At 34.4% G+C, this 144179-nt stretch overlaps 10 protein-coding genes, 1 non-coding gene and 1 pseudogene across 17 annotated transcripts; 8 read left to right on the plus strand and 4 right to left on the minus strand.

The window, feature by feature from the left end:
• The first annotated feature begins 4304 nt into the window (after positions 1-4304).
• LOC115961541 lies at positions 4305-5321 on the plus strand. The gene has a single exon (XM_031080512.1). The coding sequence runs from the start codon at positions 4305-4307 to the stop codon at positions 5319-5321; it is 1017 nt and encodes a 338-aa protein (XP_030936372.1).
• Positions 5322-19614: 14293 nt separating this feature from the next.
• On the plus strand, positions 19615-24675 carry LOC115959378 (pentatricopeptide repeat-containing protein At3g29290-like). The gene is made up of 3 exons (XM_031077739.1): positions 19615-19703; positions 22217-23863; positions 24314-24675. The coding sequence occupies exons 2-3, from the start codon at positions 22226-22228 to the stop codon at positions 24539-24541; spliced, it is 1866 nt and encodes a 621-aa protein (XP_030933599.1). The 5' UTR covers positions 19615-19703; positions 22217-22225; the 3' UTR covers positions 24542-24675.
• Positions 24676-26262: 1587 nt separating this feature from the next.
• Positions 26263-27024, minus strand: LOC115959380 (annotated as a pseudogene).
• A 5410-nt stretch (positions 27025-32434) lies between these two features.
• On the plus strand, positions 32435-33720 carry LOC115959379. The gene has a single exon (XM_031077741.1). The coding sequence runs from the start codon at positions 32597-32599 to the stop codon at positions 33593-33595; it is 999 nt and encodes a 332-aa protein (XP_030933601.1). The 5' UTR covers positions 32435-32596; the 3' UTR covers positions 33596-33720.
• A 7349-nt stretch (positions 33721-41069) lies between these two features.
• On the plus strand, positions 41070-46944 carry LOC115959377 (pentatricopeptide repeat-containing protein At3g29290-like). 2 transcript variants are annotated; one of them, XM_031077737.1, is made up of 4 exons: positions 41070-41291; positions 42262-42351; positions 44416-46065; positions 46559-46944. In XM_031077737.1, exons 3-4 carry the CDS (start codon positions 44425-44427, stop codon positions 46784-46786), a joined length of 1869 nt encoding a protein of 622 aa, XP_030933597.1. In that variant the 5' UTR covers positions 41070-41291; positions 42262-42351; positions 44416-44424; the 3' UTR covers positions 46787-46944. The 2 variants fall into 2 exon arrangements, with proteins under 2 accessions (XP_030933597.1, XP_030933598.1); XM_031077738.1 differs by lacking the exons at positions 41070-41291; positions 42262-42351 and having other exon boundaries at positions 44829-44979; positions 45075-46065.
• A 437-nt stretch (positions 46945-47381) lies between these two features.
• LOC115960696 (biogenesis of lysosome-related organelles complex 1 subunit 2-like) lies at positions 47382-48149 on the minus strand. Its single transcript, XM_031079667.1, has 2 exons — positions 47870-48149; positions 47382-47780 (listed from the first exon to the last, which is right to left on the minus strand). The coding sequence occupies exons 1-2, from the start codon at positions 47963-47965 to the stop codon at positions 47505-47507; spliced, it is 372 nt and encodes a 123-aa protein (XP_030935527.1). The 5' UTR covers positions 47966-48149; the 3' UTR covers positions 47382-47504.
• Positions 48150-49889: 1740 nt separating this feature from the next.
• LOC115958865 (ras-related protein RABC1-like) lies at positions 49890-53676 on the plus strand. Its single transcript, XM_031077109.1, has 6 exons — positions 49890-50352; positions 50444-50512; positions 51577-51642; positions 51889-52010; positions 52269-52397; positions 53357-53676. Exons 1-6 carry the CDS (start codon positions 50202-50204, stop codon positions 53468-53470), a joined length of 651 nt encoding a protein of 216 aa, XP_030932969.1. The 5' UTR covers positions 49890-50201; the 3' UTR covers positions 53471-53676.
• A 1726-nt stretch (positions 53677-55402) lies between these two features.
• On the plus strand, positions 55403-64674 carry LOC115959885 (putative DEAD-box ATP-dependent RNA helicase 29). 2 transcript variants are annotated; one of them, XM_031078533.1, is made up of 11 exons: positions 55403-55871; positions 56508-57669; positions 57780-57837; positions 58896-59000; positions 59780-59822; positions 60688-60764; positions 60951-61003; positions 61911-61992; positions 62140-62196; positions 63276-63414; positions 64216-64674. In XM_031078533.1, exons 1-11 carry the CDS (start codon positions 55496-55498, stop codon positions 64446-64448), a joined length of 2385 nt encoding a protein of 794 aa, XP_030934393.1. In that variant the 5' UTR covers positions 55403-55495; the 3' UTR covers positions 64449-64674. The 2 variants fall into 2 exon arrangements, with proteins under 2 accessions (XP_030934393.1, XP_030934394.1); XM_031078534.1 differs by having other exon boundaries at positions 60691-60764.
• A 3124-nt stretch (positions 64675-67798) lies between these two features.
• On the plus strand, positions 67799-67870 carry TRNAQ-UUG. The gene has a single exon. It is a non-coding gene; the product is annotated as a tRNA-Gln (tRNA).
• A 2502-nt stretch (positions 67871-70372) lies between these two features.
• Positions 70373-75375, plus strand: LOC115962184 (chaperone protein dnaJ 10-like). The gene is made up of 10 exons (XM_031081075.1): positions 70373-70459; positions 70959-71018; positions 71140-71222; positions 71724-71877; positions 72374-72503; positions 73715-73873; positions 73986-74164; positions 74326-74406; positions 74812-74949; positions 75041-75375. The coding sequence occupies exons 1-10, from the start codon at positions 70373-70375 to the stop codon at positions 75119-75121; spliced, it is 1152 nt and encodes a 383-aa protein (XP_030936935.1). The 3' UTR covers positions 75122-75375.
• A 2020-nt stretch (positions 75376-77395) lies between these two features.
• LOC115960202 (F-box protein SKP2B) lies at positions 77396-82773 on the minus strand. Of its 2 annotated transcripts, none has more exons than XM_031078975.1 (5): positions 82596-82770; positions 81618-81950; positions 79190-79541; positions 78963-79104; positions 77396-78024 (listed from the first exon to the last, which is right to left on the minus strand). In XM_031078975.1, exons 2-5 carry the CDS (start codon positions 81875-81877, stop codon positions 77654-77656), a joined length of 1125 nt encoding a protein of 374 aa, XP_030934835.1. In that variant the 5' UTR covers positions 81878-81950; positions 82596-82770; the 3' UTR covers positions 77396-77653. The 2 variants fall into 2 exon arrangements, with proteins under 2 accessions (XP_030934835.1, XP_030934836.1); XM_031078976.1 differs by having other exon boundaries at positions 77879-78024; positions 78880-79104; positions 82596-82773.
• An 18259-nt stretch (positions 82774-101032) lies between these two features.
• Positions 101033-111763, minus strand: LOC115960667 (ACT domain-containing protein ACR3). Of its 4 annotated transcripts, XM_031079625.1 has the most exons (9): positions 111459-111763; positions 109536-109789; positions 109198-109374; positions 108925-108970; positions 108262-108376; positions 107863-107930; positions 106842-107459; positions 106062-106166; positions 101033-101518 (listed from the first exon to the last, which is right to left on the minus strand). In XM_031079625.1, exons 3-9 carry the CDS (start codon positions 109266-109268, stop codon positions 101198-101200), a joined length of 1344 nt encoding a protein of 447 aa, XP_030935485.1. In that variant the 5' UTR covers positions 109269-109374; positions 109536-109789; positions 111459-111763; the 3' UTR covers positions 101033-101197. The 4 variants fall into 4 exon arrangements, with proteins under 4 accessions (XP_030935485.1, XP_030935484.1, XP_030935486.1 ...); XM_031079624.1 differs by lacking the exon at positions 109536-109789 and having other exon boundaries at positions 111459-111762; XM_031079626.1 differs by lacking the exons at positions 109536-109789; positions 111459-111763 and having other exon boundaries at positions 108262-108368; positions 109198-109244.
• Positions 111764-144179: the final 32416 nt, after the last annotated feature.

Below are 144179 nucleotides of genomic sequence, written 5' to 3' on the forward strand. Positions count from 1 at the left end.
GATTCACACCCTAAATATTTTCCTTAAAAATATTAATAAATGTCAATTGAGTTACAAAGTTTTTGACATAGATGTTACAACCTGAAGAATAATTTTTTAGAAGAAAAAAAAATGTGTGAAGTGATCCGTCTTGGATATTTAATATCTTACATAAATATAATGGTAAATAATTTTATTCTTATTAAAGAAGTTTTTTTTTTTTTTTTTTTTTTTAGAGTTTCAATAATTCTATTTTTCTTTACTTCTTATTAAAGAAGTAATAGTAGGGTTTTCTTTTTTTCTTTTCATTTTTTGGTGGAGAAACAAGTAATATTAGTTGAAAGGTTTAAATGGAAGCCTGAGGGATTTAACTTTTATTTTTACAGGGTGATAGTTATTAGTTACCACTTACCACCCATTAGACAAAGTCTAAGGTGTAGACTGAGAAGGCGCGTATTGACTTGACAAGATTGGGCCAAAGGAAGATGACTCGTAATTACTTAGGAAAAAACGAAGCAGGAGAGGGACGTTCGATTGAACCAAAGACACCATTTAATTCATTTCTATTTCTCTTTGGAAACATTTGGCTGATAGGCGTGAAGAACACGACCCGTTGAATTAGTCTTTGCCGTCTTTCGAGAACTATAAAACCCCTCTAATTCCAAAACAGCCCTCACCTTGAGGGTCAATATCATCAAATTTTGGAAAATATATATAATTTAATATCTTGACCTTTTTTCTTTTTTTTTTTTTTTTGGGTAAAAAATATGGTAGCTATTTGTTAGTAATGGAGAGAAACTGTCCAAAATAAAAATAGCCTAGTTGAAGCCTTTTAAGGCTCACTCATGAGTCATGACTCATCTAATTTAAGGATTATTATTGTTCAATAATTCGATTTATAATTTTTTTATACAATATAGAAATTCTATTCTAAAGTCACATCAAGGGTGTGCGGTAGTAGTTTTATAATTATTAAATGCAAGTAATATAGACAAATGTTTATATTTTTTTCCCCGTAATTCATAGTACACCAAATGTTTATATGCAAGTAATCTTAATTGTTTTGTTTGCAACATTATTTTATTATTTTAAGAGTACTGTTAGTGAAATACTGACATAGTAAAATATAGATCCTTAAATTATAAAAGAGTGGTTAGAATTCAAAGAAATCTATTGGTAGAGTACCTTAGGAAATCTAGAGGATCTGAAGAATCCATATATATATATATATATATATATATTGGATATACATATTACATCAGTTAAAGCCAAGGTCAAAACTCAAGGTCTATAAGGAAAAGCTATTTAATGAAACGATCTCATTAGATAATTTTTTATCCATAAAGAATAGTTGCACCAGTCGCACCCAAAAAATCAACTACTAGTTATGTTTGAATTATAATCCCCCAAAATATTATACTTTGATTTTTATTTTATTTTTATCGATATCTTTTAACACTTAAACTATATAAAAAGAAAACAATAGCAAGAAAAGAAATAAATAAATAAACAATTTTAAATAAAGAGAAAAATACAAAAAAAAAATTTAATAATAGAAATTCAAATCTTTATGAATATCATTAATCATATCTTCAAAAGAATTACAACATGAGCAAAAATTTGGTAGTAATTATCTTTGTTTTCAATTAAACTCTAAAATTTCAAGTGCATTATATCAAAACTAGCATAGAACTCGTGCATATGCATGACATAATTAAAAAAAATTACAATCACACACATATATGGATTCAAATTATAACTGGTGCAAGAGTTACACATTTTTTAAGTCATAAACAAGTTTTAATCTCTCTCTCTCTCTCTCTCTTAATTTTTTATTTTAGTTTTTTTTATATACACACGAGTTTCTCCTTCTTCTTCTTTTTTTTTTTTCTTTTTTTTTTGTGTTTATTGGGTTTTGATGGTTTATTTATATTAGACCCTTTGTCCTTTACACAATATTAACTCACCTAGAACAATATATATTAAAAAAAAAAAAAAAAAGATAAGAAACATGGTGTAAAATTAGACAACAATTGGAATCCAATTGGATTTTCTTAACTCTCAAAAAAAAAGAAAAAAAAAAGGAATTTCTCTAACTTTGACTATATATATACATATATATATATATATTGTGGGGAGATTTTTCACCCGCCACACAAGCTGTTTGTCCGCTTTGGGGAGCCAAACCCGCACGGTTTTGTTCTCAAGGACGAGTATGGGAAGATTCTGAGTGCAGTCCCACATCGGCAAGGGAAGCACCCCACTCATGCCTTATAAGCGCTTGGCACAAGCATGAGTGGGGCGCTTCTCTTGCCGATGTGGGACTGCACCCAGAGTCTTCCCATACTCGTCCTTGAGAACAAAACCGTGCGGGTTTGGCTCCCCAAAGCGGACAAACAGCTTGTGTGGCGGGTGAAAAATCTCCTCACAATATATATAGCTATAGATGAGTTTTGCCCTCTCTCTCTCTCTTTCTCCCTCTCTCTCTTTAATTTTTAATTTTAGGTTTTTTGGATATACACATGAATTTACTTTTTTTATTGAGTTCTTTTTTTATGGTTTATTTATATTAGAATCTTCATCTTTTGTGCAACATTAATCACCTAGAACAAAAATTTTTAAATAACTTAGATAAGACATGTGGTGTAAAATTAGACAACAATTAAAATTCAATTTACAATTTTATTAGATTATCTCTCACCTTTGGCTTTGATTATATATATATATATATATAGACTTTAATTATATATATATAGTCATAGATGAGTTCTACTCTCTCTCTCTCATTTTAATTTAATTTTTTTGGATATACACATGAGTTTACTCCTTCTTTTTCTTTATTGGGTTTTTTTTATAGTTTATTTATATTAGACTCGTCATCTTTTGCAGAATATTAATTCACCTAGAACAAAAATTAAAAAAAAATTTAAAAAAAAAAAACCTTAGATAAGACACGTGGCATAAAATAGACAATCATTAGAATTCAATTTAGAATCTAATTCGATTTTCTCTTAACTTTGATTTTAATTATATACTAGTGTATAGCCTCATATATATGTACCGGTACAATTAGAAATAATCACAATTATACGATTCAAATTATACCCTTTTTTTTAGAAAATGTTCAAATTATACATAGTATTAACTTACACTTTTTATAAACAATACATTTCTCAAATTTGTAATGGTTTCTCATTATACATACATATATATACATGATTTGGAATTTAACTAGTTTTAGATTCTTCAGTTTTTGCACCAAATAATTCACTTGTCAAAAAAATTAAAAAACTAGATGGACATGTGGCGAAAAATTGGACTCAAATTGAAATTCAATTTAGAATCTAGCTAATTGGATTTGAACTCTTCGATATTTACACTCAATAATTCACTTAGTACAAAATTAAAATTTAAATAGGACACATGACTTAAAATTGAGAATCCAATTAAAAACTAATTAGATTTTATCTTAACTTTGGCTACTAATATATATAGAAAAGTTGTAATAATTTAAATATTTTATGAATTGTGTATCCATACATATGCACAAGATGCACCTATGTGAATTATTAGTGCATTGTATAAATTCTGTCCCTTCTAAAAATCAAATTTTAGCTTCATCACTAAATTGAAGCGTCACTGATATTGTTTTAATGGCTTGGCCAAATGATCACTCACCTATTACAAAAGCTCTTCTATATAACTGAAAAAACATAGATGTATTTGAGGTCATTTATGCAATAATTTTACCTTAATCGAAAGGACACTTACCTAAAGTAAAAAGCATATATACGTATACAACTATCATTATTTAAAAAATATATCACACATTGTAATGCGAATTTTAGAAGAGAAGATATTATCAACCTACTTAGCCTATATGTGAAATCCGTCTATAATGGATGGGTGGATGTTTTATCTTTTTTGTAACAAGTTACTGTTTTTAATTGGTCAAATGATGTGGTTAAAAGATAATTGTCACACACACATTGTCCTATATTTTTCATTGAATATACACGAAACATATTTATTTACTTGAGGGGCCACTCATTTAAGAATAATGGCTCCTCACCACATAATACAATTATATAATATATTTTTTTTTTTTTAATTTTCCCATGATTAATATAAAAAGAGGACCTTGGCTAGTTCATTTGGAAAGTAGGGGTTGTTTGGTATCACAATTCACGAAGTCAATTCCCTGCTCCAATGTTATATATACCATTCTCTTTTCTTCATAATTCATTTCCATCTCTTCTCCTAGTTTATTCATCCCCTCCAACAAGAAATCAAATAATCCATTGAAGAAGGCTCTAGCTAGCACCATGGATAGGGAACAAGAAGAGATGCAATTTCTCGGTCTCTTTGGTATCTACAAAGAAGCTTACAAGATCATGTACTCATGGAGGAGACTCTTAGGCCAAATCAGCTTGGTCTTAATCCTTCCTCTGTCCGTAATCTTCCTGGTTCATATGGAAGTATCTGAGGTTTTATCCTCACGGATCCACCACAACACAATTGTCTTGGAGGATACCCGAGCTGGGTCACCTACATACAACAAAGTCTCCGACGTTCTCTCTTCAGAATTGGCCACTTTATGGCTTTTCAGAGTTGCATACTTCATAATCTTCCTTATCCTTTCACTCCTCTCTACCTCAGCTGTGGTTTACACCATTGCATGTATTTACACAGGCCGTGAAGTCGATTTCAAAAAGGTTATGAGTGTTGTCCCCAAGGTTTGGAAGAGGCTTATGGCCACGTTTTTGTGTTCTAACCTATTCTTCTTCGTTTACAACTTTCTGGCTTTTTTTATCTTCGCTATTGTGATCATCTTCGTTATTTATATACTTGGATTTGGGTCAACCAAGGCTTTTATCGCCATATCAATTGTTTTTTGGATCTTGTACCTTGTGGGGTTTGTGTACATGAACATAGTTTGGCAATTGGCTAGCGTTGTGACCGTGTTAGAAGACACTTTTGGATTTGGGGCCATGAATAAGAGCAAGGCACTTATACGGGGAAAGATGGGTGTGGCTACTTTGGTATTTTTGAAGCTCATTATTTCACTCGCAACCATACAAGGTTTATTTTGGAAACTAGTTGTGCATGGTGTGTCATTGGGCATAGTGAGTAGGGTAGGCTACGGGGTTCTATGTTTGTTATTGCTTTTCATTTTGTTTCTTTTTGGGCTTGTGGTTCAAACAGTGCTCTATTTCGTTTGCAAGTCCTACCACCATGAAAATATAGACAAGTCAGCCCTCTCGGATCATCTTGAAGTTTATCTAGGGGAGTATGTTCCTTTGAAGGCCAAGGATGTTCAGCTTGAGCAATATCATGTTTGATTGGGTCTAAAATGTTTTTGTACTCTATTTTATGTAATAGCCTCGGGCATTATTATCATATTTGATATTAATACCGTGACAAACTGCATAACAGTCATATATATGTACTTTAATTTTCATTAATATTATAAATCAGTTTCAAATGTTGATGCTTTTTATTTTATTTCTTTTGTATATTATTAGGTTTCTTCTGTTTGCTATTTTAGCTTCTTCTTCTGTTTCTCAAAAAAAAAAGCTTCTTCTTCTTCTTCTTTTTTTCTTTTTTTTTTTTTTGGCTGAATTAGCTTCTTTTGAATTGACAGCATTTTTTAAAATTTATTTCCTGAATGAATTATTAGTTGTTTATTGGAATGGCCAATGACATATGATATGATAGTTGTGGGAACCAAGTATAAGACTCTGGGCCTTAAATCACTTGGACTCACAATTTATTTGTAGTGGGCTTGAGGATTTCCTACTATGGGTTGTTCTCGGCAGAGAGACTCAAAACAACACTCAGCTGATACTCTCTCCTTGACTGTTTTCTCTCAATTTTTCTGAACCCCTTCTTCTCCCAACTTTCTTCTATTTATAGCCAAGGTTAGTGGGGAGATTATGATTACAGTCACCATTAGTGCTATTGAAAGTCCAATATTATTTGGTTAAAGTGGATGTTTAGGTGAGAGGGCGGTGCAGCATTTATGGTCTTGGAACTTGGTTCCATCTTGACCGATTATGTTCGGCAACTCAGTTTCCCGTGCATATCACGATTTTCCCAAGCACGGCTCATATACTTGCCCGGGAACGTTTAACTGATCACCTCTTGGAATTCAATACCCAAAACTTGTTTGTACATTAAGGAAGTTTCAAGAAGGGCGCAGGGTAACTGGACCTTTCTGCCGGGCCTGTGCCCAAGGCCGGTATGGGCCTGGGCCCAGGGCCTGTATGGGCCTGGGATCTCGGTGCCGTACAATAGCCCCCCCTTGATTCATACTCAGTTGCCGAGAAGAATCAAGGAGCTGTCTGGGCCTTTTGACCTCGGGAATCTTATAGCCTGAGACTCATGACTGTGACTTCTCATTAATATTCATCTCAAAAGACGCGCCGTTTCACGGCGCCAGGCACAGTCGTCATTATTGTCTAACGGTTCGTGAGCCGAAACGGCGCACGAATCGGTTACGTTTGGCATTCGCTGGGCCGCTCGTAAATCGTGCCCATTTATTGCTTGATTAAGCGTTTCTTCTTCCTCCATTTCTTTTTAGCTCTATAAGTAGTCCCCCTCTGAACATCATTTCATTTTTCCTTCGCCTCTGATTTTTTGTGCTTACTCTCTACCGACCACATTTCTGTGCGCTTACTCGCTTGCCCAGTGTTCTTTTCCTCCTTAGAACCCAAAGTAAGTTTTTGTTCCCCTTCCTGTTCCTTCAGCGTTATTTCTTTAAGTTCCCTTTTGTAGTTTTAGGCGTTATAGATGGGTTACTCTTACCTTCTAGAATCATCGGCTGCTTTGGCCACCTTTAGGAGTAAATTTAATGTTCCCGATGACGTGGATGTGGCTTACTGCCATGAGAGTGATATTGAACTCCACCGAGGGCGGGGTACAGCCTTCTTTCCTTTGATGTCAATTTTAGAAGGTGGGGTCAGGTTCCCCGTGGATCCCCTCTTGATAAACACACTCACTTACTACGGGCTGTATCCTGACCAGCTTCCTCCCAACTTTTACCGGGTAGTTAGCTGTGTCAGTAAGCTGAACCACACATTTAACTTACAGTTAGACCACCATGACATTAACCAAATGTATAGCCTCTGTGGGAACAAAGCCACCAACTATTACCTAAAGACAAGAGATACTCGGGTACGGCTGATATCATGCCTACCTGATTCGAACAGGAACTCCGCCGGGGAGTTCGTTAGGGTGCGCGGCAACTGGTTTGTCGGGGACGTCCCTTGCCCCCTTTCACAGCGTGAAGTGGGTTCGTACCATCCCCTTGATATAATTGCTTTCCTCCACTTCTTCTTTTCTTCTTATTGAAGTAAATTTTTATTGTTAGAGACTAATGCGTCACTTGCTCTTTTGCAAACGGCAAAGTGTTTGTTCAGGACCTCAGAGCCGTCCACGCCAAGGATTTAAACTTCATCCTCCGTTCCGAGATATACGTGCATTGGGACGGACAACTCTGGGCCTCGCACTTGATCCTCGGAGTGGAGCCGGTTTATTCTACCTAGCAGCCCTTCAAGCAGGCACTATTAGTTGACAGCCCCCTGCTATCATATATAGACATTCGGTACGTAAACTTTTTGCCGCCGAAACTTACCACCAGAGAGGCAAGGGAATTTGGTCGGCGGTTCACTTGCTCGGACGAGCTAGCTCCTTTGCGAGACGAGTCCGCGGAACGGGTATCTCGGCGCCTCAGAGAGATAGCCCACGAAGCCCTACAGCAAGAAGACCAAGTCCAAGAGCAGCCCATTCCCGAGAATCCAGCCGCCGAGCCTCAACAACAAGTGATAGAAGCGGCTGCCTTGCTAGCTGAAGCTATCCAACCTATTGGAAGGATGGTATCAAAGAAGGTCATGACCATAGACCGGTTCGTGCCCGGTGCCCGGCAACCCAATCAGCCCCTACCTTCTCAGGGTCGGGGTCAAGTGCCTCAGCCTCCACCCTCTTCGCAGGCCGGACGGGCCCGTAAGAAACAGAAAGTTACCGACCAACCTTCCACAGGCCCGGGAGATGCCGCTGTCCAGACTCCTCCCCGACTAACAGGAGGAATCGTTATCCGTGAGCCGCCAACCGAAGCTGGCACGGGGGTTGCGTCCTCCTCTAAGGTGGCTCCAGCGTGGAAGCCAAAGTTCCTGTTGGACGGCAAGCCATTGCCCTCAACCGCCTGTGTTCGAATGTGGAAGAAGGGCGAGGGCGGCCGTATTGCCCAAACTTTGGCTGAAGGTCTTCTTCTTCCTGAGGACGTGTATGCATTTGAGGAGGGATCCGAGGAGTCTGTGGGGCGCCGGTTAGAGTGGCACGCCATTGCGGTAATTACTTAGTTTATTTGTTTTCTTTCCATACCTTCATTTCTGCTTCTTTATTAATTTTTGTGCTTGCTAGGCTGCCCAACTGGCTCATATAGTAGCCAGCCGGACATGGGATCTCGCCGAGGAGGTTGAGCGCGAAAAGGGAGCGCAGGAGTCGACAGCTAAAACGGCGATCTCGCCGAGGAGGTTGAGACGGAGGTCAAGTTAGCTGAAGCCATCAGCCTTAACACTGCCAACGCCGAGGAGATAGCCGACCTCAGGGCAGCCTTGGCGGCCGCGGAGCAAAAGTGGTACGATGTAGGTTTCGCTGATGCCGAAAATTCTGCAGAGCCGGTGGTGGCTCGGGCTCGGAATATGGGTTTTGAGGCCGGGTGGTTTGCCACTCTCCAAGCAATGGGAGCTCCCAAAGATTCGCATCTGAGAGACCCTGGCCAAATTCCATTTCCGAGCCCTGTACCTGCCGCCTAGGAAGCCCCGGTTGCTATTGACGAGGAGGAGATGGCCAGTATGAGGGAGCTGGTTGAACAAATTGACGCTCATGCCAAGCCCGAGGAAATGGAAGCCACCAGCATCCTGACTGTGCAGGAGCTTCTCGGTGAAGACCCGCCTTTCCCCCTAACCGTCCAGCAGGAAGTGACCCCGCCGACCCAACCTCCCAGCTGATTTTACTTTTATTTATTATCTTATTTCTAATTTGTTGGTTTTATTTGCCTACGTCATAAGGATGTGGTGATTGAACAATTGCCTTTATTTGTTTAATTGGTAGACCGTTTTCTTTTTCCGTTTCAATCTGTTGAATGAATTTATCTCTATTTGTATGTTCTGCTTGAATCATGCCAGCGCTCTGGCCGCTTAATGGAATGATACCCCCAAAACCTGTTGTGCGGTGCTTTGGGGAATTCGAGAGCGCTAATGGACTTAGCATTGGTAAAGGGATAGGTTTTCATCATGCTTGGTGATTTTAGATTAACCGAGAATCATGTTTTCGTCCTTAGAGCATTTAGTAATAAGGTTTAAACCTGTTTGGTGATTTTAGTTTAACCGAGAATCGGCTTTTCGTCCTTAGGGCATTTACTTGTAAGGTTTCCACCTGCTAGGCGATTTTGATCGAGCCGAGGGTCAGGTTTCTGTCCTTTGAGTTTTATTTGTAAGGTTTCTACCTGCTCGGCGATTTTGATCGAGCCGAGGGTCAGGTTTCCGTCCTTTGAGTTTTATTTGTAAGGTTTCTACCTGCTCGGCGATTTTGATCGAGCTGAGGTTCAGGTTTCTGTCCTTAGAGATTTATTTGTAAGGTTTCCACCTGCTCGGCGATTTTGATCGAGCCGAGGATCAGGTTTCTGTCTTTAGAGATTTATTTGTAAGGTTTCCACCTGCTCGGCGATTTTGATCGAGCCGAGGATCAGGTTTCTGTCCTTAGAGATTTATTTATAACGTTTCCGTCCTTAGAGATTTATTTGTAAGGTTTCCACCTGCTCGGCGATTTTGATCGAGCCGAGGGTCAGGTTTCTGTCCTTAGAGATTTATTTGTAAGGTTTCCACCTACTCGGCGATTTTGATCGAGCCGAGGGTCAGGTTTCTGTCCTTAGAGATTTATTTGTAAGGTTTCCACCTGCTCGGCGATTTTGATCGAGCCGAGGGTCAGGTTTCTGTCCTTAGAGATTTATTTGTAATTCTCTTGGTGTGCGGTCACGGAGCCGAAAACAGCATATACAAATAAGTTCATCATGCTCTTCATTTCAACGAAATACAAGTTCTGGCCTACACGGATGATCATGCATAGAATTTCTTCAAGTTGTTGGCGTTCCATGGTCGGGGAAGCGGCCTCTCGTCAAGGTCTTCCAAGTAGTAGGCCCCTGCATCCGCGATGGCTGTGACTCTGTATGACCCCTCCCAGGTTTAAGCAAGCTTCCCTGCAGCCATGTCTCGCATGTTCCCCACAACCTTCCTTAGCACTAGTTCCCCGGCACTGAATTCCCTCCCCTTTACATTTCGGTTGTATCTTTGGGCCAGTTTCTGCTGATACTCGGCGAGCTGTACGGTCGCGGCCTCCCTGCATTCTTCTAGCCGATCCAAATGCTCCATCATCAGGTCGGCGTTCTGGACGGGGTCAAACCCGGCGACCCGTGCACTGCATAAGCTCACCTCGGTTGGTATCACTGCCTCTGCTCTGTATGTCAGAAAAAACGGGGTTTCCCCCGTGGATCTCCTGGGGGTCGTGCGGTAAGCCCACAATACACTGGGTAGCTCTTCTGCCCATCTTCCTTTCGCCCCATCCAACCTTCTCTTGAGCCCGTTCAAAATAGTCTTGTTTACTGCTTCAGCTTGGCCGTTGCTTTGTGGGTATGCCGGGGTTGAATACTTGTTCCTGATGCCGAGCTCGCTGCAGAAGATCCGAAAAGCGTTGCTGTCGAACTGTAGCCCATTGTCTGTTACCTTGTAACTATGTTTTTCCATACAAACTTTTTCACGTCAGTATCCCGGATATTAGCCAAGGCTTCAGCTTCAGCCCACTTTGTGAAGTAATCCACAGCCACCAATACAAAACGGCGGTTCCCCGTTGCTCGGGGGAATGGCCCGAGGATGTCAAGCCCCCATTGTGCGAACGGCCATGGGCTGCTGACAGGATTTAGACGTCCTGCAGGCTGATGGATCACTGGGGCATGCTTTTGACACTGTTCGCAGCTCCGAACGTATTCAACGGCATCCTTCTGCATCTGTGGCCACCAAAACCCCTGGGTCATCGCTCTGTGTGCTAAAGACCGTCCCCCAGCATGTCCGCCACACACTCCCTCATGCAGCTCGGTCAGAAGCTCTTTGACTTTTTCGGGATGTATGCACAAGAGGTAAGGGCCTGCGAAAGACCTTCGGTACAATTTTCGGTCCGAAGACAGCCAGTACCGGGGAGCCATCCGACGAATCTTGTTGACCTCGGCCTCATCCTCTGGAACTTTATCTTCGGCAAAGAAGTCTATGATCGGGTTCATCCAACATGGACCAGCCACTGCTACCTGCGCAACCTCTACTCCGGCTTGGTCGGGAACACTCTTCACATAGATGCTTGGCTCCCTTATAAGTTCTATCGTGACAAGCCGCGGCGTGTCCTCGGTAGCCGATGAGGCTAACGTGGCAAGGGAGTCAGCGTGCTTGTTTTGTGACCGGGCTACCTGGGATATCTTTACCGTTCCAAACTGACCGATAATCTGCTTTGCCGTACTTAGATAAGCTTTCATTCGAGGGTCCCGAGCCTTGAAATCCCCAGTGATCTGATAAACAACCAGCCGAGAGTCCGAGTAAATCTCTACATCCTTTGCGCCCAGATGCAATACGACCCTCAACCCGGCCAGTAGGGCCTCATACTCGGCTTCATTGTTTGAGGCTTTGAACCCCAATCTGAAGGAGTGTTCTAGTCGTATACCCTCAAGGGTGATTATGACAATACCAGCCCCGGCCCCCATAGCATTTGATGCGTCGTCCACAAATACCCTCCACGGGCGAATTTCTGCACTACAGATTACCTTGCCTTCATTCTTGGGTGTGAATTCTGCGATGAAATCAGCGAGAACCTGTCCCTTCACCGAGCTTCTAAGTCGGTATCTTATGTCAAACGATCCCAACCGAGTCCCTCATTTGGCAATCCGACCTGTGAAGTCAGATCTCTTTAACAGTGACTGCAATGGATACTCGGTGAGGACGAACACCGTGTGTACCTGGAAGTAATGTGGCAACTTCCTCGTGGCGTGCACCAGGGCTAAAACTAACTTCTCAAGGGGCAAGTACCTTGTCTCGGCATCTACTAAGGTTTTGCTTACGTAATACACTGGCATTTGTACTCCCTGGTCTCTTAGCAACACAGCACTTACGGCATGTTCGGTGACTGCGAGGTACATAAACAGATCCTCCCCGGGCTCCGGGGCCGTCAACCTCGGCGCCTTTGCCAAGTATTCCTTTAGCTCTCGAAAAGCCTCATCACATCTCTCGTCCCATCGAAACCCCTTCCACTTTTTCAGAAGTTGATAAAACGGCCGGCAGCGATCGGCAAACTTGGAGATAAATCGGTTCAGGGCGGCTAACATTCCAGTGAGCACTTGCACCTCTTTAGGATTGCTTGGTGGTTTGAGGCGGTTCACGGCATCTATTTGGTCGGGGTTAGCTTCTATTCCCCGAGTAGAGATCAGATATCCCAGGAACTTACCAGCCCCCACTCCGAAAGTGCACTTCTCGGCATTCAGGCTCAATTTGTGCCGACGTAGTATCTTGAATACTCCCCGGAGGTCTTCGGTGTGCTGTTACTCAATTCTGCTTTTTACCACCATGTCGTCGATATAAACTTCAACCGTGCATCCAATTTTTTCTCGGAACATTCTCGTCATCATTCGCTGATACGTGGCTCCGGCGTTCTTCAATCCAAACGGCATGACCTCATAGTGATAGTTTGCATTCGGGGAAATAAATGCTGTCTTTTCTCGGTCCTCGGGCGCCAAGGCAATCTAGTGGTAGCCTTGGAAGGCATCTAGGAAACTCATCCTCGGGTGCCCATATGTTGCATCTACTAGCTAATCAATCTTGGGCATCGGGAATGGGTCCTTGGGACATGCCTTGTTCAAGTCTGTGAAGTCCACACAAACTCTCCATTTGCCGTTCTTCTTCTTCACCACGACAGTGTTTACCAACCATTTTGGGAAGAATATCTCCTTTATGACTCCGGCCTCCTTCAGCCGCTGGACCTCCAGGTTTACTGCATCAACGTGTTCTTTTGACGCTCTTCTCGGTTTCTGCTTCTTCGGGGGGAATAATGGATCCACGTTGAGTCTGTGGACAATGAACTCGGGATCTACGCCAGGCACTTCATACGGGTTCCATGCTAAAACACCTACGTTCTGCAACAGGAACAACAACATCTCTACCCTTTCCTGGTCATTCATGCTTGTACCTATCTGGAAATATATGTCGGTATCGGGAAGAATTCTTACCTTCAACACCTCCTCGGCAACGTCCGCCCCAGTTTCCCCCTGGGGTTTCTGTAATTGCTATGAAGTCTCTTTTTCGGCATGCTCGGCTTGACCGAGCTGTTCCTTTTCCCATCTGATCGCGGCGACAAGGCACTGCCTCGCCACTTGTTGGTTCCCCCTTACCTCGGCAACTCCATACTCAGTAGGAAATTTTACTTTCACGTGGAAGGTGGACGGAACAGCCTCCATGGCGTGAATCCATGGCCTCCCCAGGATTGCGGTGTACGGTGAGAATGATCGGACTATTATGAATGTAACTATAACTCCCTTGCCTTCCATGTCCACTGGGAGAGAGATTTACCCCTCGGGAATTACAACTCTCCCATCAAACGAGACCAACGGCGTGTCATACTTCGCCAAATCCTGGGTCCTTAACTCGAGCCCTTCAAAGAGGTCCGGGTACATGACGTCAGCCCCGCTCCCTTGATCAATCATCACCCTCTTCACCAGGAATCCGCCTATCCGGGCTGTCACCACCAAAGCATCGTCATGAGGTTGGACCGTTCCTTCCAAATCGTCTTCTCCGAACGAGATGGCTAGCCGTCCAACTTTCTTTTTCTTCTTGGATGATTCTTCCCCCGCGCAAGCCACTGTCAATACCCTTTTTGCCGCTGCTGTTCTTCTTGGTGCGGCATGGATGACTTCGATTACCCCCAGGGGTGGTGGAAGGGGGTTCCTTTTCTGTTGGGCGCCCTGCCCGGCTTCTCGGTCAATGGAATCTGCTACAAACTCTTTCAGGTACCTGCCTTCACTAGCTGTCCGAGATGATCTTTTAATACCCGACACTGCTCGGTGGTGTGTCCCTTGTCTCTGTGATAGGTGCAATATAGGTTTTCGTTCCTCCGAGATGGGTCACCCCCCATTTTGTTTGGCCACCTGAAGAATGGCTCGTTCTTGATCCGTTCCAAGATTTTGTGCACGGACTCTTTATACGCCACATTAACCCCTTCGATTTGCACCTCTGGTTCCTGCATTCTGAAGTCTCTTTTCGGTTTCATCGGCAAAATGCTTTGCCGAGATCTCCCCACTAAAGGAGCTTTCCCCCTGCTCTGCAGCTGGTCATCCTCCAGGCGTTTGTACTCCTCTATGCGTCTCATCAGCTTCTTCTTCTTCTGTTTTTTTCTTTTTTTTTTTGGCTGAATTAGCTTCTTTTGAATTGACAGCATTTTTTAAAATTTATTTCCTGAATGAATTATTAGTTGTTTATTGGAATGGCCAATGACATATGATATGATAGTTGTGGGAACCAAGTATAAGACTTCTGAGCCTTAAATCACTTGGGCTCACAATTTATTTGTAGTGGGCTTGAGGATTTCCTACTATGGGTTGTTCTCGGTAGAGAGACTCAAAGCAACACTCAGCTGATACTCTCTCCTTGACTGTTTTCTCTCAATTTTTCTGAACCCCTTCTTCTCCCAACTTTCTTCTATTTATAGCCAAGGTTAGTGGGGAGATTATGATTACAGTCACCGTTAGTGCTACTGAAGGTCCAATATTATTTGGTTAAAGTGGATGTTTAGGTGAGAGGGCGGTGCAGCATTTATGGTCTTGGAACTTGGTTCCATCTTGACCGATTATGTTCGGCAACTCAGTTTCCCGTGCATATCACGATTTTCCCGGGCACGGCTCATATACTTGCCCGGGAACGTTTGACCGATCACCTCTTGGAATTCAATACCCAAAACTTGTTTGTACATTAAGGAAGTTTCAAGAAGGGCGCAGGGTAACTGGACCTCTCTGCTGGGCCTGTGCCCAAGGCCGGTATGGGCCTGGGCCCAGGGTCTGTATGGGCCTGGGATCTCGGTGCCGTACAATAGTGTTTGTTGGCTTTGGACCTTGGATCTGCTGACCGAAAATAAGATAACTAGGAGCCATATGTGCATGTTGCTCCTTGTAATAACAATTATAAATAAATAAGAACTTCCGCCTTGTAACTAACTGATTAATCAGCTTTTTTATTACACAGAGAGAGACAGACAGAGTCAACTTAAAAAAAAAAAAAAAAATTATAAACCCAAGATGACCTTCGTGGTCATAGAAAAAATAAATGAAATTGAAATTCCAATCTGCCTTTTTTTCTAATTATAACGCAAGATCATGATGGTTGTTCTTTGTCATGATGATCATGATGGTTTAGGCGATTAGCCCAGGTGCTGCCGTGCTGGAGAAGAAAGCAATCATGGGAAGCATGTTCCTATCCAAAAAAAAAAAAAAAATCATGGGAAGCATGTAGACCGGTTTCTAGCCCATATTAGAGGGTTTAAAAGCCCAATATTGTTTTATAATGCATCACAATGACATAAGTAGAAATAGAAGGGGTTCACTTGATAAATTTTATTATATAGTAACTATATGATATATAGTATAATTTGGACATGACCTTACGTAATATGCAATTTTATTGTAAATTTTTTATAATAATAACTAAATGACTAAAACTAATTCTCATACAATGAAAAGAATCTTATAGTCTCACATTGAATGAGGGTTTTTTTTCCTATGATGAGATAGATTTTAGTTAGAATTTATATGAATTTTGTTACTTTTAGACTTTTGGTTAATAGAGACTCATTTAGGATGTAATTGAAATGATTTAAAGAGTTAATGATTTAATTAAAAAGTTAGGCTTTAATTTGAATAATCTCAAACAATAAAAGAATTGTGTAATTTACATTTGATAAAGGCTAGCCACTTGGTACAAAGAGGGTGTAGCCATATGTTGCATGCAAAAGATAGTGACTTGGTACAATTAAGACTTACGAGAGTCATCTTTTATTTAATTAAAAGTATTTAAAATACAATATATAAAAAAGAGCAGACTGTAATGTAATTAATTTTTTTAATTGAAAAACGTAATTTAATTAGAATTTTATGACTAAATTATAATTTTAAGCTTTAAACTTGGGGTTGTTTTTGTTTTAGTCCCTTAAGTTTGAGATTTTCCTTTTGGTCCATTGAGTTTGATTACATTTTCAAAATGATAATTCCTTTGATCTCTATGACTAATTTGGCTATTAAGAGAGAGAGAGAGAGAGAGAACAAAAAATTAGTTTTGTTGGCATTTAATGATTATATCACTCATGGAAATGGATGGAAGGGCAATTTTGAAAATTGAATCACACATGGTGAACTAAAATTTAAAATGAAAAATCTCAAATTTCAAGAACCAAAATAAAAACGGGCCAGGATTAAGTCCAGTGTCCAACAGTATTGAACTCGTTGAGATAATAATATGTGTCCTTTTTTAAACACGTGTCTTCATCTGAACGGGTTCAATGCAGTGGATGCACTGGACCTAAACTAAGTCCAATAAAAACAACTCAAACTTTAAGGGTCAAACATGTATTTTAGTCTATTTTTATGTAAGGTTTGTTTGTTTTTGCTTAAAATATTAGTTTATTTTTACCACTAATTAATACATAATCTTTTAAGATCTCACTTTTTCTAAGTTATACTTTTACATAACTTTTATATTAAATAAAATAAGACCCTTCAAACATACTCTTGCACTCTATTTGTTTAAGTGGGAAACTTTTTTTTTTTTTTTTTTCGTTTTGAAAATGACTTATTTTTAGAAAACTGACTTATTTTTTTAGCTTTTGGTTGTGACACGGACAATGTGCTGAAAATGTTTTTGACTATTTAATTCGCACATAAAATCATTAGTATTCCTTATAATTTATAATTAATTAATTATAAATAATTATAGGAAATAAATATTTCATTCATAACATTAATATAATGCAAGCCAACTAATCAATCATCCAAAAAACTTCAAAATTAGACAATCTACATAACCATATCTTTCTCCACCCACACACACACACACACAAATTACATAACCATCTAAAATAATTCAACAAGCCAAATTAGATAAAGCTAAGTTCAACAAATCAAACCATCTAGATAGTCAATATAGTTCAAACTTCAATGAAAGCTATCTTCAAAAGTAATACAATGTTTCCTTCATATCCTAATACAAAAGTAATACAATGTTTTCTTCATATCCTAATACAAATGAACCATTACTAACAAATTTCAACTTTTTTGGTTGAAGAAATACTCCAACTATCGTCTATAGGTTCTAGCAAATTTCAACATGAATGACTTAATTAGCTACTCATCCTAAATTACATAGTCAAATACATATGTAAGCATAGACTCATCAAGCCCTTGTATTTTAATGACTTTTTCGTAATGGCTACTCAAATTGCATTGATTCTTAGCAAATATTTCTTGTGCTATTGTAACTTTTCTAATTTGTCAAGAAAAATCCTTATAAGTAGCATTTTCTTTCCCACAAGCTCAACTCCTAATATTACTGTGAAAACTTGATTGAGTTGAGGTTGCACTTAACGAATCAAATTGTTTCCCTATAAATAGCTGCACTCTAATTTGTGACTTAAATTGATGAGTTATCTATCCACATTACAAAACAGAGTGATTCGATTGAGTATATTTTGTCATTTTTAGTAATTTACACTTCAAATAACAATTTTGATAAGTGTTGTGAAAAAGCATTTTTTGATAGTTTTTACCAAACGCTTTGCTTTTTAAAAAAATCAAATTTCTAACCGCACTTTTTAAAATCATCATTTTTTCAAAAAGCACAGTTTCAAAAAGTTAAACCAAACCTACTCTTATTCTTTAGATACCTCCAACTTTACAACTCCAAATCTTTTTTTTTTCTTTTTTTTTTAAAATTCTAACAAGTGATCACAAAATGCTATCATAGCTATAAAATTGGAACACACCTATCATTGCTGTTTGTCCAAACATCTTACCTTCCAAAAAATTATAAATGGAAACCATAAGTTGCCGTTTAATTTTCATTGTTTTTTATAATTCTTGATTATTATGTTAAGAGTCTAATAACTTAATTGATTTGCACATCCGAGTGTTTTTAAAACATATATCCTCTGTTCAAATCTCCTATTCATCCATTATCGAAATATATATATATATATATATAAATATTTTAAATCCTACTAAAAATAAGAGAGAAAAGACAAAGCTAAATCATGGAAACATGAACAAGAGCAAGATGTGTCAGTCACTTGAGCAACAAAGTTTTTTTTTTTTCCTTTTCTTTCGTGGATAAAAAAGGGGTCACCATGTGATTGTAATGGATAATTTCACATATATAATCGGGCCTTCACGGTTTTATTAGAGCTAGCTACGAGCCTATTGAGAGTCAAGGAGTTGTGAACTAAGCAATGAGCACCGAAGTTGGGCCCAAAAAATATCCTTACGACGAGGTTCATAAAAATCGTTGTTAGTTATTCGGTTTCTCTATCCTGTTTCCCTCTTTCAAACCACATCCTTTCCATCAACCTCAAGTCTTCACCTCGCCCAAAGCAAACCCCAAAACCATCGTTGCAAGCAACCCAACGTCAACTTCTTGCAGCAAGTAGCATTCTTTTTTCTCTCTCCTTTAGTTCTTGTCTGTTCCATTTGCTAGTCTTCTTCTATGCTAATGGGTGTGTCATGTGTGTTACTGCTTTCTTTGAACATAAAATGCAAGAATTTGTATGGGCTTGGCAGTAGGTGTCTGTTTTAAGTTAGTTTAAAAGTCCTTTTTTTTTTTTTTTTTTTTTTTTTTTTGCATGGAAGGTGTTTGTGAAATTGTCTCTTACAAGCTTTGAAACTAATTGGGTGTATTTATGAAGTTGGTCCAGATGGTTTCATTAATTTTAACTATCAGTTTGTGTGTATGTTAAAATTTTGAAAGCTATCTTGATATGCTTTCTAATGTAAATGAATGTTCATTGAGAATCAAACTGTACTGATTGTTTTGACTCATTTCCTCACAGGTTCCCTTTGAGGTAATAGAAAAAAGGACGTGTCATTTTTCTAGTTAAAAAAAATTTCCTTAATTGTTTGCTACATTCTAAGTTCATAATATATTCTTTTATCTTTAGGTTAAGATACAACCATTTGCAATATGCAAAATGGGGCGTAGAAATGCATTACCTGGAATCTTCCACTTCGAGGCCTAATTTTCTGGTCTTAATCATTAATAAGGAGAAGTTGAGCATATTTGACTAAACATAAATATAATACGATTTGAAAACACAATAAATCATTTGGTAATAGGTCATAGATCCTTGGTTAATTGTTATTGATCATATTTTCTTTTTCACAACATTTTCAAGTATGATGAATTTTAATCTATGTTTCTTTTTTATTTCTAATATATATATATATATATATATTTATATATGTATGTATGTACATAATTTTTTGTTTAACTTTCACTGTTTTTGTTACTTAGTAGAGGTTGGACCCTGTTGAAATGGAAAGTGCCCTACTACCCAACTGATGTAATGTGGGCTCAATCCAAAAACCAACCCTTCCAAAATTTGGGGTAAGTTTGTTTATCAATCGCCTCTCCCAAACCTTGCAAAAGGTTATGTTTGGTTTCTGCTCTTTGAAATATTTTAAAAACACTCTTTGTAACATTGGTTTCTATCTTGTCCAGATAACTTTTGGTCATGCCTCTATTTAATTTGTTCTAATGTTGTTTGTGTTTGGTACTTTGGTTTACTTAGTTTCCATGTGGTTTGAGAGTTATTGTAGTTTCCATAACCCAGCTGATAAACAGAATAAATATAGATACTTGGTCTTATAGGAAATTCCTAGAGGAACTCAATACTTGTGCAAATAATGGTTGTTTTCTCTTGCTTGAAGTTCCATTTTGGGTGAAGATTATAGACGAACTCATTTGTTAGCATTTTATTTAGCATAAAGAAACATATGATCATTTTATTCAAATCTCATAACACAAATATGCTTGTGATACTGGATTTGCCTTCTACATAATAGTTGCACAATTTGGTCTAAGATTTCTATTCAACATGAGAGACACCACAGTGAGGTCAAGTTGTAGCTTGCCACAGTAGGTTCTTTTAAAAGGAAAAACCTATTCAATGCTACTAAAGTAATGCAAATCACTTTTCTGAATAGTACTAAACTTTGGCTCAATCGTGTCATACAAGTGCTATAAGACATGCAATTCACACTTGAGTAGTTCACATTATATGTTGGACACAAAATGACCATATATTTAACATTTTGTGAGCCCAGTATTATTTTTTAATAAACATATAGATAAAGCCAGCCAATTGAATGAAGCTGTCTGAGTTTACCAAATGACCATGTTGCAATTGCACACCAATTAAGAGATGAAGGTCGACCTTTAAGAGATCGAGATTCTAGTCCTAGCATAGAAGCACAAAATCGAAAGAAACAACTTACTACTTGATGTCTTCATAGAATATCAATAAATAGTAAGTAATACTCAAGTTTCATAACATCATTTTATTACTTCAACATATGAATGGATATATCTGCTATGTTCCATTGCATTAAGAAAGTCCATATCTCCTACTAATAAGTTCATGCTTTGCAGCTTTTTTGTATCTAATGCAACTAAAAATATCTTCTTTTAATGGAATGTGTACTTTTCATATATGTGAACATAGTCAAATAATAGATACGGATGTTCGGGATTAATTGGGTCATGCCAGGTTCAATTGTGGACTTATTATTTAGTTGGTATCATTGGCATGGGAAGCATAGCTCTGATATTTGGGATTTGGTTCCAGGCTGTTTAATGTGGACTATTTGGACTGAATGGAATCAGCGATCTTTTGAGAATGAAGAGAAAACTGTAGTTCAGTTATTAGATTTTTGTCAACAGACCCTCTTTGATTGGTCTCGATGTTGGGGTTTCACGGATTGTTCTACCCTTTTGCATTTTCTTTCATCTATTAGAATAGTTTAGGGGTTACTTTTGTCTTTTTATTCTTTTTTCCTTTGTTCACTACCGTGAACTCTTTGTATTTCTCTTGTTTTTCTTTTATTAATAATATTCTCTTCTTACTTATCAAAAAAAAAAAAAAAAGATACGGATATTGGAAAAAAAAGGTTTGATAAGCTGATTTGCAAATTTTAATGCATATTTGGAGTTGTTCCTAATTTTGTTTAACCGCATGTCATTTTCTATTCATGTCTTCCATATTACAGCTATTGATTAACTATGGCTTCTTAGAATAGAAAAAGGGAATATCATGGGGTTCAAGTGATAGCTCAAAGGTAATGGAGAATATCATGGGGTTCTTTGTGTATCTCATGCTGGTGGTTCGAACTCCACCTCACCCCTCCCCCACTATCTACCAATCAATAAAAGAAAAAGAAAAAAAAGGAGAGTATGATGGTTTAAGCTTCATGAAACTTTTTAAATGGTTCTCTTGTACATATGCTATCCATGAGAGAGCTATTGTGACGAGGTAACTTTAAAATATTAATAGTAAATAGGTAATTTTTATATATGACATGAAAAAAAAATTACTATCAGAAAAACAGTTAATTGGCTTCTTTTTTTCTGGAGAAATGAAGCATGTTAGTTATGTTCTGTCAATCACATCCAATGGTAGAAATTCCTTTATAAATAAATTTATTAGCCTCTACATCCTCTAAAATCATTATTGTATATATTTTCATACAAATCCTCAATACAGTTTATTAGCTTACTATAAACACCCCCCCCCCCCCCCCAAAAAAAAAAAAAAAAGAGGAATTGGCCATAGATAAAATTGCAATAATATTCACAAGCATTGTCATGAGCCAGAGTGGGCTAGGCCTCTACCTCCCAAACTTTAACTACAACTTTATGAAATATTCTTCTAATTTATGTGTTGTGGATTGTGAGCCAGCAGCATTTAGAATATAGGAATTTATTGGGACAGGATAATATATTCTTCGTTTCTTGAGGACTTGAATTATCCTTAACTTATGCTTTAAAAGGTTAGCTGTTATCTCAAGTACCTTCTCTTGGTTAAAGAGTCTCCATTTAATATCCTTGTTTTCCTTTTTCAGGGCCCAGTTATGTGTGAAATGCTGAGGAATTTGAATTCTGCTATGGTTATATCAAATTGGTTTTCTTGCCGATATTACCCATATATTCCAACTAGCTACTTCTGTAAAATCCACAATCGGCATTTTCATTGTAGTGTATATGTTAATTCAGCTATAAATTCAAATAGTCGGTGTGCCATAATGCCTGGTCTGGGCATAATTTCCATGTGGCAACCAAAGATGCCAAATATCAGTTTGTTGAGGGTGGACAAATCACGCATTGTTGTGAACATGGTTGCAAGTGTTGATGTTGGTGTGGATTGTGAAAAGGAGGAAGAAAATAAACTGATTGAAGGAGATGAGGGATTTGGAGAATCTTTTGTTGAGCAGATTTGGCCTCCTTGGGGAAATGTCGCAAATCACAAGGCTTTGGATATTGAACCTAGTCCCACACCTGTTAGCCAGACTGAGTCAAAATTTTCAAACAGGATGACGATTGCGAATAAAAGTAGGGTACATTTTCTAGAGGAAACAAATGAAGAGTTGTTATCTGAGCGACTTTTGGTGCTTAGCAGAACCAATAAGGTTAGAAGTGCATTGGAATTATTTAGGTCCATGGAATTATCAGGTCTTTGTCCTAGTTTACATGCCTGTAACTCTCTTTTATCATGCCTTTTTAGGAATGGGCAGCCTGATGATGGGTTAAAAGTCTTTGAGTTTTTGAAGACAAAGAAGATAACTACAGGTCACACTCATAGCTTAGTACTTAAAGCAATTGCAAATTCTCAGGGTAGCGATACTGCCCTTGAAATATTTATGGAAACGCTAGGGGAATGTGAAGTGAAGAAGGATTTTGATGCAATTGCATATAACACTATGATAACAGTATGTGGTAAAGTTAACAATGGTGTTGAAACTGAGAGGATCTGGAGAAGTATGAAGGCAAATGGCTGCTGTCCAACACGAGTTACTTATTGCCTATTAATTAGCAATTTTGTTCATTGCAGTCAAAATGAGCTGGCTCTTGATGCTTACAGTGAGATGGTTCAGAACGGATTTGAACCAGGGAATGATACAAAGCAAGCTATAATTAGTGCGTGCACAAAGGAGGGAAAGTGGAATTTGGCACTTAGTGTCTTTCAAGATATGTTGAAGGGTGGCTTGAAGCCAAACCTAATTGCTTGTAATGCATTGATTAACTCTCTTGCGAAAGCTGGGGAGGTCAAACTAGCATTTGAGGTTTATGATATCACATCTTTGGGTCATTCACCAGATGCATACACATGGAATGCTATACTTGGTGCTCTATATAATGCAGATCGACAAAACGATGTTCTTCAGCTCTTTGACAGCATTAAGAGAGATATAGGCTCTCAATTGAATTTACATTTGTACAACACTGCTTTAATGTCTTGCTCGAAGCTTGGTTCATGGGATAGAACGCTGCAGCTTTTGTGGCAAATGGAAGCTTTTGGGCTCTTCATTCCAACTGCATCATATAATCTTGTCATTAGTGCTTGTGAGATTGCAAGGAAACCAAAAGTTGCATTGCAAATGTATGAGCACATGGTTCACCAAAAGTGCAATCCGAACACATATACTCCTCTGTCATTGTTAAGAGCTTGCATATGGGGATCCCTCTGGGATGAAGTGGAGGAAATCCTAAATGTGAGTTTTATTTTGTTGACATGTTTTGGCCATTTAACTTTATCTTAGTTGAATTTTAATTTGTTGTGATATGGAATTAACAAACGAATATGGGAGGTGAAAATATTTTCTCTTTTCAAAATTTCATATCAACCACAAATTTGACATTCCCCCCCCCCCCCCCCCTTCTATCTTTCTTTTTTCACTCTAATGTCCATTTGAAGATAACTTGTGACATAAATGATTTTGTTGAGTGGTGCCTCTTCAGCGCAATTGTTAAAGTCACACACATTATGTTGCATTTGTTGTGCCAAATGCTCATCCTTGTGGGTTATAAACCTGTGAATTTTTTGTTAATGCTACTGCCTTTATACTTTGTTTTAACCTTTGAAACTCTTTTTTTTTTTTTTTTTGAGAAATGGACCTTTGAAACTGAGTGTGCTGGCGTATTGATTTTTGTTTCCTTTGCAGTGGGCTGCACCAAATGTATCTCTTTATAATGCTGTCATTCAAGGAATGTACTCAAGGGGCAAGATTGATTCTGCAAAGAATCTGTACACTAAAATGCGTGAGCATGGTCTTCAGCCAGATGGTAAAACACGTGCTATGATGCTTCAAAACTTGTCAAAAAATTCAGCTAGACATAGAAGGAGTTGGTCTCTTGGTTACAGAGAACGTCATCGGCAAAAGATGAAATGAGAAAAAAGAGATTACCTACAAATAAGTTGGGCTAACTACATTGTGATTATATAGATTGATAAGCTGTATAAGTTGAATGTATATCAGAGCAACAATACAGGCCTAACTTTGCCCTCTGTAATTATTTTCTGTTCTGTCTCTTCTCTGTTTCCCTCTTAGGTTTTTTTTTTTTTTTTTTTTTTTTTTTTGGGAAACACCTCTTGATTTTCACTGTATAGGTTTTTTTTTTTTTTTTTAATTTAAAATGAAAGTAGTAATTATCCCATAGTATTGTGATACAAATGTGTGATATCGTGGAAGTTTGATGTTTTGGAGACATGGATTTCTTTTTAAAGGCTTCATAAATAAAATTTTTGCTTAAGTTTTATAGTTCAAGTACATTCAAATTTCATTGCCAGTATCAAATTTAGTGCCGGATAAAATTAAAGGAACTTCCAATTGGGCCCCTTAAGTATGGGTTGGTGGGTGAGAATGGGGATTCAAATCTTCTTGGTGCAGATTTCTCATAAACACCTCTTATTTTGACTTGTGTTTTAGCTAACTCTACAAAAACAAATATAGATGTCACGTATGTGTAGAATTGATCAAATGTGAGAAGAGCTCTTTATAAGACTGTCTTGTGAGATACTTTCCAAGAAGAGCGATTTATAAGACTATCTCGTGAAATACTTTCCAACTATATGACTGTAGGCTGGATCATAAGGTCACATGCCATTTGAATCAGAGTAATTATTATCATACTCTCTTTATTACACATTTACCATACACACACTATCCATACGGGGGCTAAAATCGTGTTTACCTAAAATTGTGAAATCATGACATTGTTTCACAAATTTTAATTGAAATCGGGTTATTTACGCTCTATTTGTTTCGATGTAAAATATTTTCCGTAAAATATTTTCCCAATTTCAAGTGTTTGATTGCATGTAAAATATAGTCAAAGTTGTAAAATATTTTCCTTTGACTAAAACTTTGTGTGTAAAAACTTGTAAAATATTTTACCAAAAAAGCAAGTGTAAAATATTTTACAAAAATCTCACAGCCTCACACCCGACTCTCTCTCCCTTTTTCATACTTTACTCATCCTCTCTCAGACTGCCCAAACCAGCAATAACACCCACCAGCCCATCTCCACCTCCACTCTACCAACACCCTTCGCCGCCCTTCACCTCCATTCTGGTGGCACCACCATCAGATTTCGGTCTGTTTTGTCATTGGAGAAGTAGCCATGAGAGGCCTGAGGTGAGCCTTATCACCGCTCCTCCAGTGCTCGTTGGTTGGATCTGGTTTTGAAAGCTACAAACACCACTGCTAAGATCTCTGATCTGGAATCTCTAAGAGTAAGTGGGTTTTTTGTTCCTTCACGATCTGGGTTTCTAGGATGGCTTAGGGGTTGCAGTGGGTGGCTGGGTGGGTTTGTAGGCCGTGGTGGTTGGGCGGGCTACAGTGGCTGGTTGGCTTTTGTTGATTTTTTCTCTCTGATTTGTGATTTAGGTGGCTGGTGGTGACTGTGGTGATTGGGTTTGTGGTGGTTGGTGGTTGTTGGTTTGTATTTGCATTTTTTAGTATTGAGATCAATCCAAACACTTGAAAATTTTTTCCTGAAAATATTTACATGTAAAATTTTTTACATTTGAAATTTTTTTACGTCAAAACAAACAGAGCTTTAAAAAAAATATAATTCAAAAAGAATGTGTTCGCAGTGTGCAATATAAGTATGTAACAAGATTTATCGTTTTGGATCATTAATATCGCATCTAATTCAATACATTAAATCAATAGAAAGTGACATTAAAAAACAAAGATTGGAGTAATAAAATAGACCCAACAAGAAGTGTAGAAAATTAGGAAGTGGGGTGTGGAGGATGAGGGTAAACAGAAAGAACTTTGGATTCTAAAAGGGAAACATGCTTATCGAGCATTGACACAACAGCTTCAAACTCAGTCACTTGTTGCTCTATTGCATCAATCTGCTGCACATATTGGTCGAAGTTACCACCCTTTGACTTCAACTGCTCCACGAATACCCTCAGCCCAGATGCCACGCCACCCATCCTTTTGTATTCTTCACCCACTCTCTCATTCATTTTCTCCAAACACTTCTAGCTCATTATTCGTCCCCTTATTTCAAAATCAGAACCCAAAATTACACAAAACCCAGAAATTTTATTAAAGAAAAGAGTAATTAGAGAGAGAGAGAGAGAGAGAGAGAGTACTTGGAGCTGGGATTTGATCATGGTGGAGACGCTGTTGAAGAGATCGTTGAGTGAGTCAGCGAGTTGGTCATGAACAGCCTCATCCTTCTGGGCCATGAGGGTGTCGTTGTGTTTGAGTGGTTTTGTGGGGGATGAAGAGAAACGAAGCTTGATGTCGATGATTGTTTGGAGTTTTGGGGAGGATTACTGTTGGAAAAATTAAATGAACAGCCGAAGTGGACAAGGGAGAAAACCTGAATGGCTCTTCTTACTTTGTTGGCTAGCCAAGCAATACAGACTCAAAAAGTGCTAATAAGTTCATTTTGTATGTTTAATGTTTTTACTTTCAAATATCTTGTAAATAAAACATAATAGTTTAATGTCATATTACCTGTGACTTTTATGCTCGCCATCCTTTCCAGAACATCGGCTCACTTGCATTTCACTTGTTTGAAACAGCTCTACCTCCATCTCTCTGATAACCCCATTTTAATTGACGGCAATTCAATGGTGTACTTTCCTTGTTTTCCCTCTTCTACAATTACAACTCACTCACTTGTTGGTTTGGGTTTTGATATTTAGGTCTCGTTTCAAAGCCCAAAAGGATCGAAACCCTTTTGAGCTTTCAATTTCTTTTGTCCTGAAACTCAGTAGTTAACCTTCATATGCCTAACTGCTTAAAGAAAATTATTTGTAGTATATGCTTAACATAAACAATCATAACTATCTAATTTTATTAACAGCTAAAGTAGTTTTTTTTTTTTAACAAACCAAGGCACATAATAGGGGTGAAGGGATTCACGCCCTAAATATTTTCATTGTAAATATTAGTAAATATCAATTGAGTTACAAAGTATTTGACATAAATGTCACAACTTTAAGAATAATTTGTTAGAAGAAAAAAAATGTCTGAAGTGATCCGTCTTGAATATTTATTATTTTATTTAAATATAATGGTAAATAATTTTATTCTTATTAAAGAAGTTTTTTTTTTAGAGTTTCAATAATTCTATTCTTCTTTACTTCTTATTAAAGAAGTAATAGTAGGGTTTTCTATTTTTCTTTTCATTTTTTGGTGGAGAAACAAGTAATATTAGTTGAAAGGTTTAAATGGAAGCTTAAGGGATTTAACTTTTATTTTTACAGGGTGATAGTTTTTGTTACCACCCATAAGACAAAGTCTAAAGTGTAAACAAAGAAGGCGCGTATTGACTTGACAAGATTGGGCCGAAGGAAGATGACTCGTAATTACTTAGGAAAAAGACGAAGCAGGAGAGGGACGTTTGACTTTGTTCTATTGAACCAGAGACACCATTTAATTCATTTCTATTTCTCTTTGGAAACATTTGGCTGATTGGCGTGAAGAACACGACCCGTTGAATTAGTCTTTGTTTGAATTAGTCTTTGCCGTCTTTCGAGAACTATAAAACCCCTCTAATTCCAAAACAGCCCTCACCTTGGGGGTCAATATCATCAAATTTTGGAAAATATATATAATTTAATATCTTGACTTTTTTTTTTTTTTTTTGGGTAAAAAGTATGGTAGCTATTTGTTATTAATGGAGAGAAACTGCCCAAAATAAAAATAGCCTAGTTGAAGCCTTTTAAGGCTCACTCATGAGTCATGACTCATCTAATTTAAGGATTATTATTGTTCAATAATTGGATTTATAATTTTTTTATACAATATAAAAATTCTATTCTAAAGTCACATCAAGGGTGTGCGGTGGTAGTTTTATAATTATTAAATGCAAGTAATATAGACAAATGTTTATATTTTTTTTCCCCATAATTCATAGTACACCAAATGTTTATATGCAAGTAATCTTAATTGTTTTGTTTGCAACATTATTTTATTATTTTAAGAGTATTGTTGGTGAAATACTGACATAGCAAAATATAGATCCCTATATTATAAAAAAGTGGTTAGAATTCAAAGAAATCTATTGGTAGAGTACCTTAGGAAATCTAGAGGATCTGAAAAATCCATATATATATATATATATATATATTGGGTATACATATTACATCAGTTAAAGCCAATGCCAAAACTCAAGGTCTATAAGAAAAAGCTATTTAATGAAACGATCTTATAAGATAATTTTTTATCCATAAAGAACAATTGCACCAACCGCACCCAAAAAAATCAACTACTAGTTATGTTTGAATTATAATCCCCAAAATATTATACTTTGATTTTTATTTTATTTTTATCAATATCTTTTAACACTTAAACTATATAAAAAGAAAACACTAGCAAGAAAAGAAATAAATAAATAAATAATTTTGAATAAAGAGAAAAATACAAAAAAAAAAAAAATTGATAATAGAAATTCAAATCTTTATGAATATCATTAATCATATCTTCAAAAGAATTACAACATGAGCAAAAATTTGGCAGTAATTATCTTTGTTTTCAATTAAACTCTAAATTTTCAAGTGCATTATATCAAAACTAGCATAGAACTCATGCATATGCATGACACAATTAAAAACAATTACAATCACACACATATATGGATTCAAATTATAATTGGTGCAAGAGTTACACATTTTTTAAGTCATAAACGAGTTTTAATCTCTCTCTCTCTCTCTTTTAATTTTTTATTTTAGTTTTTTTTATATACACATGAGTTTCTCCTTCTTCTTCTTCTTCTTCTTCTTCTTCTTCTTTTTTTTTTTTTTGTGTTTTTGGGTTTTTGATGGTTTATTTATATTAGACCCTTTGTCTTTTACACAACATTAACTCACCTAGAACAATATATATATATTTTTAAAAAAAAGAAAAAAAAAAGAAAGAGATAAGAAACATGGTGTAAAATTAGACAACAATTGGAATCCAATTGGATTTTCTTGATTCTTAAAAAAAAAAAAAAAAAAAAAAAAAAAAAAAAAAAAAAAAAAAAGGATTTTCTCTAACTTTGACTATAAATAAATATATATATATATGTGGGGAGATTTTTCACCCGCCGCACAAGCTGTTTGTCCGCTTTAAGGAGCCAAGCCCGCACGATTTTGTTCTCAAGGACGAGTATGGGAAGACTCTGGGTGCAGTCCCACATCGGCAAGAGAAACGCCCCACTCATGCCTTATAAGCGCTTGGCACAAGCATTAGTGGAGCGCTTCTCTTGCCTATGTGGGATTGCACCCAGAGTCTTCCCATACTTGTCCTTAAGAACAAAACCATGTGGGCTTGGCTCCCCAAAACTGACAAACAACTTGTGCGGTGGGTGAAAAATCTCTCCACAATATATATAGTTATAGATGAGTTTTGCCCTCTCTCTCTCTCTCTCATTTTTAATTTTAGGTTTTTTGGATATACACATGAATTTACTTTTTTTATTGAGTTCTTTTTTTATGGTTTATTTATATTAGAATCTTCATCTTTTGCGCAACATTAATCACCTAGAACAAAAATTTAAAAATAACTTAGATAAGACACGTGGTGTAAAATTAGACAACAATTAAAATTCAATTTACAATTTTATTAGATTATCTCTCACCTTTGGCTTTGATTATATAAATATAAATATATATATATATATATATATATGTGGGGCCAGAGAATTTGTGACCCCAGCCCACTTTATATTAAGGGCCAAGGCCCGAGCCAAGTAGAGGCATTGCCGAGGACATATAACGAAAGTCCAAATGGCCTAGAGATATAGTCGAGGACGATTCTGCTCTCGGCATCCCAAAGCGCTCCTAGAAGAAAGGGCGAGTACGGTATAGGAGCAGTTCATGGAAAAGCTAAACATCTCCGCATTGATGGGAAAAGGACCCCTGAACAATGTGGCGACAAAAGACAAGGGAAAGGCTACCATTACTACAATTAAGTACTCTACGCCTGACAGAGCAATACTTTTCAGCTTTTACAACCACTCCCAACCACTTTGGGTATGGGCTGATAGGACAAGTATCAGCCCTAAAAAACTGAACCTACACGTGGACGTTGGAGGGAGGGTAAAGGCTAGTATAAAAATGAAAAGGAAGCAATCCAGAGAGAGGGGAGGAGGGCCAAGAACTAGAACCTCCCAGGCCGTGCTAAGGAGAAAACCATTTTAGGCAAGCACGACTCACCCTTGTCCAATTATCATGAACATCATGACTAACCACTGTCCAATAACCAAGGCCTAACCTTTTACCCTACTCTCTACAAATTTTATTGTTTGGGCCTTCAACGTACGAACCCAATACCAGTTTGGGATCGTTACAAATCGAGTCCTTACAATATAGACTTTAATTATATATATAGTCATAAATGAGTTCTACTCTCTCTCTCTCTCTCATTTAATTTAATTTTTTTGGATATACACATGAGTTTACTCATTCTTTTTGTTTATTGGGTTTTTTATAGTTTATTTATATTAGACTCTTCATCTTTTGCACAATATTAATTCACCTAGAACAAAAATTATAAATTAAAAAAAAAAAAAAAAAACAACTTAGATAAAACATGTGCCATAAAATAGACAATCATTAGAATTCAATTTAGAATCTAATTGGATTTTCTCTCAACTTTGATTTTAATTATAAACTAGTGTATAGCCTTATATATATGTACAAATACAATTAAAAATAATCACAATTATACGGTTCAAATTATACCCTTTTTTTTAGAAAATATTCAAATTATACATAGTATTAGCTTACACTTTTTATAAACAATACATTTCTAAAATTTGTAATGGTTTCTCATTATACATACATATATATATACATGATTTAGAATTTAACTGATTTTAGATTCTTCAGTTTTTGCACCAAATAATTCACTTGCCAAAAAAATTAAAAAATCTGATGGACATGTGGCGAAAAATTGGACTCCGATTGAAATTCAATTTAGAATCTAGCTAATTGGATTCGGACTCTTCGATTTTTACACTCAATAATTCACTTAGTACAAAATTAAAATTTAAATAGGACACATGACTTAAAATTGAGAATCCAATTAAAAACTAATTAGATTTTCTCTCAACTTTGGCTACTAATATATATAGAAAAGTTGTTACAATTTAAACATGTTATGAATTGTGTATACGTACATATGCGCCAGTTGCACCTATGTGAATTATTAGTGCATTGTATAAATTGTCCCTTCTAAAAATCAAATTTTAGCTTCATCACTAAATTGAAGCGTCACTGATATTGTTTTAATGGCTTGGCCAAATGATCATTCACCTATTACAAAAGCTCTTCTATATAACTGAAGAAACATAGATGTATTTGAGGTCATTTATGCAATAATTTTACCTTAATCGAAAGGAAACTTACCTAAAGTAAAAAGCATATATACGTACACTATCATTATTTTTTTTAAAAAATAGCACACATTGTAATGCGAATTTTAGAAGAGAAGATATTATCAACCTACTTAGCCTATATGTGAAATCTGTTTATAATGGATGGGTGGATGTTTTATGTAACAAGTTACTGTTTTTAATTGGTCAAATGATGTGGTTAAAAGATAATTGTCACACACACACATTGTCCTATATTTTTCATTGAATATACACGAAACATATTTATTTACTTGAGGGGCCACTCATTTAAGAATAATGGCTCCGCACCACATAATACAATTATATAATATATATATATATATATATATATTCTTTTTTTTTTTTTAATTTTCCCATGATTAATATAAAAAGTGGACCATGGCTAGTTCATTTGGATAGTAGGGGTAGTTTGGTATCACAATTGACAAAGTCAATTCTCTATAATCTATATCCCTGCTCCAATGTTATGTACCATTCTCTTCTCTTCATAATTCATTTCCATCTCTTCTCCTAGTTTATTCATCCCCTCCAACAAGAAATCAAATAATCCATTGAAGAAAGCTCTAGCTAGCACCATGGATAGGGAACAAGAAGAGATGCAATTTCTCGGTCTCTTTGATATCTACAAAGAAGCTTACAAGATCATGCACTCATGGGGGAAACTCTTGGGCCAAATCAGCTTGGTCTTAATCCTTCCTCTGTCCGTAATCTTCTTGGTTCATATGCAAGTATCTGAGGTTTTATTCTCAAAGATCGTCCACAACGAAATTGTGTTGGATTATACCCGAGCTGGGTCTCCTACATACAACAAAGTCTCCGATGTTCTCTCTTCAGAATGGACCATTTTTTGGCTTTTCAATGCTGCATACTTCACTATCCTCCTCATCCTTTCACTCCTCTCTACCTCAGCTGTGGTTTACACCATTGCATGTATTTACACAGGCCGTGAAGTCGATTTCAAAAAGGTTATGAGTGTTGTCCCCAAGGTTTGGAAGAGGCTTATGGCCACGTTTTTGTGTTCTTACCTATTCTTCTTCGTTTACCAGATTCTGGCTTTTGTGATCCTCGTTATTTGCATACTTGGATTTGGGTCAACCAAGGCTTTTATTCCCATATCAATTGTTTTTTGGATCTTGTACTTTGTGGGTTTTGTGTACATGACCATAGTTTGGCAATTGGCTAGCGTTGTGACCGTGTTAGAAGACACTTATGGATTTGGGGCCATGATTAAGAGCAAGGCACTTATACGGGGAAAGATGGTTGTGGCTGTTTTGGTATTTTTGAAGCTCATTTTTTCATTCGCAATCATAAAAATTTTATTTGAGAATCTAGTTGTGCATGGTGTATCATTGGGCATAGTGAGTAGGGTAGGCTTTGGGGTTCTATGTTCGTTATTGCTTTTCAATTTTTTTCTCTTTGGGCTTGTGGTTCAGACAGTGCTCTATTTCGTTTGCAAGTCCTACCACCATGAAAATATAGACAAGTCAGCCCTCTCGGATCATCTTGAAGTTTATCTAGGGGAGTATGTTCCTTTGAAGGCCAAGGATGTTCAGCTTGAGCAATATCATGTTTGATTGGGTCTAAAATGTTTTTGTACTCTATTTTATGTAATAGCCTCGGGCATTATTATCATATTTGATATTAATACCGTGACAAACTGCATATCAGTTATATATATATGTACTTTAATTTTCATTAATATTATAAATCAGTTTCAAATGTTGCTGCTTTTTATTTATTTATTTATTTTTGTTTATTATTAGGTTTCTTCTGTTTGCTATTTTAGCTTCTTCTTCTTCTTCTTCTTCTTCTTCTTCTTTTTCTTTTTTTTTTTTTTTTTTTTTTTGCTGAATTGGCTTCTTTTGAATTGACAGCATTTTTTAAAATTTATTTCCTGAATGAATTATTAGATGTTTTATTGGAATGGCCAATGACATATGATATGATAGTGTTTGTTGGCTTTGGACCTTGGATCTGCTGACCGAAAATAAGATAATTAGGAGCCAAATGTGCATGTTGCTCCTTGTAATAGCAATTATAAATAAATGTGCACTAGCCTCATCTAGCACGCGCGAGCCAAATGTGCATGTTGCTCCTTGTAATAGCAATTATAAATAAATACTAGCCTCATCGCACGCGCGAAAAATTGTGTTTTCATTTTATATATATATAATTTTTATTTTTACAATTTAATTTATAAGTGGGTAAAATAATTTGACAATTAACAGAAAACTTGTCCTATTTTTAAGGCCATGTTTTAGGGGAGTTAGAATTGCATTTTTACGGAATTGTCATTTAGTTTTGTTTTTACTTAAACATAAGAGTTTTAATTTACATATCTATCCGCGGTAGTTGAAAACTTGTAAGTGGATATAATAAGGATATTTTAGGCATGAGAAATGTGAAATCCAAACAGGAGAAGCCCCTTAAATAGTAGTATAGATATAGAAGAAGTTCCACCTTGTAACTAACTGATTAATCAGCTTTTTTTATTACAGAGAGAGAGAGAGACATAGTCAACTTAAAAAAAAAAATATATATATATATATATATAAACCCAAGATGACCTTCGTGGTCATAGAAAAAATAAATGAAAATTGAAATTCCAATCTGCCTTTTTTTCTAATTATAACCCAAGATCATGATGGTTGTTCTTTGTCATGATGATCATGATGGTTTAGGCGATTAGCCCAGGTGCTGCCGTGCTGGAGAAGAAAGCAATCATGGGAAGCATGTTCCCATCCAAAAAAAAAATTCATGGGAAGCATGTAGACCGGTTTCTAGTCCATATTAGAGGGTTTAAAAGCCCAATATTGTTTTATAATGCATCACAATGACATAAGTAGAAATAGAAGGGGTTCACTTGACAAATTTTATTATATAGTAACTATATGATATATAGTATAATTTGGACATGGCCTTACGTAATATGCAATTTTATTGTAAATTTTTTATAATAATAACTAAATGACTAAAACTAATTCTCATACAATGAAAAGAATCTTATAGTCTCACATTGAATGAGGGTTTTTTTTTTTTTTTTTTTCCTATGATGAGATAGATTTTAGTTAGAATTTATATGAATTTTGTTACTTTTAGACTTTTAGTTAATAGAGACTCATTTAGGATGTAATTGAAATGATTTAAAGAGTTAATGATTTAATTAAAAAGTTAGGCTTTAATTTGAATAATCTCAAACAATAAAAGAATTATGTAATTTACATTTGATACAGGCTAGCCACTAGATACAAAGAGGGTGTAGCCATATGTTGCATACAAAAGATAGTGACTTGGTACAATTAAGACTTATGAGAGTCATCTTTTATTTAATTAAAAGTATTTAAAATACAAAATATAAAAAAGAGCAGACTGTAATGTAATTAATTTTTTTAATTGAAAAACATAATTTAATTAGAATTTTATGACTAAATTATAATTTTAAGCTTTAAACTTGGGGTTGTTTTTGTTTTAGTCCCTTAAGTTTGAGATTTTCCTTTTGGTCCATTGAGTTTGATTACATTTTCAAAATGATCATTCCTTTGATCTCTATGACTAATTTGGCTATTAAGAGAGAGAGGGAGAGAACAAAAAACTAGTTTTGTTGGCATTTAATGATTATATCACTCATGGAAATGGATGGAAGGGCAATTTTGAAAATTGAATAAAACATGGTGAACTAAAATTTAAAATGAAAAATCTCAAATTTCAAGAACCAAAATAAAAACGGGCCAGGATTAAGTCCAGTGTCCAACAGTATTGAACTCGTTGAGATGATAACATGTGTCCATTTTTAAACATATGTCTTCATCTAAACCTAAACTAAGTCCAATAAAAACAACTCAAACTTTAAGGGTCAAACATGTATTTTAGTCTATTTTTATGTAAGATTTGTTTGTTTTTGCTTAAAATATTAGTTTATTTTTACCACTAATTAATACACAATCTTTTAAGACCTCACTTTTTCTAAGTTATACTTTTACATAACTTTTATATTAAATAAAATAAGAAAAATGAAAATAAGACCATTCAAACATACTCTTGCACTCTATTTGTTTTAAGAGAGATGCTACATCTTCAACATTTTTACAATATTTTTACAACAAATAACATATGGTTAGTTATTATTGGTTCAAATTTCAAACTAACGTTAAGATTACTTTTTTGCCCCAAAATAACAACCAGTAACAACTTGTCACTTATGATTTGTTGTAAAAATGTTGTAGACATATCATTTCTCTTTGTTTTAGTAGGAAACTTCTTTTTTTTTTTTTTTTTTTTTCATTTTGAAAAATGACTTATTTTTAGAAAACTGACTTATTTTTTTAGCTTTTGGTTGTGACACAGACAATGAGCTGAAAATGTTTTGGACTACTTAATTCGCACATAAAATCATTAGTATTCCTTATAATTTATAATTAATTAATTATAAATAATTATATGAAATAAATACTTCATTCATAACATGAATATAATGTAAGCCAACTAATCAATCATCCAAAAACTTCAAAATTAGACAATCTACATAACCATATCTTTCTCCACACACACACAAATTACATAATTATCTAAAATAATTCAACAAGCCAAATTAGATAAAGCTAAGTTCAACAAATCAAACCATCTAGATAGTCAATATAGTTCAAACTTCAATGAAAGCTATCTTCAAAAGTAATACAATGTTTTCTTCATATCCTAATACAAATGAACCATTACTAACAAATTTCAACTTTTTTGGTTGAAGAAATACTCCAACTATCGTCTATAGGTTCTAGCAAATTTCAACATGAATGACTTAATTAGTTACTCATCCTGAATTACATAGTCAAATACATATATAAGCATAGACTTATCAAGCCCTTGTATTTTAATGACTTTTTCGTAATGGCTACTCAAATTGCATTGATTCTTAGCAAATATTTCTTGTGCTATTGTAACTTTTCTAATTTGTCAAGACAAATCCTTATAAGTAGCATTTTCTTTCCCATAAGCACAACTCCTAATATTACTGTGAAAACTTGATTGAGTTGAGGTTGCACTTAACGAATCAAATTGTTTCCCTATAGATAGCTGCACTCTAATTTGCGACTTAAATTGATGAGTTATCTATCCACATTACAAAACAGAGTGATTCGATTGAGTATATTTTGTCATTTTTAGTAATTTACACTTCAAATAACAATTTTTATAAGTGTTGTCAAAAAGCATTTTTTGGCAGTTTTTACCAAACGCTTTGCTTTTTAAAAAAATCAAATTTCTAACCGCACTTTTTAAAATTATCATTTTTTCAAAAAGCACAGTTTCAAAAAGTTAAACCAAATCTACTCTTATTCTTTAGATACCTCCAACTTTACAACTCCAAATCTTTTTTTTTTTTTTTTTAAATTCTAACAGGTGATCACAAAATGCTATCATAGCTATAAAATTGGAACACACCTATCATTGCTATCTGTCCAAACATCTTACCTTCCAAAAAATTATAAATGGAAACCATAAGTTGCCGTTTAATTTTCGTTGTTTTTTATAATTTTTAATTACTATGTTAAGAGTCTAATAACTTAATTGATTTGCACATCCGAGTGTTTTTAAAACATATATCCTCTGTTCAAATCCCTTATCCATCCATTATCGAAATATATATATATATATATATATATATATTTAAATCCTACTAAAAATAAGAGAGAAAAGACAAAGCTAAACCATGGAAACATGAACAGGAGCAAGATGTGTTAGTCACTTGAGCAACAAAGTGTTTTTTTTTTTTCTTTTTCTTTTGTGGATAAAAAAGGGGTCACCATGTGATTGTAATGGATAATTTCACATATATAATCGGGCCTTCATGGTTTTATTAGACGAGCCTATTTAGAGTCAAGGAGTTGTGAACTAAGCAACAAGCACTGAAGTTGGGTCCAAAAAATATCATTACGACGAGGTTCATAAAAATCGTTATTAGTTATTTGGTTTCTCTGTCCTTTCTCCCTGTTTCAAACCACATCCTTTCCATCAACCCCAAGCCTTCACCTCGCCCAAAGCAAACCCCAAAACTATCATTGCAAGCAACCCAACGTCAACTTCTTGCAGCAAGTAACATTCTTTTTTCTCTCTCCTTTAGTTTTTGTCTATTCCATTTGCTAGTCTTCTTCTATGCTAATGGGTGTGTCATGTGTGTTACTGCTTTATTTGAACATAAAATGCAATAATTTGTATGGGCTTGCAGGAGTGGCCCTAGACATTTTGAGGTTTAAGGCGAAAACTATAAATGTATGTGTATGTGTTTGTGTATGTGTATGAGTGTGTACATATATGTGTATGTTTATGTGTGTGTGTATGTATATTTATGTTTATGTGTATGTGCATGTGTGTTTATGTTTATGTTCATTTATACTTATGTATGTGTATGTGTATGAGTGTGTATGTGTATGTATATGTTTATGTGTGTGTATGTGTATGTTTATGTTTATGTGTGTGTATATGTATGAGTGTATGTGCATGTGTGTATGTTTATGTTTATGTGTATGTGCATGTGTGTTTATGTTTATGTTCATTTATGTTTATGTATGTGTATGTGTATGAGTGTGTATGTGTATGTATATGTTTATGTGTGTATATGTGTATGTTTATGTTTATGTGTGTGTATGTGTATGTTTATGTTTATGTGTATGTGTATGTGCATGTGTGTTTATATTTATGTTTATTTATGTTTATGTATGTGTATATGTTTATATTTATAAACAAAAACAAACAAATATAAACAAACAAACATAAACACACATACACATAAACACACACACATAAATATAAATATAAACATAAACATACATAGATATAAATACACATACATACTAAGAAAAATTAAATCCTCATATAGATTGGTAAAAATTGCAAACTAACACCAATCCTCAAACAATTTCGTTAGTTATTTTGGTGTGCTAAATCGAGCCTTTATGTGTGTTTATGTTTATATTTAAGTTTATGTGTGTGTATGTTTACGTTTATGTGAATTTATACGTGTTTATGTGTATGTGTGTTTATGTTTATGTATATGTATATTTATGTGTATATGTATGTATGCATGTATGTTTATGTGTATTTGTATGTGTATGTATATGTGTGTATGTGTATGTGTATGTGTATGTTTATGTATGTGTATGTATGTGTGCTTATGTATGCGTATGTTTATATGTTTATGCGTACTTATATTTATATATGTTTATATGTATGTGTATGTGTTTATGCTTGCTTATGTATGTGTATATGTATGTGTATGTGTATGTGTGCTTATGTATGTATATATATGTGTATATGTGCTTATGTATGTATATATGTATGTATATGTGTATTTTGTATTTGTATGTGTATGTGTATGTGTAGGTATTTTTGTATTTTTCAGATTTAGGTACAATACTCTGATGCAATTATAATTAATGGCTGAGATTAAAAGTTGAAAAAATAACTTTCAATCTCAACCATTAAATAAAATATATTAAAGGAGAGTTAAAAAGTTAAAAAAAAGAAAAAAAAAAGTAAAAAAATACCTACAATAGTGCACCTGATCTCAGTCCGTCTTTCTTCTCTCACCATTTTTCTTTTCTTCTTTTTTACGTGATGCTTTATTCTTTTCCCTTTTATTTCTCTTTATATATTGCTTAGGCTGACAGGAGAGGAGCAAGCGAAAACCGCGTCAAGAAAGGAAATCGAAGATTGTGCTGCCGAGCCAAAGACTATGAAAATCTCTTCCTCTCAATTCAGACGATCCTCTTAAGTGAAATTGTGGCTCACGAGACTTCATCGGATTATGGTGTGTGATTTTTGGTTATTTATTTATTTATTTATTTGAGATTATGAAGCAAATAGTTTTTATATTTTGCTTACCATTTCTATTTTCTGAAAACACTTTTCTGAGAAATACCATTTTTTTTTTTGCTTTGCTTTCAGTCTATCATTCTTTCTTGTGGTATTTGTTTGATTAATTTGGATCTAAAATTAGTTCAATAAGATGATTATTTTTCTAAAATATAATAACAAAACCAATATATGTTTTTTTAACAGTGGGTTCACTTTCAGTGTTTTCATTTTGTGATTTTAGTTGTTTTGTGGGTTTTGTGCTTTGATTTCAGTAGGTGTGATTTGATTTGTGATTTGGTAGGCTTCTGGGTTTTTGTTGCGATTTGATTTTAGCTGGGTTTTGGCCGTGGTGGTGGTCGTGATTTGATTTTGGTTGGGTTTCGGCAATGGTGCGTGGTTGGAGGTAATGAACTTGAAAAGCTCCGGCCATGGAGGTTTAGAAGGAGAACTTGGTGGTCAGTCATGGAACACGGTGTGACGTGGGTTGAGGTTGAGAGAGGATGAGAGAGAAATAGGGGCAGCCCTAGACATTTTGGGGCCTAAGGGGAGAATTAAAAATTGGACATTTTTTATACTTATATATTAATTAAATTAATGTTTATTTAATATTTTTATATTATATTTTTCATCATTATTTTCATTTTCTTCTAAATTATTTTGAAGTTCATTATTAAGATTTGTTGTATTGCAAAATTGAACATCATTTTCTTCTAAATTATTTTGGTGAATTTCTTGCTCATTTGTGATATTTTCATCTAAATTTTGTGTTATAATTTGTTTATTACTAATAACAAATTTATCCATTGATCATTTTTGAGACTTAATTAATTTTTCTTCTTTTTTTCTTTTTTAAGTTTTTCATATCCAGATTCATATTTTCTAATAGATATTTTTAATCAAACAATATATTTATAAAGACTAAAATAAAAAATAATTTTCAAGTGTAGAGCAAATGAGAAATAGAACCTGATTTATACAAAAATTTAAGAATAAAAAAACACAAAACACAAAACAAATCCTATCTTTTTTTTTTTTTTTTTTGAGAAACCACCCCCTAAAAAAAGGGGGCGGGGGGAACAAAAACCAAAAAAAAAAAAAAAAAAAACTTGAAGGCCCAAACTTAACGCCCAGTCCAGGGAGGGTCCAGGCAGCCATAATGATAAACTGATAAGTGATAAACAAAGTTACAAAACCAGGCAGGGACAGGGAGGGCCCAAATAAACAAAGTTATCTTAAGTTCTTAACAAATAAAATGGCCCAAATGTTTATAATTTTATACCTGATTCCTGAACCTCAGAACCTGATACGGTGGGGTGAGCAGTTGAGACTTGAGAGAGGCGGAGAGCAGAGAATCAGAGAGAGAACAGACTGAACAGTGGAGACTGGAGACTAGAGAGAGGCGGAGAGCAGACACTAGAGAGAAAGGTAAAATTTTTAGGGTTTTGAGTGGATTTATTTGTGATTGTTTTGTGGTTAATCTCTCTTAGACCGGATTTGTAGTTTATCTGGTCAATGATTTTGTTTAGAACCAATGTTTAATAGGATTTACCAAAATTTTTGTTTTTTTGGTTAAAAGGATGTGCCAGATTATTTTTGTAACTAAATTTTCTACTACCCGGTTGGCTCTTTTCTAAAATTTTGGGGCTCCCTTCCACGTGGGGGCCTTAGGCAATTGCCTAACTCGCCTAAGGGAAGGGCCGGCCCTGTGGGCTTGGCAGTAGGTGTCTGTTTTAAGTTATTTTATTGCATGGAAGGTGTTTGTGAAATTGTCTCTTACAAGCTTTGAAACTAATTGGGTGTATTTATGAAGTTGGTCCAGATGGTTTCATTAATTTTAACTATCAGTTTGTGTATTTATTCAAATATGCTTTCTAGTGTAAATGAATGTTCATTGAGAATCAAACTGTGCTGATTGTTTTGAGTAAATCCTCACAGCTTCCCTTTGAAGTAACAGAAAAAAGGACGTGTCATTTTTCTAGTAAAAAAAATAGAAAATTTTTGCTTAATTGTTTGCTACATTCTGAGTTCATAATATATTCTTTTATCTTTAGGTTGACATACAACCATTTGCAATATGCAAAATGGGGCGTAGAAATGCATTACCTGGAATCTTCCACTTCGAGGCCTAATTTTCCCGTCTTAATCATTAATAAGGAGAAGTTGAGCATATTTGAATAAACACAAATATAATATGATTTGAAAACACAATCAATCATTTGGTAATAGGTCATAGATCCTTGGTTAATTGTTATTGATCGTATTTTCTTTTTCACTACATTTTCAAGTATGATATACACACACACACACACACATATATATATGTATGTATGTATGTATGTATGTATGTATGTATATAATTTTATATTTAACTTTCGTTGTTTTTGTTACTTAGTAGAGGTTGGACCTTGTTGAAATGGAAAGTACCCTACTACCCAACTGATGCAATGTGGGCTCAATCCAAAAACCAACCCTTCCAAAATTTGGGGTAAGTTTGCCTATCAATCGCCTCTCCCAAACCTTGCAAAAGGTTATGTTTGGTTTCTGCTCTTTGAAATATTTTAAAAACACTCTTTGTAACATTGGTTTCTATCTTGTCCGGATAACTTTTGGTCATGCCTCTATTTAATTTGTTCTAATGTTGTTTGTGTTTGGTACTTTGGTTTACTTAGTTTCCATGTGGTTTGAGAGTTATTGTAGTTTCCATAACCCAACTGATAAACAGAATAAATATAGATACTTGGTTTTATAGGAAATTCCTGGAGGTACTCCGTACTTGTGCAAATAATGGTTGTTTTCTCTTGCTTGAAGTTCCATTTTGGGTGAAGATCATAGATGAACTCATTTGTAAGCATTTTATTTAGCATAAAGAAACATATGATCATTTTATTCAAATCTCATAACACAAATATGCTTGTGATACTGGATTTCCCTTCTACATAATAGTTGCATAATTTGGTCTAAGATTTCTATTCAACATGAGAGACACCACAGTGAGGTCAAGTTGTAGCTTGCCACAATAGGTTCTTTTAAAAGGAAAAACCTGTTCAATGCTACTAAACTAATGCAAATCACTTTTCTGAATCGTACTAAACTTTGGCTTGATCGTATCATACAAGTGCTATAAGACATGCAATTCACACTTGAGGAGTTCACATTATATGTTGGATTCAAAATGACATAGATTTAACATTTTGTGAGCCTAGTATTATTTTTTAATGAACATATGGATAAAGCCAGCCAATTGAATGAAGCTGTCTGAGTTTACCAAATGACCATGTTGCAATTGCACACCAATTAAGAGATGAAGGTGGACCTTTAAGAGATTGAGATTCTAGTCCTAGCATAGAAGCACAAAATTGAAAGAAACAACTTACTACTTGATGTCTTCATAGAATATCAATTAAATAGTTAGTAATACTCAAGTTTCATAACATCATTTTATTACTTCAACATATGAATGGATATATTTGCTATGTTCCATTGCATTAAGAAAGTCCATATCTCCTACTACTAAGTTCATGCTTTGTAGCTTATTTGTACCTAATGCAACTAAAAATATCTTCTTTTAATGGAATGTGTACTTTTCATATATGTGAACGTAGTCAAATAATAGATATGGATATTGGAAAAAAAAAAAAAGTTTGATAAGCAGATTTGCAAATTTTGATGCATATTTGGAGTTGTTCCTAATTTTGTTTAACCGCATGTCATTTTCTATTCATGTCTTTCATATTATGGCTATTGATTAACTATGGCTTCTTAGAATAGAAAAAGGGAATATCATGGGGTTCAAGTGATAGCTCAACGATAATGGCATTCTTTGTGTATCTCATGCTGGTGGTTCGAACTCCACCTCACCCCTCCCCCACTATCTACCAATCAAAAAAAGAAAAAGAAAAAAGGAGAATATGATGGTTATAGCTTCATGAAACTTTTTAATGGTTCTCTTGTACATATGCTATCCATGAGAGAGCTATTGAGACAAGGTAACTTTAAAGTATTAATAGTAGATAGGTAATTTTTATATATGACATGAAAAAAAAAAAAAAAAAATCCCTGGAGAAATGAAGCATGTTAGTTATGTTCTGTCAATCACACCCAATGGTAGAAATTCCTTTATAAATAAATTTATTAGCCTCTACATCCTCTAAAATCATTATTATATATATTTTCATACAAATCCTCAATACAGTTGATTAGTTTACTATAAACACCCCCCCCCCCCCCAAAAAAAAAAAAAAGAGGAGGAATTGCCCATACATAAAATTGCAATAATATTCACAAGCATTGTCATGAGCCAGAGTGGGCTAGGACTCTACCTCCCAAAATTTAACTACAACTTAATGAAATATTCTTCTAATTTATGTGTTGTGGATTGTGAGCCAGCAGCATTTAGAATATAGGAATTTATTGGGACAGGATAATAGATTCTTCATTTCTTGAGGGCTTGAATTATCCTTAACTTATGCTTTAAAAGGTTAGCTGTTATCTCAAGTAGCTTCCCTTGGTTAAAGAGTCTCCATTTAATATCCTTGTTTTCCTTTTTCAGGGCCCAGTTATGTGTGAAATGCTGAGGAGTTTGAATTCTGCTATGGTTTTATCAAATTGGTTTTCTTGCAGATATTACCCATATACTCCAACTATCTACTTCTGTAAAATCCACAATCGGCATTTTCATTGTTGTGTATATGTTAATTCAGCTATAAATTCAAATACTCGGGGTGCCATAATGCCTGGTCTGGGCATAATTTCCACGTGGCAACCAAAGACGTCAAATATCAGTTTGTTGAGGGTGGACAAATCACGCATTGTTGTGAACACGGTTGCAAGTGTTGATGTTGGTGTGGATTGTGAAAAGGAGGAAGAAAACAAATTGATTAAAGGAGATGAGGGATTTGAAGAATCTTTTGTTGAGCAGATTTGGCCTCCTTGGGGAAATGTCACAAATCACAAGGATTTGGATATTGAACCTAGTCCTACACCTGTTAGCCAGACTGAGTCAAAATTTTCAAACAGGATGACGATTGCGAATGAAAGTAGGGTACATTTTCTAGAGGAAACAAATGAAGAGTTGTTATCAGAGCGACTTTTGGTGCTTAGCAGAACCAATAAGGTTAGAAGTGCATTGGAATTATTTAGGTCCATGGAATTATCAGGTCTTTGTCCTAGTTTACATGCCTGTAACTCTCTTTTATCATGCCTTTTTAGGAATGGGCAGCCTGATGATGGGTTAAGAGTCTTTGAGTTTTTGAAGACAAAGAAGATAACTACAGGTCACACTTATAGCTTAGTACTTAAAGCAATTGCGAATTCTCAGGGTAGCGATACTGCCCTTGAAATGCTTATGGAAATGCTAGGGGAATGTGAAGTGAAGAAGGATTTTGATGCAATTGCATATAACACTATGATAACAGTATGTGGTAAAGTTAACAATGGTGTTGAAACTGAGAGGATCTGGAGAAGTATTAAGGCAAATGGCTGCTGTCCAACACGAGTTACTTATTGCCTATTAATTAGCAATTTTGTTCATTGCAGTCAAAATGAGCTGGCTCTTGATGCTTACAGTGAGATGGTTCAGAACGGATTTGAACCAGGGAATGATACAAAGCAAGCTATAATTAGTGCGTGCACAAAGGAGGGAAAGTGGAATTTGGCACTTAGTGTCTTTCAAGATATGTTGAAGGCTGGCTTGAAGCCAAACCTAATTGCTTGTAATGCATTAATTAACTCTCTTGCGAAAGCTGGGGAGGTCAAACTAGCATTTGAGGTTTATGATATCACAACATCTTTGGGTCATTCACCAGATGCATACACATGGAATGCTCTACTTGGTGCTCTATATAATGCAGATCGACATGACGATGTTCTTCAGCTCTTTGACAGCATTAAGAGAGATCAAGACTCTCAATTGAATTTACATTTGTACAACACTGCTTTAATGTCTTGCTCGAAGCTTGGTTCATGGGATAGAGCGCTGCAGCTTTTGTGGCAAATGGAAGCTTTTGGGCTCTCAATTCCAACTGCATCATATAATCTTGTCATTAGTGCTTGTGAGATTGCAAGGAAGCCAAAAGTTGCATTGCAAGTGTATGAGCACATGGTTCACCAAAAATGCAATCCGGACACATTTACTCATTTGTCATTGGTAAGAGCTTGCATATGGGGATCACTCTGGGATGAAGTGGAGGAAATCCTAAATGTAAGTTTTATTTTGTTGACATGTTTTGGCCATTTAACTTTATCTCAGTTGAATTCAATTTATTGTGATATGGAATTAACAAACAAAATGGGAGGTGAAAATATTTTATCTTTTCAAAATTTCATATCAACCACAAATTTTACATTGCTGAATTGTCCAAAATGCAGTCACTTCTTCTTCCCCCCCCCCCCCCCCCCTCTCTTTCTTTTTTCACTCTAATGTCCATTTGAAGAAAGCTTGTGACATAAATGATTTTGTTGAGTGGTGCCTCTTCAGCGCAATTATTAAAGACACACACATTATGTTGCATTTATTGTGATAAATGCTCATCCTTGTGGGTTATAAACCTGTGAATTTTTTGTTAATGCTACTGCATTTATAATTTGTTTGGACCTTTGATTTTTTTTTTTTTTTTTGTGCGTGTGTGTGTGTGTTGAGAAATGGACCTTTGAAACTGAGTGTGCTGGCGTACTGATTCTTGTTTCCTTTGCAGTGGGCTGCACCAAATGTATCTCTTTATAATGCTGTCATTCAAGGAATGTACTTAAGGGGTAAGATTGATTCTGCAAAGAATCTGTACACCAAAATGCGTGAGCATGGTCTTCAACCAGATGGTAAAACACGTGCTATGATGCTTCAAAACTTGTCAAAAAATTCAGCTAGACATAGAAGGAGTTGGTCTCTTGGTTACAGAGGACGTCATCGACAAAAGATGAAATGAGAAAAAGAGATTACTTTCCCTCAAAAAAAGAAAAAAGAGATTACCAACAAATTAGTTGGGCTAACTACATTGTGATTATATAGATTGATAAGATGTATAAGTTGAATGTATAACAGAGCAACAATACAGGCCTAACGTTGCCCTCTGTAATTGTTTTCTGTTCTGTCTCTTCTCTGTTTCCCTCTTGGGTTTTTTTTTTTTTTTGGGAAACACCTCTTGATTTTCACTGTATAGATTTTTTTTTTTTTAAAAAAAAATTTTAAATGAAAGCAGTAATTATCCCGTAGTACTGTGATACAAATGTGTGATATCGTACAAGTTTGTTGTTTTGGAGACATGGATTTCTTTTTAAAGGCTTCATAAATAAAATTTTAGCTGAAGTTTTATGGTTCAAGTACATTCAAATTTCATTGCCATTATCAAATTTAGTGCCAGATAAAATTAAAGGAACTTCCAATTGGGCCCCTTGAGTATGGGTTGGTGGGTGAGAATGGGGATTCAAATCTTCTTGGTGCAGATTTCTCATAAACACCTCTTATTTTGACTTGTGTTTTTGCTAACTCTACAAAAATATAGATGTCACGTATGTGTAGAATTGATCAAATGTGAGAAGAGCGCTTTATAAGACTGTCTCGTGAGATACATTAAATCAATAGAAAGTAACATTAAAAAACAAAGATTGGAATAATAAAATAGACCCAACAACAAGTGTAGAAAATTAGGAAGCGGGATGTGGAGGATGAGGGTAAACAGAAAGAACTTTGGATTCTAAAAGGGAAACATGCTTATCGAGCATTGACACAACAGCTTCAAACTCAGTCACTTGTTGCTCTATTGCATCAATCTGCTGCACATATTGGTCGAAGTTACCACCCTTTGACTTCAACTGCTCCACGAATACCCTCAGCCCAGATGCCACGCCACCCATCCCTTTGTATTCTTCACCCACTCTCTCATTCATTTTCTCCAACACTTCTAGCTCATTATTCGTCCCCTTATTTCAAAATCAGAACCCAAAATTACACAAATCCCAGAAATTTTATTAAAGAAAAGAGTAATTAGAGAGAGAGAGAGAGAGAGTACTTGGAGCTGGGATTTGATCATGGTGGAGACGCTGTTGAAGAGATCGTTGAGTGAGTCAGCGAGTTGGTCATGAACAGCCTCATCCTTCTGGGCCATGAGGGTGTCGTTGTGTTTGAGTGGTTTTGTGGGGGATGAAGAGAAACGAAGCTTGATGTCGATGATTGTTTGGAGTTTTTGGGGAGGATTATTGTTGGAAAAATGAAATGAACAGCCGAAGTGGACAAGGGAGAAAACCTGAATGGGCTCTTCTTACTTTGTTGGCTAGCCAATAATGAGCAACACAATTACCTACCATTTATTTACTTATTATTATCTTGAATCAATGGAGTATAATTGGCTCGCTTTTTTTTTTTTTTTTTTTTTTTTTTTTTTTTTTTTTTTTTTGAGAATCATAATTGGATCCTATTTATTTTGGAAACTTTGAAAAAAATTCATTGGAAATTTCGGAAGACGCTAATTGAGTTATAAATATCTTAACAATGTTATTATAAATATTTTTTTTAGTGGAAGAGAGAAATGAATTCCATGACATTGTATTCTCAAAGTACTAAATAAGTGCACATTTATTTTTTAGCCAAAAAAAAAAAAAGTGCACATTTATTTATTATTATTATTGGATCACTATACATTATGATCAGAATAAATGAGTGAATTTTTACTCAATTATAAGGGGTCAAAGTACTAAATAAGTGCACATTTATTTTTTAGCCAAAAAAAAAAAAGTGCACATTTATTTATTATTATTATTGGATCACTATACATTATGATCAGAATAAATGAGTGAATTTTTACTCAATTATAAGGGGTCAATTTGAATGGATAAATGGATTTAAATAGTTACGAGTTAAAATGATAGAGGACCGATAGATTTTTAAGATGGTAATAAAACATGTATGAATTTTAAATAAATTATATATATATATATATATATATGTATAATTGAATGGACCAAATGGCTCTAACAAGTTATTTTTAATAGTATTTTTTGTCAAATAATACTTTATTAAAAAAAAAATTGCCATTATAGCAATAGTTAAAAGTTATTTGACAAAAGCCAATATTAATGGAGGGTTAGTGACAGAGGCACAACAATTGTGGAGGGAGGCTTGATCCTCTGAGAGAGAGAGAGAGAGAGAGAGAGAGAGAGAGAGAGAGAGAGAGAGAGAGAGAGAGAGAGAGAGAGAGAGAGAGAGAGAGAGAGAGAGAGAGAGAGAGAGAGAGAGAGAGAGAGAGACTAAAATCAATATATATATATATATATATATATATGAGAGAGACTAAAATCAATATATATATATATATATATAATTATTTTTACTTTTTATACCGAGTTGGTCGAGCTCATTACAAATGAATAACCTAACCCTTGTTTAGTTCACGGGTGAGGTAAAGGCCTCTGCATTCAAAGCCAAGCAAGCACCCGTAGTCATAAAAATTCCCAACCCAACTTATAACGTGTAGAAATTAATACAATCCAACCCATATGTACTTAGAAAGGAGTGGTTCGAGCGATAATTTCAGCAAAGTCCATGTGGTACACATAGTATTACTTATTGTCGTCACGTGGCGTGAAGTCGATGAGCCCATACGGAGACTCCCTTTTTTCATTCAGCAAAAAAAAACCTATATGTACTGAGTTGAGTAGGTTATACTTGGATCATGTCTTAATAACAAAGTGGACTTTCATAAGCTATATAAGACTTTTTCTTTAATAAATTATTATAATATCATAGTTCGCATAAATTATACTACAAATTGCTAAATTCATTAAAAAAACTAATTATTAAAAAAAGTAATAAAAGAAATTCAAATTTATGGTGAGTCAAATGGATTGGAAAAACCAATCAATCCAAACCTAAAGATATTTAAAATAAAATTTCAACCTAACCCCCAAAAAAACCAATTTGAGAAGTTGGGTCTAGTCGGTGTCGGTATGGTGGGTTGGATAGAAACAGTGCAGACTGCAGACGCACTGCAGTGGATAAAAACTTATTTAAAAAAAGCAATGAATCGGTGGAAAAAAGAAGAAGTAGGAGAGGAAAAGAAGACTTTAGTAGCTTCTTTCTGCTTTCTTTTACAGTGTTTTCTTCTCTCTCTCTCTCTCTCTCTCTCTCTCTGCAATCCTTTTACTTTCCCTACACTACACTACACCACACCACACCACCATCCAAATAAAATAAATATTCTCAGATCCAATTCTGTTTATTCCTCTCTCTTTTCCCTATCAACAATTCCTTCTCAAAATTCTTTGTTCTTCTTTATTTTGATGGTGGTGGTGATTGGTTGAGTTGATATTTATATATATATATATATATATATATATATTATAACAATGGATACAGCGTCGTCTTCTTCAAATTCGACCATGGCGGAGTTCGATTACCTGTTCAAGTTGTTGCTGATCGGAGACTCTGGAGTTGGGAAAAGCACGCTTCTCTTGAGCTTCACTTCCAATACCTTCGAGGATCTCTCTCCTACCATCGGTCTGCTTATCATTTCCCCCCTCTACTCCTCTCTTTTAAAAAAAAATTATTATTAAAAAAAATTCATATATGTTTGTTTTTTTTTATATAGGTGTTGATTTTAAGGTGAAACATGTTACTCTTGGTGGGAAGAAGTTGAAGCTTGCAATTTGGGACACAGGTTGGTAATTCTATATATAATTCTTTAAAAAAAAAAGAAAAAGTTTAATGTGTTTTAAGACTCTGTTTTAGTATTATTTGATGTGGTGTGATGTCATGTCTCTGTTCTTCTATGCAATATATACATGTTGGAAGAACAAAACCTTGGATTCGTGCATCATCATTTTTTTATTATGAATTATTGGTTTAGTAAGTAAAACGTTAATCACTGGCATTGATTTATTAATGAAATTTCTGTTTAAGTTTGGTATGTTTAAATTTTCAATGCACAATGCAATTGAATTTGGTGATCTGTAGTTCTTAATCTTGGAAATATTGGGCCAATCTTTGTTTATGGTTCTGTGGATAATGATCTAGTTTTAAAGATCCCAATCATGTGAATGATTTAAGAGTTTGGGTGTGCGTGTACATTATGATTGACTTACACTTCTGCAGCAAGAAAGAGTGAAATAAAAATGATGTTGGAGAGTCGCTTGTGATGGTTGGTCATGTTTAGAGGAGAGCGATTAATGCACGACTGAGAAAGAGTGAGTTGATTCAAGTTGAGGGAATGGAAAAAAAATGTTTGGTGTACTGAGAAAGGACATGTTAATTTAGGAAATAACAAGAGTATGACTTTATATATAATAGATTAGCGGAAAAGAATACATATGGCCGACCCTAACTAATTTTTTGTTGTTTCTGCTGTTGTTTAACTTCTGCAGTAAAGGTTCCAATAGTAGAGTAGATCACACCTTTCAGAAACAAACAATATTAATTAATTTAAGAATTTTGCATTTTCTACATATATGAGAAGTTTCAACTAAAAGAATTATGATATAAGTGGGTCATGAATTCCAATTTCTTCTGGTCATAGTGTATCTTCAATGTTCTTACAATTGTTAATGTAATTCATTTCCTAAAACACACTACTAAATAAACCCTTATACATGCTTTCTTGGTAAGGACGGGATGTTATTATCATATCTTGTTCCCATGCTTTTTTTCCCAAGTTCACATGAAGTTATGAAAAGAGTTGTTGGGGCGTTGTTTCTGACATAATTTTTCTATTTTTGTATCATGAAGCTGGACAAGAAAGATTTAGAACACTGACTGGCTCATATTACAGAGGAGCTCAAGGGATAATAATGGGTATGTTGATTCACCTCCTTTATTCCTCTCAGTTATCTATTCTCTCTTTGTTTGGTTAATAAGAAATTCATGCTATGTTGTCGCTTGGGAATCTATGAATCTGCAAGATCGTGTTTGATGTTATAGAATCTGCTTCTGCAGATTGACTTGTATCCTTAAGAATCATCAATGTTGTGTGAGTTTTGAAAATTTTCTCCTTCATTGGTTCTTAGCTATTGCTAAAGCTAACAAATCTTTCTTTTGTAGTGTATGATGTAACACGGCGAGAAACTTTCACAAATCTATCTGATATATGGGCTAAGGAGATTGACTTGTACTCAACAAATCAAGATTGCATCAAGATGCTTGTTGGCAACAAAGTTGATAAGGTATGTCTTTATTCTTTAACGAACTTGCTCTTATAACTATTTTGACTCTTGAGAGCATCCTTTTCTTGATAAACTAGTACTTTTATTGTGATCATATTATTATACTCAGTTATTTTCAACTTTGCCTTGTCTTATGAGCATATGAAAAGCCCACTGCAGATGCTCTTAGTTGTAGGATTCTTGGGATGTCATGTTCTTTCAAGTTTCAATTACTTAAATCAAATGTATCATGCATATTGAAGTTACCTTTCTTTTCAGGAAAGTGAAAGGGTTGTCAGCAAAAAAGAGGGCATTGACTTTGCTAGAGAATATGGATGCCTATTTTTGGAGTGTAGTGCAAAAACTCGAGTCAATGTGGAGCAATGCTTTGAGGAGCTTGTGTTAAAGGTATGTAAAATACTAAAATCCTTTTGCCCTACATTGTTTTTATATTTTTATCAAATGCACTTCCAGTTGTGATTACTAGGATGGTTACCAGTTCAATATGGATTTGGATCCAGGTGGAAAACTTAATCCCATACTTTTATGAAACTTGGAAATGACTGTAGGTGTTAAAATAATTTTTTAATATACTTTGTTCACATCCAGATGCTGTTTAATGATAAAACTTCTTCTAATAGTAGCAGTATCATCTTGGATCCATGCTTATTCCCATGTGGTGCCTGGTCAGCATAGCTCTTGGGGTAGATATTATTTTCTGATTTTTTTTTAGTTTAACACAGCACTCGACATCAATAATTCTCTAAGCCTCCTATACCTCAGCCTTTAGAAGTGGTGTGAGGACAACACAGAAGCAAAATGCACCATTTAGTTTAAGTTCATGATTAGATAAGTAATAAGGTTCTAACTTCTAAGGGTTTTGAGGAAGCATATAAAGAACATTTTTTTTTAAAGGCATATAGCATGGCACATTTGGGGACATGTTTTTTGTTGCGATGTCTAAGCAAAAAGAGTATTGGTTCAGAAGACATTTGTTTAAGATGGCTTAGCATGTCAACAAATAACAAAAAGTGATTTGCACACATGTCATAACATTGGCATGTTTAATAGTTGGGCGTAGTGACAATAAATTTTCGTTATTGTTTATTTTTTCAAGCGTACTGCTAAAAGTCCTGAACCTTCATTGCCCAGGTGCCCTGCTGACACCACTTTTAATTTGTATGTATGTATAAATAAACATAAGGTGGTGAAAGAGATAATTCTTAACAGAATAACAGTGGTTGTATAATGTATGAAAAAGAATATATTCACTGGTTAGTTTGTTTTATTACGTCAATATTTTCTTGAACTTGACAAATAATCCATGACTTGTGTTGATGATGCAATGGTACCATGTTGATCTGCAGATTTTGGATACACCTAGTCTCTTGACTGAGGGCTCAACTGGAGTGAAAAAGAACATCTTCAAAGAGATACCCCCACAATCTGATGCATCAACCAGCGGATGTTGCTCTTGGTGATTGTACTCATTGTGTTTCTCTCACACACTCCCAATTAGCATTTCATTTACTTCTCTAGTTTGATATAAATTGTTCACATGTTAATCCAATTTGGTGGAAAACCGTATATGAAGTTCAAATAGTAATGTTTGATGTGCTTTTTCTTCCCTTTTGAAGTTCTAATGTACCCCATCTCCCATTCAAAGTAACAAGTGCATATTTAGTCCTTTTGCAGATGCTTTAATCTGCCATTTGCTCTGATTTAAGTCTTCAAAATCCGAGCTATATCATCTTCCCCAGTTCCGCTTTAGGGAAGATGATGTTTCCATTCGCAGTTATGGGCTGCTGTCATGCCTCTATCATTGTGTTGGACCTGATATAACTATTAAACAACAGCAACAAGCCAACAAATTGGGCTTTGTGTTACAAAATCGAAGCACGTCGTAAAAAGAAGATTGTTTACAACTAGTTGATAATATGGTTCAGCACAATCTCAGAACTCTTTTTTTTTTAGAATGAGTGCTTCGTCAGAATTTGTTGTCCGTTTGTTGTAGCAGAGTTTGTCTAATGCCCCTCCTCTTTTTGTTAAGACGGATTGTTTTAGCCGCAAATATTTTCATTGAGAGACATTTACTGGTAAAATTTACTAACGATCTTGAGGATTGGACTAATGCCAAACTGGTTTAAAACATTTTAAAACTAACCAACATAGTCCCTTAAGTAGTCTCTGTTGTTTCTCTTTTCAATTTGTTTAGAGAATTTTCCTTTAAAAAAAAAAATTGTTTAAAGAACTGGAGCTGAACTCTTTTGAATTGCTTAAAACATTTTAAAACTAACCAACTTAGTCCTTAAGTAGTCTCTGTTGTTTCTCTTTTCAATTTGTTTAGAGAATTTTCCTTTTAAAAAAAAAAATTGTTTAAAGAACTGGAGCTAACTCTTTAGAATTGCTTGGAGACAACTTTTGGTCAAATGTTAAAAATGGTAAGTAGTGGCGAGGATAACATCATTTTTACATGGGTTTAACATATACAAGTTTTGTTATGCATTAATTACAATATTTCACCTCAATAATTCTGAGAAAAATTGTCTTTAGATGCTGAAGTCGCCCACAATGGTTGCCAAACAAGTCTGATAAATTTCTAAATTTAGATCTCACCTATTCTTATATCCAATTTTTTTCAACCTCCTACCTTTTCTTGTTTTATAGTCTTTTATCAATTTCAAAAGTGTGGGCAATTAATAATTAAAACAAATCAATGAATGGGATGGGATGAGAATGAATGTGCCAACATTTGAACAATGATCTCCAACAAATGGATCATCACTACAATAATTATCTCATGAATCAGATACATGAATCATCTTTCTTACAATGCGTCAACACACTTTGAGAAAGAGGGTACATATATCCGATACATGAAATATCTTCTAATCATAATTTATTAGTTATGTTTGGTCAATGATTGAGATTAGTTTATTTTATGTATAATCATCACTCACTCATGTGTAGGTTTTTTTTTTTTTTTTTTTTTTTTTTTGTGTACTTATTTATAGAACCAAACAATTAAATATTATTAGTAATAGGGTAAAGATTGGATCTAATGTCCAGTTGTGCTTGACCCATCCAAATGATGATCCGTGTTCAACAATTAACACGTATCATCATCTGAATGGATCTAGTATAATTGAAAATTGGACCCAACCCGAGTTGTTAGTAGTAAACACTGTTTTTTTTGGACGATAGACAAAGCATTAATCATATTGTGAATCATTTTGTTTTATTTTTTGTATACTTTAATCTTAATTTTTTTTAGAATACTTTAATCTTTATCATAGAGTAAATACAATTTCTCTAAAAGTTTTCCAACTATTCCAAATACCTGAAAATTAGGAAAACATTTTCCCAAAAAAAAAAAATGAAAAGGATTTACACTAAACACAAACGGCACCCTAGTACCCACCAGGGTAAACAACCAAGCAAAGCTTACCCCAACCACAAAACCCTAAACCCACAAAGGGTGAAAAAAAACCAAAACCAAAACCAAAATGGGTGGTTTGGAGAGAGTTCTGGGGAGCTCGAAGGCAGAGCAGAAACGCATAGAGAAGCAGAAGAAGAAGGCCAAGTCCGGTGGCTTCGAGTCCTTGAATCTCAGTCCCGATGTCTACAGAGGAATCAAGCGCAAGGGCTACAAAGTCCCCACCCCAATTCAGCGCAAGACCATGCCTATCATTCTCTCCGGCTCCGATGTCGTCGCCATGGCCCGAACCGGTTCCGGCAAAACCGCAGCCTTCCTCGTCCCCATGCTCGAGCGTCTCCGGCAACACGTTCCCCAGGGCGGAGTCAGGGCTCTCATCTTGTCTCCCACCAGAGACTTGGCTCTCCAGACCTTGAAGTTCGCCCAGGAACTCGGCCGCTTCACTGGTTTGTTCATCCTAATTTGTTTTTGATTGCTCTGAAAATTTAATAATTTTTGGTTTGTTTACTTTATATTTTGTTGTTGGATTTGTAGCAAATAATAAGTTCCTATTATAAGAAATTGTAAGAACCAATTGATTCTCTGTTTATCATTAGATTAACAATTAGGGCGAAACCCAAATAATTGTGATAATGTAGTCACTGTGAGACTCTGTGCAATCAAGATTGATAATTCGATAGTTACAATGGGGATGGGGGATTTGAACCCCTGGATGTCTCCGTTGGAAATACCAGGAGGTGCCAACCTAACAAGCTACAAGGCTCTTGGCGAAATATGGGACTTGTTAAGTGTTGTTTGTGCTTAGGGAGCTAATTTGATATTTTTAAAAAGTCTTGGAAGTATAGTATTTTGCTCTAATTTTTTTTTTTTTTTTTAAAAAGGAGCAGAATTGTGACTAGAAGTTGAAAGAGGAACTGTAATTTGGGGTGATATTTACTACGACCGTCATTAGTTCCTTGAATGATTGTGAAATTTTGTCTTTTTTTTTTTTTTTTTTTTCCTCTTACATTGAAGTAGTATAGTATCTTATCTTGATCGTACAAAAAAGAGTGCCCTGTTTAAAATTTGGGCTTTCTTTTCAGATCTTCGTATTAGTTTACTAGTTGGTGGTGATAGCATGGAGAGCCAGTTTGAAGAATTATCACAGAGTCCTGATATCATAATTGCAACTCCCGGTAGGCTCATGCATCATCTGTCTGAGGTTGACGACATGTCATTGCGTACAGTGGAATATGTTGTTTTTGATGAAGCAGATTCTCTTTTTGGTATGGGTTTTGCTGAGCAGTTGCATCAGATTCTTGTGCAGCTGAGTGAGAACCGCCAGACTTTGCTTTTCAGTGCCACATTACCTAGTGCCCTTGCTGAGTTTGCCAAGGCTGGTCTGCGAGACCCTCAGCTTGTGCGACTTGATTTGGAAACTAAAATTAGCCCTGACCTCAAGCTTGCCTTTTTCACGGTACGACACGAAGAAAAACATGCAGCATTATTGTATTTGATAAGAGAGCAAATTACTTCCGATCAGCAGACATTGATATTTGTGTCCACAAAACATCATGTGGAGTTTCTCAATACTTTGTTTAGAGAAGAGGGAATTGAGCCTTCTGTATGTTATGGTGATATGGATCAAGATGCTCGCAAAATTCACATATCAAGGTTTAGGGCAAGAAAGACTATGTTGCTGATTGTGACAGATGTTGCTGCTAGGGGCATTGACATTCCGTTGCTTGACAATGTCATTAACTGGGATTTTCCCCCAAAACCTAAAATTTTTGTCCATAGAGTAGGACGAGCTGCAAGAGCCGGTCGGACTGGTACTGCATTTTCTTTTTTGACATCTGAGGATATGCCATACCTTTTAGATCTTCATCTATTTCTCTCAAAACCTGTCAGACCTGCACCCTCAGAAGAGGAGGTTTTGCGAGATATGGATGGAGTAATATCCAAGATTGATCAAGCAGGTGCAAATGGAGAAACAATCTATGGGCGTTTCCCTCAGACAGTTATTGATCTTGTTTCAGACAGAGTTAGGGAAATAATTGATTCTTCAGCAGACCTGTATGCCATGCAGAAAACATGTACAAATGCTTTTCGCTTGTATTCCAAGACAAAACCCTTACCTTCAAAGGAGTCCATTAAAAGAGCAAAGGATTTACCCCGTGAAGGATTGCACCCAATATTCAGAAATGTGCTGGGAGGTGGAGACTTAATGGCATTGGCATTTTCTGAACGCTTGAAAATGTTCAGGTGAGTGCTTGAATGATTTCTTTCTTCCTTCCTGTCCATCTTTATATAGGATTTCCTGATATTGTAAAGCTGTAAATTTGTAACCGTTAAAAATGTTTGATTTATGCTAGACCCAAGCAAACCATTTTGGAAGCTGAAGGCGAAGCTGCTAAATCAAAGCGTCTGCAGGTAACTCTCCGCTTATGCAATTTGGCCTGAGGAAGATTGTTTTAATTAATAAGTACATGCTCCTCATCTCTTTTAGAAAAATTTCATCCTTCATATCTTCCTCATCTTATTTAGAAAGCTTTCAATGTTCATATTTCTACTATAAAGTTTTGCCAATGAGCTCTAGTTCAAATGGCACCTCCTCCCATTGTAAAAGCAAGGGGTAGGATGAAGTCGTAGGTTAAAAATCCACAGGTTTATGTCTGACTTACCAATTAAAAAGAAAATTATTGTTTTGACAATGAGTTCTAATTCAAATGGCATGTCCTTCACTTATCAATAAAAAAAAAAAGTTTAAATTATAGTTCTATTGATGATCAAATTCTAGCCCCTTGATCTTATTAATGTGTGTATATTTGTGAAATTGCTTATGTAGTAATTGGTAAAAGCTGGGATTGACTTTGTGACGTTGTAGTATCTTTATCATCTTTGAGAACAACTTCTATCTGTTGTTATTTTGTTAGTTGCATTTATCATCTTTGAGAATGCATAAATGTACATAAAAAATGAGTTGTTACCTCTTTAATTTCTTAGCTATGTTTGGTTCAACACTAGAGAAAGGAAAAGAAAAGTAGGTTTTTGTTTTTTCGTTTTTAATTTCTCTTCTTTTTCATTGTCTGGTCTGTAAATGAGAAGGGAAAAAAGAAGAAGAAAGAAGGATGAGAATAATTCAGAAATTTTCCTCTTAGCCTCACCGGAATTCTCTTTCATAATCAGACTAGATTTGGGGAGAAAGTTGGTAGCAAGAAAAAAAATTTCCTAGGTCTTCTTTTCTTCTCTTTATTTTCCTTCAATCTTCTCCACATGAACAAACAACTGGAACAATATAATCACTCTTTTCCTTTCTCTTCTTATCACTTATTTAATTTTCCTAAATCAAGATTTGCTAAAAATTATTGTTGTTATGATCTGGTCCTTTTTTATGTTCTATGTACACCTTCCACATATTTTTGGTTGCACATTTTCTATCTATATTATAAATTAAAATTTATTATATTAAGGTTATGACTTGATTGCAGGGTCCTTCTAGACAATGGGTTGATGTAATGAAGAAAAAAAGAGCTATTCATGAAGAGATCATTAATTTGGTACATCAGAAACATTCTACCAATCACGTGGATGAGGTAAATCTGTCAAAGTAGTAAATTATGCTTTTGAAGTTTCTTTGTGATGCAAATAGGGATACGGCTTTAGCAGTTAGCACTTGATCAACTTACTTATTCGTGACATATTTCTTTGTTAATTTTACTTGCCATGACTATTATTATAATAGTCATTCACATGTGTGAGAGAGAGAGAGTATCTGTTGTAGTGATAATGTATTGTGATCATATTTTGGTAGGCAATTTTTCTGGTCATGAATATTTTTCAAATTTCCCTTTATGTTTATGGCTGGGCTTGAGTCTCTACTGTGCTCACTTGGCCAGAAAGGTAAACTGGAGAAAAAAAAAAAATTCAGGCCTGGTCCTGTGAACCTTTATGGTAGGTCCAAACACTTCACTTAACTGGATCATTTTGGTAGGCAATTTTTCTGGTCATGAATATTTTTCAAATTTCCCTTTATGTTTATGGCTGGGCTTGAGTCTCTACTGTGCTCACTTGGCCAGAAAGGTAAACTGGAGAAAAAAAAAAAATTCAGGCCTGGTCCTGTGAACCTTTATGGTAGGTCCAAACACTTCACTTAACTGGATGAGACAGCTGAAAATTTTTAAAGGTCTATGGTACTGATCAATAATAATTGTCAAACACTTCGTTTTTGATTTGTTTTCCCCTGTATACCGCCGGTGTACTTGGGTGTCTTTCTCTTTTTGATATCAATGAATTTTTATTACTTATCAAAAAAAAAAAAAGTTTCCCTAGTTTCCTGGTCTTTCTGAACTGTAAAGTCTTTTTGTATTTGCAGGAATTTGATCCTGAAATCACTTCTTCCAAGGAGGAGAAAAAAGGTATCCAGTGTTTATAGTTTGCTCTCTCTCTCTCTCTCTCTCTCTCTCTCTCTACACACATACATCTATCTGTGTGAATATATGTATACATATTTTATATCTTCGCATGCTTCCTTCTACATATATCATAGTTTTAGAAATTAGACCTTTTTTTCACTCTTTGAATCTTTTCTTTTGCTAAATCGAAATAAATTTTTTCTGCCATAGCAGATTCTTATAACTTTCTTTGATCACTTGTTCCTCGTAAAATTTGAGTCCACTTCTAGGAACCCTGCATGTAGTTACCTAAAAAAAAGGGGGGGCCCTGGTATGCAGCTAATGGAATTAACCCATTTGATACAACTCATTTTTCAAAATTTTGAAAATTGGTTGTTTGAAAAAGTCGTTTGGTTTTAAAAAGCTGTACTTAGAAAAAGTGCAGTTTTAAATCACTCTCCCAAATGGGCACTAAGATCTTTCATTTTGTTCACAACCATAATTAATTCAGCAGAATTTTCCAAGGGCAAAAGTTTTATAGGAGTCTTATGAAAGAGATTGAGGAGTGCATTTACAAGGTATCTGCCTTACAAAGACTCTTTGTATGGTCCCCAAGCTTTGGTGATGATACTATGGGGCAGGTCCTGCTAAAAATCTGCTTGAGTAAATCAGTTGGTTGTAAGTGTTTTTAGCTTTTGACAACTGGATGAAGTAGTTGAGCTTTTGTAAGAAGATCCTTAAATAGGAGATTTTTATTTGGGGCAAGGAGGAGTCTTCACCCATATGGGTTTCTTGCTACACACACACACACACACACACACACACACACACACACACACACACACACACATATAATGAAAATAATTTGATGTATACTCTTTGATGTTAGAAGTTTGTGGGTCTAAGAGAAAGGCAAAGAGCTTCAAAGATGAGGAGTACTTTATCAGTTCGGTACCAACAAATCATGTAGGTTATACATCTTTTGTATCTTCTAATGTTAGCTTTGCAATAACTCCTAATATTCCTCATCTTGATTGCTTGTTCCAATTTTATGTTACAATATGCTAAAATGTTATAATGTGAGCTGTAAATTGGCTCTTAACATTGAGAAGGTGGCTGACCATTAGATTTGTGACCTCATGTCATTCTCAGCATATGGAAGCAGGACTTGCAGTGAGAGCTAACCAGGACTTTGGATCAAATAGGTAAATCTCTTATATCATCTGAGCCCATTTTGCATGATGAGTTTTTATCTACCATTGTGATGAGCCCAGAGTATATCAATCTTAAGTTTCATTGCAATAAAATCTATTACTTGTCCATTTTAAAAAAAAGAGTATATCAATCTTAAATAGCCTGGAAGTGAAAAATTGAAAATTGGAAACTGAATATGGTTAGATTAAAGACTTATTTCATGTGACTTGAAAAACGTTAATGTGAGAAAACATAAAACATGATTTTCATTTTCTTATTTTCATATTTAGAGAGCTGCTTGCTTATTAAAAAACATTTAGCGAGCAGCTTGTGTCCGTGTATATGCTTGGATATATCTAAGTTTTTTTTTTGGTTCAAAATACCAACAATGTATGAAAAACAATGACACACACGCATGCATGCATATGCACACACGGGAAATTTAATGGCTGATGTTATGTCATTTCTGGCATGCAACTGTCTGCTGTCTGCAGATGCTAGTGAACTTATCTGCCACATATGCAGATATGCCCAGCTATTAGCGTTACTATTTTTTGCAATTGCATATTGCACCTGCTTCATCAATTCTGTGCTCCACTCTCCCCTCCCCATGTATGTGGGCAATGTTGAGCTTTACAACTTCATATCTGTACTAGTTTATTTAAAGTGATGCTATTGGCTTTACTGTTTTATGTTTTGCAATTGCATGTAGCATCTTCTTCATCAATTCTGCATTCATCTCTATACCCCATCTCTCTCCTCCCCATGTGTGGGCATATTGAACTTTACAATTTCACAGCTGAAATTTTTTGTATAAATTGATTTGACATGATTATGTATTGTGTTATTTGAGATTAGATATAGAGTCCTGTATTTTCTTACTGATTGGTTGTCTATTGACATCATTTTTAATTTTAGGTTGGAATCTGCTGTCCTAGATCTAGTTGCTGATGATGGTGCGGGAATGAAGAAACAGAAATCTCAGTATCATTGGGACAAGGTACTTTAAGCCGTTAAATATTGATTATATTTATACTTATCAAAATATTGATTATATTATTCTCCAAAAAAAAAAAAAAAGAAGAAGAGAGATTATATTTATTTAAATTATTTTTCTTCTTAACCTTATCAATCTGTTTGGTGGCAGAGGAGTAAAAAGTATATCAAGCTAAACAATGGTGATCGTGTTACAGCTAGTGGAAAGGTATTTATTCTTTGAAATTATTTTACTTTTTTTGGCTCCATTGGCAAATTACTTATCTATGCGTATAACATATTTCATTTAGAAGAAACATGTATATTATTATGCATCTGATTTTTGTGAGGATGAATAAGATGGTGCGTGTTCTGTTTTCAATTCATAGTACTGAACTTGCTGGTAGTATTTCATTCAAAATAAGTCTTCATTTGTTGGGGCAAGCATTAAATGGTTGCCAGATCTTAAGTTAGACATAAGTTTGATATACTATGCCTTCCTACTTCCTTTCAAACTTGTTGCCCCATGTTGCCACTGGGATTATCTCGATTTTCCTTGTGTTTCTTGCACCAAGGGACTAGTCAACTGTCTAACACATGTATAATGAAGTAACAAAGTACAGTACTGTTCTGAGCATCCACAAAAGCCAATGGTTCTATCCCCAATAAAAAGGATAACTGAATTTTCGGATCATGCCAGTGGAGAAACATGTCATGTTTAGAAACCCTACTTCTGCAAAGAATGGAAGTTGCCTACATGGCCATTCAGTGACTGTTATCGCAGTTGCTGGAAGAATGTATTGGTCATTCTTGATAGAACTTTGCGAGACACAGAATTTATGATTTTAGCATTTGAATGACCATAGGTAGGTTAACTCTAGGGCTATATATTTGAATAATGCCATTTGATTTCTCTTCCACTGCTTTTATACCTAAACATTTTTTTACCTGTTGGCATAAATTGAAAATATGTTATTTTGCATGTCATGTGTTTAGTGATGATCACAAAAGAAAGAAGACTGTTTCCGTCTCCTTTCTCATTTTTGAATTATCTTCCATGTATAATATTCCCTCAAATGGCATACAAGTAAAATATCTAGGTTGATGAATCCTTCTTGGTGCATCTTAGATTATGCAATTATATAGTAGCTAGTACTATTAGGGTCTTAATGCTATTTGTCTGTCTGATATTAATGCTGTAACATGTGTTTATAAATAAATCATTTATTGTTATATTCAAAACAAAAATTGGAATTGCTTATATTCCTATCTGAGAGAATGAATGTTTTCTGTTTGTTTATGGTGTAGATAAAGACAGAGAGTGGTGCTAAAGTTAAAGCTAATAAAACTGGGATATACAAGAAATGGAAGCAACAGTCACACAATAAAGTATCTCTTAGAGGAGCCAATAGTGAAGGGAATGCTGAGGGATCCACAAGCATGTCAGGTAATTCAATGAATTGGAAGCTTCTTGTTGCTTGCTTTATCTACACTCTTACTCTTTCTTGAAGTTGGTTGAATGCTTTACTGAGTTTTGTCCAGTTTTCAGTAATGTGCAGTTAATAATTGCTTCAGATTGTGTCTGTGTTTTCAAAAAAAAAAAAAAAAAAAAAAAAAAAAAAGGGAAGAATCGCATTAGAATTCTCAATGGGTTTTTCTTCCCCCTGGTCCCCATTTGATGATACTGATGCGCTTGTTATTCTCTTGTTCTCCATTCAGACCATTTCTTCATCACAACATGGGCCCTCTTTTTGTGCTTTTATGCTTCATCTTATGGATATTTGGTTGCTTGGCTTGGCTTTTTCTGGGTCTTTCTTTGTCTTTTTATGATCACAAATAAAATTAATCCTCCTTTTTTATGATTAACCCGAAACAAATAGTAGGGAAATGTTTGTGTCTATACCCGTATACATAAAATCTTCATTTTTTTTTTCAATAGATTTTTTATTTACTTATAAAACAAGGTGTAGGGAAATGAATTGTGAGAATGTATTGTCGCCCTTCCATCTTTTGTGTATGTTTTTTGATTTCATAGACCCAGGTCCCCCCTCCCCCCTTCTCTCCCTCAAGCCATTTGATTCTATTTGCTCTGTTATTGTCTATGTCTACAGTTCATCACTTGTGTGTGTGTGTGTGTGTGTGAATATTGATTATATTGGGAATTTGTTGTCCCTCCATTCAATGTCAAAGCATATGATTTGATGCGTCTTATATATTCCTTTCTTCTTAAACTTGCTTCTATTTTCAGGAGATCGTAGATCACAAGGAAATAGTAGGAACTTTAGAGGAGGCAAGAAGCAGCATCACGTGCCTAATGCTCATGTACGTTCAGAAATTAAAGATCTAGAACAAGTTCGGAAGGAGAGGCAGAAAAAGGCAAACAAGATCTCCTTCATGAAGAGCAAATCTAGTAAGGGTAAGAAATTTAATGGAAATGGAAAAGGAAAAGGAAAAGGAAAAAGAGGAAAGGGGAGGAACTAAAGAGTTGCTGAAGGTGATTATTTTGTGTGTTTTGGAAATCACAGTGCTTTCAGATGATGATTTTACATACACATATAGCAAGCAGAGCCTGGATAGGGGCCCGGAAAATTTTGACAGCCAATTTATGTTCTGTAGCTTTATATTTTTGACCTTATGGCTCAAAAACTACCCTTTAAATATAATTAGTAAAATGCATTTATCTAAGTGCACATCTTTCTTTCGCCCACATCTTGGATGAAACATGTGTGTTATTTTGGTTTCTTTTTATTCACGCTTTGCCTGGACAGAAACTCTTATATACGTGGTGCCTTAAAGAAATCTCTATCTTTAACCTAAAAAAGTTCAAAGAAATCCTTATGAAATACAACGAGTTACCTCGTAAAAATGCATTAGTTATTTTGTATTTATCGACTGTCTCTGCACCCAGTTTGTTTTTGGATGCGGCTCTTCTTCCCTAGAATGGTCATAGTGATCAAGGCTTTGATTGTCGTGTACTCATTCTGTATATTGTTTGTACACATTATAGGGGTTATTTGGTAAGCTAGGATGTTACATTACGCTTTAATATTACGTATTGTAATCTTATATTAATGTAATCTCAATACAATAATACAATATTACATTGTTTAAAAAAGTTATGAGATTAAAATGATGTGATATATTTTTAAATTATGGTAATGTTAGAAAAAATAAAATAAACCAAAAATTTTAATGTGCATCGCATTAAAAACACATTACAGCAAGCTAAACGCCTCCTATTAAATGTGAACATTCTTAAAAATGTGTTAAATGTGAACATTACTAAAAAGTGGAAATCTAGTGTGAAAGTGTGGATATTGTGTGTATAGAATGATTTAAATGTGAACATTCTTAAAAAGTGGAAATCTAGTGTGAATGTGTGGATATTGTGCATATGGAATGTGCATAAGAGAGAAGTATTTAAATATTGTTTATGAAGAATTGATGTAAATCAACAACTAAATTTAGTGGTAATGTTCCATATGTAAAAGGCATATTTTGTGATTAGTAATTCTTTTGATATTGTATTTGTAATCCATGGATCTTGATTTGTCAAAATTGCCTTGAGTTGCTTCTTCAATAAATATGAAAAATTATATTAATCAAACATAAATTTATTAGAATATGGAAACATTTCAAAGGAAATATATTAATATTATTCTACTAATTAATTAAATAAAATGGAAAAATAGTTGTACACATTTATAAGATAAAATAGCATACCTTCATTAACCATTGAAAAACACAAGTTCTTTTCATTTCGTGCACAACCAAAGAAAATTGTTTTTCTATAATTATTGACACCAACAAAACTACCAAAAGGCATAACATAAGCATTTACCTTGAAGTAATATAAAAAATAACCACATCTTCATATTTTTGGTACTAATCAATACAATGAGGTGACCAAAAAATATGCTCCAACCTTTTCTCTTCATCAATTGTAAATGCATATTAAAACTTAGAATTCTTTTCTTTAATAGCTTTACAAAATTGTAAGAGATCCATGGTATTATTCGTTGCTTGCATATTTCTCATTTTTATGTAAAGGTTACGAATATCTTGTTGAAATAAAAGGAAGATATCCACGTTTCACATTTTTCTTTAGTTCCATAACATGTATTATTTCTCCAACTGAAAGTTTAGCTTCTTTATATAGGAGAATGGAATTTTTATCATCTTCAGTGATAACTCGATTGGCTGGTAGAAATCACACTCCCAAAGGGGACAACAATTCATGATTGTGATCTATAACAAATATAGTGACATGCCATTTTCTTGGAATAATGTCTATCGACTTTTGCAATACAATTGTTAGATGAGCTTTGCATCCACATTTTAAAGACTTCCTATTTCGTTGCTTCTTAGATGGATCTACCATTTTTAGTGGTTGTCTACCTTCTCGATGACAAAAGAAATCGCGTCTTGCTATTTCTCCATTTTTTTTCTCAAAACGACCTTTTCGAATAGTAAAACCACATCGATTTGCATAATTTTTATAGAAATTAAAAGCTTCTTCTTCGCTAAGAAAACATTGACCAACAAAAGGCTCAAATCCATTTTCTATTGAATTTATATTCTCATATTCTTCAATAACCTCCGTTTCATCTATTGGACATTCATTCCAATCAATTATTTTCTCTCCACAAGCGTTATTATTTTTTCCATCATTCGAAAACTCATTTAACTCAACACAATTTCTTGAAACACTTCCATGAATTTTACTTGCAATCAAATCATCATCAATTTGTGCTATAGTTAAACAAGAATAACCAAAAAAAAAAAAAATCAATATCATATTCTATGATAAATGAAATATGAATTACAAATAAAATAAAAATAATATTACCTTCTTGAGGTGGTTCATTTAAGTCAAAGCAATTCATTGGAACAAGTTGACGAGTTTCACTTTCAACTAAATTGGCATCCATTTGTGCTATATTAAGGCAAGATTAAAAAAAATCAACGTCATATTTTAGGATAAATGAATAAAAAAATGATACAAATAAAATAAAATAAAATAATAGTAACTTCTCGATCTCTTTCATTTAAGTCAAAACACTTCTTTGAACAACTTAATGAGTTTCACTTGCAACTCCACTCTCATCCATTGGTGTTATGATATACAACATGTATTAAACATAGAGAGTAACCTCATATTCAAATATATTTAAAAGATAAATATGAATTTAATAAAATAAAAATATTGTACCTTGTATAATAGTTGCTTAATCCTTCATTGAGCATTTGTGCTTTTTTTCATCTCTTCTTCCCTTTGATATTGGTGAAGTAAAAGAAAGTGGGTTTAATATTGGTAAAGCGAAAGAAGATGAAGACTAAAATATTGACGAAGGGAAATTGGGGGTGGGAAATAAAATGTGAATAGGAGGGAAATGTATTAAAAAAGAACTTGTCATAAATACCAAAGAAAACAACTGTGATCAACTTCACGGCTAAAATAAATGAATAAGTTTACTGTCACACATTTTGGCATAATAAATCACAATTTGCCAATGTGGTGATTTATGGTTGGCAGAGGAGTGTCCCCATATAGACCCACAATCACCCTTTCACCAATCACAACTCATCACATTGACGAATTGTGACATTTGTTATGTCAAAATGTGTAGTATTAGACTTATTCAAAATACCTCCTTAAAAAAAAAAAAAAACAAAACAAAACAAAAAAAGACTTATTCAAAATAAATACCAGTTGAAAAGTCAAAAGTCGTTGTTTTTACCATTTTCCCATGCGAGTGGGGACCAGCGAGAAGCTCATTTTTCAGAGGTAATAGATATATAATTTTAAGTCGGTCCTCTGTCAAGATCGTGGTTCTATGGTGTAGTGGTTAGCACTCTGGACTTTGAATCCAGCGACCTGGGTTCGACTCCCGGTAGGACCTTTTTTTTTTTTTTAAATTATTTATTATTCTAATCAAAATTCTCTCTATCTCTGTAAAATCCATGTACTAACTTAATGCCTCCTAAGTCCTAACCTTCTCAGTTTGATGAAATGAATGTCATCTGAGTGAGTAAAGGTTTTTGGTTTTACTTTTATCTGTATAAGTTTGTATTTTTGTTGTGTTTTTTTTTTTGTCAAGCATGTCATTATTATTCACATATTTGTGAGGCTTGTATGATTCGAATCAGTTATGCGGTTGATCTGTACAACCACCACGAAACAATCTGTGATCATCAGGGCCAACCCAATATAGTTTGAAGTTTAAGACAGTTTAAAGTGGAGTTTTTTTTTTTTTTTTTTTTTTTTTTTTTTTTTTAATGTTTAAATATCAATTAAATAAGATTTATTCAACTTTTTATATTATAAATATATATTTTTTTATTTAAACCATTCCTCTTGCTTTTTGAGAGGCAAAATTATTACTAAAATTTTGTATTAATGACTTTGCTCTCATCTCTTCTTGCAATGGATAATAACTAACTCACTCGATCTTATTGTGACATAATCGATTGGCATAAGATTACTTATATTTTTTAGTCAATTTATTGTCTCATAATTTTTGTAACCTCAGAATTCCTTTGGGGCTGCATCTCTGGATTTTGTTGTCGTCACTCACGGCATGGCCAATAGGATACAATGGCAATGGTGAATCCTTCACTAGGTTTGTCCTTGAGGATTTTGGAAGGAATGAATTGATTAAAACTGAGCTTGAGTTGGTTCGATTTAGGTTGGCAGATCAACTAGACGCCAGATCAAACTTCTTATGTGCTTTCGTGTAATTTTTATAATATAGAATATGTTGCCATGTTATTAAAAAAAGACAAAATTTGGTTACAAACTTGATGGTTAGTTTAAGGTTACAACTTTCTTTAAAAAAATTAATATGACTACATATTTTAAATATCTAACCGTTACATTGCATGTTTTTAATGCTTTTAACACATGTCCCTTTTAACAAATGTCAAATTTTGTATCAATTAAATGTTATTTACTGTATGATCTATAAACTTATTTTTTATGTATAATTTTAGAGTACAAAAGTTTGCCATTTAAATAATTTATTGATAAAATAACTATTTAATTTTTTATTTTTTAGAAATTTTGCAAGTATGGGGGATATAAGAAAAAAATGTAATCCAATGGTAGATTTACCAAAATCTAATAAAAAGATATTGAGTGAAATTATAATTTAGATACTACAACTAAATTTGTAGCCAAACTTTATCCATTAAAAAATGTCATCCCATTACCATATTAGACATTTAAGTAATGAGACTAACAAAAGTTGACAAAGGGACGAACAACACTTGATTTAAAACTTTAAGAACTAATAAAGATCATTTCAAATTTTAAAGATTAGAAACACTCATTAGGTAAATTTCAAGTATCAACAATATAATTTAACCTAGAAATTAATAATCACAATCACAAACTGACACCCCAATCTTCAGCCACACTACATTTTAATTGGACATAATCCACTAATCCTACTAAAAACAGGGTGGGTACATAGTCAAGCCCAACAAAAATCTCCCATAGACCCCACCCTCAAAAAGCCCACACTAAAATGAAAACCACATGATACACCAAAAAAGTAACCCCACATGGATCCCCCCACCAATAATATAGAAGCCCAAACCCAGCTCACCAACATCAACTTTGTTTTTTTTTTTAGTGAAGCTTTAGAAAACCAACATCAACCTTGGAAAGCAATTTACAAAATATAGAGAAAATCACAGTTTAAAAATCTTAAATTAATTTAAGGATGTAACAAAATTAAATCTTATAGGTTCAAAAATTACCATTTAAATATAAGAAATGTTAAGTTCACAATATTTTTACAATTAATCATATGTGGTAAGTTGTTGCTAGCTATTACTAAGGTTTCAAAAAATAACAAACTAAATCATACGGTTTTACAAGGAACAAATAAAACTTGAGTTTTTTTTTTTTTTTTTTATAATAATATTTTTTTATAATTTTAATCAAACCTTTTTTGGGGGGGGGGGGGGGAATCAAACCTTAATCCATCTAAGTGAAACGATATTGTGTTTGAGCTTTGATATGAATTGAGAGTTTAAATTGTTATAAGGTTTAATTTATTACTTCGTAAAACCTTATATTTAATATGTTACTTTTGAGCCTATAGAGGTTAATTGTCACACCTCTAAATTTTGTTTAAATTATAATTTCTAAAAAAGCATTATCATAAGCTCCACCATAGTGACAGTTAAAAAAAAGTGTTTCCTCCCGCGAAAAAGCAGTTTCAGGTAATATTTTATTAGTTTTGAGAACTGGAAAGACTAGTGAGGCTCGTGGGGTTCAAAAACTTAGCAACCTGTCTTTCTTTTTCTTCATATTCTCTGTGTTTTTATAATCTTTATTGCATTCTAGCTAGAAGCTCAACAAGTCCAAGAATATAGGAGACTAGGATACAGAATTAATGGTTAAGGAAAGCGAGTACTATGATGTTCTTGGAGTTAGTCCCTCTGCTTCAGAGGAGCAAATTCGCAAGGCTTATTATCTTAAGGTCTGGATTGCATCCCAATCTTGTGCTGTGTTGTGTTATGTGTGTGCCACTACTCACTAGGACATATATGTATGTCTGTGTGTGTGTGTGTAATGTTTGATTGATTCTCTCATGTTATCAGAGTTTTGAAGTTGCCTTATTAATTTGGTTTCTAATAATTCACGTGCCATATTTCGTACCAAAGAAATGAAGTGATGTGTTTCCATTGATTTTTTTTGACATATTTCACTATGTTCTTTGTTATATTTGTAAAGCTAGATCCTAGATCACCCTGCTAGATCTTCATGGATTATTAAATGAGGTTGTCTTATTTCATCTGTTATAGTTGTTTCTTTGATTGGTCATACATACCTACATGTCTTATGAAATAATCATGTAAATTTTGGAATTAGACTTTCTTGAAAATATTTTCATTATTAGCGTTTCATTAATTTAGTAGTTTTTTTCCCCCCTGCATCTGAGATCATATGGTGAATAAGTGCTGCTAATTCTGGTACAGGCAAGGCAAGTTCATCCAGATAAAAATCCAAATGACCCTCAGGCTGCTGAGAGATTTCAGGTAAGTCCATTGCTGTTTACTAATTTTTTCCTGTAAACAAAATTCAAGTAAAGTCGGCTCATTGCGTTAATGTTGATGTTTTCTTTTATCATAGTCCATACTCTACATTTTATGATTGCAGTTATTAGGTGAAGCTTATCAAGTTTTGAGTGATCCAGTGCAAAGAGATGCTTATGATCAAAATGGAAAAAATTGCATATCTAGGTAATCATTTTATGCTTGTGTTCATGGAGCTATTGTGAGTTGTCCTATTAATGCTCTGTTGAGTTTCACATTACTATCAAAAAACAATAAGGACTCTATTAGCAGAAAAATATTTGATTTTCAATAACATTTCTTCTACTTTAGTTTTATGGAATGAATTTTTTAACACAAATTTTAGCTTCATTTCTGTAATGTTTATTTCATAATGTGTTGCATACCAGAGTCCAGACCAAACAACTCATCCCGCTAGATGTAGCTGTCAAACATAGCATAGAATTGTCATAAACTTAATTATGGTTGCAAATTAAAAAGTGTGGTTCGAAGCACTTAGAGCAGAACAAGGTCTTAGTTCATTTATTTGTCTTTAGCTACCGAGTTGTGAGACACAAACTTAACACTCAAAAGATACGTGGAAATATCATTAAGAATTCTTTTCTGCATAATGTTCTTCCTCGAAGATTTTACCCTACACACCTAATAGTTTTTTGTTTTCCATTCCAGAGAAGCCATGCTTGACCCCATGGCTGTCTTTGCTCTACTCTTTGGAAGTGAGTTATTTGAGGACTACATAGGACATCTAGCTGTGGCATCAATGGCTTCTTCTGAATTAGCGGGTGAGAGTGACAATCCTGAGAAAATGCACGATAAATTGAAGGCAAGTTCTGTTAATCCAAAATCTGTTGTGTTCTGCCAGCATTAAACTCTTTTCGAATTAACAGTCTGTTTAGCATATTCCTCCATGCTAGTTATCCAAACTCAAAATGAAGTTGTAGCAAGATGTTTTATCTGAATATTTTTGAAATTTTCACATTGTACACGGATAAATGTCATTCAATGTCTTATGTATGGTTGCTTTGGTGGTTAGAATTCTGAAACAAAAATTTATATATAATCAAAAGCATTAGCTGGCTACAACCATCTGCTAAATTACCTCCTGATATGACCTGTTCATCCTTTGGCCATTTTCAACTCTCATGAGTTACAGCCAGACGTAGCTTTAACTTACACATTGCTTAAATTATCATCGTATTGGATGCTACTGTTGTTTATGTTTTTTAGTACACCAAAAAATAATCAAATCATATTTTTTTTCTATAATGCATTTCTCTGACCTTACTGGCAACTTCTTGGTGTGCAACTACATAATGTAGGCTATCCAGAAAGAAAGAGAAGAAAAGCTAGCAAGATCACTAAAAAGCTTTCTTAATCAATACGCTCAAGGAGACAAAGGGGGATTCGTAAGGCATGCAGAATCTGAAGCCAGACGGCTTTCTGGGGCAGGTTAGTTAAGCTTCCTCCTGCCTCTTCTAATTACATTTTTATGCATTCAAACATAATCTTGATAGTGACAGGGTTATGTGTTTTGCCTATATATTATGCGGTTTACTATGTTAGTTATTCGTTCCTAAACTGTACAAGGAATCTCTAACTCCAAAATTTAACAACCAATATTGAATGGTAGACTAATTAATGTTGTGCATTACTCTACAATCTTGACAAAATTAAATTTGAAAGTCACATATGCTCTCAATTTTAGTAGCTATTTCTACTTTATCTATTATGATTTTGTCTTAGTTGTTTTGTTTATTAGAATACTTTCTAACCTTGCTTTAGTTGTTTATGATATAGAGACAGTGTGTTGTTGATTTAGAGAAAATGAATAATGTTGTATTTCAGGATTTATTTTTCCTTTTTTGTTTCTCTTGCTTGGTAATATTTACCCCAAACAAGAGCTTACATAGTATAGACATATTTTTCAGGTAATTTTGATAATTTTTATTGAATTCTTTCTTTTTCGATAATCTTGATAATCTTTAATCTAAATAATGATAATGTTGTCTTTCAGGATTTCCTTAAAAAGTTACTAAAATTGTAAGGGCTTGGCCAAGTGTGAGAGTTGACAATTGATGAGAGAAAATAGAAAGTATGGATAAGGAAAATGGGAATATGACATTCTATATTGAAAGATAATCAGTCTCAACTCCCAATAAAAATATTTTTTGGAACTTAGATTCACCTTGGTTCCTAAAATATTTTGGTTCAACATCTATGTATAAGTAAGTAATTTTCCTTATGTTTTTTTTGTGCAAAAATATTTTCCTCAATTATACCTCTCTCTTGAGATTCACTTGAAGCAAAAGACTACCTTCATATAGACGAAGTCTAGATGATGTTTCATTCTAAGGCTGAATATCACCCATAATTTATGCCTCAAATACAGAAACATATTCTCTCGGATGAGAATCCTACACAAGCTGAATGAAAGGTGGACTCTATCAATTTAGAGAACCCAATAGTCTGCAGTGTATGAATTGATTATAGGCAACTATTAGTCATTAAGAACCCTCTAGTTATCTTTCTACTTCACAGATAAATGTATTAATGTCTGTAATTATATTCTACAATTTTATTGACAGTATATTAATGCATGAGCCTGCCACTGGTGCACATACATGATGTTGCTAAACGATTTCTATTGTCTTCCTATGCAGCTTCTGGAGTTAATATATTAAACACTATTGGCCACATATATTCTAGACAAGCAGCACAAGAGCTTGGAAAGAAAGCCATTTATCTAGGAGTCCCATTTTTGGCAGAGTGGGTTCGGAATAAAGGACATTTCTGGAAGTCACAGATAACTGCAGCAAAAGGTATGTTAATATGAGCTGTGCTCCCCCTCTTCTATCTCTCTTCCCAAAACCACATTTCTGCTTGGAACTTTTGAGCCTTTGCTACCTAATTGCATTGTAAAAATATATTCAGGTGCTTTTCAGTTACTGCAACTTCAAGAAGACATCCGCCACCAATTTAAAATGGATGGTATTCCCCCTGAAAATGATGTTGAATCACATGTACGCCTGAATAAAGACACACTGATGAATTCATTATGGAAATTGAATGTAGTAGATATTGAAGTAACACTAATACATGTGTGCCAAATGGTGAGTTTCTCTGATTCTTCCAATCAACTAACACTTGTTCATGTTTGACTTCTGTTCTTTCCTGCTAAGTTAGATTAATTCATGAAATATTAACCGCTTGAAGAAATAGTACAAATCTCAATTACTTAAGGTCCTTTATATGAATTTAAATTTCATTGCAGGTGCTAAGGGAAAATCATGTTAAGAAGGAAGAACTTAAAGCTCGTGCTAAGGCTTTGAAACTTCTTGGGAATATATTTCAGGTGAAATGATTATTACAATTTTTCAAAGAACCTTGTGTTCGTATTTTTTGTGAAATAATTTCATAAATTGCATTTGCCTTATTTATTTTTTAATGTTTTGGGTATATTAATTTTTTTTATGTTTATACTACCTTCATTGGACAAGCTGTAAATCATTCATGGGATGAATGTTCAATTATTTGATATAATGAGATTATGAGAATGTAAAATGACTCGCATACAGTCATAACATATGATAAGATGATGCTCACATAGTAATAAGCTAAAATCTTGGATTGAAATAAGTTAATGAACAACTTGGTCCTTGAAAGGAAAAGGGGAAAAAAAAAAAGCAGCTACAATCATGATGATGATGCTGAAAAGATGTTCTGGTTAATGTCTATTAATTGATGGTGCTTTCGGCAGGGAAAGCATGTACAAAGTGGAGGCACATCAAAGAAGAAAGATGCTGCTGACACAGATGATGATGGAAGCAGTTCAGATTCCAGTTCTGAGGATGATTCACCGAGACCACTTTCGTATCGAACCCCCCAACTTACTCAGGCATGTTAGATAATTTTCCAACAGAGTGATTAATTTATTATATTAGATAAATGACATATATCATTATTGGTTCATTTTTCTTATCTGACAGGGTATTGGTAGACTATTTAGATGCCTTTGTAACCCAGCATTTGATGTGGATGATGAAGAAATTGTCTACAAAAGCAAATGATGAATCATGACATGTAATTAGGGTCCACAAATGAATTTGAGTGCATGTCAATAAGTATTGAGATTTTTCTCGAATCAAGTCATGAATATACCAAAAAGGCTGCTTGTTGATTAGAGGGTTTTGTTCCATTGGAGACAGTGGTGTAAGCCTTGAATTTGAGTTGTGTGATTATGTATTTAAATTGGAGCGCATCATTGACACCATTTTGATATGCTCTGATTTTAAAGTGGCTTGAGTGCATCAATGTAGAAGTGACTGTGTCTATTACAAAATTAACAGTATTATGATAATGGAATACATTCCTATTTAGTCTTGTTCATCTTTTGTTAGGCAAACAATGGGAAGAGAAAGCTTTGATTGCATGTTCCCACCTCTAACACTGCTGCAACCAAATAATGCAACAAGATGCATCAGTAGCTGCACTACTAAAAGTCACTTTAAGCTGTCTAAATCAATGGATATCTTAGAAGATCAATATTTCTTACACAAGAAAATTACATATTGATTGACCATGCAAAACTAGCTACGACCACAAAAAGCACCTGAGTAGGAGATTCTTGATGTCAAAAGCGATTTATGGACTGGGCCAAATCTGATGAACCTCGGAATAATGTTGCTACTAAACAGAACTTATTCAATATCATGTTTTTTTTTTTTTTTTCAGCTTTACAAGATTCCCAAACCAAAGTTCTACAAAACTGATTACTGGAACTCAGCTTCTCAGAGCACCCTTGTTACGTCTTTGGCTCTTTATAAACATGGCTGACCAATTATATAGTGACTATGTTTACAAAGCTAGACCAGAGCAAAACTAACAATAAATAGGTGATATAACCAGCTCTTCTCCTTAGTTCAGTTATTTTAGCATTTTTCTGTCCCCCTCATTTGTGCTTCTCTCAAATTTATCTCTAGATTAATTTAGATGAAATTGTATAACTCTTGCCTTCAACAATGATCAAACTAGTTCAAATCCTTTTGGCAAAGGATGTCAAAGTGGCTTGCTTAAGTAATAACTTTTATTTTATGATTCTCATTGGTGGAGAATTTAATGGTCAATATTATCATTAGAACTGATGCATCAACAAACAATAGTATAACAGTATGTTAGCTTTTTCTGTAAGCAATTGAATACCTTTTGACTGTTAAGCTGATGTGTTCTCTTAAACTCTCTCTGTCTTTGGAGAATTTAATGGTCAATATTATCATTAGAACTGATGCATCAACAAACAATAGTATAACAGTATGTTAGGTTTTTCTGTAAGCAATTGAATACCTTTTTGACTGTTAAGCTGATGTGTTCTCTTAAACTCTCTCTGTCTCTATCTCTCTCTCTCTCTCTCTTGGATGCTTCGGTCTTCCTTTTGTCATATATCATCTCCTTATCAGCCTCACAATTAAATTCTGGGTGTAGAACTTCCAGGTCCCCATTCGTTTCACTCTCTTTCATGTACGTCCTGCTGATTAACCCCACCCCCCCGCCCCCCCCAAAAAAAAAAAATCTTAATTTTTTTTAAAAAAAGTCATGTAATGTATCTGTAAATTTCAAATTGAAGATATCTATGTTTTTCTTCGTAAATAAGGTTTTATTTACTTCATTTTTAAATCATGTTTCACTTCCAAAGTTGGAAAGTAGCTCAGTTTTGGTCATAAAATCAATAAACTTATTTTTATTTTTTAGTATGCCTTTTACTTAGAAAAAAAAAAACCATAGATTTCTTATACCTAAATTTCTGGAAAATTATACTTAAAACTTTAATCCACTGACAACATTTTAGTTCCAATTACTAACTCAATTGTTCATTAAAGTGCATTGCTCGAATCAAATGCTAGAGAATTATTAACTTATAAATCCACTATCTGGGAAAGCTACTATTCTTTCTCTGATTCCCATCAGCCTCCATTTGAAGTCCAATAAGATGGATATTATGGTCAAACTGCCTGACCAATCTAGATTGCCAATACCATAATCGAATTTATTTCTTTTTCTTTTTCTTTTTTTTGTAGTTATGTAATTTGAAAAAGGTGATAAGAGTGAATTAGGGTGAATTAGGCCCTAAGAAACAAAGAAAATTTCCCTTATTTGCACCTTAAAATAAAGATCTATTCAAAACAAATGCAGGGCTAAACAATGAGGGCCTTGATGTAGGCTCCAAACCCATCCCAAAAGAAATACTCTAACTTGCAAGGTAGGTACTAACTTCCAACTCCTGCTTTGGCAATGTGGGACATTTAGTAGGAAGATAAATATTCCTAACATTAGTACCATAGGGTCCATAACCAACAGAACTTTTAAGTTTCAACAACAAACTTAACTTCCCAAAGTCCATACGCTGCAGAGTTCACATATATAAAAGCCTAAACATAAAGTTCAAAGCATTTTTCATTGTCACTAGGTTTCAACAAGAAACGGCTGCACATTTGCAACCAAAGTTTTCTAAAATTTAATACATACATACATACATACAAGGGGGATATACTCTTCTTTGGGCCCTTCATGACAGCTCCCGTAGACTTCTTATCTCAAACCTTTGTTCAATGAGCTGGGTGAAGAAAAGTGGTGGCTGTGCGGTGTGCTTGGACTGCACAGGCACAGTGCACAGACATCAAGTTCAAACAGCCACTCATGATAAGTGAGTGCCTTCCTGAGCAAGTGTGAAGAGACGGAAATGAATCGCAAACTGCCTGAACCGCGGGGGGAGTGAGTGCCGTGCACTGGCTGATGTTAAGTGTTCTAAGCCCTTCCTCATCATTCATTCCTTTCATGGGTTCCCACATTGTAGTCTTGTTATTCACTCGGCTGTGGGCCAATGAGTACATTGCTCTGTCTGTAATGTTCTGACAGTAGTATAAGCCAAGGGATCTCAGATGATGACAACTGTTTGCAAGAGCAATCACACTATCGTCTGCAATTATAAGTATTGAATGGATCAACATTTTTACGATCAAGACAATCCAAGTATAGATTACCATTACTATTATTAACTTAAAGGCATAAAAACTCTTAAAACATGCATAATTTCTCACTAATCAATAGTTGTGAGGAAGATTAATATACTACCATTTACATGTAGTTTTGTTCATAAATTTCATACAAATACTAAATCATTAACATTCTTCCATTATTTCAAATAAAAACAGGTAAACATAAAACATCTTAGAAGGCTTTAACATGCACCAGAGTCGGCCTTGATTTTTTACTTCCCAACTATGACCTTAAAATCTACAAACCATGTAGACCAAAGAGAGTTTCATTGATTGCCAGCATACATAAACTCAGAATGCGATCACTGCCTTGTGAGAATTCAGAAGCAAGGGCAGAGAGTATGGCTGATCAGGAAGAGGACTAGAGCTATAGAGATAATGAGAATTGAAGAACACAGTGATCATGCAATTAGTTGGCCTATTACGCATAGAAAAATCTACAATGGGTTAGCAACGACAACTGGTAGTTGGAACTGATGAAACAGACAACATGTGAATCAAAAGTGAAGGGTTCCACCTTGTTAGTTTTGGTATACTGAGACAGACCTATTTTCAAGTGACTTGGTTTACAGGCAGCTGGAGATAGAGAGAACCAGGTGATAATAAACCAGTTATAATGGGAACATTCTCAAGAACAAAGATATTAAAAATCCTCAGAAATGGACTTGACCTTCAGAAGGAACCATGAGGAAAATAGTATTGAGATAATACTGATACACCGGGATAGAAGACTAAAAAAATTGGTGAAATTTGAGCACCAGAACCAACTATTATACCTGTATATTTATTCTCTCAGCTTACAATTGATAATCTTTGACATTTCAAATATCTTCATTTAGTTGCCCATAGATATGAATACCTGTTATTAGGACACAGCCACACAAATCAACACTTCTGAGATCAGGGCATCCATGTGCTAAGCTCATCACTCCCACGTCACTTGCATTCTCGCACCATCCAAGATTTAAAATCTGCAACTGACTGCAGTAAAGTCCAATAGCCTGCATATAATATAGTAAACTTGATAGAATTATCTCACTTCTTATGCCTTAAATTACAAACAATGAATTAGTAACTCATTTATACCTGCAATGCACTGTCAGATGCAGCTCTGACACATCCACAAAGATTTAATGATTTTAACCTTCTGCAAAACCTAACTAGAAATGCAAGAGCATCGTCACTGAATGCTGAACACCCACTGATGTTGAGTTTCGTAAGGTTAGGGCAACCATGAGCCAGGGCATATAGTGAGCGGTCAATAAGCTTGAAGCTTTTGCTGAGGTCCAGGATCTGCAGATCATGACAGCAATTTGCAATAGTTTCAACAGCATTATCCTCAAGCAGTGGTTTTTGCTCTTGGCGCAGTGTCAAAGACTGCAATTTCGTGAACTTTGGAACAAGAGATAGAACCAAGTTGTTCATGTTCTTGTTGCACCTGAAAAAACAGTTCAAGGCAACCGGTAGGCAAGGTAATCCAAGGAAATCATACTACTTAGTTCATGAAATTAAAGACCAAAATGTCTTGATATAATCATTAACAATTGTTTATGTACCATATTATAAATGGAAACTAAAAGAACTATATATCTCAGTTATCTCACTTCAGACAATTGAAAAGGAAAAGTAAATATATGATCAAGTTAACTCATCTAGTGTAAACTATATTAAGAAGGTTCAATTATTTAAAGCATCAAAAGTTCAAATATTTTTTCTCCCCTAGCTAACAGTCTTGAAACTCATGAAGGAAAGGAATTGTAAAATTCTCAAGACAGCAAGTTAATTTAGATCTGAAGAAAGAACCAATGACAGGACTTCATACATTCTTCACATGTGTCTTCCACATGCACCTTTACATCTGAACACATGCATGTACATCATTATAGAGGAAGACGTGAAGGTAAAATGCAATTGATCCTACATGTACCCAGATTATCCCAAATAATAAAGAAAAGGAAAGACAATGGAAATTAATATATAGTTAACACACGTAATCTTTTGGAGTACAATAGGATTCTACTCAAAATGCACATAAATCCCAAGAGATAGTTCAAAGGTTGCACAACCATACAATTAATAAACACCAGACCCAACTACATAATTCAGGTTTCCATCTCAGTTCATGATATTCACCCCTTATGACTCAGCAGAAACGAGAAAATTTGTACAGTAACAAGAGTTGAAATGGAAACACGATCAATCCAGTCATCATTCACAGTATATTAGTATCAATTTAAATAAATGCATAACCACATTTGTGCACAGATAAAGCATGCCCTACAATGGGCTGTGCAAAGAAGGGTATCTTAGAGCATTAGAAAACTCGAAAATTAGCATTCCCAAAGTTTCATAACTCATAAGAAAGAAAAAACAAACTTATTAGTTTCAAGAAGTCATTCACATGTCTCTAAAGTAGGCTGCTTTAGCACGTGCAAGTTGGTGAAGAAAATGGGGAACAATGTTCTCCATGAGGTTTTAAGGGGCAAAGTTAAAAGTGGTATATAATTGAGTCTTGGGGTGGGGGTGGAGGGGGAGGAAGAAGGAAGAAAAAGATTACCAACTCCAAAGAAGCAAGACTTGGCCTGTTCCATTGTCTCCAACATGATCAAGCAATATAATGAAGTGATCTTTATCACTTCAAAAACAAATTTTTAGAACTTTAATAGCTATTTCCTACTTTGAGATGCCCATCACTTAGAAAATTCTCTCACTTTGTAAGGATGAAATAATAATACTCATCACAGGAACTCATTGCATCAAAGCTGTCAAAAAAGCATATAGTGACAAGAGAAATGCATCTCAATGTAATGGCTTTAATCTTAAAAGCCATAAATTCCCCATGTAGCATAAGATACCTATAGAAATTGCAAACACCCGTGTAACACATTATAAGACCGAAAAAAGAAGAATAATAATATACAAATTTAAGCGAAGTGCAGAGCTATAAGACTTTACACACTTAAAAGCTAATGAATCCACAACAGAACTGCGCAGCACTGAGTTCTTATAGATATCATATCCTTCTCTATTCTCTCCCCCCTTTAAGGGCACCTGGTTAAATCCATAAAGAATTAAAAGGAGAAAATATAAAAAAGTCGAATTTAAACAGGGGAAATACTCACTCACATAATAGCAATAAATTTTTTATTTTATTTTTAAGTCTAAGAAGTCTTCAGTTTCTTCAAAGCAACACTGACACCTTTTTACAATTAATCATACAGAACCAATTCCAAACATTTGAACAAAAGTTTTGTAATGGAATTAGCTAACACTAAAATTCTATCAAAATCTCTTCTAACTTGAAAGCCAACACAATAAACCATACAAATCCACAGTCTATACATGGCATACAACAACAACAACCAAGTCTTAATTTTGGGGTCAGCAATTGATCCTTAACAGACTAGTCAGGATCGATCACATGTATGAATGGCATATAAAACCCAGGGAAAAAGAAAAAATCACAAACACTTTTAAGTTAGAGGTAGTGAGGGTAAGCAAAACAAAGATATACCATATGAGAGACAGATGGGTAAGGCCCAGGAAAATAGCATCTCTCCAGCCACGACACACTCCAAATGCCGCAAACACCGTCTGATCATCCACAAGAGATAAAATTTGCAACAAGAGCTCCATAGGAATATCCTTCCACTCATTGATAACCCCACCTTCCATTTTCCCTCCTCCTTTACCAAAACCACTTCCTCCAAGCATCATAAGCTTCTCAAAGCACAAGTTCAAGTCCTCAGTCTTCAAGTTGTCTTTACCCACCATTTGACTCGCATAAAAACTGATGCACCACCTTTCACTCCAACCTCTGTAAGTAGTACTGCAAAATTCCTCGGTCCTGTCACCAAATAGAACAGAGCAAACGGATAAGTCTCACATATACAAAGCAAAAAAAAAAAAAAAACATAAACAAATTTCAAGACCTTGAATTCTGCAAGAGGAATTAAAAATATGTATAAATCGTAAACCGACAAGAAACTGTGACTGACGGAAAGTAAAAGAATCCAATTTACAACCAAACACCTGGCAATCCATTAGCCTATACACAAACAAGCATATTACTAAAGACCCTTTATTTTTTTTCTTCTTGGAACTCACCATTTTACCTGCTAAAGTTATCTAAAACAGAGAAGAAAATGTTGAAAAGCAATGAATTTGAAAGCCAAAGAGACCTCTTTTACACAAAAACAAAGATACCCATTTCTCAAAACTCAGAAATAATCCCGAATTCGTTCAAGTCAAGCTCAATTTTTAGACAGAAATGATCATCAACAAAACATTAAAACAAAAACAAAAACAAAAACTTTTTCATACAGAAAAGATAAAATTCACCTCTTCAGGGCTGACAAGCAAACCAAAAATTCTTAACAAAATTAATAACCAAACAACTTGATTAAAAATAGAAAAAACAACAACAATAACAGAAATTTACAACAACAAAAGGAACAATCTGCCAAAGAAAAATTGGGGTTTGATTATATACCTTTGTTAAGGTGACAAGGTGAGCTAAGTTTTTTTGAACTTTTGCTTAGTTTTTTTTTTTTCTTTTTTTTGATGATGTGTGGTATTTTGTGATGGTCAAGTACTTGAGAGAAAAAAACGAATGGTTCTCTCTATTATATATACACTTTCTTCCTTTTAATTTTTCAAGACTGTCTGTGAGATAAGGAGAGGAAAAATATATATATTAATAAATAAATAAAAAAGAGAGAAGAAAAAATGGAGGGAGATTGAAGAGTGTGCCGTGATGGTAGGATTAGCGACGTGTATGGTGCCACGTGGCTGTAATTTAGTGACCCTCCGTGAAGTTGGACCCACTTAAAGTGGCCTTTGATTTTGATAAGAATTTAGGAAAATTTTATAATAAAAAAAAAAATTGGGATAGACTCAATGAACTAAAAACTTATCAACTTAATTAATGTAAAAAAATGTTGTGAAGTACTGATCACTTATAGAGTTGTAATAAAGTTACCTAATAGTTTGTGATACTGGATTTTTTCTTAGTATTGACTTATTTCACACACCTTACCATAACTTTTTTATGTTGTTGATTATGAGTCGTGAAAAAAAGATTTGACTTATTTTTAGTATTTTTTTAATTAGATATTTTTTTTATTTTAAATATACAATAATAAGTGGTAGTATATTTTAATCTTTATATTTTATTTAATTAGTGGGTAATGTGACAATTTTTTATTAAAATAAAATGAGATTTTAGTTAAAAAAATACTGGAGGTAAGTCAAATCCGTAAAAAAAAACGATAAATCTATGTGAAAGTAATAAAAAATCAGTTACATAATAAAATATGTGGAATAGTTTGTGGTCTTAGAATTAATGCAATTTGAACAGCTGAGTTAGCGCAAGGGAAAAGATGAAAAAAAAATTATGTTTGGTTTTATGTTAACAAAATAATAATATTAAAGATGAAAAGAAAATAATAATATTATGTTGGGATTTATGTTAACAAAACAATAATATTATTAACACGTGCGTGTAAAAAATAGTGTTCTTCTCTTTTTGTTAAGTAAAAATGATGTTCTAATATTAGTGTCAATAATTATGAAAAAAAAAATCATTATAAAGACAATTTCTTCCAAATTGAAATAATCTCTTTCAATTTGATGCAACTTATAAACTTATCCACTTAAATTAAATCATCTTATTTAATACACATGAATAATTTTATTCATATATAACATAAAATACATGAGTAATTTTGTGGTAAAAATAACTACGTGTCTAATGTTTATGAAAAATAGGATACATAAATATATATATATATATATATATATATAAAATAAAGAAAAAAAAAAGTTTCTAATACCAAACTAGAAGCAAGCAAAAACCTAAAAGTAAGTAAATAAATAAAGCAAAAGAAAAGGAATCGAAGTTTGTAGAAGGTTTACTAAAAACAAGAAGCAAACGCTTTAAATATTATGGTCCGTTTGGATACAGTTGAAAACTGAAAATTGAAATTGAAAACTAAAAAACACTGTAGCGAAATAATTTTTCAATGTGTAAATAATACTGTGGGACCCATTTGTAATAAAAAAGTTGTTGAAAAGTGAAATTTGTGGGTCTATAAACAGTACACGATGTGTACTGATTGGTCAAAAAAGTTTGAAAAATCAAAGTTTGCAATTACTGTTCATTAAACAGTGTATAAACAGTAGCCACAATCTAAAAAAACGCGTGAAAAAAAAAAAAAACAAACAAAACGTAGATGCAGACGTATCAGCCCAATCCAAACGCAACTTAAATTAACATAATAAAATAAAATGGAAGATGTATGATGAAGGAAGAGAATAAGTTGAAAAACTCAATAATAAAGGCGTATGTGGTAGAACTAGAAGGTTCCATTTGTTTTGTTTAAAACCGAAGCCGCATCTTAAAAAGCAATCAAATGACAACAACAAAAATGAAAATTCAAGGATGCTCCACTTTTTTTGTGTGGTGCCACTTGCTTTTTATCCTTTGGACCGTGTCATTAATGCACTGTTTGCTTTTTCTCTGTTTTGAATGAATTTGGGTCGTACTATCAATTCTTTCTGTTTACTACTACACCACTTTATTAACTTTTACCCACCTGCTTCATTGTACCATGAAGCAGTGCTAAAAGTTTACCTTTAGGTTGCGTTTGGATTGGGCGTTTTCAGCCCAATCTGCGTTTGCGTTTTGGAAAAACGTGGGACCCAGCTACAGTAAAACGTGGCTCCAAAACGCTGAAACGCGAAATGAAAAACAATCTCCAACATATTATAATTTCATTCATTCTTTCATTCATTCTCCAACTCATAAAAATGAAACACCAGAAGCTCCAATACAGAAATCAATGTGGAAGTTATATATTAGAGGTCTCACACTTCAGTAGTTTCTACAATGTAACATGAACACCAAAGAAATCTTGTGACCACAAAAAAGGGTAAACTTTGACAGCAAAAATCAACCCTTTTTTTAGTCTCCAGTAAACTCTTTTTTTTTTTAGTTCTTTTTTTAAATTTCGTGAATATTGGCTCATTAATAAAGAAAAAAAACAAAAAAAAGAAGAAGAAGAATGAATGATTCAGTCCGTATGATTCAGCAAAAAAACATGTAAGAAATCCAAGTATCTTTCAGCAAAAAAAAAGTGAATTCTTTCTTTCTCAAGCAGACAAGGCTAAATAAGCTGTCTTTTTGTTGGGTATATTAATCGAAGAGGAAAAAAAAAAAAAGTTCTTTTGTGGGATATAAACAAATATGTATCACACACACTATAAATAACTACAAATCCAGCAAAATCAAATTATAAAACAATCTAAAAAGCCATACTTGAAAATCATCAAATCCCCATTAACAAGAAGTGAAATTCCAGCAAATGAATACAGAGGATTGAACTTACACTCTATCAAATCAAATGAAGTAATTCCAGCAAATTAAAAGAAACCCATTAACAAGAAATGAATTTCGAACAAGACATCATAGAAAATAGTGAAAAAAAAATTGAGAACACTCACCTTAGAGAGTGGGATTCGTTTCTGCAACGTTGCTTCTGGTTTTTGAGCTCAGCCTAAATCAGTTTTGGGTTTCAAGGAGCACTGTTATGGGTGGGAGACGACTGAAATTGGGGAAAAGGGTGAAATGGGTTTATGAAAGACTGGGTTATCTTTGCCGGCGTCGGATTGGGTGACGTTCATCGTTGATTTCGCTTCTGAGCTCTTCGCCGGCGTTGGACATCGTCTTCTATTCTCTGGAGGGCGCGGAACTATCGTCCAAGAAGGGTGAGGAGTGAATAGCAGAGAGAGAGAGGAAAAACAAAAAAAGGATTTTTCAGCTGAGCTACAGTAAAACGCGTGCCTTTATATATTTTCAGCTCCGCTACAGTACCCACGTTTTGCTACAGTAATTTTCAGTTTTCAGTTTTCAGTTTTCAGTTTTCAGCGGTATCCAAACGGACCCTTAAACTTTTTTTTTTTTTTTTTGCCCCGAGGGGGGGGGGGGGGAATTTACTTTTGTTTGATTGGGACAGTTTTTACTACATGAAATAATAATAATAATAATAATAATTATTATTATTATTGTTATTGTTATTGTTGTTGTTATTATTATTAAAACTAGTATGTAGCCCCGTGCTACCGCAAGGGAATGAATATATTATTAATCATGAGTTTATTCAAGTTTAAAAGGCTCAGTTAAGTCTAAATTCATATTATTAACCAGAAAATTTCATTAACAAAACTTAGTAATATATATATTTTACACAGAAAGATGAACCTTGGTGACAATGTTTATCCAAAAGATCCATTCACGCTTTTGAATCTTCAATCTCTATTGGTGATTGAAATTTTCGCAGCTTAAAAATTTTAAAATTAAAAAAAAACCCTCAGAGTTGTACTCATTTTGTAGTTTTACGATGGGTCATTTTGTAACATGATGGGCATTTGTGTGAAGAAAAAACCTCTAAAGTTCCATGGCTGATAAAAGAAATTCTCTCCAATCTCTTTTTAAGAAAGAGGGGTTTGTGCATGTTTTTATACATCCTTCATAGTTGTATTATCACGAAGCAGGTCCAATGGATTTAGATTGGTACTACCGATTCCCTAAGCATGAGTGTTTAATGTGTTATTAATTTCATCTCATTGGCTTCTACACATGACAGCAAAATTAAAAATAATTAGATTATACACGTGTATAGTAAAATTGAACTCCAATTTCAGATTCTGATTGAACAATTGAAATGATAATATATGATAGTAATAACAGTAGGAAAATTCAAATAAAATTTCGAATTAAATTGTAACAATTTGAATAAAAAATTCCAGTAGAAAGACAGGATGGAGTGATCCACTCCAAGAAGGCGACCAAACTTGAGTAAATATAGAATAATAAATCTCTCTCCGGAAAATTTACATTGTTCATAACCTTTACCTTCACTGAACATTTTAAAAACATAGTGACTCACATCTGCCATCCAGACATCTACAGCCGGGTCCTCTCCAATTCGCTTGAGATTCATTGATCACTAAGTTCCTTTGCAGCCTGCAAAAAGTATCATCCATCGGTCCACAACAGTACTTTCTTCATTGTTATAGGTGCCAAACCTGAACAAAAAGTCAAATATAAAGATAGTGAATTTTAGGCATAATGTGCATCTAATCACATATTAGCAATTTATAACAAATGTAAAGATGCAAACTTTGTAAGTGAATAATAAACAAAACTCAGTGTCAGAACTAAGAAGAAATCACTTTAATCCGAAACTCAGTGCAAATGTAAAGTTGCAAACTTTGTAAGCAATTTATAACAAAGATGCAAACTCTGGCTTTGCTATCTTTTTGGAAATTATGCAATGTACCCAAACCAAGTTCTTATCACCGATATTAATCTCTTTGGTTTTCACGTTTGACTACAAAATCAAGAAAAAACTTAATTAGCATAGTAACTCACTTGACCCGATACATAGAAGTGATTTTAATGAGAATGAGCCCACATACATTTAGCCACATGATGCAAAATTCAACTTCAATTTCAGATTCTAGACACATGGCACAAAATTAGAGTTCTAATTTGAAATTTAATTTCACACTCTCTCTGCTTCACCTATTATTTTATATATAGATAAATATGTTACACTTCCTAATTATTATTCTATACTATCACGTCACCACTAATGAATTTTTTTTAGGTCAAATTTGATCTCAAATCTTTTGTTCCATGATAAAAACTTATCAATTGAGGTAATTAAAATCTATACTTAAATTATAATTATCTGCCTGTGATATATAAGAACTTTAAAAACCTCACATTTTTGCTTTGATATTATGTTAAATTATCGATTATACCAAAAATTTAAACTATTGAGATATAGTATATTTAATTATTTAATCACATACTTCTAACAATAACAATACATTTCCAAAGAGTGATAAATAGTGAGTTTGACTTAGTAAGTAGAATCGGATTTGAAGACGGATGAAGCACAGAAGCCGATGGTAATAACAAGTGACATTTTTTCTAAATTAACCAATATAAACAAAATTATTCATAAATAACTTAGTTAATTTGCCATCCTAATATATTTTTACAGTTCAAGAGCCGTGTCTGCACAATTAATTAAGCTTAATGTTATATTGTTATATTATCTTCTAGCTAATTGTGAATGCTTAAACTAGACATTACGTACGTTTTATTTATTTTTTATTTATTTCCCCGCTAGGTTTTATAGACATCAAGGTCAAGCATTTGAGCTGGAGGGACCAATTATAATTAGGAAGACAACTAAGTAACCCACAAGTTTTTTTTAACGTATTAGACACGTTTAATTCCCTATTAATTTTCTTTCGTCTCAATACAGCAGATACAATGACAGACAAAACATATGCCTAATTAAGAAGAATGGACAAGTTGTTTGGATATGTATTAGGACATTGGTTTGGTGGACCATCATTTAATAATATCAATAAATCACATCATATTTGCTATTTGTCGAAAGGAAAAATTGAAGCATTCCTCACTTTAAATCTCTATGCCTGTCAATTGTGAATTGTCTCTGGAAAAATTGCCTATTCTCATCTCATGCATAATACATTCTCTCAACTAATTGTCAAATGAAACAAAATTTTATGTCTCGAGCTTAAATGGAAAATTGGCCCTTCCGTTTATGAAAAGGAACTAATTAATGTCATCAAATTTATCACAATTCTGTAACAACACAATGTCAAAGGCTCTATTAGGGTACCACTACACATTCTTGGTGTGATAGTCACTCCACAAGTATTAGTGCTTGTGGGGTGTGAGGGAAAAGGGACAAGGTTTAAGTTTTTCAGAGGGAGTTTCACACACATATACATTTAGGGTATGCTTGTTTATTGAAATGTGGTGGATGGAAAAATTTGGAGAGAAAATGAGAAGAAAAACTTTTTTGATTGTGTTTGGTGGATTTGGATCCTCTCCATTCCAAAGAGAAATGGAGAGTGTCCAGTTAAGGGCTAAGATTTAACTAAAATCAATCTATGTCCTGAGATATGCCACATCATTTAAAAGACATTAACCTAACATTTTAAGGAGACTAACGGAGCCAAGGAAAACAAACGCGTTCTTTCATTTGACTCTTTGGGGCTCTCTCATCTTATCTCAGTTTCTTTCTCACTCTCAATAAAGCCCAGCGATGGCTGACTTCTCCTTGCACGCACAGCACCGCGACTGATAGTTCTTATGACTGGAATCACCCTGAAGATTTGATATCAGCTTTCTAAACCCCACCCAAAAAAAATCGTAGTTCAAATTTTAATATCTGATATATGGTTTTGCTCTTTCTTTTCTTGTTTTCTTTGTCAGAGAGCATCCTTTTCTTTCATTCATAGCACTAAAGATTATACATTTCTTTGATTGAAAAATTTTCCTTTCCTTGCTTTAGATCTGTGGTAGCTGTAGTAGGTGTATGAGTCTCTCATCTCAATGTCTCTCTTTTTTCCCTTGGGTCTCATTTTCTTTCACTTTTGATCAGTTTGATAACTGTGTTTTCTTGTTGGGTGTAAAGCTTGATAATTTTGGGGTTTATGGGTATGAACGGCATGCCTGTGATTGAATAAGTGACCTGCTTACAGTTGGAGTGTGATGGGTCTCTAGGTTTTGGCATTAACTAAGAGTAAGTTCCACTTTAGTTGATTGAAACAATCATAAAATCTTCTTTTCCAAGTTCTATATTTATATTATTATAATAATAATAATATGTTGATTAAACTGTATATAAAACTCAATCATCAAGCCAATCAGAAGTGAAACAAAAAAGAGATCCAAGGGGTTCGGTAAGCAAAAAAAAAAAAATTAAAGAAAAAAAAAACAGAGAGAGACTCATATAAATGAAAGAAGGGGATAATCTTGGCAAAGACAACAAGAAAAGAAAAAGGAAAAAAAAACATAAATTTGATATCAAAATTTCCTTTAGAAACAGAGGTGGAAATTTCCTTTAGAAATAGAGGTGGATGGCTGAAATACAGTTGACTGGAGAAGCTTGACGAATGACCATCTCTGGGTTTGATGGGAGGGAGAGAGAAACGGAGAGGGATAGAGAGTTAGAGAACAAAACCTGTTGAAACTAACGTTAGCTTAGCCTTTTACTTAGTTAAGTCTCTTGTTAGTCTTTTAAATGACGTGGCATATTTTAGGTCATGGATTTATTTTTAATCAATCTCAGCCCTTAACTGGACACTCTCCATTTTTAATGAAATGGAGAGGATCCGGATCCATGTTTGGTTGGGTGGGGAGGAAGGAAAATAAATGGTGGGGCCTATGTGTTTTCTCCCTTGATTCACCAAAAAGTTTTCTCCCTAAAATGGAGAGAAAACTAAAAGGAGAAAATGGAGCTGCTTAATGGACAAAAATGCCCATGTCTAGTTCATTTTTTTTTTTCTTTCCTGGACGTTGCTTTTTCGTTTTTTTTCATTTTTTTCGATTTCCTAGGCTGTGGGTGGGCACGTTGCCTCTTTTTTTTTTTTTTTTACTAGACATATACATACATATATATATAATTTTTTTTGGGGGACATGATTTTTATTTTTTAATAAATTAGGTGATTGCTTTTTTTATTTTTATTTTGGTTGTTTGTCACTTTTTTGTATTAATTGGCCATCATTTTTTAACAATGGTGTATGAGTAAATTTATACAAACTCACTTTTTCCATTCCTCAAATTTTTCATTCCAACCAAATAAAAAGGAGAGAAATTAAAATCTTTTCTATCCTTCCACTTTTCCATTTTCCCACAATTTTCTATTCTCCCACTTTTTCACCCCTTCAACCAAACGGACCTTTAGATTAGGTTAGAGTAGAAATTCTATCTTGTATTAAAAAAAAAGAAAAAAAAGAAAAGAAAAGAAAAGAAGGGGCTCTACTAGGGTAGGGAGTATTATCTTCAACTTTCAACATTTATTAGGAGGAAAGCTCTAGAATTCGTATTCATTTTTTTCTTTAATATTTTCCTATTTTGGTTTAATTGGTATTCTCAAATAGTAGTGAGTTTTGTACCAAGAGAAAAAAAAAAAAAAAATAGTGGAAACTAATTTGGATTTGCCTTTTCCACTTAACTAGTTGGTAACCTATGTGCATTCAATGCACGGAAAAGCTTAATATAATATGATTTTTATGGTTCTTTTATTATTTAAATATAAAATTTAATAATTATGATTGTTATTAATAAATATTTATTATGATTTAGTTTGTATATGAAATTATATATTTTAATATTAGATATTTATTATGATTGTGTGTACCAAGATTTATATAATCTACTATTAGTTAGAGGAATTATTAAGTTCATTTCTTATATTTTCTATAAAAAAAAATTATTTCTTTTATATATATAATTTAAAATTAAAAAAAAAAACATAATTAGTATCTAAATTCTAATGTCCAAACATAATTAAGTTCATTTCTAATATCTAAATTCTAATATACAATTTAAACAAAAACAAAAGTTCATTTTTTTTTTTTTTTATATCCAAATTCTAATGATAAGAGGTGACCTTCTCTAAATTCATAAACTCCGGCCCAAGGGTTTTGATACAACGTTTAAGATTCTTTATGAGCCATTTATAACTTTTAAGAGAGTTTGCAATCATGTAATTGATAAGTTGTCTATTTAACATCATCAAGCCGACAACTCAGCAAAATAGGGAAATAAATAATAAGGTTTTCACGAGTTTCATCCTATACTTTTGAATTAAAACAATATATAAAACATTCTTTTAAGAAATCTTGTTGAAGTTAATAAATATTAATCGATTACATGACATGTATAAAATAGCAATTACAATATTTAAAAAAAGCATAAGCTATGCGCTATATAATCTACGCATTCTTCTACAAAATCTCTAGCAAGTTCCACAAGTCAAGTTCCGATCTAAAATTATGGACACTAGCGGGAAACAGGTTTTCCACTTCAAAAGTAAAATAATAAAAGATGAACTTCGTGATGAATATGTGACATCTTGCGCAAATGATTCATAGTTGTCCTATATGGAAACCCATTTAGGTGACACCACCAAGCTACTCTTAGATTTCCTACCCGGATATAAAGTAGTTTCCTATATGGTGGATCTACTTGAGGATGCAGCTTGGTTTCCTGCAACCAGAAAGAGCTTGAAAAATGCGGAGCTGTCGAATATATATATATATATATATATATATTTTTTTTTTTTTTTCCTTACCATGTACATGTCTTATTATTGATTCCCTTCATCTTTATTATGAATTTAACAAATTAAATTTAAGTTTATTCGCCAAATATAGTGTTTAAAAGATTAATTGATTCAATTAGAAATACTGGTTCAAAATTGAAACTCATAAAATTATGAAGATGCTATTTGTAAAAAATCAGAGAAATTACTCTTTTCGATCTTAAACTATACTTTATTTTACAATGTACTTCTTGAACTATTAAAACGTATGATCGATCCCTTAAATTAGAAACATTGTAGCACTTAACCTCTTATGGTATGTTTTGCTATTAAGTACAATGAGATTTAGTATTAAAAAACCAATTTATCCCTTTATCATTTTTTGAAGAAATGACTAAATTAGTTTTTCAATATTTAATTCCATAATACTTAACACCAAAATAAATATCACGAGGACATTGAAATAGAGTTATAATTTTGGGAGTCAATCGTGCATCTCGATAATTCAAGAGGTTAAATATAATCTGTATAATTTTCCCTGAACGAGTATCTATGCACGGTGATATAATACGTGCATTATGCATAAAAGCATAATATTTAGTGACTTAATGCTTCAGTAATTGTTCACAGTCACGTCCTATCATAGCCAATTCCAAAGAAAACAAATTCCCATCAAATTACTCTTTAGACAAAGTAAACAAGGCAACCTTATCCCATGTCAAATTGGGATTAGGATCCGGTGGGTGCAATTCACCATTTTCGCTCACAAATTTTTTTCACTTTTTACTTCTTTAAACTTTTTTCTTAATTTTTTGAATCAATGATTAAGATTGAAAGTTATTTTTTTTATAACTATCAATCTCAACTATTTAAAAAAATTGCATTAGTTGCAATAACATTAATATTACACCTAATCTTAATCAATCAAATTGTTCTATCAAAATGCATGAGTGGTGGGGGAGCCAGATTGTACTAGATATTTGGTGAGTGCCGTATCAATCTGTATCTTTTGGCTCTCAATCTCATTATATTTTGTTTCTTTTTAGCTTTAGTCCTCTACCATCTTCTGTCTTATCTGTCTGATCTTCTTCCACAAAGGGTAGAAAAGCCCATTAAAACCAAAAATTACTTTCTTATCTAAATTTCTGGTGTATAGTGTCCTGTTTTTGGTCTGGATTCATTCTCTTTGATCCACGAGAAGTGCATGATTGATGTTATGAAAGAAAGTATATATAAATCTTGTGAAATTTCAGTTACACAATAATTGTATAGCTTATGTACCTAGGTGTCTATGATCCATTAGGCCCTGCAACTTGAATAACTTGTCGGTTACTTTCCCAGATTCTCTTGACGTGCAAATGTTGTTTGCTTGCTAAGTGACAATATATATATATATATTTTTGAGAGAGAAGTGACAATAAATTAGTGCTAATTGTTCTTGTGGCCCCTATTGCCTGTCATCAATTTAGATAATATACTGTTTCTAAGAAAAAAAAAGATAATATAATGTGTGCTCTCAAGGGATATTACCCTTTTTTCTCTTGTGAAAATAAGTTTGTTTTTTGTTTTTGTTTTTGTGTTTTTTTTTTATAAACCCTTTTGAAAATAAGTACAAATGCAATCCAATTTTAAATATTTGCTGAAATTTTCAATTTTTTTTTTATAAAATATTTCTTAAAATAGTTTGAAAACGAAGCTTTTTTTGTTGATTTGATGTGCCACGTAATCAACGTAGGGTATTTTTTGACCAAAAGAGGACGAGTATGACTGCAGCTGATACATTGACAACGTGATGTTATATCTTAACTGACTTTTGCGCAATGGGAAAACGTTTTGTATAATATAGATGCATTTTATAAAATTAATACCAGAAAAAATAAGTTGGAAAGAAATTATATAAAAAAAAACAAAGTTGTAATACCAGAAAAAATAAAATTAATTAAATGAGGTAGATTAGTAAATGTTATATTACTTTATGGTTTTTTTTTTTGGGGTGAAAAGGAAACTTCATTAAAACAGAGAAGTACGGGGGAAGGGAGAGCTCAGAGAGCAATCTGTTATGAAGGATACAAATTGCACATCTACAGTGTGAATAGATTGTATTTTATTGACTTCTTTCATGGAGTTCAATCATTGGAGCTTTGAAGGAGCCAAGAAGTTACATGGCATGAGACTGTTAGTGTATATTATGTTAATGGGCTTTAGGCCCAGTTAGGTTACTTGTATAGTACACTTTACTTGTACCGCATACATATGCCTCCTATATAAAGGCTCTGATGTATATTCTTTTATTCAAGAAATACAATACAATCATTCTGTATTTCTAACATGGTATCAGAGCCACTGCTCTGACCTTTTCTTAGCAGTTTTGTCTTCATTAGTGTGGCTTTCTTTTTAACAACGCTTCCGCCATCAAACTGCCGCCGCAGCCTCTCACCGTTGAACCTCCGACGTCATCCAGCCGTCGTCCTTGGGTTCCGAACCTGCAGCCGCCGTCGTTAAGGAGTTTCACACTGCACAGACCACTGCTCTTTGCATTGCCGCTGCAATTATTGCTCCGATTACGTTTTTGAAGGTACCACTGAGATCGTCCAGCGCCGATCTACACATTCGTGGAAGCCTCGTCACCATCGGAGACGGCACGCGCCCCCACGCGCCGCTCAAAGTTGCTGTTCCGCCGATCACGCGCCACACGCGCCACCATGCGCCACAGCTTCTTTTCACGCGCCGTCACGCGCCTCACGTGCATCAACAGCCTCGCTGACGTCATTGCTGACGTCAGCCCTAACAGCTTGCTGGCGTCACTACTTGCGTCATCCGCTGACGTCACCTTCTGAATCTGGATTTGACCGTTGACTTTCAGGTTGACTGTTGACTTTTACTGGCCGTTGACCGTTGACTTTTCCAGGGTTGACTTTTTGAGTCCAGGTCCTCCTTATCCAGTTTTTTGCATAGATTTCATTTTTGCTGTCTATTTTTGCAAATTGTGTCTCTAAATGGATAAAAAGGATATTTTTGTTCCTCGCCCCATCAATACTGTATTAAAGGGGAATAAAAATTACTTATCTTGGTCTCAAGCTATGCACAGTTTTCTTAAGGGTCGCATGCTCTGGCATTATTGTACTGGTGCAATCACTATTCCTGTCAAGGGAGTAAGTGAAGAAGATACTGTTTTTCTTGGTCGCATGATTGAATGGGATAGTCATAACCACATGATCCTCACATGGATTCGGAACACTTCCATTCCCTCTATTTCCAATCTGTTGGGCAGCTTTGATGATGCAAAATCTGCATGGGATATGTTGGCCAAAAGGTACTCCACTACTCATGGATCCATGAAATATCAATTAGTGGTTGAATTGCATCAACTTAGGCAAGAACCAGGGCAATCCATCAATGACTATTATGATCAGCTTCGCTGCATTTGGGACCAAATTGACCTTTCTGATCCAACTTGGGCATGCTCAAAGGATGCTCAGCAATATGCTTCCATCAGAGATGAATTTCGCCTCTATGAATTCCTGATGTCACTTCACAAGGACTTTGAGCCCATTCGAGGTCAGCTTCTAAATCGCAGTCCTGCTCCCTCTCTTGATACTGCTGTGAATGAGTTAGTTAGAGAAGAAACTCGTCTTGCAACCCTTCAAGCCCAGAATAAGCTCAATGTTTTGGCTATTACTCCATCTACTCCACTCATAGAGCAGCCTCAGCAATCAGGTAATTCCTCTGGCTCTAACAATCGTCGCAAGCAAACCAACAAAAAGGTCTGCAACTATTGCAAGCGTTCTGGCCACACCATTGAGACTTGTTACCGTCGCAACAAATCTACTGCTGCTGTTGCTAATACTGAGCCTACTCCGCCAATGGCTTCCACTTCAGCTGAGTTCCAGTCTTCTGGATCCACTATCAACCTCTCCCCCACTGAACTACAGGAGATCATAGCTCAGGCTGTTCGTATGGCTGGTAATGCATCTCTTTCCACTGCCCTATCTGTTCTACCCGGTAAGTCTCAAACTTGGCTTTTTGATTCTGCCTGCTGCAATCACATGACACCTCACTCGTCCTTATTCTTCAAACTTGACCCTGCACCACATCCTCTAAATATTCATATAGCTGATGGTTCCACCATGCATGGAAATAGTTTAGATTTTGTTTCAACCTCTAACCTTTCTGTTCCTGGAGTCTTCCATGTACCTGACCTATCCTATAATTTGTGCCCTGTGGGACAATTAGCTGAACTAGGTTATCGCCTTATTTTTGACTATTCTGGGTGTATTGTGCAGGATCCAAGGACGGGGCAGGAGCTTGGGACCGGTCCTAGAGTTGGGCGTATGTTTCCCGTGGACAATCTTCATCTTCCACCTGTTGCTCCTGTTTCTGTTGCTGCTGCAGTTTCTTCCCTACCTTCTCTTGCACTTTGGCATTCTCGTCTTGGTCATGCACCATCTTCTCGGGTACAACAGTTAGCGTCTAGGGGTCTGTTGGGTTCTGTGTCTAAAGACAATTTTGATTGTACTTCATGTCAGTTAGGAAAACAGCCAGCTTTGCCTTTTAATAACAGTGAATCCATTTCTAATAGTATTTTTGAGTTAATTCATTCTGATGTTTGGGGACCTTCTCCTGTTGCTAGTATTGGTGGATCTCGATATTTTGTTGTTTTTATTAATGATTATTCTCGTTATAGTTGGATTTTTCCTATGAAATCTCGTTTTGGAATTTTACCAATATATAGCAATTTTGCAAAAATGGTTGAAACACAATTCTCCAAACGTATCAAAATTTTTCGATCTGACAATGCTCTTGAATATACTCAATATGCGTTTCAAGCTCTGTTACATTCCTATGGCACTGTACATCATCTAACTTGTCCAGGTACCTCTCAACAAAATGGTCGAGCCGAAAGAAAACTTCGTCATATTCTTGACATTGTTCGTGCTCTTCTTCTTTCTGCCAAATTTCCTGCCCCATTTTGGGGTGAAGCTGCTCTTCATGCTGTTCATGCAATTAATCGCATTCCAAGTGCTGTCATCCATAATCAAACTCCGTATGAGTGTCTTTTTGGGTCACCCCCTGACTATCATCACCTTTGCTCATTTGGATCTGCTTGTTTTGTTCTTCTTCAGCCTCATGAGCACAACAAACTTGAGCCTCGATCTAGACTTTGTTGTTTCCTTGGTTATGGCGAAACTCAAAAGGGGTATAAGCGTTATGATCCTGTCTCTCATCGTCTTCGTGTTTCTCGTAATGTTGTCTTTTGGGAACACCGATTGTTTGTTGAACTCTCTCACTTTCGTTCCTCCTTGACTAACTCCTCTGTTTTAGAAATCTTTCCAGATGAATCTCTTGTTCCTTCTACAAATACTTTTGATCCTTCTTTGGACTTCTCTCCAGATATTTTTGATGCTTCTCCTAGACAGGTTGAAGATGAACAGGTTGATGACGAGCTACCCCACCTTGAGCCTGGGTCCCCTGCTCCTGCTCTGCCTGAAGATCCTCCACAAGACATTCCACCTCGCCACTCAACCCGAGTAAGGTCCATTCCTCCACATTTACTTGACTATCATTGTTACACTGCCCTTGCTACACTTCACGAGCCTCAAACCTATTGTGAGGCCTCTACTGACCCTTTATGGCAAATTGCAATGAAAGAGGAACTTGATGCATTAACCAAAAACCATACTTGGGATCTGGTTACTCTTCCTCCTGAACAGTCTGTGGTTGGTTGTAAGTGGATCTATAAGATCAAGACTCGCTCTGATGGATCCGTTGAGCGCTACAAGGCTCGTCTTGTTGCCAAAGGTTTTACACAAGAGTATGAGATTGATTATGAAGAGACTTTTGCTCCAGTTGCTCGTATCTCATCTGTTCGTGCTCTCTTAGCTGTTGCTGCTGCTAGTAAATGGGATCTTTTTCAGATGGATGTTAAAAATGCCTTCCTTAATGGGGATCTGAGTGAAGAAGTCTATATGCAACCTCCTCCTGGTCTCTCTGTTGAATCAAACAAGGTTTGTCATCTTCGACGTGCGCTTTATGGTCTTAAACAAGCCCCTCGAGCTTGGTTTGCCAAGTTCAGCTCCACTATCTTTCGCTTGGGTTACACTGCCAGTCCGTATGATTCTGCATTATTTCTTCGTCGTACTGATAAAGGCACTATTTTGCTTCTTCTATATGTGGATGATATGATCATAACTGGTGATGACCTCAGTGGCATTCAAGAACTCAAGGATTTTCTCAGTCAGCAGTTTGAGATGAAAGATCTTGGACATCTCAGCTATTTCTTGGGTCTTGAAATTACTCATTCCACAAATGGTCTTTATATTACTCAAGCTAAGTATGCTTCTGACCTGTTGTCTCAAGCTGGACTTACTGACAGCAAGACTGTTCACACTCCAGTTGAACTTAATGCGCATCTGACACCCTCGGGGGGAAAACCATTGTCTAATCCTTCTCTTTACAGACGATTGGTTGGCAGCTTAGTTTATCTCACAGTTACTCGTCCAGACATCTCCTATGCTGTTCATCAGGTGAGCCAGTATTTGTCTGCTCCACGATCAACTCACTATGCTGCTGTTTTGCGCATTCTTCGATACCTGAAGGGTACCCTTTTTCATGGCCTTTTCTACTCAGCTCAGTCTCCTCTTGTACTCCGTGCATTCTCTGATGCTGATTGGGCAGGAGATCCTACTGATCGCAGGTCCACTACAGGTTATTGCTTTCTCCTTGGTTCTTCTTTGATTTCTTGGCGAAGTAAGAAACAAACTTTTGTGGCCCGCTCTAGTACTGAAGCAGAATATCGTGCCCTTGCTGATACCACATCTGAGCTCCTTTGGCTACGATGGCTTCTTAAGGATTTGGGTGTGTCCACCTCCTCTGCTACTCCCCTTTATTGTGACAACCAGAGTGCCATTCATATTGCTCACAATGATGTCTCTCATGAACGGACTAAACACATCGAGATTGATTGTCACTTTATCCGTTATCATCTTGTCCATGGTGCTCTTAAGCTCTTCTCCGTCTCCTCCAAAGATTAACTTGCAGATATCTTCACCAAGTCACTTCCTAAGAGATGCACTCGTGATTTAGTTGACAACCTCAAGTTGGTCTCACATCCACCTTGAGTTTGAGGGGGGCTGTTAGTGTATATTATGTTAATGGGCTTTAGGCCCAGTTAGGTTACTTATATAGTACACTTTACTTGTACCGCACACATATGCCTCCTATATAAAGGCTCTGATGTATATTCTTTTATTCAAGAAATACAATACAATCATTCTGTATTTCTTTTGGGGTGAAAAGGAAACTTCATTAAAACAGAGAAGTACGGGGGAAGGGAGAGCTCAGAGAGCAATCTGTTATGAAGGATACAAATTGCACATCTACAGTGTGAATAGATTGTATTTTATTGACTTCTTTCATGGAGTTCAATCATTGGAGCTTTGAAGGAGCCAAGAAGTTACATGGTATGAGACAAAAGGAGCTCCATCAAAATAGATTTGGACTTGGAATGGGTATTTTTGTATATGCCTAGCCTTGAGTAAGCTTCGGTCATGGAGGCAGAGTAGTAAGCATAGAGAGAGGGATATATCAGAGATACAGAGAGAGTTAGAGTGAGATAGAAAAACTTTGATTTTTTAAATTAATTCCACGTGGCAGCTTATGTGAAAATCTATGTAGCATAAAATCAATATTTTAATTTTATCGTTAGTCACGTTAACATTTCCATCCAGCACTTAAGAGCAAGAACCATTTTGACACTACCAAAAAGTAAGGACTAAATTAAGACATTTGAAAGGTCAAAGATCAAATTGACATTTAGTATAAAGTTTAGGGACCAAAAATGTAGTTTACCCTAAATAAAACTAAGGTAAGTTAGCACTCAGCACAGGATTCTTATTCTTCAAACTTTGCATAGGAGATTAGTCTTTTGATTTTTTTTTTTTTTTTTATTGATTATGAATTGATTATTATTATTTTTTAATATATAATACATATTGACTATTTTTTTGAATTAATTTTGTTTCTAATCTTGTTTTTTAACCTCGTCCCTCCCTCCCGAACTGAAATCCTTACTCCATGCATTGAACCTATCAGTAACAAAACTTTGTCGCGATTGAAAAAGACCAGAACAAGAAATCATGATAAAAGACATTCGTTTACAGGGAAACAAAAAAGAAGTGCCTCTTTTTCTTTTTGACAAAAAAGGCGTGTGTTTGCATCTAAATTATAGGAGAGCTTTAATAATTAATTATACTTTCTTTTTCCTAGTTCTTTTGTTTAGGAATGTAAAAGGCACTGTTTTCTCAATGTAGCATCCCCACATGCATTGTTGTTGTGTCTCAACTCTCTTCCCAAAAAAAAAGAAAAGAAAAGAAAAGAAAGAAATTATGTTGTGTAACCGTGCACAACTAAACCAAAGTTCTCTCATGGTTGCTTATGCGTGAAGATATCAATATTTATCAAAAGTTGAATCTATTTTTTTGATCAGCTAAGCACACGTACAGCTGGATCACAAGTCCAATTTTAGCACTCATCACATGTCTATTGACTGTTTAAAATGATTTCGACCGCAAAAATTGTACGAGGAATAATTTTGATCACAAGGAACCATTTTTTCTCTTCTTTCTTGCGGCATCTTGTATTCTTGTTTTCCACATATGTCTCCTTTCCAAGTTATTCATATTCTTAATCTAATCACGAAGCCGATGGATTAAGCAAAGCTCTATATTCTCATAATTCGATAGTTGGGAGAGTGGGATTTTTGAAACAAATATAAAAGAAAAGGAAAGAAGCAAATATCCAAACAACATAACTTGCAAGCATTCATGTTTATTGCAATTATACAAGGCCTGCTCACGATGATAACAAAGTCAACTAGCTTCATTATTCTATACAGGTCAAATATGCGTCTGTTAAAGCCATATGGACATAACTTTCAAGCTAAGAATTTCTCCAACAAGTTTCCAAAAAAGAAGCTTGTTTTGGCCCATCCATTGGCCTCGGGTGCCTTTGCACTTGTTGGGATCTTCTTCACATTAAGCTTGATTGTGTCCTTTATTTCTTTGCGAAGTGCTTCAATAGTCTTCGCATCCACTGTGTTCCCAGAAGCATCTCTAACATAGAAAACATTATATGCTTGCTCCCCAACTGTTGACACACCCGCTCTGCTGACTGTCAACCCATTCTCTCGCAAAACCCTTGTTACTTCAGAAAGTAAGCCTACTCTATCCTTTGCACAGAGTTCTAGGCTTAGACCCTGAGTGATCCATTGTTAAAACCATATCATTATTAAATTTAGCTAACAAGAGAGAGTGTGTTCAATGAAGTTCATAACAAAAAAATTATTTGGATACACGATCATAATGTGATTGGTCCATTGCGAAATTCATTATTATTCTTAGGAAAGTTGTTCTCATGTTGCATGTAATTTCAATTTGTTTGGAGGTTTTGTAGTTTCACTAGGTAACTTATTTGAGTTTCTTGGTGTGGAAGAAAAGTTTATTCCTTGTCATAGAAGTACTATTGTGTTAGGTTCTACACTTGTACAGTTTTGTAAGCAAACACGAGAACACAAACTTGTCTAGATATAGCTCATGGAGTCTCTAAGATTAACTAGACAATGCTTGAGAAGTTGGTATTTAGTGCGCAAGAACATGAGATAAGTTGATTCAAGGATTTGGATTTTAACAAATTCGACCAATTGAAACTTAAGTTTGACCGATCGAAAATCGTAGATCAAGTTAGTTTGCAAATTTCAGGCCCAAGCCCATCTTCTAGTCTACTAGGGTTTCAAGCCACTTATTCTACACTATAAAAGAGACTATAGGATCTAAAAAAACAAAGAGAGAGAGAGAGAGAGATAGAGGTGCCTCTTTTGCCTCATAATTTGTATCTAGGGTTTCTGTACCCAAAACTTTCTCATATATTCTACCGGTGATATTCTTTGTAGAAAGATTCAAATCTTCAATAGGATATTGAAGTGCATGAATTGAAAAGTTCACATTGCAGCAGTTCATTGTAAAGGAAATTTGTAGGATTCAGAGCTTAGTTTGGTAGCTGAAGTTAGATTTACTACAAATAGGGTTATTTTGGACTGGAAATCTCCATCTTTTAGTGAAACTATTACCTCAGGATTGATTAGGTCAAGTTTCCCTAGGTTTTTCTTGTGAAACTAGTTTGGTTTCATTGGTTTCTTGGGTCATCATATCATGTTTTATTTAATTTTCTGCACTTGCATGATATTGGTTCTTGTTCGTTTAACCTAAGATTTTCATAATAGATCTACTTAACAATTTAGGCTTAAAACTAGTTAATTATTGTTTTTGACAAGGGTCTTAAACCTAACAAGTGGTGTAAAGATTGACTAGTTTAAAACTTTAAAATGTGACTAATTTTTTTCCTATGACACATAAAGATGAAGAAGGATGATAATGATTCGCAGGTTGTTGAACAACTGTAGTAGAAGCAAGTAAAAAAGACGGAACTTTAACAAGAAGGGATCTCAATCTAGATCACAAGCAAAGAAAAATATAGAGTAACACTATTATAATAAGAAAGACATTACAAACATTAGTGCAAAGAGTTAAAAAAAACACCTAAAGGAAAGTAAGAATGAAAGGAATATGTTAGAATTGGTACTGTGAAGATCAAGATGTTTGATGGAGTTTTGGGAATTTTTGGAGACATCAAGTATGTTCCAAATCTCTAGAAAACTTACTTTCTTTAGGTATAATTTAAGCTATGCCTAATTCAAGATGGAATCATCAAAATCGCTAAAAGTGCCTTAATGGTAATGAAGGGACAAAAGTAGATAAGCTATACAGAGTAGTTGGGAATACAGTTGTAGGTGGAGTTGTAATCACCATTTCCTGTAGAATGCAGTAAAGATGATGCAAAATTATGGCATATGATTCTTAAGACATATTGGGGAGTCTAGTATGTTACGATTGCACAAACAAATTTGGTAAAGCGAATAAAGACTTGCAAGTTGAATTTTTGAAGTATTGTGCGTACGAGAAGCATTGAATCAGTTTTAAGTGTGTTCTTGATTACGCCCATATAGGAGTTTGGGGTCAATTTCAATTTCTTATGATAGTGCTCAGTAATTTGTCACTTTCATTGATGACTACTCTAGGAAGGTATGAGATTATTTTATAAATTACAGGTATGAAGTTTTGGTGTATTTAAAAAATGGAAAAACAAGTTGAAAACCATATTGGTAGAAAAATTAAATAATTTAGAACAAATAATGACCTAAATATAAAAAATAAAAAAAATAAAAAAAAATTCTTGGAATTCTATGAAAAAAATGTATTACTTGTTACTTCACAGTCTAAGGAACTCTAAAGCAAAACAGAGTTATAGAGACAATGCATAGAACTTTGATAGAAAGGGCTAGATGCATGAGATTTAATGCAGGTTTTACTAAAGTATTTTGGGAAAAGGTAGTTAACATGGCAAGATTCATTATCAACAGATCACCATCATTGCCCATTGATGATTGTAACGCCAACCATCAGCATTTGCACTACTTGGACTTCATCGGCATTTGCAGTTCGTTATAGCCCCTAGGGGCACTTGTGGCAGCAAGCGAGGAGTTTTATTCATGTAGCTTGATTCAATTCAAGTCAAGGTGGAGATTTGTTGATGTGGCATGTGGCTTGAATTATGCCACACGAAACCACAGACCTTGAAAGTGGGCAAGCTGTTTTTGCCAAATTAGTTGGCTTTTGTCACTCATTTATATTTTCTCTAGTCATTGTTTTAAGGAGATAGGAAGCTGCAACATATAAATCTCTCGGTGCAAGGGTTTCAAGTTGTTGCAGCAGCCAAGGTTTTTTCTTGCAGTGTGCTTTTGCGAGAGAGATCCTAGGGTGCATTTGGGGCTTGGGTTTCTTGAGGAAGTTTTGTGCCTTTATTATAATCCCCCTATTTTATTAGTGAAAATTTTCTCGTCGTCACCACCTGTGAATGTAGGTATCTTGCCTAACCACATATATTGTTATATTCTTTCTGTGTTTGCTTGTTGATTTATTTTTGTCATTACTTTTATTTGTTTGAATTCTAAGTGTGCTATTGCACAAGTTTATGTTTGTAATGTTTGTGGGAGTTTGTGAGGTTGTAACACCAACCATGTTAAATTTTGTGTAAAATGGTGCTTGCTATTTTATTGTTAATGGTGTTTTTTTAAAACACTATGTAAGTTAGCCATCCATATTAGAGCATAATTTTCCACTTCAGTGTACTTTCTTTGTTGAGTAACCGTGATGACTTTGAACTAAAAGCAGAAGCACTACATCTGGATTTGGTACTTTTTCTTCAGTATATTGCTTCAACAGAACCAAACAGTTGGTTGTTACAGCTGCAAGATGCACTATTCTGTCAAAAAATCAGAAGCAGGAGCCTTTCTGCGCTATGATAACTGTTACGTCCAGCCCATGAAAGAAGTAGTTTATAGATTTCTTAGTAGGTTTTAGAATCCTACATTGGTTATAAGTAGAATATGGAGGTGCTTAGTCCTATTGAGAGTGTTAGTCTCACATTGATAAGAAAAAAGGAGTGGGGAGTTGTGATAGTCCCAACAAATAGAGTGGTAGTGTAGCTTTCATTGTTTGTGTGAGAGTTGCAAGAAAAATGTTTAGCTAGTGAGAGAGTTGGAAACTATGTTTTGTCTAGTCTGTCAGTGTGTGAGCTAGTGAGAGAGTTGGAAACTATGTTTTGTCTAGTCTATCAGTGTGTGAGAACACTTTTGGGTGTATTGGGGATTTTGTTTAGTTTATGTTTGTGAGGTTTGAGAGTTTGTGAGGTGTAGTTGTAATCAATAATATGTTTGAGAGAAATTTTGAGTTTGTAGTTGTAATTCATATTATTGATAGTGGATTTTTGTTGGCAAAAATTAAGAAAAAAAAAAAGGAAGAAACAAAAAACTGAGCAAAAACATATGGTAGTCTGGCATCATAGACTAAAGTTCCACTGTTACAAAAACCAGCATCTTGCCCAAAGATCTTGCATATTTCTTTAAAAGTTCATATTAATCTTGTCATCCTTATATTCTTCCTGAAAGAATCTCTTTCTGGACTTCATGTTTCAGATAGCTTTCGGATAAAAAAGGTTGATCTAGAGTTTCATGTTTTTATGCAGCTTAGTCTTTTTTCACTTGTAATTTCCAGAGATAAAACATTGAGATTACTTTCAGGAATTTACTTGATAACATCTTTTAAAGATTTAAGTCAAACAGTTTTTCTGTCTTTTGGTGTGATTCATTGAAAACACATGTATCAGCATGGATTTAGCATTTATAATCAATCTTGTGTTAGTGTCTCTATTTACTAGGAAATGATTTCTATAAAAACAAATGAAGGCATAGGTGCTGGAAATGATTGAAAAACTTATGATGGTTTTTAATATGCCATCTTGATTATGATTCTTTTTATTGATAGTAGATAATTTTTATGAGCTATAAATTATAATGGGCATAATGGTCTCTACTCCATTTTTGTAACTGATATGGCCATTAAGCAAAACAGCTTGATTGCTCTAAATAGATGAAATCATATTGACCATAGGTCTAGATAGCTCTGAACTGAGACCATATTCTCATATCTGTCATGTGGCATTTAACTAGATCAAGACAAGTGAATAACAATGACAATTAGAAAAATGAATATGCATGATTATTGAACTAAACACAAATGATACTGTTTTTTAGTGGAAACTGCAGAATGATAAAAAAAATCTACTATGTTAATCAGAATATGACAGCTATTGAGCACAAAAATTTTGTCAGATATTTCACTCACCTCGCATACTCTTCTTTGAATTGCAGCTTCAAGACATTTGATGACTCTTTCCTGCTCTCCTTCAGTATCCAGTGTGCACCCATCCATGTGACGAATAAAATACTCCTACAAGGATATGCACATTAGTCCAGCTAATCTAATTAAATTTGTATAGGGGCATGGAAATGCCTTTGTAAATATAACCCTTTTCATTGTCTTCTTTTATAAAGAGGAAACCCAACTATATAGATTGAGTACAAAAGAGAACGGAGTTACTTCAAAATTCTGGACTGAACACAGAGTGATGATGAAGTATGCAGAGAAGCGACTTGTTGGGACCTTTTATGGACTTACCCACAAACAGAAGACAAGACGAACTATAGTGCCATAAAAGGAAGAAAATGGGCTCCTTTCAAAAAGCTTGTCATATTGGGTGGCTTATTTTTTTGTAGTTCAGTTAGATCATCTGCATTGGTTAAGGTACATTGATTATTCATTCTAAAGAGTTCATTGTTCATATGTGAAAAACACTGGCGAAGAATGGTACTTAGGTATTAATTTTACTGAATGTGGCACATAGTTCCAATTATGGGCATCTGCACTAAGCATGCAGATATATATGTTTCTCATTTAATAGAAGGCAACTTGAATCCACTTATGGTATAAAGTATTATTAATTATATGCAGAATATAAATTTAAAAATAAAATGGAAAACAGAATCTCTTTAATTGGAGTCTGCTTGGAAATAAAGTAGAGAATAAACTTATTAAGTTGTTCGTCAGAAATCATTGTTAATGTACCTGTGATGCGTAGGGGCCATCTGATGAAATGGTGGCATGGAAAACAACATATTGCATGTCTGTTAGTGTGCACACAATGTCAAACATCAGTTTTGCACGATCTTTGCACTGGACACTGATGACTGAGTACCCTTTTTCCTCACAACGCTCAACTGTAATCTTTGGTTTGAAGGAAGGAGGATAGTCAACCTCAGTTGTCACTCCACCTCCTTCATAATCCCTATCAGCAAAAAACATCTGATGGAGTCTTCTATCAACATGGGTGAACCCCATGGAGAAACTTGTGCGGCCTACTTTCTTGTCATCCTCACACCCCCGTAAGATGTTCTTGAGTTGCTCCTCCATAACAGATAATCTGGTTGGGTCATCCACGGCAAGATTTGTGGAATTATCATTGAGATAAAGAACACATGCTATCCGGCTATTGTGTGTCCATACTTCAGCTGTAGCCACATTAAATTGGAGGTTGGCAAGGACAGCAGAGATCTCAGATAAAAGACCTGGGCGGTCCCTTCCAATGAGCTCAATGGCTGTGTGATCACCAACTGAGTGCACCCCAACCTTTTTGCCTGGCCAAGTCTTCACACTCTCCATGTTGTAGCCATTTGGTCCTAAAGCCTAATGTAGGAAAAATAGTTGAAGAAATTGCTATCAACGAGTCCCATGAAGATTATATTTTTGCTTGTATGCATGGTGTCACCAGAATTTCCATTTTCTTCAGTTCATTCGGCTCCAAGAAGAGGGAAGATCATTCCCTCCTCGAAGGAAATATTATCAATAGACTTTCTATCCTAGTGAAATGATTTATATCCCTTAAGTGTTGTGCTTTGCAATGACTGGAATAGAGTGAACACTCAATGGAAACCCAGAAGTAGCCCTTTCCATCAAGCACATGACAATTTCATAGAGTTTAATTTGATGACTGCCAATAAACCACACAGCTAAGTGGTTTAATTGGATACCCCCCTCTAACTTTTAAGTAAAGCATGAAAGCAGATATGAGAGAAGGAAAAGGGAGTACCTTCTCTATGTAGTCGATGGTTTTGTTATCTGTTATCTTGTTTCCTTGTTGATCCGTGACATGAAATACTGTCCATTGAAAAGAGTTTCAACATGTCACATAATTATTCAAAGTGCATGTGTTTGCAGGCGTGTGTGTGTGAGAGAGAGGGAGAAGTAAACAGAGTGCCTTTCTAAGAACTCATCTTATAATCAATATGTATGAAAAAATTTCGCATCAGATTCATCTAGCCCAAACTGGCAACACATGGTGTTTTTTCCCCATTTCTTTGTGTCTGGCCAATCCACAGTTTAGGCATAGACAGTAACTAGTGTGCTCACAATTTAAATCAAGGAGGCATAGACCTAGCAACAAAACTGGAATGCCAATTGATGAAAATCAATCCAAAGATATACATACCATCCATGAACCATCCACCATCAGAGGAGATGTAAGCCTTGGTAATAATGAGGTCAAGATCTGTCAGGATTTGCACAACTTCCAACAGAATTCCTGGTTTGTTAACACTGTCAACCTACAATCATTTTCCATGTCCTTGATGGTAATTCTGATAAGAAGGGAATTGGGGAAATAATTGAAAACAAGAGAATCTAGCAATATGATAATGTGCGGATGCCATATGCAGTCCATAAGGTAAATTAAGCAAAAGGGGTCTTTTGGCGTCGGTTAATTGAGGTTCTTGAAATTTGGAGTCCTTTTTCTAAAAAAATAAATAATTTCACTTTTGTTCAAATTTGCCTCTCTAGATTTCAGCTGTAATTAGGAAGTCAATTTTTCTAGAGCAATTTTTACACAGGAAAGACATAGGCAACTTGTTGCAACATAGGTGGGTTAAGCGTGATCTGCTTATTATGTGAAGCAATTGTGTTTCTCTGGTTCACAAATTTTAAACTCACAAGAGAGGAATTTAAAAGTAACTTCAATAGGGAACTTCATCTCCTCATATTATTTCTACTTGAAAAAGAGAAACTGTAACTAAAAATGTTAAAAGCCTTTGTTTCAGGCAGTGGCTGATCTTGGAGGTCAGAATGAAGCATAATTCTTAAATGTATCAAAATTTACCTTGATTAGAGTACAGTCAGGATAACTAATGTTGTCTACAGACACCCTGAAAACAGAAAAAAAGAGTTACCATACTTCATGAAAACAACACAATATGGCAGTATAAACTATTTTTAAGGAATTCATAAAAATCAGAAAATAAAATGAGCATTACCCTTAGTTTATATCATTATGACCATGTTGTTAAGGTGATTAGACCATTGAGATTATTTAACAAGATACATTTGAGAACTATGCTTACTAGAGAATAGAGATATAGGAGAGAAAGAAAACCTTGGAGGATTAATTCTGGTGCTGAAGTTCTCATACTCAGGATCAAAGTATGGCCAGCAAACTTTTGCCATTTCGTTCAAACCTTTGGCAAATCAAGTTGATGTCTTTCAAGAGGGAATTGGCACTCGCTAGTTTGCTGTTAAGATTCACCAATGTTCAAGAGTACTGATTCTCCACCTGTTATATTCATTACTTTTGTAAGTGAAGCAGGCATGCCATATATTTAATTCAGTATACAGCTAACATTGTAGAAATAAACAAATGAAGGAGATTTGTAAACAAGTCCATCACGTCATGCCTAATTTCTTGATCTTTCTAATTTTGGAGATATGCTAAACCTTTTCCAGTATTGGTCCTTTCATCTTTGTCTCTCTATCTCATTATTGTCCTTCACGGCTCCACTAGCAAGCACTAGGTCCAACAGCCATATCAGCACGGAAACAATAGGTGGTAACTTTTTCTAGGCTTAGAATTTAAGTTCCATGGTAAGATCTTGACTTCCAAGGTAAATTCTGGGTCTGGGTCTACTCTCATGATAGCAATGATTCCTTTATGGATCGAAAATACATCTTCCCTCTCACAATATGCGAGCCTTACAATCAAACAAAACCCGCTTGTAATGATGCATTTGTCCCATGTATGATAACAATTAACAAGTTTGTCATATCTAGTTGTAACTTCCCAAGTCAAGACTCAAAATTGCTAGTAAAGTTGTGCTGTGACATAGACCCAAATAATGTTGGAAGCTAATCTAAAACAAACACTTCCCATATTTTTGAAAACTCAAACCACATTTTCTACAAAATGACAGAGATATTAATCTAGATTAAGACCAGATTTGGCAAAAAAATGTACACTTCCCAAATATTAGCATATTGTTTCATCATGTAGGGTTAGAGAGAGAGAGAGAGAGATTAGCAAACAAAAAGTTGGAGAGTTTAGTGTCGTGTGGGTGTGAGGCAACAAAGCCGTATAAAAACTTAAAACTGAAGAGACCGAAAGGTTCCATGTGTGAAGTGACATAAAGCTATTGCTATATAGCCTATTGATTCCAACTTCGATGAACAAAATTCTCAAATGGGCCAAAACTCACGATTCATCATTCATGACCATCGGCCACTCCTTATGGTGATTGGACTTCTTGGACCCATCAAGCATCTAACTGTCGTTTTAGGGAAGGTCCACCTATTGCTATAATTGTTGGACTACATCAGTCTCTAGACTTTATTTATTTTTTTAAAATAAAAATGAAATTGATTCTTCAATAAAAAGTTCACGAAATTTTCACCCTATTGGTTGAGAAAATTCTTCTAGATTTGTCTTCAACTTTCACTATTTCTCTTATCAAATAAAGACCCCTTTGGAATAACTCATTTTCTGATTATATCACCTGGCTGTGTCTATGTATAATTTTAAAATTTTTATTTTTGTTCAGTACCGTTATAATTTTCAAGACATGAGAATAAAGGGAAAAGGTATTCCAAATAGACACATTTTGTCACAACAACTTATTTGAATGTGAACCAGTTATTGAAGTGTTTTATGAAATTAGAAGTTTTGTGCATTATTAAGGAGGACTAGTATTTTTTTTTTAGCGACAAGAAAATATATGTCTGTAGCACAGTAATGGGAATGCAGACAAACGTGTCCAGTTGTTGCATCATCACTCTCTGCCGAAACAGAAACAGAGGGCAAAGGCAACCTTAAGTTTGGAACTTTGCTGCGTAATTGAGTAAAAGTATTTTATTATTTTCCACTCCAGTTTCAAGAAACTATTAAAATAAACAGAGACAATATTCAATTATCATAGCTCTAATAAGCTGAAACTACAACTTTATATGGAATTTTTTTTTTTCAAATTTGTAGAGAAATTAAAGTTACTCACTGATATCATAAAAAAAAAAAAATCACTTGTTCAAGGAAAGTAAATGACAAAAACTGAACCCCAGATGAGACCTGTAAATTTACAGCATAGGTGAAAACAAATTATGAGAAATTAATTTCTTTCAGAATAGTATATATACACAGAAATAGAGAGAGAGAGTACTGAGCAGAAGTAGTTATATACATGGAACCCAGAGAGAATAAAATCCTCGAATTTCTCGAGAAGTGCTTTACATGCAGAATTGAACTCCAGAACTAGCCAGACACGTTGAAAATTCATACATACATATATATTTAAAAAAAATAATAATAAAACAAGTGTCATAGAAAAGTCCGGATTCAGAGAAACTAGAGAGTAAGGAAAGAAAAGCGTTTACCTTGGAAGTTGCTTGAAAGTTTTTACATCCTCAGAGAGAGCAAAGAGATAGGAGAGAAAGACAGTCACAGAGAAACAGAGAGAGTAATTAAGAGAGAATGGTTTTTAAAGCAAATCTGAACTCATCATCTCTTTATGGCCTCTGCTTTGCTTTCGACGTTGGAATACCACTCTCTCCCACTGCCACTCCCACTCCCACGCACACACTACAAAGAAAGTAATGCTCTCTCTCTCTCTCTCTGAGAGCTGAAGCAAACGCAAAGGGTCTAAAGAAAGAAGGAAATGGAATCGTACACTTGGGCATGGCGTGGCTGAGGTCTTTAAATAATTACCCATCATTTATTTTATTAGAAAAATAATATATATATATATATATATATATATACACACACATATATATGTATATAGATTTGGTTTATATATTTTCAGAATTCAGACAGATATGACGCGGCGACCAAACTCTTCCCTCTGTTTACATAACAACGTTGCTTATAGCCCCCACTGTCCTTTCAGCGCGTGTAGCACGCTCTATTTTTATTTTTATTTTTCTATTTCTTTGTATAAATATATGCAGAAAAATTATAAGTAGTATAGTAATTTTTCTTATAAAATAAATAAAGTTTAAAATGGAAAAAAAAAAAAAAAAAAAAAACCAGATGAAACCAGATGACATACCATGATTAGTAGAGTATACAGTAGAACACCAAAAATGGAACATAAAATTTATATTCCTCCTGAAGTATTTAATAATTACTAATTTACTATTATTTTCAATGCTGGATTTTTTTTTTTTTTTTTTTTTTGTGTAAAGGTTAAAATATCATTTTAGACCTCTCTTTCTTCAAGCATATATTGTCTTTTCTTGTTGATTTGATTTTTATGCAAAATACTTGTGATTTGTTGGCAAATTGTTGTACTACAAGGACAAAAACCATAACATTAGCATATATTGGTGGATGTGGAATGGATGCTAATCATGTGTACTAAACACAATAAATGTGCCAACCATATAATTTTTTCTTTCTTATTATTCTATTTCCTTTTTGATTTTTTCACTCATAGGTATGATTTTGGACTTTCGTAATATAGTTCTTTTTTTGTTATCCTAGGGTATTTGGACCTAAGATTTCTTTTAAAAAGAATAAAGTAATGTCTTTGTTGAAATTAGAAATGAAAAGAATAAAATTAATGTTGAGTGTGGAAGCCCTAAACAACCACATTATTACTATGTTCAACTGTGTGTTACAATGAGCCTTAAGTAGGATATATATAGGAGTTAGGGTACTTTCAATATATTTGGTCATCTTGGGCTATAACATCTTAACGCATGGTAAACCCATCTTTAACACTCCCCCTTAAACTTAAGGTTGAGGCTTGCTGATATCTTTAGTTTGGGATATAAGTCTGTAAGGATGCTGTGAAGATGAGTTTAAAGCAACTATGAATTACTTGATTGGATGGACAACAGACTAGGCATAATGTGGAATAAATACAAGAGTTAACGAATTTTGTGTATAGGTTGAACCTTAAAATGATCAAATTGAGTGATTTAGTTGTCTTATATGGGAAATTGGGCCCCAATATTAGAATCCTATACGAAAAATGAAGTAGGATAGTCCTAGTCGGAACAATTTAATCCTAATAAGAGTTAATAACCAAAGATTTTGGATCTATTTAATGGGTTGGATACGGTTCAAGTCTCATATTGAGTTGGTTCACGATCAACTTAGCCTAAAAGAATGGACGTTTCTAACATGGCAAATGATGTGACATTGATGTGGCAGAGGCTACTAATGTGCCATATATGATGACATCAATACTAATGTGGATGACCTAGAATGTGACACATGGCAAGGTGACTTCACATATCTTAATTGACACATGTGGCTTATGGTAAGCAAGGAAGCGTGTGAGAAAAGATCTTGCTAGGATGTGGGGAGGGCATAGTGGTGCGTGCTAGAATGTAGGGAGGTTTGGTGGTGTGTCAGAGGGCATGAGGCACGTGGATTGATGCATCAATCGTTGTGGTGGTGCATGATAGTGTGTGTGGCTTTCTTTTTGGTTGATTTTTCTACTATCTTGATCGACTCCTATGCTTTTGAATGGTGGTGGTTGTGAGATGATTTTGAGATAGTGAGTTGTAGTAGTGGCTGCTTGCATTAGTGGCATCGGCTTTGACAGGCATTGAAAGATCTGCGATGGTGATGATGCAAATGTGTGTGATTTGTGCTCTTTAGAGTAGATTGAGATGGTTCATCTTGTGGGTTTATTGATGGTAGCAACACTAGGTGTTTTGTGGGTGGAAGACTTGGGTGTTTTGGTTTGGGTAGGAAATGAAAATTTTGCTAAGAGTCAAGATTCATTAGCTCTAATACCAAAGAATAAAATATAAAATTGAAGTTGAAATGCGAAAGTATTAGAGAGAGAAATGATTTGACCTAACGGCCTATGCCTAAGTAATAGAGCATTTTAGGCCTTAGCAACAACATCTTTACTATCTCCAACTGAGTTATGGTTAGCCCTACATGGACTAAAAACATATTTGAACCTGTTGAGCCTTAACATCTTAACACACAATAACCCAACATATTTAACAGTCATCAAGTCATGAACTTTGTAGCAAATAAATAATCCTATAATAATCCTATGAGCCTCGTGAGTTGTAAATGACAAATGAATGTGGGAGCAATGCGCGTGAGAATGGCTTCCCCATTAGGCACGTTGTACACATTGTCACGGTGCTGGTGGTGGTTGTCGTATTTTCTTGGCGTATTCACGGTTATGTACAAATGTTCGAGCGTAGACCTGGGTTTCTTTTAAGACGATAATGCCCTTTTGTGGATTTCGGAAAAACAAAGCGAGTACTTGCGAATAATGAAGTGGATATCCACCGCTGATTTATTATCTACACATCTATTAAAGATGATACTTTTTAAAGGTGATATATATGTTGTTAAGTAAGAGTCTGGAATAATAGGTAGACCTTATGATTCTTCTAAAAAAAATGGTAGACCTTAGAGCATCCACAACCCGAAATGCCATCCTATCCCATTTTACCATTCCAAAAAGCTACTTTATTAATTATACAATACCATTTTACCATACATCCAACATTCCAACTTTTATTTTCCTATTCTACTCATTAAAATAATATATCTACGTAATAAAATATATTTTTCCATTTTTTGTTTTTTCCCAATTTTCTCCTCCCCTTCCCTCAACCTCTATCACCGCGCCTCCACTGCCAAGTCATCACCACCGTGCCTCCACCATGCCCACCACGCCACCACTGCCCACCAAAATCCCATCGGAACAAAAACGCATAAAAAAAAAAAAAAAACCCAGCATCACAAAAGAAAACCAGAAACCCAGCAACACCAGACCCACACCAATCTCCACCAAACCCAGTGAGCCTACACAAAAACGTAGTGGTGCACGATAACGAAACGGTGTGTCGCGGAGTCAAGGACTGGGAAAGAGAGCTGAGGCTTTTTCCGTTGGGGAATTTCGACAGTGCAATGATAACGATGGGAAGATCACCGAGATTTCCGATGTACGATAATGATTTCGGGTGGGACAAACCTTTGGCGATACGGAGCGGTAGAGCTAATAAATTGGACGGTAAGATTTCGGCTTTTCCGGGAAGAGAAGGCAACGGAAGCGTGCCGATCTCCACCAAACCCAGTGACCCACGCCGAGCTCCACCAAACCCAGTGACCCACGGCCGCCGATCTCCACCAAACCCAGTGACCTACGGCCGCCGATCTCCACCAAACCTATCACCAATCTGAGCAACCCAGAAACCCAGCCATACCCACCTCTTCCTCTAAGCACCGATCACAGCTAAAAAAAAAAAAAAAAAACCAGAACACAAAACACGACCCGAATTGCAACCCACCAGAAAAAATGAACTACTGTGATGTGTGATGTTGATGTTGGGAGGAGGATGGTGTTTGGGTTTGAAGAGAGGAGAGAGCAGATGAGAGAGAAGGAAGAGAGAGTTGAGAAAGTAGAGAGCATTTCGGAATTGAGAGAGATGGTTGAGAATAAAATATTATTTAAATTTATACAATAGTGCTACAGTGTCATTCTACATGTAGAATGGCACTGTAGCACAATTCTAAAAATTTTTACCATTCTTCAGTTTTACAATTCCAAATGCTGACTCTTTTAGGCTTGAAATGCCAAAATTTCTTTAGATATGGCATATGAAAGTCCCAGTGCTGATGCTCTTAGGATTTTGGATTTCTAAATGGGAATATGCCATTAGGCCCACCACAATTTCATAGTACAAGTATTACTATGCTTTCTTTTTCGACTATGTATATCATCATGTCCACACATGAATTTGTTTCTCATATTTGAATCCAAAAGATTCAGAGGCTTGTGCTTCTGTGCCATTTAGTTTTCTGTTAAGTAGAAAAGCTTTTTAGATTTTAAAGAGCAAATGCTGCTTTTCAATACCCAAAAGAAAAAGAAGAAGAGAGAAGGAAAAAGCAAAATGGGAGGCGGGTTCCCCTTGAGGACCACCGAATGAGGAATGTTATTATAGCTTCATTTTGTTTTTGTTACACTTGTTCCGCTTTGATTTCAAAAGACAACTTCTTTGAGACTTCTACCTTTTGTTTTGAAGTAACATAAATAGATGTGCTTTTGGTTACTTGACAAATATCAAGCGAAATTGAGTCATTTTTTTTTTGGTTATGTTTTTTGTTTTTGTTTTTGTTTTTTTTATTTTATTTATTTTTATATATATACGATACGATTGATTTAAATATATATCGTTCGATATATTATGATCACTCTTTATTATTATATCAAAACATCAATTACATTTTGGTATAAGCAATAATTTGAACATAAATTTCTTATTCAACGATAACAAATTCTATCAATTGAATTAATTAAAACTCACTTCACTTCTTCATGGGTCATTGTTAAAGCATTAAATATGCAAACAATAAAAAAAAAGTTGAAAACTTACTAATTGTGTCTTTTCTAAATTAAGAATCGTATAAATTTACTTTTGAAGGAAATTCTTCTTCTTGCTTTAGTTACGTTATGCTTTGAAGAAGTATTTTCTTAATAAATTACTAAAATATAGTAATATACTTATAATATTTTCCTTTTTTTTAATATATTTTTTTTATGCTTTGGACTTTTGTGGCTTTGCCAAATTCTCTTGCAATCATTTGTGCTACCAAACACCATAGTAATCTAAGGAAAATAGTGATTAGGGATGTGCTAGAAGGTTTATGTTTGGGAGTTTATAAAGGAAATGTCAATCAAAGTAGATAAAGCCAAATGAGGTCAAGTCAATTAAAGTAGATAAAACGAAAGGCCTCTTCAATAATTTCATTTATATTTTCTTGTTAATTTTGTTTAAGTGAAAATAGAAGACGAGTAGAAAAATTGTGCAAGTCTAAATACTAAATGCACTGTAAAATAAGTACTCTTTATTCACTATCCTCTTAAATCAAGTTACAAGTTTTACCTCTTCTTAAAAAAAAAAAAAAAGTTAAAAGTTTTACCATTTTAATTGGTTATAAACGTCAGCTACTAGTTTCAACTTCTGAGTTAAACAAATAAAAAAAATTTCAAGTACTAACTAGAGACAATCCCATAAGTTTTAGAAGGTTTGTGTGTGGGCGATCATAAAGAAAATGAATGGAATATAATATATAGAGTAGAAAAAAATAGGATAGACTGAAGATGAATTAAATATTGATATCTTTAATTGTTTGGATGTTTGAATGAAAGTTACATAATTTGGGGGTTGAATAGAATGAAATTTATATAATAGTATTACTATAATGCCACTTTTAAAATAAAAATATGTGTGGGGCCCAACCATTTTTGGGCCAGCTCCATTTATTCGTTGGAGCCCAAAGGCCCAAACCAAGGAAGGTTATGGCCCAAGCACGTTAATGCAAGTACAAAATAGCATTGGGATACAGCTGAGGACGATTCAGTCCTCGGCCTGTCCAAAGTCTCCTCGGAAGAAAGGGCAAAAATGGTATAGAAACAACTTGGGAAAAAATCTAAAATATCTGTGCCAATAGAAAAGGGTATGCTGGAAAGTGTAACGACGGGGGAAAGCTACCCTTACTGCCATTTAATATTCTGCACCTGACAGAGCCATACTCTCCAGCTTTTTCAACCACCCCCAACCACTCCGAGTATGGGCTGATGGGACAAGTATCAGTCTTGGAATGTCGGCCCTACACGTGGACGAAGGATAAAAAACACAGGCTAGTATAAAAGGAAAAGTAAGTAATTCGTAGAGGGGGCTGGGAAAAATGGCCAAAAACCAGAGCCTCCCAGCCCGCCTCCAAGAGAAATACTCCAGGGGTATGAACACCACGAAAACCCACCGTCTGGTGACTGAGGCCTAACCTTTCAAACCCATGCTCTACAAATGATATTGTTTGGGCTTTTTTACGAGCGAGCCCAACACTGTTATGGTTCGTTACGAATCGTGTCCTTACAATTGGCGCCGTCTGTGGGGAAGGCTTGTGTGTTGGCATAGGCGGTAGGTCGAGAGAGTTCCTTTGTCATTTCTAGCAGCTGGTTATAGAGTTCTAGTGTTAAGTTCTGCTAGGGGCTATGATTCCTGACTAGGGGCTATGATTCCTGACTAGGGGCTACGCTTGGTAGCGTCAATCGCATGGATGGTTCTAGGGGCTTGGCCGAGGGGCTAATTCTCCTAAAGCCAAGGTTCCACGTCAAAAAACTAAGTTTTGGACAGAACCAAGGTATTGTATGGTCCTCGGACTCAAACCTATGGGGAAACCAACTACTTAGATGAGAAAACTGAGTTTTGGACAGAACCAAGGTATTGTATGGTCCTCGGACTCAAACCTATGGGGAAACCAACTACTTAGATGAGAAAACTGAATTTTGGACAGAACCAAGATATTGTATGGTCCTCCGACTCAAACCTATGGGGAAACCAACTACTTAGATGAGAAAACTGAGTTTTGGACAGAACCAAGGTATTGTATGGTCCTCGGACTCAAACCTATGGGGAAACCAACTATTTAGATGAGAAAACTGAGTTTTGGACAGAACCAAGGTATTGTATGGTCCTCGGACTCAAACCTATGGGGAAACCAATTACTTGGATGAGAAAACTGAGTTTTGGACAGAACCAAGGTATTGTATGGTCCTCGGACTCAGACCTATGGGGAAACCAACTACTTGGATGAGAAAACTGAGTTTTGGACAGAACCAAGGTATTGTATGGTCCTCGGACTCAAACCTATGAGGAAACCAACTACTTGGATGAGCTCAAACTTGTGGAGGATGATAAAACACCCTATTACTCAGCAACCTGGAGGGGCTGTTCATTTCCGGGTTATATGTCTTCGGATGATTACCTCCTGCACCGCACATAGCATTCAGTTGTCATCTCGGCTATTTTGGGGTAAGTGTTGTTTTCACAGGTCGGCAGTGTTGTGCCAAGCAACTTTGATTAAATTCATGATAATAACTTTTCCTTAGCAAAAGTTTCTGACCCTAAGTGTCATTAGTTTAAGTCTGCATTATTGTGTCGAAACAGCACTCGTAAAGTCCATAACAACGCCTTTCTCCTTGATAAGGGATTTTGGCCCTAAGTCTTGTGTTCTAAGGTCGGCGGTGTTGTGCCAGGCCGACTCAATAAGCTTATCATAATGTCCTTTCTTTTTATTCCTAATAGGGGTTTCAGCCCTAAGTATCACTTGTTCGATTCAGTATTACTAAGTCGGATAGTTTCTATAAACACAAAACAAGACCTTTTTATGAACTAGGATTTCGGTCCTAGACGTCGGTCAAAGTGTAAAAATAAAAAGAATTTACAAGATTGTATATCTACTCACGGCGCAATCATTTCGGAAATAAAGAGATAGAACATATGAAGTAAAGCAATAACAATTTTTATTAATAAAAGGAGGTATTACAACGTACAAATAAGGGCTTAAACAAGCCTATACAGAAGGTGGATTATAAAAATAATAAAAAAAAAACAACAACAATATAACAAGTAAACAGTCCGATATCCTTTTCTCTCGTCTTTAAAGTCCTTCCGAACTCTACCCCAGTCGCACCCAAATTGAGAGGAGGACCTTCTTCAGAAGAAGATGGAGGAGATGAAGAGAAAGAAGGAGGAGAAGAAGAGAGAGGAGATGAAAAGAAAGAAGGAGGAGAAGAAGAGGAAGAAGGAAAAGCGCCAGGATGGATCTGGCGGTGGAAAGAAGAAGAAAGAGAGGTAAAAGGAGGCACCAGTGAACGAAGAGAGGAAGAAGCGGGGGTACTTAGTCCCTGCATCAGTCCTGACTCCTAACACACTGGTGCCATATTAGCTATACTCATGAGAGAGCGGCTGGTACTGATAATGGGTGTCCTCGGCTCAGTCACGTCGAAAGTTTGACGTGACGAGCCCCTGCTTCGGATTTTGGCTGAAAGGAAGGTGAGACAGATCTTGAGCCTCCGCCATCCCTGCCCTGATCGAGCCATTTCGAGCTTTATTAGAACATGGTGTTTTTGGGAGGGGTATGGTTCCTTCATTACTTATTATTATGGTGAACGTATCACGATTTAATGTATAACTAGCAGGTAAAGTAAACTCTAGAGGAGGCTAAGGATTTCAGATCTCAGAAGGATAAAAAGGGTCTCTGTACAAGAGCAATAGCCTCCTACTTTTCTTCTTATATGGAGGGCAGAATGGAAGGTATTTAATTTATCCAGTTTTCCAAGAGAATCTGTAAACGAGGATGTACCCGTTCCACTTCCCCACATCATCAAACAAACCATTGAATTTAAGTAATCTCGTAAATAGAAGTCATTAAAGACGTGTTTCGGATAATCAAAACGGCGAGAACGCGTCAGGAGTAAATTCAAAAGAACGTCTCGTAGACCGGTACATTTCCTGGGCAGATGGAGAACCGCCAACATTAATGAAAGGCTGAATTAAATGAGCCATAATAAAGGCTTGGTATTACCAAAACTCTCCTCTCCAACCAAGAGGTCGGACAGCAGGGTTTTGAGGGGCTATTGTGGGGCCCAACCATTTTTGGGCCAGCTCATTTATTCGTTGGAGCCCAAAGGCCCAAGCCGAGGAAGGTTATGGCCTAGGCACGGTAATGCAAGTACAAAATAGCATTGGGATACAGCCGAGGACGATTCAGTCCTCGGCCTGTCCAAAGTCTCCTCGGAAGAAAGGGCAAAAATGGTATAGAAACAACTTGGGAAAAAATCTAAAATATTTGTGCCAATAGAAAAGGGTATGCTGGAAAGTGTAACGACCGGGGAAAGCTGCCCTTACTGCCATTTAATATTCTGCACCTGACAGAGCCATACTCTCCAGCTTTTTCAACCACCCCCAATCACTCCGGGTATGGGCTGATGGGACAAGTATCAGTCTTGGAATGTCGGCCCTACACGTGGACGAAGGATAAAAAACACAAACTAGTATAAAATGAAAAGTAAGTAATTCGTAGAGGGGGCTGGGAAAAATGGCCAAAAACCAGAACCTCCCAGCCCGCCTCTAGGAGAAAGACTCCAGGGGTATGAACACCACGAAAACCCACTGTCTGATAACTGAGGCCTAACCTTTCAAACCCATGCTCTACAAATGATATTGTTTGGATCTTTTTACGAGCGAATCCAACACTGTTGTGGTTCGTTACAAATCGTGTCCTTACAATATGAATATAGGCACTTAAGGAAAAAAAAAAAAAGGTATCAAGGGGACTTAAATAAGAATTAATTAATATACATGTCATTCTCTTATTACTCCCAATTTTGGGATAATTAAAAAATGGATCTATTAGGAAAAGGAATGAAACATCTTACCATTAAACTCTCAAAAAATAAAATGAAAAGAATATTTTTGTAATATATATATATATATATATATATATATATATATATATATTGCATTTCCTTCTATTCTTCTCTTCCAATCCTAAACAAGTTAGGCAGTAAATCCATCACTAATCAAGGTTGTTGCCGTTTATGGACATGATGAATGGCTATCATTAGCATAAGTGGTGGTTGTGATCACTTTAACAATTAACCCTTTTTTTTTTTTTTTTTTTGAAAAGACATTAATATATGGGATGTCCTTGAAGGGACAAAAAGACATTAACATTAATATATGTTAAGTTTGGATAAGTTCAAAAAATTCAACTTATTTTATAATCAAATAATATATATGTACAGTTTTTTTAAATACATTAATTCTATCAATCTTAGTTTTGCATTAATATATATATATATATATATATATATATAAAGTTATCACAATAAAATAAGGGAAATGCTAATGAGTGTCCTTAGGGTACTGCTTAAGAATCCAGTTAAAGAAAGTTTTGATATTACTTTTATGGGAAATGAAAAAAGCTATTAAAACATTAATTGTTTTTTTTTTTCTTTTCTCATAAATTTTTTTTTTTAACTGGATTCTTAACCAATACTCTAAAAGCACTCGTTAGCATGACCTAATAAATAAAGTAAAAAACAAGTTCTCACTTATTTTTATATTTAGGAGGAAATTCTCACTTATTTATTAAGTCCACTAGTTCTACCAAAGTGCGCAATAAAGTCGCAAAGCGACCCAGGGCCACTCACAATTTTGGGGATCCGTACTTGCCATGTTTTTTTCAAGTTGGGAGTCAATTTGCTAGATTTTGGATATGCACAAAATCTGGAAAACAGAGGGAAGAAAGTAATATATTTATTATGTTTAGGCACTTAATTGGTTAATTTATGATGTGATTGATTACATTTCATACAGTAAAACTATATTGGTTTACATTCAATACTCTTATATTTTTTTTCCTATTTATAACTAAAGTGGATTAGATATTGCTTGGTTTGGGATAAGACTGAAAAAATTATAAACCCCATATCAGGCAAAGAAGTTTGAACTTTGAATTATAATAGCATTTCTACCTTCAAACTATTCTATTTTACCATTTTAAAAGTTACTTTATTTATTATACCATATCATTTTACAATACATCCAACATCCCAACTTTTATTTTACAATACAAATTAAAAAAATATAAATTATACAATAAAATAGTAAACAAATTTTCTATATCTCTCTCTCTCTCTCTCTCTCTCTCTCTCTCATTTCTGTCCCTGCCTCTCTCTCACTTTCTTAACAATTAAACAAACAATCACCACCACGCCACCATTGCCCTTTGCCTACCAAACCCACTAGAACCAAAAAAAAAAAAAAAAAAAACCCATCAAATACCCACCAAAGACCTAGTAAATCCATAGCAAAAATAACCAAACAACCCACTATCCGCCACGCCACAACCATGCCCACCACTACCCTCTGCTCACCAAACCCATTGGAATCAAAAACCCAAAAAAAAAAAAAAAAAAACCCACCAAAAACCCAGCAAACCCATAACAAAAACAACCAAACAACCCACTACCCACCATGCCACCACCACCACTACCCACCACGCCAACCCAACCAACCAATCCAAATCCAACCTAAACCCCATCAAAATCCAAAATACCAATCCATAGGAATCCAAAATCCAACTCATCCAAACCCAAAAGACAAAAATTAATAGAAAAAAAATCAAACAAACCCATTGGAATTCGCTGTGCCCACGCCGATCTTGCCACACTTTGATCTCCGCCACGTCGGGCCCACGCCAATCTCCGCCACGCCGTGACCACTTCGATCTCCACCACGTTGGGACTATACTGACTCCACTACGCCATGACCACTCCGAATCCAACCCAACTCTAGTGGCGAGCTTGAACGAGAGAGAGATGTGAGCAAGGGAGTGAGAAGTGAAGTAACAGAGAATCAAAGAAAAAAAATAGAGGAAAGGAAGAAAAGAAAGAAGCAATGGCTGATAGAGGCAGATAATAAAGAATATAAAATTTATCCAAGTTGCTATAGTACCGTTGTATATAAGTAAGACGGTACTATAGCACCATTGTCAAAATTTTTATAAGTAGAAGACCGAGTAATGAGCTTATTTTGTGCCTTTGATGCTAAATCTCCCTACATATGCCATTTGCAATGCCAGATGTAAATGCTCTAAGTATATCCTACATTTGTGTCGGATCGAAAGGTCTAGCAGCAAAGTAAATCTACTAGAAGCAAAATCATGGTTCATAAAAAGAAAAAGAAAAAGAAAAATGCATCAGAACAAAGAAATAAATAATTGTTCCAACGATTAAGTTAACATACCCTAATTCCTTCTAGTTATGGTGAAGTATAAAAATAAATCTTTTGATGGTTGATTGGTTGGATTATTTTTTGCTATAACTCAATTGATTCATGAGGATAGGTAAGTAGATGGGGATCCACGTAAGTCTTCACATTCTAACTTGCTTCTTGTTTTAAAACCATGAGAAATGGAATCAAATTCCCACCTAGTTCATAAAAACAAAACCTCAACCATTTTTGCTATTTCATAGGTTCTCAAAGTTCATCTTTTCGAAAGAGTGGGGATCACATGCTCGGATTTTTTGTGATAATTTTTATTAGCTTTGATGCCTTTTATAGTTCGCAAAATATATCACACTTGTCCACAATGTTTTTTTTTTGGATAGTAATAGCCAAAAAAAAAAAACTAAAATATCCTGAGGTTTACTAGCATTTGTACAATCTTATCTCCCCAGTACAAAAAGTAGTTTCTTTATCTCATCCAAAATATAGCTAATAAAGTCCAAAAATCACCCACATTAGATTATGATTTGGTTAATCAAAATGAGATTCTGCTACAGTGCTTGTGAAAATGTACAAGTCTCTGTAGTTTATACAAAAAATTATTTCTTTGCATTTTTCAAGAATAAAGAAAGAGAGTGAATGATAGTTGTTATGTGTAAAAAAAGTAAAATGATTAAAAAAAATACAAAATTCAATATTTTATTAAAATAGAGTATAAAATAGATAATGAGATGTGAGTGTTTGAAAATTTGTTAGTTAAAATATAAAAAATAGGTTTTTATTCTAAAATACACAGTAATTTTTGTACAAGCTAATATGAATGCTCATGATTGACATCTCCATTAAGAATGCATATTACAGATATCTATAAAGTAAAATACAGTGTACACACACACACACACATATATATATATATATATATAAAATAAATCATTTATCAAATGATTGTTTTTATTTATTTATTAGAAAAACCTCTAAGTCCAGCATGAAACTCCACACCAACTCATACCAAACTCATCAGATTCCTCTAAAATTACATCATAGAAGCCTGCTTCATATGCAAACCGTAAAGCAGAAGGTGCTGTACAAATCCTGGAGTCACTAGATGAAGCAAACTGTTATGTGCCTATTTTATTTGAGTTGTTAAATAAATAAGGGGTAGAGATATTTATTCAAATAAGTTAGTTTGTAGAATTAGTTAGATTAATTTGGATTAAGATTAGTTTTATTGATGGATGATAGGAAAGTACTCATCTTGATGGAAGTCTTTCTTGTATAAATTCTTATATTAACAATAAATAAAATAATAATCGTGAATATCTGAGTACATTGTTAGTCAGTCTAACATGGAGGACTGAATTTTCTCGAAATAGTTAATTCATCAAATTAAGAGGTCTTGATTCTCTCGAAGTAACCAACCAAAAATCCGGTCCATAACACAAACCAGCAACCCCTTGTGCAAAAAGCAGCTACAGCATAAGTTGACCTTCATGATCATGGAAAAATAACACCAATACCCATGATTTTGCCAAGTTTCATAATTCCCACCAAGTACATAACTGCTAAAGAAAGTAGAAGAAAATGGAAAAAACAGTTTAATCAGTTGCCAACGGTGGACTCCAGAAGTCCTCGCGCACTCGTCCACTTTCTGGTTAAATTATTCAGTTGGGAATAACATGACACTCTTGATTTGATTAGTGCTTCATTGACTAATGATTAATCTTGTGTAATGGCAATTTTATCATGAAATGGCCCATGAGAATATTACTAAAAACAAAAGTACTTGGAGATAAAGTTAAACAATTAGTCTGATGACACGTTGATGTTAAGCATAAAGCTAGACTTAACCTAGTGCCTTAGACAGTAGACATGGACTGTCATTGAAGAGTAAGTCTAGAATTTTTTTCTAAATAACAATAAATATTAAAAAGTTTAGTTAATTGTTACGTTTCAAAACAATGTTGAAAACTAGCATTTCGAGTGTCTAAAACTCGAGTTTCAAGATAAAACTCTAGTTTTTAAGTCTCAATTTATAAGTGGATTAGTTTAAAATGGAAAAAAATCAAGTTGAAAATCGAGTTTTAAAGACTCGATTCCCATAAATTGAATAAAAACGCCGCTATAGGTCTATAAAACGTCACTATAGGGTTTAAAAACGCCACTATAAGACTCCTTAAACCTGTACTTAAATTTTTTTTTTTTTTTTGCAGGAAAACGCCGTTATAGGGCTTTAAAATGTCACTGTAAGACTTAAAAACGCCACTATAGGTTAAATTTTTTTTGCATGAAACTCGAGTTTTAAAGACTCGAGATCTATGTGGCATTTTCACACTCACAAGGCGAGTCTTTTAGACTCGAGTTCTAATATGGATCTCGAGTTTCTAAAACTCGAGATGCTACTTTCCTTTATTGTTTTAAACGTTGCCTAACTAACTATATACAATTCTTTTGCACTGTTATTTTGCACATTACCTCGTAAGTCTACTATTGTATTTATTTTTATAACTTTGTCACAACTTTGTCATGTAGCAACTCGCGAGTGGTGGAAATAAAATGATGGGTCTATGATTCCATCATTCACAAATTATCACGTGATAAAGTTGTGAAAATTGATGTGGTACTAAACTTACTTGTCATTGAATTAAAGATAGAGAAAGCTTAAGGACACAAATTTTTTGTCACAGTTGTAATATAGTTGATCATGAGCGAAGGAACTAAAAATGGTGGGTTCTAACTTTAAGTGAAAGCGATTGTTCATCACTTACAATCAACTATGTTAACAAGTTGTGGACATAAAAGAACATTTAAAGATATATCAAAATGAGTCTTGTTAATGGGTGTCTTTAAGGCATTTGTTAATAGACCATTTTAGGAAAGTTTTAATATTGTTTTAATAAGAAATATATACAAAAAGCTTTTTTTTTTTTTTTAAATTTCTTAAATTAATACCCTTAGGGTATCCATTAACTTTTCCTTATCAAAATAATAGAATGTCTCAATTCTTGGGGGTTCAATAGAAGCTGGGATATTAGTGCTGAATTCAGTATTCATTAGGTTTTGGGGGATAGATAGGGACGAAACTAAGGGCGACGTATAAACCAAAAAAAGTTTTGAAGAATTTTCAAAATTTATCACATTAATTAACATTACAATCCAATATTTGCTGATGCCATTAAAGATCATGTTGCAATAAACTAAATTTATGTTCTATTTTGTTTTTAATTTTGGTTCATCTAGAGATTATTTTTATAATTCTTGGGACAATTGGGTTTGTTTTGATTAGAGGATTTCATTATTTTTCATGGGGCAATAGGATGAACCAGCAGATACTTTTCTATTTTTGGGTCTACTGGGTGAATTTGTAAATCGTTTTGGAGGAGAGGGGCCAAAGTATATATTTTGGGGTACATCTGAAATTTTTTGGAAATAAATATATACTAACCATAATTTTTGAAAAATCTTAGGGGGAGGGGCACCTAGTTCCGTCTCTGAGGGTAGAAAAGATGCTACTCTGTGCAAACCCAACCTTGGGAATAACAAAACAATATAATTTCTAATGTAGTATTTTATTATTTAGTCCACATATTTTGGAATTCTTTTTAAGTGATGTCTACAAAGAAAGGGATAGTCAATTGATTTTTTGGAGATTCCTTATGTCAAAGTGCCCATGTTTTACTAGAAATATTTTGTTCAAAGTAAAACACTAGTTAGGCTATTTGTCAAAGGATTGAAAGCTCGGGGATAAAAAAAGGTAAAGGATTAACGACAACGCTAAGTGGTCTGGTAGAGTATTTGCTTTGATTTTGAAAGAAAGAGTAAATAATCGAAATTTCTTGAAGATAGTATAAAATATTGGAAGGCAAAAGTAGCTTGTCCACTCTATAGCACGGAAGAGGATAGGTTCTTTCAGATAGGTATTGAATGAGATCCAATTTCCAAGTCATGTCCACTTGTACCACTAACTATTTAATTAACTAGGATTACCCCATAGAAGAATATGCTTAGGCGGCTATTGCTCCTAATGCTCATGTTCAAAGTTCAAACCATTAGCACATCAATTTTCAAGACATAATTTCAGTAAATTTAGGAGTCTCTCAAATCATGATTTCAATGAGTGACATATAGTCATTTTATGTGCAATACCAAAGATATTGTTAGAACCTATAATTTTTTAAAGGGTGGCAATAATATATGACAAATAAGCTAACATGTTATATTTGAACACATCTCCAATAATAGGTTCCAGTTAGTTCAACTAATAAATTTTTAGATGATTAAATAAGAGATATATTGGTTTGATGATAAAGAACTATCATCAGTAAATTGAGGAGTCTCTCAAATCATGATTGCAATGAGTGACATATAGTCATTCTATGTTCAATACCAAAGATACTGTTAGAACCTATAATTTTTTAAAGGATGGCAATAATATATGGCAAATAAGCTAACATGTTATATTTGAACACATCTCTAACAGTGAATTCCAGTTAGCTCAATTGATAAAATTTTTTATGATTGAATAAGAGATGTATTGGTTTGATGATAAAGAACTATCATCTGAAATAGACGTAATAAGTTGAAACTCTTTAAAAAAAAAAAAAAAACTCCAACAAATATTCCAGAAATATAATCCAATTCTATTGTAAGGATGTGCATGGGAAATACTGAAAATAGAAGTTTAATAGTACCAACTATAGAGTGAGTCAATTTCATATTGGAGCCATTTTGATTTAGTTCAGGGAACAAAATATTTTGGTATTAATTGATATTAGTGTATCGTTTTAGGATTATCACTATACATATATGTGTGTGTATTTATTTATGTAAGTGTGAATTAATTTTTATGTTTATCAACATCAAATTTAAAATCCACATATTTTATAAGCCCAAATGTTTGTCTAAGTACATTAACCAATATATAAACTTAAATAACATGTGTTTTAAATATTATAAAAATTAAATTTTTGATATTTTTAATTTATTTATTGTACCAGCCGAAAGTCTCGAAACATTTGAAATACAGGGACGGCTTGATGCATTTGGGGGCCTAAAGCGAAGATTGATTATCTTGTTTTAGATGCAAAATTACTACTAATTAACATGAACTATGCAGAATTTTTTCTTTTTTTTAGAAATTTTATAAACAGAAAAAAATTTGACAAAATTTTTCATACTTGTTAATGTGGCAGATTGATCGTGGTAAGTAAAAGAGTAGTGTTAGTGATAGACTTAGATGAGAACTAATAAAAGTTTGCTAACTAAACTCTTATTATTATTATTATTATTATTTAGAAGTGCAACATTCACAATATTTTTTTACAACAAATCCTAAGTTTTAAGGTGCTTTTTGTGTTCTATTTGAAAATATCACTATAATTATTTTTTGGCAAAAATGCAAAGTTGACCCTCTAACTTTCACCGTTTTTCATTTCAATCCTCTAACTTTCAGTTTTGTTAATTCAGTCCTCTAACTTTTAATTTTTGTCAATACAGGATTCCGTTACAACTCAGTTAGTGGCTGTCGTTAGAACTCCTAAAACGACGCCATTTTGCAATTTTTTTTTTTTATAAATTCAGAATTAAAAGAAAATAAGAAAAATTTGAAAAAAAAAAAAAATTAAAGGGAACGTCATTCCCCTAAATCAAAACAAAACAAAGAAACATCTCCGGGCTTCTCAATCTACCACACCAACTCCTACAAATCCCTCCGTTCTTCAATCGACAAAGCCGCCAAAAAACTCGAGACCATGAAAACCGAAACCCCAAATTCCTCGTCCTCCTCCTCCGTCGCAAAAGTCAAAATCAGCAACAAGAAATCCAAGAACAAGAAGATCGATCGTGTCGAGAGGAGTCTCAAGGAATCCAGCTGCGACCTTTCTCTCATCAAGTTCAAGTCCGGTGCGGTGGTTGCGCTTGTTCTCTTCATTGTTTTTGGGCTCCTCAACTCCTTGTGCCGGCAAGGTTGTGGCCAAATTACCGTTCAAGCCCTTCAGGATTGTCATGAAGATGAGCCATAGAGGATTACACGGCGACGATGTTACCGATTGTTCGATGCCATTTTTGTTTCAGGGGGAGGGGATCGATGACGTCGTTCCCCCTTAATTTTTTTTTTTTTTTTTTTTTTTTCAGATTTTTCTTATTTTCTTTTAATTCTGATTTAAAAAAAAAAAAGAAAAAAAAAAAAGCAAAACGGCGTTGTTTTAGGAGTTCTAATGGCAGTCACTAACTGAGTTGTAACGAAACCCTGTATTGACAAAAATTAAAAGTTAGAGGACTGAATTGACAAAACTGAAAGTTAGAGGACTGAAATGAAAAAAAGGGTAAAAGTTAGAGGGTTAGTTTTGCATTTTTGCCTTATTTTTTTGTCATCAACAACATGCTGTAACAACCTGCTACTTAGAATTAATTGTAAAAAATATTGTGAACGTTACATTTTTCTCTTTTTTTATTTGTTTTTCATCTGGTAAAAAAATATTATTTTATTTATTGATTATAAATAACACTATTGGTTAAAATTAGGAGGCCTTTTTTTATACTTGGGGCCTTAGGCGACCGCATCTCTTGTTCTACCATTCAGCCGGCCCTATTGAAATATACTCGATACATGTCAATACAACTGGGTATTTTTTTGGTACATTTTTTAGAAGTCCAATACCAATTTAATGAAAAATATAATACATTTTCTCAGTGTGACTGATAATAGTGCAGTGTTGACTTCTCTATTTTATACTTGCCAAAGAAACTCATTTTGTCGAGTCACAACACAGCTAAGAAATTAGATATAATCAACCATGCATGCATGCGCGCGTCTCGCAATATTCTAGTGCTAGGTTTGAGGCTTTCCTCCTGCTAGAACAAACATTTATGGGGACGAGAAAATTATAGAGATCGAGCAATGGTTTGAGATGATAGCAGATAAGAAATAAACTTGACGTATGGAAACAAAATTTATAAAGAAAATAACAATGATTATATCAAATAATGATGTTTCTTATTTTTAATTAATAATTGACCAAAAATTTAGTTTATAGACACAGATTGTTTTCATTGAAATTTTGACATGTTGGGTTTTCAGTTTTTCTTTTGTTTGTTGTATGTTATTGTGGTAGATTCAAGTAAAGAGAGTGATTGTTGGGAAGGGAGGTAGCTAGTGAGCTCGAGTAAAAACAAAACCCACTAGATATACAAAACCTATCTAACAAAATATATATATATATAAATCTCATATTCGAACATGAAAGGGATATACGTGACATCGATCATTTATGATTGATATGTTTTTTTGTAGGAGTCGTAATAATTTCAATTTGTTATTCATCAAAAAAAAAAAAAAAAAATTCAATTTGTTAATAAAAAAGCTAGCGTGGACGGCCTAGAAAAACTGGGTAGCTGTAAAACATATGCAAAGGTGGCCAAATTGCAAAGATTCCGTATCCTTTTATCTTTAAGTGCATCTCCAACATTAATGTATTCACCACACGTTTTTTTTTGGTCCCCAAATTGTGACTACTGTTGGATGCGTCAGCGTCACCTTTCGTTCTCCGCTCTCTCATAAATCATAATCATATATGTCTCGTCGCCCTCATCTATCACTATCAGCAAGAAAGCAAAACTCGTTGCTTTGTGAAAAGAATTATGGTGTTTTTCTTTTTTGAATAACACCATAATTCTGTAAACCGGCTGTAAACTTTCTGTTTTATACCATTTTACAATTCAGAAGCAGTTGAAATCGTGATTTCTAGGTGAAAACAGTTTGTAGGTAATAAACTCTACTCTAGGAGGATCCACATCAGTTGAAATTAATGTTGGACCCTGTTTTCAGTGTTTTGTCCACACCAGATTTTGCATGAACTTCTATAATAAGATTTTTACACTTTGTTTGGTTGCAACTAAGAGAAGGGAAGAGAAATGAACTGAAGTAAGAAAAAAGAAAGGAAAAGAAATTATTTCTCTGTTTGGAAATAAGAAGAGAAGAATGAAATTGCTTTCCTTTATTTGGCTTATGAAGGGAAAGAAATTGAAAAGAAAGATATGTCCTTTTACTTTTATACCCACCTAAATTTGAGAGAGATTAATGTAAAATCTTGGACAAAAATGTAAATTTTATCTCATAAAAAGTCCAAGTGTTAATTTTTAATAAGTAATACTATTGTCACAAATTATTTTACAAAATTTTTACAAACTGTTGATATGATCAACATTTTATTTATTTTTATTTAGTCTCACTATTAATATCACTTTTTTCATCTAACAATAATCACTGACCATAAATTTTTCTATGATCATTTTTAATTGCTCAAATTATCAAGTTTTCTCTTCAATTTGGGCCAAAAAGGGAGGATTGGAAAAAGTGGGCTAAGGGGATATTTTATATTCCTTCTTTCTCCTAAAGCAACCAAACGAAAGAAATTGTCGGTACGTGTCCCCTTATTTTCTCTCCACTTCCCTCGTTCCAAACACACTGTTAATGTCCATTTTGATTGGTAGATCAATCTCAGTCTCTCAGGGCGCATAATTCTGCCATCATGATTTTGGTGAGGATCCCAATTTTTATAGAAAAACCCCTAAACCCAATTTCATTTGCTAGTTAGCACTAAGTTATCTTGTGTTGAGTTTGAACATGCCTTCCAGAGGAGCACTCATTTCTAATCTTATTGGATAAGGTGAAAGATAATTCAATGCATAATGCCCGAATCTTATTGGGCACTACAACACTGGCTTTGAACTGTTGTCCTTTCATCACCTTCTTGTTAATTTCTTGTGGGCCAACTTTTGCCGACAAACTGTAGGACAAGCATCACTACTCTAGAATCTGGTGGCCGCTCGATAGAGTTGTTAAATAACTTATTTTTATTTTTAAAATAATATTACATATATTTTTATATATTTTTTTATTTATATGTATTTAAAAAGGTTATGAATAATATTATTCAAATTCCTTTACCAAATGGGAATGATTCAGGCTAGTGAAAGCTATAGTGTATTCACACAAATAATAAAGTAAAAAATATTCACACAATACAACAATATTTATTTAACTTAGTTCGGCCATCTCTAAAACTATATTTATAGGCAATGTCAATCGAAATTCATTATCAACTATATAGATTACAAGTTTACAATCATTTTCAATTAAATCTTACAAACCAAACTCACATTCTCACAAAAACAACTCTAAAAACAATTCACAAACTCATAATTTCAAAAGTTATACACCCAATAACTGTATCACAAAAAAAAAAAAAAAAATTAGAGAAATACTCTTTGAAGAAACCGTTCTTCTAAAAGTCTTCTTTCCTCCCCATTTGGGAGGACTCTCATTTAATCCTTTACAAAAATTCCTATTTGTAATGCTTCAATTCTATCTCCTGATTGACAATGAATAGTTAAATTTTTTTTTTTTTTTTAATAAAATGGTTGAACACTGTTTTTCTCACAAGTGATAGGAATATTACATATTTTATTACATAAGTCTCACAAATTGATGTAACACTAATTATAGAAAACTTAATTCAAATATTCATTAATTAAATTGTTGAACTTCATTAATCAAATTCATTGTCATATTAATTTGTAAAAATTTTGTAGTAAAATTTTAAGTAACTTTGGCATTTTCCTTTTCACATCTCTAACTAGGTCTCCAAAACACTAGACAATGGAAACCCTTAAACTCGTTGAAAAAAAATGTTGTAGATATGTCAAATCATTAATGATAATCAATTTCCCATAATAGTGTAAGATTTTATTTTTTGTAAACCAATATTCTACAAAGTAGATTGTCAACATATTAACCACACAATCTCCCACGTAGCCATTCACCAACAATCCTGTCTAGGCTGATTGTCGTTGGGAAGGAGGGAGGTGATGCAAGTGGCATAAAAATAAATTTTTTTTCACCATTAGCCACATCAATATTTTTTATTTATCACTTAACGGTAGAAACTATTTTGGCACAATATCAAAAGGCCAGAGACTAACTAAACTAATACATATGAAATGTTAGGAACTAAATTAACTTACAATGTAAATATTAGAGACCAAACTGATTGTTTACCCTTTTTTTCCCTTAAAAAAAATCGTGCTAACATGCGTAGGACGAAATTTAGTTGCAATAAAGACATGACGAGGATTTCTCAAAGTGATGTGGGAGGCTCAAAGAGCTATTTATTTTAATTTAGTATTAATTACATTTTGCAAGAAAATTGAGTTTTTGGTCAATTGTATTTTATTTTTAGGTCCTAATATTTAATTATGTATATTATTATTTTATTTAAAGTTTGGATTACTTTTGTAAATCAATAAGTAGGGGTATTTTTTTTTTCTCCCACCTTTGTAAGAATTATGGTTTAGTGCTCCTGTACAAGTAAAGTATTGTACTCCAATTAATTAAGGGAAAATTATTTACTGAATAAAAGTTTCTATTGAAATTGACTATATGATCTGGAGGTGCTGATTCCAAACAATCCAATGTTAATTTATTTTATTTTTAAATTATGTTAACTCCTAAGATTTTATCCTTTTCTTCTTGCTTATCAAAGTCCTATCTTATTTTGCAGTTACAAAATTTTGAGGATGTCATTCTAGGAAGAATGGATAGATTATTTAGAGTGTTGTATCCGTGTTATATTTGTGTTGCATTAATATCGTCGTATCGTATATGTACCCAGATCCGTGCTTCTTAGTCACCATCGTCCCTGGCCTCATTTTGGCCAATGATCACCGTACTGCTGCGTATAAACTCTAATACATAGCAGGAAAAAGACACGTGCACTTTTAGAGCTATTGATGCTTTTTGCTAGGGCTTCGAGAAAAAAAGGTACGCACTTGTAGAAAAGTATGCTGTATGTGTGGGCTCGTGTGTTTATATACATATATGTAAGCGCAATTGGTTGAATACAAAGAATGTAACTTTTCAAAAAAATCAAGCATCAAATGATTCATTTGATAATATATGTTTTTAGTTGCACCATGAGTGCCAAGAAAGTAAGAATCACGAGTAGCAAAAAAGAAAAAGAAAAAGAAAGCAAGAATCACATTTGGTGGTTCATAGAAACCCTCCAATAGAGATTGATCTCAGGACACATTACACATGCATTTTTTATTATCCAAAAGGGCCCTGTTATGATTATGCCTAGCTAACTTCTTTGCACTCTTTCTCTTCTCATGCTCCCCATTTTGTGGGGGTACTTTTCCAGTCCACTATCTAAACTAGCTTTAATTTTTCAGAGTCAATACATACAAACAAAGAGATGAGAGTATATGTGACATATAAGGCCTGGAGAGATGTATCATATGTTTGAGCTCACTGTTTTAAAAGAGATGTTTGATTTGATATCGATCATTTAAGCATAATAAGAAATAAAAGGGTTACAAGAAGTCATACATTATTTTCATAATTTGATAAGGCGATATAGCTAGCTAGGTTGAAATTAATATGTTCAAAATTAATTTTATTGCGGTCTATCATTGACAATATTCTTATGCTTCATTTGTTTTGACATAAAGTAGTTTTTTTTTGTAGAAAATTATTTTCAATTGAAACTTTTTTATGACAAAATTGCTCTTTTTTTTTTTTTTTGGATATTATTTATATTTCTAAAAATGCTTTGAAAAATATTTACCGTTGTTATTGGCTTGTAGGAAAAATAATAAATTTTCTTATATTTTTGATGTATAAAATTTTCTTATATTTTTATATAATATTAAATAAGAACTTTAATTCACCACTTTAAAATATTAATAAAAATACTAAAATCAATCTAAAAAGCAAGCACAACCAAAATAAAATTATTGAAAAATACACCAATAAATACAATCAAAATAAGGGAACAACAAAGAAAAATAAAAACAATTAATATAAAAACTATAAACCGAAGTTAAGATTTACAAGCATAATTGCAAACATTTGAAACCTCCAAAATGACATTAGAAGATTGTTTTTGTGCATTTTTTAAAAGTTTGGGGATGATTCTTAAAATTTGAGGACATACTGTGGTCAATTTAGACGTTTCAAAAGGCATTTTTGCATTTCGATTTGTTTTTGTTATTTGTGGTTTTAGGGGATATTTCAACCATTTGAGGGTTTTAAAAGAATTTTGGTCATTTTGGAGGGTTTAAAGTTAGTTTTTGTTATATTTTCTATGTTGCCAAATATTTTGGTCATTTTAGAGGGCTTCTTTTCTTTTTCATTTTGAAGGTTTGGAAGATATTTTGTTCATTGCGTAGGTTTCAATGGTATTTTGGAGGTTTTGAGTATATTTGGTCATGTTTTGAGATTTTATGGCTACATTTGTCATTTTAGAGATTTTAGAGATATTTTGGTTATTTAAAAATTTTTGAAGTATATTTTTATTAATTATTTTTGAGATTTAAAGAGTATTTCATTCATTTGGAAGGTTTCAATGGTATTTTGTAGGTTTAAGTTTATTTTGATCATTTGGGAGATTTTGGATATGATTCTATCATTTAGAAGATTTCTGTTCTTTTGAAGAGATTTATAAAAAAAAAAATTAGCCTTAAAAAGAGGCCATTTTTCTTGGTTAACAAAAAATGATTTCAATTTGACGAACTTTTTCAATATTTTCAAATACTTGAAAATGAGAAAAAAATTTTAGGAACATTTTTTTATGCCAAAACAAATAGGGGCCTTATTAAAATGGTAGAACATCTTTTGAGTGAGAAGGTAACACAAAATAGAATCATAGTAAAGCTAGATATCATTTTAACTGAACAAAAGCCCTAAAAAGTCAAAGAAAGGACTCTGGAGTCCACTATAAATTTGAAAAATTCTAACAGAAATATGTTTATTTCAATATGATAAAAACAGTCTAGAACAATATAAACTTCTCGGAGCTTTTTAGGGTTTTCTGACAATATGATGTGAAAATAAAATTTCAAAAATAATCTCAAATTTCCTACAACTTTGCTAAAAGAATAAATTAATGAAATAAAATAATCTAAAATAAAACAATCAAATTTAAGCTTGGAAATAAATTAATATCAATGGACAAAGAACAATGTATTATGTGACATTTTGTCTTAATTTCAGATTATCCTGCTACACAAGAAATTTTAAAGACACTTGTTTTACATCAGTCCCATGAATAGGTGAATAATTCACCTATTAGATAATCTCTATACATAGAATGGGTGACCAAGTGCACAGGAAAATCAACCATGTACGCACTTTCATTGATTTTATGTTATTAACCTTACAACTCAGACTCATCCCTCTGAACCTCCAAGCATTTGTGCATGAGGATGCACCATCCTACCTACAAGAGGTGATTGTTTTTTAGTTGTTTCCTTATACTTTGCATTGACTTTGTTCTCATCCAAGACATCCATCATCTCGAACAAAATTTCTACGTCTTACAGCCAATCAAGGAAAGACTCGATATTGATATTCCCATATGAATTAGGAATATAGACCTTTAAACAGTAACCTCAACCTCTTTGTTAAGCTGCGCTTCCCTCTGGTTTGCTACGTACCCTCCATCTTCATCTTCACAACCACTCTCACAATCTAATGGCCTATGGTGATTGAGGATCGTACCACGAATTGAACTGCAACCATTGCCCTTAGCACCATCATCTTTGTTAGCTTTGTGATTCATGTTGGTGTTAAGTTCAATAGCTGTTAATTAGGTGTTGTTTGGATGAGTGAGTTTTGAGTGATATGATTTTGTTTTCATCACTCATCATCCAAAATTTGTGGGACCCACGGAAATTTTTTTTGTTTGGACACCATCACTCATGATTCATGACTCAGTTTCCATCACTCAATTATCTGATTTTTGAGTTATGAGTTATGGAAACTGAAAACACATTTTAACTGTTTTCAATTTTCATAACTCATAACTCAATGGCATTTTTGTAATTATACATACATGGAGGGACCCACAGCCGCAACTTTTGACCTTTGACTTTTTTTTTTTTTTTTTTTCCACTGGTTGGTCTTCCGTTTTTTTTTTTTTTTTTCACTGGTTGGTCTTCCGTTCTTTTTTTTTTTTTTTCTCTTCACTGATTCTTTCTTCAATTCTTCGTCTCTTTCTCTTTTTTTTTTCACTGTTCGGTCTTGACTCCTTCTTTTTTTTTTTTTTTTTTTTTTTTCACTGGTTGGTCTTCCGTTCTTTTTCTTTTTTTTTTTCTTTACTGATTTTTCTTTAGTTCTTCGTCTCTCTCTCTCTTTTTTTTTTTTTTTTTTTCCTGGGTTCAGTGAGTTTGGTTTTTTTTTTTAATTATTTTTTTTCTCACTGGGTTCAGTGAATTTAGCTACTGCGGGTTGAAGGAAAAAAAAAAAATGTAAAAGCTACACAAGGTACAAGTATGGGGCCCATAAATAATTGAAAAATATTGAGTGATGATAAATGAGTGATGGTGCCAAATAGGATGGGGTGTTTTAAGTGATGAGTGATAAGTAATAAGTGATGAGTGATGAAAACTGAGTGATGAGTGATGGGTGATGAAAACTGAGTGATGAGTGACCATTTTTTTAAACCAAACAAGGCCTTAATATCTCACAAATCTCTTGGAATTCACGTTCACCACTAAGCAAAAGCAGAAATGATTGGAGTAAGGATTGCCTACCTAGGGCCTATGCACCAACCGACACTATAGGCTCCAACCTAAGTGTCCAAAAATGGTCTTGGCACAATTGATAACCTAAGATCAATTCTAATAATAACAAATACTATACTACATTCATTACACATATTCAAAATATGTCAGTTGACAAATTAAAGTTTGATAAAATTTGCCAGCTTCTGTTGTTCATGTCATAATTAGAGATGCGACTAGGCCTAGATTCTTTTATTTCTCCCTTGTTTAGGTTAATCAATAAAGTCGTTACTTAGCAACACACACACAAAAAAAAAAGAAAAAGAAAATGACAGTTTTTAGACCCCTTAAACAATTGATTAAACCTAGGTAATTAGCCAAGTTGTTACTTAGTTCAATTAAACAAGTCTAGGTTATCACAATAATAAAGATCAAATCATGCAAAGCAGCGGAAAATAAATAAAACACGATATAATCACTCAGGAAACCAAACCGGTAAAAACCTGGGGAGGATTTGACCTAGCTATCCTCAAGGTAAACTTGAATCCACTATCAGAAAGAATCGAAATTCATACAAAAGGACTTACAAGCACCCCCGCTCGACTTCCTAATGCTACCAACCAGTAGAACTTACTAACACGACCACGTGCAAGCTTCGAATCCACGGACTCCTTCTTTCTTGGATTCCCACCAGCTACAAGCACTCCCGCTTGTGTATTCTTTAAGCTTTAATGGCAGCAACTGTTTTGATCATCAAGGTGTAGAGAATATCTCCTCCTTGAAAACCCTAAGTTTGTGTAAAGGAAAGCTCCTCTAGATCTCACAAGAGATTTACACAAACCGCAATATGAGCAACACTAAAACGTGGCTAGGGTTTGCCTTTTATACTTAGGACAAATAAGAAACCCTAAAAACGTTTTAAAACAACTAGGACTGAGTTGGAAAATTCTGCAGAAAAGCAATCTGCTCGAGTTTCGATCGGTCGAGCCTAAGCTTCGATCGATCAAGCTAGGCCGAAAGCCACAGTGCTTTCTACTTTACACTCGATTCTAACTTTACATTGACATACAACTTTGAGCTAGCTTTAAACACTTCTAAACACATTGTTTTGATCATGATTTGCCAATAATACAAATTAGAGTTCTAAATACATAAAGTCCTACACTTTAGAACCTAACAGAAAAGGTTCGATAAAAATTGTAAACTGTAATCCCTATAAAATGTATATATATATATATATATATTTATATAAAAGGGCAATACTGTTTTGCTATCATTGTTATTTTTGTTATTACCATTGTGACAAGGGTGTTTTTAGGAAGAAATAAACTTGTTACATACAAAGAAGCCGACGACTCCATTGAGCCCGTCAGCTTCATACGTGTGTGAAGTAGTACGAAATTGACAACGCCATAAGCCGACGACATTACCCCAATACTTGATGGCATCTGCATGGGACGATTGGAATCCCTAGGCCGACGAAAAGAGAGAGGTTGATGGGAGTAAAAGAAGCCAACGGGAATAAAGAGCATGACAAGTCCAACATGGCCTTGCTTGACCCCCATGGATATCTATACAAGGAAATATCTTACACCCCACAATTAACTCTAATCAAGGGAATCCTTATAAGAAAAGGATCCCCCAATTATGTGTATTTATGAGGATCTTCCCTATAAGGAAAGACTTTCTCCACTAAGAAATGAATGCCAGCTCTACGCTATTATAAAAACTTCAAAACCCTCATAGTACACATAATTTACCCAAGTTTTGGCACTCTAAAGTTGTGAAAGTTCTCTAATTTAACCTTTTGAAGGTGTTTGGCCGGTACTACACCGGTACTAGCTGCAAGGTCTTCTTTGTTTCTGTTTCGCAGGTTCTGTTTAGAGCACGTGATGACCATGCGACTCACTGTCGATTTTGGCATCATCACATTGTATAGTTCTCATCATTAGCAATAGTGCTAAACACAAAGTCCAATAGACGTTCTAATAAAATGGTGTATCTTTGGCGATAATTGCATATCTGCAATTGTCAATGTCAAAAATCAAAATTTGACATGAAGAGAGTTAAGAAGGACAAAAGAAAAGATATACATACAATTTAAATGGCTCATCGCATATACGCATGGAGCCTACCAAAATCTTGGCTTTAGTGAGTTCGTCTGAATTTGAAAAGTTCATTCATGGTTGCTTTAAATTGTATGGACTAAGCCAAAACCCTGATCATTCCCCCATAAATTCAACGTTGTGGTGGGTACTGTTATCTGGTCCAACTTAGAGAAAAAAAGGGCTATTAATTTGACACTGGCTTTTGGAGATTTGTTCATATATCCATGCATGGACCTACTAATACTAGTGAATCCAAGACAGCCGCTTAAAGTAAGGAACCTTTAAATTTGTTTACTAATCAAATGATGCAACGTTATTATTAGAGGGCCTCAGCATTTCCATTCGATTGTTCTTCTGGAACTGACTTAAGAAAACACAAACTCTAAGTTTTGACGACATGCCAACAAGATGGAGTGGACATCAATTGTGACTCTGCTGCCTGGAATCTTGAATCCATTATTGATCATGTTAACACAATAATTGCCTTGGCCTTATCCATATGGAGTTGGATGCAGCTGCTGTTTTCATAATTGACTTCATTCCACTTCGTAAAGTCGCATCTTGGTGCTTTATTAACATTGGGCTAATACGGTTATGCGGGATCTATCAAATTCTTTTAAAAATATTGAATTTGGTCTTTAAGCACAAACATCTTTTAACATTGGTTGCTAGTTGCTAATTATTTACTATTGGCTACCTAGATACTTCCCACACATATAGTCCAGCCAGGCCTATTGCGATGGTTCAATATCGACGCTAGAAAGTGCCAGTATAGCCCAAATGAACCTATGTCGGTGTTTTCAAGAGTTATAGCGGTATTTTTGAAGTGACGGTATATACTTGTTTTTTTGTAGTGACAAGACCGGTTCACTCAAGACAAGTGTTGAAAAGATATGGAGATAAGTAGAAACTTTCAAACAATGTTAAGTGTCGTTTGTAATTAGGGAGTAAATTGGATAATTTTGAAAAGTGTTGATACTTATTAATCCAAACTTTAGGGGTGGTTTTTGTATTTTACCTTTATTATTATTTAGCAAAGAGAAAAAAAAAAAAAAAGGTAAAAATACAGTTAACTTTCTTGAGGTTTGGACTAATTTTAGCTAGATCCAAGATCTTTCAAACCTAACTAACTTGGACCCTAAATTGTTACTTATTTTTCTCCTCTCTCTCACAGTGATTAGGGATTAAGTTTGTCAGTTTTGAAAAGTTTTGGATTTGATTGACATTATCCAAAACCTCAAGAGTATTAACTGTATTTTATATAATAAAAAAAATTGTGCTTTAATATTATGATTATTATTTTGATAACAAATCTACTCAGTTACAAGATTCTAAAAAAAAAAAAAAAAACTTCGTTACAAGGTGGAGCATCTTTGTGCATATAATGTTTCGAATTATAACTCTAATTACCTTAATAAAATTAAAAAAAAAAAAAATTATAACATTTGTAGAACATTTGCCATCATTTTTGCTGACATGTTCGTGGTATTGGCCAAGGAGAAAAATATTTAGAAGATAAGACTCCTGTCATGAGCATATGCTATTTAATGGAACAGTCACTGTTGAAGATGATATGATATGTTAGTAAAAAAATATCAAAAATTTATCACAAAAATGGAAGAAGCAAAAAAGCACCCAAAAGCACGTGAAATGAAACAATATTTCTAAACTCGAATTGAATTGGACAACCATGTTACACGGATGGCCACATGGGAACATGAAATATGTGGTCAGAACTCAGATCTAGCTCTGTTCTGAGGACCCAGTAGAATTATTGGTGTTTACGCTCATGGCACGAGTACCTCCGTATGATGACCCGTACATGTACAAGAATGTGAAGGTGTACAAGGTTTGTGTCTGAAAAATAAAGTCTTCACAAATTTTTAAGAATATAAGATGTGATTTTTCCTTTTTTTTTTTTTTTTTTTTTTTTTTTTTTTTTTTTTGTTTGGTTGAATGAAAAGAGGAGACTTTGGTGTGGACTTATCACAATTGTTGAAGGGCCACTACTCAAACCATTCAACTCTTATCAAGCATTATATGAAGCAACACAAATACTCTTACAATCAAGCCACACTCCATAGTGGTGAATTTAAGGTTTGATTGATTATATTGGATATTAAAAGTATGAAGATATATATATATATATATATATATTTATATAATAGGTCAAGAATGTATTGACTCATTTGATAAATTAATCAATTAATTAGCCAAGTTAATTAATTAAATTCAATTACATGCAATAAGCATGGTAGTACAAACAAATTACCAATTAAGTTAAATGCAACGGAAAATAAATTTGACATGAGTGATTTGTTTACGAATGAAGAAAACCACTAAGGCAAAACCCCACCTGGTGAATTTAAGGTCACCATTTCCAAGAATGAATCCTCTATTATCAAAACAAGCGGTTACAAATAAAGGAATCTTAGTACCTTATACTAATCTACAGCTGAACCCTTACCCCAATACACAATTGGACTTGTAATGTAGTGACAATCTCTCCTTTCAATGCATGGCCCCCAGTACGTGACTAACCAATCGATGCACGAATCCTAATACGTGACAAATACACCAACTTGAGAAGGATGTTGGTTGCAAAGTTCTTCAGTTCATCCACACGATGAAGATCAACAAGCTCATTGGTTACAAAATCCTCGATGCATAAACGCAGCAACTTCTTCAAGAAAAAGATGAGCTAGGACAAATTGTCTCCAGTCACAATTTGAGTGAATAATCACTTTGCATCAAGTTGCATCACCTTTGACGGCCCTTAAAATAATCCTTATTTATGTCTAGGGTTTCGAGAAAAGAAACCCTACACAAATAACTAGGATATGCATGAAAAACAGATCTGGAAATCTAAATTTCATAATTCTCGATAGATATAGCTTCTGTCAAGAGTTGTCAAGAATCACATATTAAATCTCGATAGATACATCTGTCGAGATTTAATGAACAACACTTCTTCACTTGATCCTTGGACAGATTTGCATGGCTTCAATACTTTGGATTTGAACTCTTGTTCCTTGAAGTATTAAACACATCCTAGATCTATCAATTACAAGTAAAGTGCGTTTTGTCAAAGAATTAGTCAATTCTATATGACATATGTTCTAACAAGTTCTACATATGTCCTAACAATATATATATATAAAACTAAAACGGAACATTTATTGTTACTACGCTTCAGTTGAGTCACATCAGCATCCATGTTATTGTCCTATTTCTTATTCCAATTTTTTTATAATTTTTTTTAACATTTACTCAAATTTTTTAATATTTATACTTTCTCTAACCTTTCTCCATCCCTTACCTTTTCATCTCCTTATTACTCTCTACATTAATATTAATATTAATCTTCATCTTTTCCTTTATCTTCCCTTATTTTCTATCTTCTTATTCACACCCTTTTAGTAGACATTTCCCCCTCTTTTACATTTTCATCTCTCCACTACCTTCTACTTTAATATCACTTTTAATCATACCCTTCATGTTTTCTTATTTACAACCTTTTACTATAAATTAGTCATTCTTTCTTCCATTCTTTGCATAATTTTCCCTAAAAAAAAAATGTTATCTCTCTCTCTCTCTCTCTCTCACACACACACACACTCACACACACACACACACACACACAATTTTTTGGTTGATTTTTTTATTTTTATTTTTCTTGCATCTCTACTTTAGGTTAATAAATTTTTGTATTCTTTAGAACTACACTTTTGGTTGATGAAATTTAATTTTGTATTTTAAGTTGTTATATTTTTTTGTTCTCTTTGATTGTTGATTTTCTCTAATCGGTTATTTTTTAAAAATAATCCTAATACATTAATTTAGTACAATAACAACCTTGAAATCC

The sequence above is a fragment of the Quercus lobata genome, chromosome 9, assembly GCF_001633185.2.
Source record: "Quercus lobata isolate SW786 chromosome 9, ValleyOak3.0 Primary Assembly, whole genome shotgun sequence".
Taxonomy (NCBI): domain Eukaryota; kingdom Viridiplantae; phylum Streptophyta; class Magnoliopsida; order Fagales; family Fagaceae; genus Quercus; species Quercus lobata.

Bases quoted from the DNA above. Each gene is read 5' to 3' on its own strand.
- LOC115958865 (XM_031077109.1), top strand. From the start codon at position 50,202: ATGGATACAGCGTCGTCTTCTTCAAATTCGACCATGGCGGAGTTCGAT. The intron at 52,011-52,268 runs GTATGTCTTTAT...CTTTCTTTTCAG, and splicing joins TTGGCAACAAAGTTGATAAG to GAAAGTGAAAGGGTTGTCAG. The intron at 52,398-53,356 runs GTATGTAAAATA...GTTGATCTGCAG, and splicing joins TTGAGGAGCTTGTGTTAAAG to ATTTTGGATACACCTAGTCT.
- LOC115960667 (XM_031079625.1), bottom strand. From the start codon at position 109,268: ATGGCAAAAGTTTGCTGGCCATACTTTGATCCTGAGTATGAGAACTTC. The intron at 107,931-108,261 runs GTATGTATATCT...TTCAATGGACAG, and splicing joins TGGTGGATGGTTCATGGATG to TATTTCATGTCACGGATCAA. The intron at 101,519-106,061 runs GTGAGTGAAATA...TGGATCACTCAG, and splicing joins TTCAAAGAAGAGTATGCGAG to GGTCTAAGCCTAGAACTCTG.
- LOC115959379 (XM_031077741.1), top strand. From the start codon at position 32,597: ATGGATAGGGAACAAGAAGAGATGCAATTTCTCGGTCTCTTTGATATC.
- LOC115959377 (XM_031077737.1), top strand. From the start codon at position 44,425: ATGTGTGAAATGCTGAGGAGTTTGAATTCTGCTATGGTTTTATCAAAT. The intron at 46,066-46,558 runs GTAAGTTTTATT...TTTCCTTTGCAG, and splicing joins AAGTGGAGGAAATCCTAAAT to TGGGCTGCACCAAATGTATC.
- LOC115960696 (XM_031079667.1), bottom strand. From the start codon at position 47,965: ATGGCCCAGAAGGATGAGGCTGTTCATGACCAACTCGCTGACTCACTC. The intron at 47,781-47,869 runs GTACTCTCTCTC...TTTTGAAATAAG, and splicing joins TGATCAAATCCCAGCTCCAA to GGGACGAATAATGAGCTAGA.
- LOC115962184 (XM_031081075.1), top strand. From the start codon at position 70,373: ATGGTTAAGGAAAGCGAGTACTATGATGTTCTTGGAGTTAGTCCCTCT. The intron at 71,878-72,373 runs GCAAGTTCTGTT...TACATAATGTAG, and splicing joins AAATGCACGATAAATTGAAG to GCTATCCAGAAAGAAAGAGA. The intron at 72,504-73,714 runs GTTAGTTAAGCT...CTTCCTATGCAG, and splicing joins CAGACGGCTTTCTGGGGCAG to CTTCTGGAGTTAATATATTA.
- LOC115961541 (XM_031080512.1), top strand. From the start codon at position 4,305: ATGGATAGGGAACAAGAAGAGATGCAATTTCTCGGTCTCTTTGGTATC.
- LOC115959378 (XM_031077739.1), top strand. From the start codon at position 22,226: ATGTGTGAAATGCTGAGGAATTTGAATTCTGCTATGGTTATATCAAAT. The intron at 23,864-24,313 runs GTGAGTTTTATT...TTTCCTTTGCAG, and splicing joins AAGTGGAGGAAATCCTAAAT to TGGGCTGCACCAAATGTATC.
- LOC115960202 (XM_031078975.1), bottom strand. From the start codon at position 81,877: ATGGTGGGTAAAGACAACTTGAAGACTGAGGACTTGAACTTGTGCTTT. The intron at 79,542-81,617 runs GTATATCTTTGT...CTGTTTTTTCAG, and splicing joins ACCCATCTGTCTCTCATATG to GTGCAACAAGAACATGAACA. The intron at 78,025-78,962 runs GTATTCATATCT...TTATAATTGCAG, and splicing joins TGGCTGTGTCCTAATAACAG to ACGATAGTGTGATTGCTCTT.
- LOC115959885 (XM_031078533.1), top strand. From the start codon at position 55,496: ATGGGTGGTTTGGAGAGAGTTCTGGGGAGCTCGAAGGCAGAGCAGAAA. The intron at 60,765-60,950 runs GTAGGTTATACA...TGTCATTCTCAG, and splicing joins GTTCGGTACCAACAAATCAT to CATATGGAAGCAGGACTTGC. The intron at 61,004-61,910 runs GTAAATCTCTTA...TTTTAATTTTAG, and splicing joins CAGGACTTTGGATCAAATAG to GTTGGAATCTGCTGTCCTAG.